The sequence below is a fragment of the Oryctolagus cuniculus genome, chromosome 16 (assembly GCF_051225735.1).
Source record: "Oryctolagus cuniculus isolate XC-2025 breed Fujian yellow rabbit chromosome 16, ASM5122573v1, whole genome shotgun sequence".
NCBI classification, from domain to species: domain Eukaryota; kingdom Metazoa; phylum Chordata; class Mammalia; order Lagomorpha; family Leporidae; genus Oryctolagus; species Oryctolagus cuniculus.
In genome coordinates, this window is record NC_142882.1 from 6,482,476 (window position 1) to 6,614,532 (window position 132,057).

Consider the following 132,057-nt stretch of genomic DNA (forward strand, 5'->3'; position numbering starts at 1 on the left):
TTTGCACAACTACAATAATAATTATATTTTAATGATGAATATACCATGAGAACTTCAATGATTGAAATCTACAACATTCACAATGTGTCCCTGATTCTATCTTATTCTGTAAAAATACATTTCAGAAAGGGGATTATTCTGCTTCTGCCCCTCTTTAGGATACTTTCTTTTTGTAGCTAAATATAAATGCTTCATATGTATATACATATATTTATAAATTTTATGCTTACAAATTATAGTATCTTGTAGGACAGCATAATTTTCTTCTCACCTGTTTATGAAGGTGCTAATTTTCTAAGTGCTTTTTACTATAATGCTCCAGGAAGTAGGTTGACACTGCATAGATCTTTGATAGAAGGTAGATATTAGGACATAGATTATTGCACTATCATTAGCACCAATGGATTTGAGAAGCATATTTGGTGCAACCAAGGTGATGCAACTGATTGAGTATTTTAGGCATTTGTCCAGAGATCTCTCCAGAAAATATCTAATGGAAATTGGCTTGGTGTTATGATTTTACTCACATTGATTTTTAAAAATTTGCCTAATTTGATATGTGCACAAGGCATCCAACTTATGAAATATTTATTTATTTTAGTGGTAGTATTCCCCATGGTTATTCATGCAGCACATCATTTAAGTGTACCCTAAATGGCACAGATAAGGAGATAGTGAATTTCCAGCATCAAGAGTAGATTCTATGAATAGAAGCAAGATTCCTCCAAGATGCATGCCATGCAAATTGGAGATCATAATCTAATCTTAACAAACCCAAAAGAAAATACCTGTGTTGATGATGCTTGGAAAAACAAGCCGTATTGACTATCAATAGATTTAGACACTATACCGTCTAATGCTGGATTCACCAAAACTCAAATAAACAGTAATTCCTGATAAACTGTTCTTAGAGATAATAAAGGCAGCATAAAACAGTTTGAAATGGCGAAGCTCACAAATACCTAGTGTGTTAAAGAGCCTTCTAGACATTTTCGTACTGGACAGGAATTGGAGAAAGAAATGAGAGTATGAGGAATTGACAGAAGTGTAGAAGAATGAGGAGAGGAACAGAGATACATGAAACACAAAACTGAATATTATTTGATTCATTTAGCAAGAATTTTCAAATTTCCTCATTCTGCAGAGAAAGTATTAATGACATATTTGGATAACAAATATTTATAGAAACTATATATAAAACAATGTAAAGCAACTGTTTACATGGTTATAGAATACCTATATATAAATATATAGAGAGAATATGTATATAATATACATACACACATATATACATATATACATGCATATTATGTTGCAGCATGAACCAAGACCTGAAAAACTGTCACTTTCTCTGGAGCACACAATAACCCTTAACAAACTGTGCATGATCTAGTCCATTCATCAAGACTTAACACACCAGACATGAGAAATAAATACAAAGGACTCCTCAATTACATTTTTGTGAAATGCCACAACCCAGAAAGTAGAAATGCATCATGTTCTTTGCATGGTTTTTTATGTTCAATTCTGTAGGGAAAATTGAGTGAAGAAGGCCTGTTTGGAATACACTGATACCACTGTTAATGATTTACTTTAAGATATGCTTAGTGTTCTAAAAATGGATGACTGTCTTAATTGTAAAGCATCACAGGTCTCACAGCACAAGGTTTCAAGTCCACCCAGTGATTGTTTAGGCTTCTCTAAAGAGCTCCCCCTTTTCACTGTTTCCCTCCTTGTAACTCTGCATCTGATTTCATTATGCTGGCTTGTGATGGTGGTTGATGGGTAAGTTTGATGAGGAAGATATTTTTCTGGGTAAATGGCAGGCTTTCACTCTACCATTCTCAGTGCTGTGACATCATCCCTCTTTCTGATCACATAACCTTCAGTTGAATTGTTCTTTCTTCCAATTACAACCTGCAGCCTTATGATCATATGACTCCTATTTCAAGAAGCGTTTACTGATGTTTATCAGAAGAAGAATCATTGTAGTTTGTGAATTGAGGAAACATGTATGGAGGCATGCTAAAGATGATGTGACTTTCCTTGTCATGCTTTCTTGGACAACTGGAATGTTCTTCCTAGGTGTTCATGAACATTCGAGAGGGCAAATATAAAAACTTAGAAGATGATTTAAATGCCAGAGATGATTTAAATTGATGAGGTGTGCATCCATAAATGAGATCATGTTCTTTGGCTGAATGGACAACCATGTGGTGTAAAAGCAGATCTTGCTTTTCAGAATTATATAGGCTGGGGGGTCAGGATCAAGGTCATATCAGCTTTTGTTCTTTTGAGGATTCTGTCCTGTGAACACAGCAGTTTTCACACTCTGTCCTCTGCTAATGTACAGAAAAGGATTAGATCATATGAATTTTTGGGAACAACCAATCCATTTGTAACAGTTATTGCAGTAAAATTGAGGATAATCTGGATTGGTGGCTTTTTCCTTAAGATCCTTGTGCCTTTCATGCAGGTTCCAGTCCCAAAAAAAGTTATTTTCTGGCCTTGGTTTTCACTATTGAGGAGATCACAAAAAAAACCCCATCTTTTACCCAATGTGACCTTAGGAGTCGACCTCTATAATGTAATCAGAGTGATATTGTGGTGATGGAGATTCTCTTCATCTGGCTTGCTGGACTGGAAAGGCCCGTTCCCAATAACACGTGTCAGAAACAGAGAAAGTCTATAGCTGTAATATCAGGAACAAGCATTACTATCCTCATGGAAACACTCTGGGAACTCTACGAAGTTCCACAGGTGAGTGTGCAAGGGAAAGGGAGAAAAGCACATCACCTTTAGCTGCCTTAATTAGACACAAAAATTTACATTACAGTGACTTTATACATTTGCCACAGTGTATGATCTAAAGAGAAGGTGTGCAGAGAGTTGGTGGAGTAGCCACATTTGTCCTTAAGTAGTGTGGGTGAGTGAAAATGAGAAATGGTTTCCTAAACGTGTGAGTCTAATGACTCATGAACTAGGAAGTTTATATACAGTGGGAGATGAGAAAAATGAAATATTCTAAAATCTTCAGATACATCCAGCATTTGCTTAAATTCTTCAAGAATAAGATTATTCACTATAGCAATAACCTTACAGAGATTTCTTGCCTTTTCCCTTAGCTGACTCTTGGGTGTTTTGAACCTCTTCTGAGTGACAGTGGTCAGTTTCCTTCCCTCTATCAGATGGCCCCCAAAGACACTTCTCTGGCCCTTGGCATGGTCTCCTTGATGCTTCATTTCAGGTGGATCTGGGTGTCTTTGGCCATAACAGACTGCCCAAAAGGTATTCAGTTTAATTCTGATTTAAAAGTTGAGATACAGAAGGATGGCATCTTTGTGGACTTTGTGGAATTGATTCCAGTCACTGAGGAGTCACGTATTTCACTCGAGAATAGGTTTCATATCCAGATCCTAAAATCATCAGCAAATATGATTCTTTTCTGTGACACTGATCCCTCATAGTCATCAGTTTTAAAACATGGAAACATTTAATGACACAGAAAGTCTGGGTCACCACCTCAGAATGGGATTTTGCCACCAGTGAGAAACTTCCTGTTCCATTCATCCATGGGTCTCTTATTTTTTCACAGCACTGTAGTGAGATCTCTGGTTTCAAAAACTTTCTTTGGACAGCTAACCCTTCCAAATACCCAGAAGACATTTATCTCTCTAGATTCTAGTCACTGGTTTTTGGATGCCTAGTTTCTGGGGCATCCTGCAAAATCTTGCTGTATTGTCCACTGAATACCTCCTTGGAATCATTGCTTTCACATGATTTTGACATGACCATGAGTGATGGGATTTATCACATATACAATGCTGTGTTTGCTGTAGCCCACTGTGTACATAAGATACTTCTGCAAGAGTTAGAAATGCAGCCAATGAACAATGAGGCAAAAGTGACATTTTCTCCCTGGCAGATGACTTGGTTTCCATTGCATGTCATGTAGTCCTGACTGATCCCCTTAAGAGCTTCTTCAGGTGGTCGTTCCAAGTAGCTTGGGATGTTTTCTCAAAACACCAGAAATCATGCAGTTGTTTCAGTGTCTAGAATATAAATGTGTCCCCTTACTTGTATTTCAGCAGCAACAAGGTTCCATTGACTACTGGGAAAGCATCTGTGGATAAGGATCAGTGCTGTTGGTGACCCAACCTGACAGCCGCTCTCTCTTACATTGCAGCAGTGTCAATGAATTGGTGAGCTCCCCTTTGCACAGGGTGGGCCCCATGTTCCATCTCTCTCCAGAGCAGGTGGAGAAAGGTAAGTCTTCACCAGCAGAGCCTTTAAAAAAGACAGTGAGAGCAGCGAGGTTTGGCAGGTAGGGCAACGGCCCTGTTTGCCTCAGCTCAACTTTCATGCTGGTTCTCAAAGCTGCAAAGCTCCAAGTATCTGCTGAGGTAATCCCTGACCCCATGCTCCTACCAGATGGCTTTCCCCACACTCTCCATCCCTGTAAGCTCCCCAGTTCTTGGGGAAATGGATGCCACTGCTAACTGGCAGGAGTGGCCGCTGGAGTGGTGCCTCCTGATTTCATGGCTTTTAATAAGAACCTCTTGGGAAATGAAGTGTTTTCTCAGAGGAAGGAGTCTCAAGGCATGCTTCAGTGTCAGGGTGAGTAGGTGGGGATGTGGCCTTTTTTCCTGGAGGGACCTCTTGGGGCTCCTCAAACCACCTTCCAAGTGGCCACACTGTAGTTTAGCGGAGTCCCTGGGGCCCCAGCCTGGAGGGTGGGGTGCCTGCCATTGAATTCCTGGATCTGCCTCCTGGGCCTTGAGTCTCAGTGCAGCTGAGAGCACTCACAATAGGAATGTCTATCCCTCTCAGAAGGCACTTGCATTAGTCCATTTTCTGTTGCTATAACAAAATACCTGGGTAGTTTAGACAGAAAAGGAAAGAGGGTGATTTAGCTCATGGTTTTGGAGGCTGAAAGTGCAAGACTGGGAGGCCCCGTGGGTTCTGCCTCTGGTGAGGGCCCCTTGGCTGCACCACATCCTAGTGGATGACATCATGGTGGGAGTGTGTGAGAAGGATCATAAGACCATACAGGAAGCAAGAGACTGGGCTGGGGAAGGGGCAGTCTTGGTCTCTGTAGGAACTCATTCTTGCAGGAACCAATGCAGTCCACGAGAGGAGTGTTAGTTTCTTCTGTGAGTGATGCCACCATTGACATGACTACAGCCTCTTTAAGGCCCCAGCACCACCCTGGGGACCCAAGTCCCAAGACACAAGCTCTTGTGGGGGATAAACAATGTCCAAACCAAGGGGCATGGATTATGGAGAACAAAAATGTATGTGCAGATTTAAAAAAAAAATATTTTGCATCAAAATAAACAATGTTAAATTCCATTTTCTCCTGAACCTATTGAGGTACCTTCATGTAGTAGGTACAATAAAATATAGTCAATGTGAAACTGTAATAAGACAAAAGAAGTGTGGGAACCTGCATTTTAATGATCTACCTTGATCTCAGTGACTGCAACTGGTTCAGGGCATAGGAGTTTAAGGCTGCTTCCATTTGGTCTCTGTCTGTAAAGGGGGTTGACATTGGTCACTCCACAATATGCCATTTTGGCATATGGCTTACTTTGAGTTAAAGATACTTTTAAAAATAGCAGGTGTTGGCACTCTTCTTCCTGAGAGCAGGAAATGGAACCCCCTGGCAGGGGTCCTCCTGGTGCCTTGCTGGCATCAGAGATGGGAAATGAAGGCCAAAGGAACTCGGTACACTTTTTTTTTTCAAATTCATTTATTTACTTGAAAAAGTTAGAGTAGGAGAGGCAAAGAGAGAGAGAGGGGGAGAGAAAGGTCTTCCATCCGCATGCCTGTGTACTTAAAATTCATGACTTTTGTTGTATATACATTATACTTCAGTTAAAAGAGTTTCAAGTGAAAGAAATAAAGCTATGCCAGGCAAATGGTAAGTACTCAATGAATTTAATTTGCCACCAGCACCAGCATTATCATCATCACCATTACCATTGCCATCATGATCATTGTCAGTAGCAGCATCACCTTCATCATCATTGTCATCACCATCATCATTATCATTATCATCATCATGTCATCACTGTCACTGACATAACCATCATCATTCTTTAAAGACTGATTTCTTTGAAAGAGTGATGGGGGTGGGGAGAGAGACAGACAAAGAGAGCTTCCATCTGCTAGTTCACTCATCAAATGCCACAACAGCAAGCTGAAGCCAGGAGCCCAGATGTTCTCCCACATGGGGCCATCACCTGCTGCCTCCTAGAATGCATTAGCAGAAAGCTGGATAGGAAATGGAGGAGCCAGGGTTTGAACCAGGCACTCTGACATGGCATATGGCCATTCTAAGCAGTATCTTATCTGCTGAACCAAATGTTCACCCCTAACGTAGCATCTAATTTTATTTTCAACAAACTTTTTGAAGTACCCTCATAAAACACTTGGTCTTGGCAGATGGGAGTGAAACATTATCCCAGTGGCCTTGCAAATCAATCCTGTGGATTGTCTATGGAAAAGGCAAACACCAGGGCACTACAATAGTCCCCAAGGCCAGAGGCAGCCTATCCCCATGCCCACCCCACCCTCCACCACCATCCACTCCCACCTCCACCCCTGCCAAGAGCTGGTGAGAAGCTATATTCCTCATTCTTATCACCACAAGGAAAATAATTCTGGTGACAACTTGATCAAACTTGAGGGAGGGTTCTTCAGCAGTTGAGACTTAAGATGAAACCACAGCTTGTATCAGTTCCAGGCTTGTAAGAGCCCAAGACCCAGCTAAGTTGTGCCCAGGTTTCCAGTTCTCAGAAATGGCAAGATAATTGTGTTCATTGTTTTAAGCCATCAATTGCATGCATCAACAATAGAAAACAGCATAGTGGCCTGATGTGTGGCACTGTGGTGTGAGGAGTTATCTCTTGTATCCTTTCTGTTCATCAATAACATCGACATTGTCCCTGCTGTCTTAGTTGAAGGCACCTCCACCTGTATTCTTCCTCTCTCTGAAGAGTGACCCAGAGGTGCAGGATGCTCCTTGTGCCTACCTGAGCTCTTCCAGATGAAGACACAAAAAATTCCTGGAGAGACATGAGGCATCTGGAAGCTGATGTTGCAGCACCTCCTCGTGGTTTCAGTAAGTTATGTTTTTCTAAGAAATTTTGTTTTTCCAATTTTGGATCCTGGAGTTCAAAATAATCTCTCATCATTTTTTTAGCCTTTGAAGTTACATTCAAATGTTCGTTTCTCACTTTTGGTCATGTTTTTCTTCCCTAATCATGATCCTAGAAGTTTTTCAGAACTAACTTTCAACTTTGTTGATCTTTTTTTTTTAATCTTTGGTTTTAAAAAAGGGGTTAATTACTTATTTGAAAGGCAGAGTTGCACAGAGACAGGAGAGATGGAGAAAGAGAGAGAGATAGACACACAGAGAGAGGTATCTTGCATCCACAGGTTCACTCCTCCAGATGGCTGCCACATCCCCAGATGAGCTAAGCTGAATCCCGGAGCCAGGAACTCCACCTCCCACATGGTTGGCAGGGCCTCAAGCACTTGGGCCATCCTCTGTCACCTTCTCAGGTGCATTAGCAGGGAGCTGGACCAGAAACAGAATAGCCAGAACTGGAATGGCACTCAGCCACAGGATGTAGGTGTTGTAGCAGCAGCTTTAGCTGCTGTGCCTTTGTTATAAATTTCATCATTTTGTGCTCTTGGCTATTTTCTCTAGTCTAGTGGAGTGGGGTGTAGTGTGGTTTCTGTTTATACTTTTTGAAGCTGGTTATTGTTTGCTTTTAGCCTTTTTCTTTTCTTTTTAAAGATTAATATTATTTATTTGAAAGAGTTACAGAGAGAGGTAGAGACACAGAGAGAGGTCTTCCATCTGCTGGTTCACTCCTCAGATGGCCGTAACAGCCAGAGCTGCACCGATCTGAAACCAGGAGCCAGGAGCTTATTCCAGGTCTCCCACATGGATACAGGGGCCCAAGGACTTGGGCCATCTTCCACTGTTTTTCCAGGCCATAGCAGAGAGCTGGATCAGAAGAGCAGCAGCTGGGACCAGGACCAGTGCCTTATGGGATACTGGCGCTTCAGGCCAAGACTTTAACCCACTGTGCCACAGCACCACCCCAATCTTTTTCTTTTCAATTCTGGTCTACTCCTGTATGACTAAGGAAAATAAATAAGACAGATAGCATGTTAGAAGGAGATGTGTGGTGTAGAGAAAAGTAAGGAGCAAGTAGATAAGGAAGGTATTTGTCAGCTCAGGTATTTGCCACTGATGGGGTGTTTTGAACAGCAGAAATCCATTTTCTTGCAGCCCTAGAGGACAGAAATGCAAGCACCAGGTGCTGGCTGATTCCATGCCTCATGAAGATTCTCTTCCTAATACATCATGTCTTCACAATCTTGTTTAAGTACATCCACCCAGGGAGGATCTCCAAATCTACAGGGATAATGGGATGAAAAGGTGGCATACATGTTTCACGTGCCCTGGGGTGCCCTCGTAGAGGAACCCTGGAGGTTAGGACTTCCAGATGTGAATTAGAGGGGCACATGGCATTCACCACAGGGAATTTGGAGGGAGCTCAATCACAGAAACACTAACAGTCAGAAGAAGGGGTTGAAGTGAGCCCATGGATGTTTGTTTGTTTGTTTCTTCTTTCCTTGTAAATGATTTATTTATTTGAAAGGCAAAGTTACACAGAGAGAGGAAGAGATAGAGATATTGATCTTCCATCCACTGGGTCACTTCCCAAATGGCCACAATGGCCATGGCTGAGCCAGGCTGAAGTGAGAAGCCAGGGAGCTTCTTCCAGGTCTCGCAGGTTGGTGGTGGGAGCCAAGCATTTGGGTCATTTTCTACTGCTTTCCCAGGCCATTAGAAGGGAGCTGGATTGGAAGTAGAGCAGCTGGGACTTGAACTGGTACCCATAAGGGATGCTGGAGTCACAGGCAGCGGCTTTACCTACTATACCACAGTGCTGGCCCTCCATGGATGTTTCTGATAGAAGAGCATTCCAGACAGGAATTTCAAGTACAAACAGAAGTCTGGATGTGTGTGTCTCTTGGTTTGTTCAAGGAGAGGTAAAGAGATGGGAGAAGTGTGAGAAGCCATAGACCAGTGGGGAGTGCGAATCCCAGGCTGGGAAATGGAAGGTGTCACTGGCAAGCCTAACATGACTTTGACATAGAACAAAATGTGATTTACACTTGAGAATAACTGCATATTGATTACAGTATTCAAGCAAAAGTATTAAGTAGAACAAACAAACAAAAAAATACTAAGTGGGATAACGTATTAAGTTGTTCATCAACAGTCAGGGAAGGGCTGATCAAGACACCTTTTCTCATTGCGTTCATTTCACTTTAACAGGTTTCCTTTTTGGTGCTCAGTTAGCTGTCACCGATCAGGGAGAACATATGGTATTTGTCCCTTTGGGACTGGCTTATTTCACTCAACATAATGCTTTCCAGATTCCTAACAGGGATCAATTTTCAGTTAAAATTAAACACCTAAGAATAATTGTGTGTTAATTACAGAGTTCAACCAATAGTACTAGAACAAAAAAAAATACTAAAATGAATAAAGTATTACATTGTACATCAACAGTCAGGACAAGAGCTGATCAAGTCACTGTTTCTCATAGTGTCCATTTCACTTCAACAAGTTTCCCCTTTGGTGCTCAGTTAGTTGTCACTGATCAGGGAGAACATATATTTGCCCCTTTGGGACTGGCTTAATTCACTCAGTATGATGTTTTCCAAATTCCTCCATCTTGTTGAAAAGGACCGGGTTTCATTGTTTTTGAATGCTGTGTAGTATTCTATAGAGTACATGTCCCATAATTTCTTTATCCAGTCTACTGTTGATGGGCATTTGGGTTGGTTCCAGGTCTTAGCTATTGTGAATTGAGAGGGAAGAGATGTACAATTCGGGACATGCTCAAGCTGACCTACTTCAAACAGTAGAGTTTGAAACATACCAGACGATTCCGCAATCCCATCAAGGTGGCATGTAACAATGCCATCTCACTAGTCCTGGTGATCAATTTCAGTTCACAATTGAACATAATGATAGGACTAAGAGCCAAAGGGAGCACATAAACAAGACTAGTGTCTGCAAATACTAGCTGATTGAATAAAAAAGGAGAGAACGATCCAACAAGGGAAGCGAGATACACAGCAGACCCATAGAATGGCAGATGTCCTAAACAGCACTCTGGCCTCAGAATCAGCCCTTAAGGCATGCAGATCTGGTGGAAAAGCCCATGAGAGTATTACAGGCATGGAAAGCCAAAACACTCTGGCAAAAAAAAAAAAAAAAAAACAGCATGAAAGATCTCTGTGAGTGAGATCCCAGTGAAAAGAACAGGTCACCAAAGAAGGAGGTACCTTTCTCTGAAGGGAGGAGAGAACTTCCACTTTGACTACGACCTTGTCTAAATATGATCAGAGCTGGTGAACTCTAAAGGCTTCCATAGCCTTGGCGACTCATGACAAGAGCCTAGGTTGATTACTGATGCCATAAACAAGAGTGTCAATTTGTTAAGTCAACAACAGGGGTCACTGTGCACTTACTCCTCATGTAGGATCTCTGTCCTTAATGTGCTGTACATTGTGATTTAATGCTATAACTAGTACTCAGTCTTTTTCACTTTGTGTTTCTATGTGGGTGCAAACTGTTGAAATCTTTACTTAATATATGCTAAACTGATCTTCTGCATATAAAGAGAATTGAAAATTAATGTTGATGTGAATGGAAGAGGGGAGGGAGAGGGAAAGGGGAGGGTTGCGGATGGGAGGGAAGTTATGGTGGGGGAACCATAGTAATCCATAAGCTGTACTTTGGAAATTTATATTCATTAAATAAAAGTTAAAAAAAAAGAAATGTGATTCACATGCTTAAAAGAACCCCTTGGTGTGTTGTGCTGAGAACAGTCTGAAGAAAGGCAAAGGGGGAAGTTTGGAGGCTATTGGGATATTTGGGATGATCTCAGTGAGAGAGGATTGTAGTTGGAAGAAGATGGTACATGGTGGTTGTTGGCAGAGGCAGGAATCCAGGAGTATTACTATATATAAAAAATCTAAAATTACTTTTTCAACATGCAGAGCTAGAAAGTGAGAGAGAGTGATGAGAGAAAGGTCTTCCTTTCCGTTGGTTCACCCCCCAAATGGTCACAATGGCTGGCATGCTGCGGCAATCCAAAGTCAAGAGTCAGGTGCTTCCTCCTGGTCTCCCATGTGGGTGCAGGGCCCAAGCACTTGGGCCATCCTCCACTGCCTTCCCGTGCCACAGCAGAGAGCTGGACTGGAAGAGGAGCAATCGGGACAGAATCCGGTACCCCAACTGGGACTAGAACCCAGGGTGCCAGTGCCGCAGGTGGAGAATCAGCCAAGTGAGCAGCAGTGCCAGCCTAAAATTACTATATTTTAAAGAATGTTTATTTTCTTTTTTCTCTTTTCTAACAATGTTTATTTTCCTCTAATTTAAGGAGAAAGGGACTGAGAGCAACACACACACACACACACACACAGAGAGAGAGAGAGAGAGAGAGAGAGAGAGAGAGAATAACTCCCACCTTCTGATTTACTCTTCAAATGCCTGCAACAAACAGAACTGGGCGAGGCAGAGCTGGGAGCAAGGAACTCCCTCCAGTTCTCCCATGTGGGCGGAAGGGGCCAAGCACTAGGGCCATCATTTGCTGCCTTGCTGGATGCATTAGCAGAAGGCTGCATTGGGAGTGAAGGTTGTGGGACTAGAACTGGCACTCTCCATATGGGATGCAGTTGTAATCAGTGGTGCAACCTGTTGCATCACAACATCTGCCCCTAAACGTATAATTCAATTATTCCATGAAATTTTTTTAAAAAAGATTTATTTATTTGAAAGGTAGAGTTACAGAGAGGCAGAGAGAGAGAGAGAGTGTGTGTGTGTGAAAGAGAGAGAGTCTTCATTCCACTGTTACACTCCCCAGATGAACATTGGCCAGAGCTGGCCTGATCCGAAGCCAGGAGCCAGGATCTTCTTCCAGGTCTCTCACGTGGTTGCCGGGGCCCAAGGACTTGGGCCATCTTCCACTGCTTTCCCAGGCCATAGCGGGGAGCTAGATCAGAAGAAGAGCAGCCTGGACTCAAACCAGCACCCATATGGGATTCCGGCACTACATGCGGAGGCTCAGTCTACTACGCCCCAGTGCCTGTCCCTCACACCACTCCCTATTAAAGAGGATTTATTAAAGGGTAGTAGGAATCTGCTCATTGGCTGTGACTGGATTCACCTGTTTCTTGTCCAGTCATCTACTCCCTAAAATAGGAAAAAGTGACTTAACACTGTGCACATTTCACTTCGGGGTGACCCTAGACCCCATAAACACGTCTTGTTTCTGTTGAATTCTGAACCATTTCCACTTTATTCAGAATGTCGGAGACTTAACGGCCCCTATATAGTCTTTCCCAAACGCGGATCTACTGATAATTCTTCGTTGTGGAAGCCAGGAGCTGTCCTGCGCACCCTCCCACAGCTGGTAACAATCAAAACATGTCTGTGGCATGGGTGTGGGGGAAGAAAGGGCCCCACGAGGGTCGGTCACAAGCAAGCAGCGGCCCTGCCTCTCATCTGATGCTCACCCACTGGACGCTTGGTGGCAGGTAAAATGCATGCCTGGCGGTTGCATTTCAGGCCCTGGGAGGGCTGCCCCGCATTTCCACTTCTGGCCAAAGTGAGTAGGCACACAGAGCTTCTGTTTCCTGTCGGTGTGGGAGGTCCCAGATGGCAGTCTCTGTGGCAGAGTTCTGGCCTGAGGTGGTCTCTACCAGTTCCTACAGCCCCCAGCAGAGGTCTTCTGGTTTGCTTCCTGAGTAGGAGAATGGGCTTGGCCTGGGTCAGGGGAGGACTGGGAGGTGGGGGGGTGGCTTCCAGGCGATACTGTGGTGAGCTGAGAACGCTAGGCCCAGGCCGTGATGCTAGACCCATTTCACTCCCTGGGCACTGAGCGGGAGCCTGCGTGTGAGCAGCACCTGGCCCAGGGGTGCAGCTGACCATGTCTGTGTGGTAGGCGGTAGGGCCTGGGGTTGAGCTCTGGGGCTCAGAGGGCAAGACCTAGAGGGAGGCCCATTCCACAGGTGGGGCTTTTCTCGGCTCTAGGGTGGAGCTCCGGGAAGCACAGCAGCTCCAGATGTGAATGGCTGCTCCTTGTCCAGTGGCCAGCTCCTGCTTGTTGTCTGCCTTTGACACCTTCCCTTGCACACGCATCAAGAATGGAGGTCCAGTAAGGTACGTGGCCGCTGACTTAAGCTACACTGATTTCCGAAGTCCATTTCGGGAAAATTGGCATGTTTTTCAAGTTAATTCTTCCTCTTTGAAAGTGGCATAGCTCTCCATGGGTTGGTTCTTTCTTCAGGCTATTTAAATTTTAATTATCATGAAAGGTTATGGGTTCTGTTTACTCCCAGATATTGTGTATACTTAGTTGCTTTTGTTTGCTTTCCTAGAAAACATGTTTCTTTAAGTACTGAATGGAATGGTTTCTCAGCCTTTGTTTTTCATGACCTTGACTGCTTTGAAGGTGAAGTAATTATTTCATAGAATTTTGTAAAATGTTCTTCAGATTGCTTTGACTGATAGAAGATTGGATTCAGGTTATACTTTTTTATTTTTTAACCACAGTGTCAGAGAAATTGCATTGTGTTCTTCTCATTGCATCAAGATGAACATGATAATTGGTTTTCTCAATTAGTGATCTCCAGTATTTCTACCAAGTAGAACTTTCAGAGATGAATGCCCAACATATCATGAATTTATATACCACCTTGACTCTGGTTGCCTTAGCTAGGCCTGAAGAGTTTAATGCCTATCCAAGTCTAAAGGTGCAAGAACACATGGACTGCTATGGGACTTGACAGGAACAAACTGTAGAAGTAGAGGCTGGTGGTACTGGGATACCCTGTGGGACGTTTTCTTCCCCCTAAGTCCAGCTGGAGAAGTCAGTGGAATAAGGACTATCAGCATAAGAAGAGACAGAAACATTCTCTTGAACTTATTACCTGTCACCTTGTTTTAAAAGGAATATGGTATTGAGAAAATGTAGGTGTGTTTTTTTAAAAAATATGATCTATTGCTGCTCTGTTTATTTATTTTTTGGGTTGTCCTTGCTGCCTGTGGCATGATGTTAGGAATCCTGTCAGTGGTGGGATAGGCTTTTCTCAGCATTTCATTACTCAGGTCATTGATTAATGCTTCATATGTTAGTGGCTTCTTGGAGAGGAGGCACACCAGAAACTCCAGCAGGGTTGTATGGAAAAATGCTGGGCATCTGCCCTGCCCTTTCGCTCTGATCTGCTGGGGGCCATGACCTTGTCGCATGCAGGTACCCCAGACATCCACAGCACTGAAGTAAGCATGCCATGTGCCCCTCTCAGCATGGCCTGGCCACTGGCGACCACCCCTTGGTGCACCCTCCCTGCTGCTGCTTTTGGAGTTTATGTAGTTTGAAATCATGCTAGAGTCTTGTGTTAAGTTGCGTCTTACATTATGTGTCTGGTATGAACTGAGAAAATAACTAGAAACTATCCTGAATGTTCTTGGAAGAGCTGAGGAAGCTGTTCTAATTTCAGATATAACAGACTTTAAATCAAAAATGGTTGTAACAAACCAGAAAGTTATTTTATGTTGATGAATGTATCAGTTTATCAGAAGGAACAACTATGGAAATATTCTCAGTAAACCACCTTGCCTAGAAATAAGCAAATGTAGCCATAATTGAAGGTGAAAAATCAGCAAATTCTACAAGAGTTGGAGACATCACAATGGCCATGGCAAAATGGAACTAGAAAAGAAAAATAAAAAAAATATGCTCTCTCAACATAAGCTCCATTAAGTTCAATACACTTTTGTAAGTGATGTTAATAGCCATCTAATCCATCCTAAAAAACTAAGGGTTCTCTGAGATTGCTCTCTCCCTCTTTTTAAAACTATCTTCCTTTAGACTAGAGGAGTAAGGTGCCTCTCTATTATGCCATTAAAACTGCTCCTAACTTTTTGAATTGTCTTCATCTTTTTACCATACTTGCTTGGGTAGAACACTTATTTAAGAGTAGGTAAAAGAACCTAAGGTTGTGATAAGTCTTCATACCACCAAATGTGACTGCACAAAATATGTAGGCCAATACTGAAATGAAATGTGTTTTATGAACTGTGGATTGTGTTTAATCCATTTCTGGGCTTCAGAGGCCATGCAGAGCACTTCATTCCATAAATTAACACATTAGGGCTGCAAGTACACTTGTTATATAAATGGCCTACAGAATTACCTAGGATAGTCCAAGTTATGCCTAGGATGGCATAAATCATTGCTTAGAGATGTTTAGTTGAACAAAGGTTGAGGACTGAATGGTGTGTACAACTTCCAGGACAATGGAAATAGTGTCTACAAAGAAGTGCGTGATGTGTCAGTTCATAATCTACTTGTGTTTATAGTGTGTCAGTACATAAGAAAGATTCTTAGCATGCATGTCTAAGAGTTTCAAGACACATGGGGAGATATGTTTGGTATTTGTATGTCTGTGTTTTGAACTCTATGTATTCATTACTTTGTTCATTTTATTCACTCAAGTGCTGCAAGACTAAATAGACCAGATTTAAAAACAATGGCTTATTCAAACTGGATCTTTTTAAAAATTCTTATTTAAGATACACAAATTTCATGTATACAGACTTAGGAACATAGTGATACTTCCTCTTCCACACTCCCTCCTGGCCAAGCTCCCACCCTTCATCCTCCTTCCTCTCTTATTCCTTCTTAATTTTTACAGTGATCTAATTTCATTTACTTTATACTCATAAGATTAACCCTACACTCAGAAAAGAGTTCAACAAATAGTAAGAAGAAAAACAACACTGTTCCTCAACAGTAGTGACAAGTGTTCTAAACAATCATTAAATCTCAAAATGACAATTTCACTCCTATACATTACATTTTTGGGGCTCTATTAGTTAACCACAAATCATGGAAAACATGGTATTTGTCTTTTTGGAATGGGCTTATTTTACTAAGTATAATGGTTTCCCGGTGTATATATTTTGTTAGCAAAAGACAGGACTTCATCCTTTTTATGGCTGGGTAGTGTTCTGCAGTGTATATGTACCATAATTTCTTTATCCAGTCATCAGTTGATGGACATCTGGATTGATTACCTATCTTAGCTACTGTGAATTGAGTTGCAGTGGACATAGGGCAGAGATAATTCTTTCATAGGCTGATTCCATTTCCCTTGGGTAAATTCCCAGGAGTGGGATACTGGGTTGTGTGGTATATCTGTTTTCAGCTTTCTGAGGTATTTCCATACTGTCTTTCACAATGGATATACCAGTTTACATTCCCACCAATGGTAGATTATGGTATATTTTCCTCCACATCCTTGGCAGCATTTATTGTTTGTTGATTTCTGTATGAAAGCCATTCTGACTGGGGTGAGGTGATACCTCTTTGTGGTTTTGATTTGCATTTCCCTGTGGCTAGTAATCCTGAGCATTTTTTCATGTGACTGTTGGCCATTTGAATTTTCTCCTTGTAAAAATGTGTGTTGAAATCCTTTGCTTATTTCTTAACTGAATTGTTTGTTGTTTTGGAGTTTCTTGAGCTCTTTATAGATCCTGGATATTAATCTTTTATCAATTTTATAATTCTGTCAGTTGCCTGTTCACTTTGCCAAGTGTTTCTTTTGCAGAGCAGAGGCTTCTCAGCTTGATGTATGTAATCCCGTTTGTCAATTTTGGCTTTGATTGCCTTGCTTCTGGGGTCTTTTCCAAGATATGTTTTCCTGTGCCAGTGTCTTTCAGAGTTTCCCCAAACAAACTTGATCTTTTAACAGGCAGTTAATCAGAATATATATAAGAAATACCACAGAGTACACAGACAACATGTGAAAAGTGGGTTTACTACTAAATTAAAGGGTTCACACTATATCTGATTTGAGGAGTGTATTCAGATCTTTCTGTTGATATCCAGTATTGAAGTGGAAGTATACCTCTTTGAATGCAATAGGCCATTCTATCATGCCTTCATTGATGAGTAAGCCTTGCTTATACGGACTCTTAGGGGAATTCTCTCCAACTTTAGCAGAAATCCAAGACCAACTGGGAAATTTAAGACATTCTGGATATCATATTGTGACATGTGTTTTCTTGTTCATCTAAGGAGATGTGGTCCCCAGTGCTGTTTGTAAATTGGAGTTTCCTTATGAATGGATGGAGCTGGAAGGCAGGCATAATTTAGAAATGAGGAATACATTCAAATAACTGGTTGAAAATTCATATGTAATAATCCTAATTTTTTTTTCCTCCTGACTCCGATGTTTTCTTTTTTCCAGAGACTTACTTTATTTTGGATGGTCCTCATCTCATGGCCTCAAATAAGAAGATCTCTTCTCATGAAAACTCTGAAGGAATACTTGAATCTAACCAGAAATATTCTGGGTTATTGTAGAGAATGGCTGAGGCTTGGCTGTGCTACAATTCTGGCTAATTGGGTCTCTTTGGGTCTTCTTAGAACCTTACATGTGTACTTCTAAAGAGAGTTAACATAGATCATATGTTTAATTTCTTTTTTTTAAAGATTTTTTAGTTGAAAGTCAGAGATACACAGAGTGAGGAGAGTCAAAAAGAGAGACAGAGGTGTTCTATTGGCTGGTTCACCCCCCATTTGGCCACAGTAGCCAGAGCTGCACCAGTCCAAAGCCAGGGGCTTCCTCCATGTCTTCCCACATTGGTGCAGGAGCCCAAGAACTTGGGCCATCTTCTACTGATTTCCCAGGCCATATCAGAGAGCTGGATTGGAAGAGAAGCAGCTAAGACTAGAACTGGTGCCCATATGGGATGCTGGCACTACAGGCAATGGCTTTACCCCCTATGCCACAGTGCTGGCCCCTGCTTAATTTCTTGATTTTGGTGATGATATCATGAATGTGTGAATATGTCTAGATGCATCAAAAGTGTGTAATGTTTGGTATATCAGTCATGCCTTAATAAATTTAAAAAAGGGTGAGAACTCCCCACCCCCAAACTTTTCTTCAGGTAACAGTGTGATTCTTTTGTTGATATTGTAGGGAGAAATCTCTGCTCAACTTAAAAATTCAAGACCGTTGAATCTAAAGAGATTTTAAGTAGAGTGTGCTCACCTTTGACATTTTGGTGCCATGACAGTCAGTTGTGGGAAATAATCCATCTATTATTCTCTAAGAAGCTTTAGCTTAGAATATAGTTAACTGTGGTAATGAAAGCATTCTAAATAAGACATCATCACATCATTGAAACCATCCTGGGAAAATCACCTACTTGGTAAGTGTCAACTCTAAACAAGCATGAAATAGTGTAGTGTATGTTGTTATTGTGAGAAAAAATAGGAATTAGATGGTGAATTATACTTTGTAGCATTAACACATGTAGCCTTTTGTATGATTAAATGTTAATGATTTATTCAACAAATTTCGTTAAATGTGTTCCTTGAATGAGAACAGGAGTTCATAAATATATTCTGTATATAGCTTATATATTCTGAAAACTCAATTAACATTCAGATAAATTTATATATATTCACAAAACCCATGGAGGGTGCATGAGCTTATATACATCATCAGTGGTCTCATTTATAAAGGTGAGATGTGGTCCGTGCTTCAATTATATTTTCTGGTTTTGGGTGAATACTGATGTCTTTCAGATTTAATTTATTTGAGAGGTAGAGTTACAGACAGAGAGAGCGAGAGACAGAGAGAAAGATCTTCCATCTGCAGGTTCACTCCCCAAATAGCCACAATGACTGGAGCTGGGCTGATCTGAAGCCAGAAGCCTAGAGCTTCTTCAAGCTCTCCCATGTAGGTGCAAGGGCCCAAGCACTTGGGCCATCTTCCACTGCTTTCCCAGGCCATAGGAGAGAGCTGGATCAAAGGAGGAGAAGCTAGGCCTGGAGCTGGCATCCATATGGGGTGCTGGCACTGCAGGCGAGGGTTAACCTACTTTGCCAGAGTGCCAGCCCAATACTCATGTCTTTAAACACTGCATTTCCCATAGCCATTTTTGGGCATTAGTTGAATCTATTTCTGTTTTACCCGAAGTCTTCAGGATGTAGGCCATAACATAGGCAGTATTATGGAGGAAATTTTGCTGTAAGATACAGTCATTATGTCCATATTTGCTGACATTAAAATATTTCAAGGGAAAATACAGATTTGACCAACTTGTAATTATCATTATTTGCCCTGAATTGTTTTGGACATTTTTACAGAATTTTGTCCTACTTGATGAATGTCCTGCTACACAGTTTGTAATAGTCAAAACTGGGTGCTCCAGTGGCAAAATTCTCACAATACTGATAGTGTTTAAAGACATATCTTTAAATATGGGAAGAACCCATCTTTCCTTCCTTTTCAAAGGCTTGAATAGTATCCTGTTGTCTGTCTAGACCATCCTTCACACATCCATTCTTTGTAGACATTCAGGTTGATTCCATATCTTTGCTATTGTGCATCATTTGGCAGTGAAAACAAAAGTGCAGAAAGATGAGGAAGAACCCACCTTTCATTTTGCCTGATCCTGCTGATCTTGAGATGAAAACCGGGTCATGGTGTTGTACCTCAATAAAAATACCTGAAGATGCTACCAGGTGCTTAATTCATATCCTGCTTCTAGAGGAGACTTACCTGCCAGGGAAGAAGCACAATCTAGTCTACATTTCATGGAGATCCCATTTCTACTTTTCTCCCAAAGTGTTTCATGGAGAGCATGATCCACTGCATACATAACATTGTAGATGAAAGAGATGGAGTCTGATAAGGTCAGCAAGTTAATGTTTCCTGGAAAAATCTCTAGGGAAGCATTTGGTGGGACTCCAGTTTTTCCACATAGCAACCCATCAAGTGAGCAGCCAAAAATATGAATCCACAATTAACTGAAGTAAAAGTCTTATGGGTATTGGGAGGGGTTTACTGTTTTGAGAAGGTGTCTGAGACCAAGGACTTCCTCCTTGTGGTGTGAAAAAAGTGCAGCATGTGGTTCATCTCATACACACATTGTAACTAAGTGTACTGATAATGTTGTCCACCAGTTATCTTGAAGTTATTTCTTCTGTTTAACTGAACTTTTGCATTGCTTTACCAACATCTCCCCATTTCTTTACCATCCAGCCTCTGGTAAGCAATATTTTACTCTTGGTTTTGGCGAGTTTGCCTATTTAACAATCTGCATGTGTATGACATCAGACAGTATTTGTCTTTCTGTACTTGGATTTCTCAGCAAATGTAATGTCTTCTATATTCATTCATGCTTCCAAAAATGGCAAGAATTCCTTCCTTTTCAGAGTCTTGAATAATATCCTGTTGTCTCTCTAGACCACCCTTTCTTCACACATCCATCTCTTTGTAGACATTTAGGTTCATTCCATATCTTGGCTATTGTGAATCATCCAGAAGTGAAAATGAAAGTGCAGAAATTGCTTAGGTATACTGATGTCTTATCATTTGGATATATGCCTTGCAATATACATACATGCACACATACACACGTATATACACATAGATCATATGTACATATCTATTGATGGAATATATGGTCATTCTATTTTTTAAGATTATTTATTTGAGAGGTAGAGTTACACACAGTGAGAGGGAGAGAGAGAGAGAAAGGCCTTCCTTCTGCTGGTTCACTCCCCAGATGGCTGCAGTGGCCAGAGCTGTGCCAATCCAAGCCAGGAGCTTCCTCCTGGTCTCCCATGTGAGTGCAGGGGCCCAAGCACTTGGGCCAACTTCTACTACTTTCCCAGGCCATAGCAGAGAGCTGGATTGAATGTGGAGAAACCGGGACTAGAACCAGCACCCATAGGGGATGCTGGTGCCACAGGCAGAGGATTAATCACTATGCCATGGCGCTGGCCCTGGTCATTCTATTTTGAATTTCTTGAGGCATCTTCATGCTGTTTTCATATAGGTGTACTAATTCACATTCCCTCTAGCAGTGTACAAGCATTTCCTCATTTTCTTATCAGAACTAATTTATTTTATCTTATGATTTTGATGATAGCCCAGGCACAATCTCATTATAATATTTATAATTTTTCTATTGATTAGTGATATTGAGTTTTTTTAAATGTAACTGTTGGTCATGTATATATCTTCTTTTTAGAAATACATATTCAGGCCCTTTGCCATGCTTAAGTAATCCTATTTGCCTTCTTACTATTGAATTATTTGAACTGCTTATATAGTTTAGTTATTAAGAGATTACAGTGTGTATTATTTTTTTATTTTTGACAGGCAGAGTGAACAGTGAGAGAGAGAGAGAGACAGAGAGAAAGGTCTTCCTTTTGCCGTTGGTTCACCCTCCAGTGGCCGCTGCGGCCGGTGCACCGCACTGATCAGATGGCAGGAGCCAGGAGCCAGGTGCTTTTCCTGGTCTCCCATGGGGTGCAGGGCCCAAGCACCTGGGCCATCCTCCACTGCACTCCGTGACCACAGCAGAGGGCTGGCCTGGAAGAGGGGCAACCGGGACAGAATCCGGCGCCCCGACCGGGACTAGAACCCGGTGTGCCTGTGCCGCAAGGCGGAGGATTAGCCTAGTGAGCCGCGGCACCGGCCCCAGTATGTATTATTTTCAACCATAATCTTAACATTCTTTAATGATGGGAATATGTGCTGAAAAATGCGTAATTGAGTAATTTCATTGCTCTGCAAACAACATGACATGTTTTTACACAAATCTGACAGTGAAGTGTCTACTACACTCAGAGACCAAAATATTTGATACCCATATTTCCCTCCCTCCCTCCCTTTTTTTTCTTATTTTTTCAAAGAGATGCTTTCAATCCCCTCTACGATCACAGGCTTAATGCACTACTAACCATGATACTTAACAAGTAAAATGTAGGAAGTTCACAGTTCACAGGAATGTAAATAAGGGCTAAATAGATAGGATATCTATTTGATTCCTGTAGGTTTTTTTGTATTCTATATTAACTGTCACATACCAGGGAAAAAATACGAAATTTGTCTTTTGGAGACTGGCTTATTTCACAGAGTATAATGGTTTCCAGTTGCATCCATCTTGCTAGTGTCACTTCAACTACAGCTAAGTTGATTTTCACCAAAGATTTCAATAATGTACAATGAGGATATGACATTCTGTTTTAAAAAATGGTGCTGAGAAACATGGATATCAAAATATAGCAAATGAGATCACATCCTTACCTCACACCACATGCAAACAGTAACTCAAAATGGGTTAAGTTGGCTGGTGCTGTAATGAAACAGTAAAGCTGCTGCCTGCAGTGCTGGCATCCCCTATGGGCAGCAATTCAAGTCCTTGCTGCTCCACTTTTGAGCAAGCTCTCGGCTGTTGTCTGGAAAAGCAGTGAAAGACAGCTCAAGTCCTTGACCCCTGTACCTGCATGAGAGACCTGGAGGAAGCACCAGGCTTCTGGCTTCGGATCAGCCCAGCTTCAGCTGTTGCTGCCATCCTAGGAAGAGAATCAACAGATGGAAGACTTTCTCTCTCTCACCCTCTCTTTCTCTCTTTGTCTCTTTCTCTCTTTCTCTCTCTAACTTGGACTTTCAAATAAATAAATCTTTGAAAAAGGATTAAGAACTTGGACATAGACATGAAACTATAAAGCTACTAAATATGGATGATGACTTTTGGAAATGACCTCAAAGCCAGCGCAACAAATGTAAAAAACAGATGAATAGCATTACATCAAACTAAAGAGCTTCTGCAAAGCAAACAACCAACAACATGAAAACACAACCTCCACCATGAAGAATGTGGGCCACGTGCCACATTACAGTGTTTTGATCACAATACAACAGTGGCCCCATAAGATTATGATGCAGCTGGAAAATTCCTATGACCTGGTGATCCTGCAGCCTTTTTAATATCCAGGCACAATGCATTAATGCATTCCTGTGTGTTTAAGGTAATGTGGTATAAACGAACCTACTGCATTACCAGTCATATAGGTAGCACATACAATTCAGTATTCTACATAATAATCAATTATGATGAACAATTTTGCTACTGGTTTGTGTGCATGCTATAACAAAAATTTTATCATTACTTTGGAGTGTATTCCTTCTGCTTTCATGTATAGCCCTGTGGAACTGTGTTCTTTCTACTTTTTATTTGTCTAGTGGTTATTGGTATAGTTAGCCTGTGATTATAGAGTGGACTGAAATTCTGCTTTTTCAAAATTTAAAGAGAAAGGAAAACTTGCCAACAGACATATGAACAGATGCTCAGGATCACTAGCCATCAGGGAAATGCACATCAAAACGACAATGAAGTTTCACCCACCCCAGTTTGAATGGCTATCTAAAAAAAAAAATAGTAAATACTGGTGAGAATGTAGAGAAAAAGATACCCTAGTACATTGCTGGTGGGAGTTAAACTAGCACAATCATTATAGAATACAATATGTAGATTCCTCAGAAATCAGAATTGGGGCCCCACTGTGGCACAGCAAGTTAAGTGGTGGCCTGCAGTGCCACAATACTTATGGGTACTGGTATGAGTCCCAGCTTCACTATTTCCAATCCAGCTCCCTGCTAATGAACCTGGAAAAGCAGCGGAGGATGCCCAAGTCCATGGGGCTCTGCACTCACATGGGAGACCTGGGAGAAGCTCTTGACAGCTACCTTCAGCCTGGCCTAGCCCCGTTCAGTGCAGCCATCTGGGGAGTGATCCAGTGGATGGAAGATCACTCTCGGTCTTTCCTTCTCTCTCTGAAACTCTGCCTTTCAAAGTTCTTACTGTGCCCTTCCATCCACACCCAGGTTTCTGTGACACAGTGCCATCTTGAGACCTTGCCTGCCACAATCTTGGAAGCAACTAACAGTTGCCTCCAGAGGCTTGAACACCCCATCCAAAAATTTTAGCCAGAGCCATCAGACAAGAAAAAGAAATCAAAGGAATACAAATTGAGAAGGAAGAAGTCAAACTATCCCTCTTTGCAGACGATATGATTCTGTACTTAGAGGATACAAAGAACTCTACTAAGACACTATTGGAACTCATAGAGGAGTTTGGCAAAGTGGCAGGATATAAAATCAATGCACAAAAATCAACAGCCTTTGTATACACAAGCAATGCCATGACTGAGAAAGAACTGCTAAGATCAATCCCATTCACAATAGCTACAAAAACAATCAAATACCTTGGAATAAACTTAACCAAGGACGTTAAAGATCTCTACGATGAAAATTACAAAACCTTAAAGAAAGAAATAGAAGAGGATACCAAAAAATGGAAAAATCTTCCATGCTCATGGATTGGAAGAATCAATATCATCAAAATGTCCATTCTCCCAAAAGCAATGTATAGATTCAATGCAATCCCAATCAAGATACCATTTTATTTTTATTAAAATTGATTCTACTAGTGTTAGCCATAGCAATTTGGCAAGAGAAGGAAGCAAAAGGCATACTGACAGGAAACAGAAAAATCAAATTATTTCTGTTGGCAAATAATATGATTCCATACACAGAAAAATCTGAAGACTTTTCCAAAAACTTTGTTAGAGCTCAAGCAAATTCAGAATGTTGCAGGGTACAAAATAAACAGACAAAATCATTAGCATTATATACCAAAAATAATTTTCTCACAAAGAAATCAATAAGACAATCTCATTCATAAAAGCTAGGGAAAAACTACCTAGAAGATTTAATGAAGGCAGATGGTCATCTCTACAATGAACACTGCAAAAAAAGGAGTGATGTAAGAAATTCTGATGGATAAAGCCTGCAGACACCTGTACTTCTTGACTGCAAGTGACTCTCAAGATTATTATGGACACCATCAGGAGAGCTATTTACCATTGAAACTTTGCCAAATTCACAGACTCACAATACACAATGGATAGCATGTCCTGTAAGCAATAATGATGATCAGCATTGGCTAATCATTTGTGCTTCCTTACCAGTGTGATGTATTGCTAATTGAGTAAATCTAATAAGGATGGGACAAGAGAGCATATAAGAGAGCTCTATTGTTTCAATCAAAAGTTTTCTAAACTGAAACTGCTATTGATGAGATGCCTAAGAGTTTAAGCAAAACACATTTTCCATTGCCTAGCCACGCTCTGATGCAATTGGTGAGATTTTGAATAGTGGCTCATGCAAATGAAGATGCAGTAAAGGCCCAAAATATAGAACAGAATTCAGTGGCTTGTATAAAAATGAAATTATAATGTCTTGATGAGTTAGACTTATTACCTGTAAAATGATGAAACTTTTTGTCTATTCAGTAAATCTAAATCAGAGAGCGATTATCTCTTGCTCTCTGTAATGTGTAGAAAATAAAAGTAGAGTCACTCTGAATGTACACGATTCACTGAACAAAGGTTGGGAATGGAGAAAAATAACTCCATGCAATGAGGAGGCTTCAGAAAACTCATGGAAAATGTGTGTTATGAAATAATTTCAAAAATTTAGCAGCCAGATATATTCATCATTTTGTTTAAGTGTTTCTCTCATATTTATCACTTTTTATCTTCTACATTCTTCATGCTGAATTTGATGTTTTTGATAGCTTGAAATGAAGGCCTCAAATGAGGAACTTCAGTATTTTTATTCAGAAATATACATTCCAATTGAATAACTGTATAAAAATCTGATATACATTTCTGTATAAATTGAATTTTAGCAAAACTATCTTAAAAGTTCATGTTTTTCTTTGAGACTTATTATAATTTCTTTTTTTTTAACTTTTATTTAATGAATATAAATTTCCAAAGTACGACTTATGGATTACAATGGCTTGCCCCCATACCGTCCCTCCCACCCGCAACCCTCCCCTTTCCCACTCCCTCTCCCCTTCCATTCACATCAAGATTCATTTTTGATTATCTTAATATACAGAAGATCAGCTTAGTATACATTAAGTAAGGATTTCAACAGTTTGCTCCCACACAGAAACATAAAGTGAAAAATAATAGATGATTTTTTAAAATGATGATGAAATCAGATCAGACCTATTGTCCTGTTTAATCCCAGGGAGAGACAAGTTGGGAATTGATAATTTCTTTCTTTTTTCACAGAAGATCAGTTTAGTATACATTAACTAAAGATTTCAACAGTTTGCACCCCCATAGAAACACAAAGTGAAATATACTGTTTGAGTACTCGTTATAGCATTAAGCCTCAATGTACAGCACATTAAGGACAGAGATCCTACATGAGGAGTAAGTGAACAGTTACTCCTGTTGTTGACTTTACAAATTGACACTCCTGTTTATGGCATCAGTAATATCCCTATGCACCGGTCATGAGTTTCCAAGGCTATGGAAGCCCCTTGAGTTCTCCGACTCTTATCTTGTTTAGACAAGGTCATAGTCAAAGTGGAGGTTCTCTCATCCCTTCAGAGAAAGGTACCTCCTTCTTTGAAAACCTGTTCTTTCCACTGGGATCTCACTCACAGAGATCTTTTTGCCAGACTGTCTTGGCTTCCCATGCCTGAAATACTCTCATGGGCTTTTCAGCCAGATCGGAATGCCTTTAGGGCGGATTCTGAGGCCAGAGTGCTATTTAGGACATCTGCCATTCTATGAGTCTGCTGAGTATCTCACTTCCCATGTTGGATCACTCTCCCCTTTATTTATTCCATCGGTTAGTATTGACAGGTACTGGACTTGTTTATGTGCTCCCTTTGCCTCTTAGTCCTTTCATTGTGATCAATTGTGAACTGAAATTGATCACTTGGAATAGTGAGATGGCATTGGTACATGCCACCTTGATGGGATTGAATTGGAATCACCTGGTATGTTTCTAACTCTACCATTTGGGGCAAGTCAGCTTGAGCATTTTCCAAATTATACATCTCTTCCCTCTCTTATTCCCACTCTTATGTTTAACAGGGATCACATTTCGGTTAATTTTCAACACTTAAGAATAACTGTGTGATAATTACAGAATTAAACCAGTCATATTAAGTAGAACAGACAAAAAAATACTAAGAGGGATAATGTATTAAGTTGTTCATTAACAGTCAGGGCTATGCTGATCAAGTCACCATTTTTCATAGTGTCCATTTCACTTCAGGAGGTTTCCTTTTTGGTGTTCAGTCAGTTGTCACCGATCAGGGTGAACATATGGTATTTGTCCCTTTGGGACTGGCTTACTTCACTCAGCATGATGTGTTCCAGATTCCTCCATTTTGTTGCAAATGACTGGATTCCATTGTTTCTTACTGCGGTATGGTATTCTAAAGAATACATATCCCATAATTTCTTTATCCAGTCTACCGTTGATGGGCATTTAGGTTGGTTCCAGGTCTTGGCTATTGTGAATTGTGCTGCAATAAACATTAGGGTGCAGACCGCTTTTTTGTTTGTCAATTTAAACGCCTTTGGGTAAATTCCAAGGAGTGGGATGGCTGGGTCGAACGGTAGGGTTATCTTCAGGTTTCTGAGGAATCTCCAGACTGACTTCCATAGTGGTTTGACCAGTTTGCATTCCCACCAACAGTGGGTTAGAGTCCCTTTTTCCCCACATCCTCGCCAGCATCTGTTGTTGGTAGATTTCTGTATGTGAGCCATTCTAACCTGGGTGAGGTGAAACCTTATTGTGGTTTTGATTTGCATTTCCCTGATTGCTAGTGACCTTGAACATTTTTTCATGTGCCTTTGGCCATTTGGATTTCCTCTTTTGAAAAATGTCTATTGAGGTCCTTGGCCCATCTCTTAAGTGGGTTGTTGGTTTTGTTTTTGTGGAGTTTCTTGATCTCTTTGTAGATTCTGCTTATTGACCCTTTATCTGTTGCATAGTTTGCAAATATTTTTTTCCCATTCTGTCGGTTGTCTCTTCACTCTCCTGACTGTTTCTTTTGCAGTACAGAAACTTCTCAATTTGATGCAATCCCAATAATTGATTATGGCTTTGACTGCCTGTGCCTCCCGGGTCTTTTCCAGAAATTCTTTGCCTGTGCCAATATCTTGAAGGGTTTCTCCAATGTTCTCTAATAACTTAATGGTGTCAGGTCGTAGATTTAGGACTTTAATCCACCTTGAGTGGATTTTTGTGTAAGGTGTAAGGTAGGGGTCTTGCTTCATGCTTCTGCACACGGAAATCCAGTTTTCCAAACACCATTTATTGAATACACTGTCCTTACTCCAGGAATTGGTTTTAGATCCTTGGTCAAATATAAGTTGGCTGTAGATGTTTGGGTTGATTTCTGGTGTTTCAATTCTGTTCCATTGGTCTATCCATCTGTTTCCGTACCAGTACCATGCTGTTTTGATTACAACTGCACTGTAGTATGTCCTGAAATCTGGTATTGTGATGCCTCCAGCTTTGTTTTTGCTGTACAAGATTGCTTTAGCTATTCGAGGTCTCCTGTGCCTCCATATGAATTTCAGCATCATTTTTTCTAGATCTGAGAAGAATGTCTTTGGTATCTTGATTGGGATTGCATTGAATGTATAAATTGCTTTTGGGAGAATGGACATTTTGATGATGTTGATTCTTCCAATCCATGAGCATGGAAGATTTTTTCCATTTTTTGGTATCCTCTTCTAATTCTTTCTTTAAGGTTTTGTAATTTTCATCGTAGAGATCTTTAACGTCCTTGGTTAAGTTTATTCCAAGGTATTTGGTTGTTTTTGTAGCTATTGTGAATGGGATTGATCTTAGCAGTTCTTTCTCAGTCATGGCATTGCTTGTGTATACAAAGGCTGTTGATTTTTGTGCATTGATTTTATATCCTGCCACTTTGCCAAACTCCTCTATGAGTTCCAATAGTGTCTTAGTAGAGTTCTTTGTATCCTCTAAGTAAAGAATCATATCGTCTGCAAAGAGGGATAGTTTGACTTCTTCCTTCTCGATTTGTATTCCTTTGATTTCTTTTTCTTGTCTGATGGCTCTGGCTAAAACTTCCAGAACTACGTTAAATAGAAGTGGTGGGAGTGGGCATCCCTGCCTGGTGCCAGATCTCAGTGGAAATGCTTCCAACTTTTCCCCATTCAGTAGGATGCTGGCCTTGGGTTTTTCATAAATTGCTTTGATTATATTGAGTAATGTTCCTTCTATACCCAATTTGCTTAGCGTTTTCATCATGAAAGGGTGTTGAATTTTATCGAATGCATTCTCTGCATCAATTGAGATAATCATATGGTTTTTCTTCTGCAGTCTGTTAATGTGGTGAATCACATTGATTGATTTGCGAATGTTGAACCATCCCTGCATACCAGGGATGAATCCCACTTGGTCTGGGTGGATGATTTTCCTGATGTGTTGTTGTATTCCATTGGCGAGAATTTTATTGAGGATTTTTGCGTCTATGTTCATCAGGGATATTGGTCTGTAATTTTCTTTCAGTGCTGTATCTTTCTCTGGCTTAGGGGTTAAGGTGATGCTGGCTTCATAGAAAGAATTTGGGAGGATTCCCTCTTTTTCGATTGTTCTGAATAGTTTGAGAAGAAATGGGATTAGTTCTTCTTTAAATGTCTGGTAGAATTCAGCAGTGAATCCATCTGGTCCTGGGCTTTTCTTTGTTGGGAGGGCCTTTATTACTGTTTCAATTTCTGTTTCAGTTATGGGTCTATTTAGGTTTTCTATGTCTTCATGGTTCAATTTAGGTAGATTGCATGTGTCCAGGAATCTATCCATTTCTGATAGGTTTCCCTGTTTGCTGGCGTACAGTTCCTTGTAGTAATTTCTGATGATTCTTTTTATTTTTGTGGTGTCTGTTGTTACGTTTCCTTTTTCATCTCTGTTTTTATTGATTTGGGTCTTTTCTCTTCTTTTTTTAGTTAGTTGGGCCAATGGGGTGTCAATTTTGTTTATTTTTTCAAAAAAACAGCTTCTCGCTTGGCTGATTTTTTGTAGCTTTTTTGGGATTCAATCCTGTTAATTTCTTCTCTGGTTTTAATTATTTCTCTTCTCCTACTAGATTTGGGTTTGTTTTGCTGCAGTTTTTCTAGGTCCTTGAGATGCGCTGAAAGCTCATTTATTTGGTACCTTTCCAATTTCTTGATATAGGCACCTATTGCTATAAATTTGCCTCTCAATACTGCTTTTGATGTATCCCATAAGTTTAGATATGTTGTGTTGTTATCTTCATTTACTTCCAGAAAGTTTTTGATTTCTCTTTTGATTTCTTGAATGACCCAGTGTTCATTCAGGAGCATGTAGTTCAGTCTCCATGTTTTTGCATACTTTCTGGGGTTTCCTGAGTTGCCTATTTCCAGCTTCATTCCACTGTGGTCTGAGAAGCTGCATGGTATGATTCTAATTCTTTTAAATTTGCTGAGACTTGCTTTATGGCCTAGTATGTGATCAATCCTAGAGAAGGTTCCATGTACTGCTGAGAAGAATGTAAAGTCTTCAGATGTACGATTGAAAGTTCTGTAGATATCTGTTGGATCCATTTGGGCAATAATGTCAATTAAATCTGCTCTTTCCTTGTTGATCTTCTGTCCTGTTGATCTGTCTATTTCTGAGAGTGGAGTATTGAAGTCCCCCAGTACTATTGTATTGCAATCTAAATCTCTCTTTAAGTTCCATAACATATCTTCTAAATAGACCGGTGCCCTGTAATTAGGTGCATATACATTTATAATAGTTACATTTTCCTGTTGAATTGAACCCTTAATCATTATATAGTGCCCCTCTTTGTCTCTCTTAACAGTTTTTGTATTAAAGTTTATTTTGTCTGATATTAATATGGCTACACCTGCTTTTTGTTGGTTTCTGTTGGCATGGATTATCTTTTTCCAACCTTTCACTTTCAGTCTGTATGCATCTTTGTTAGAGAGATGTGTTTCTTGCAGGCAACAAATAGTTGGGTTGTGTTCTTTGAGCCAATCAGCCAATCGGTGTCTTTTAAGTGAAGAATTCAGACCATTAATGTTTAATGTGACTATTGATACGTATTGACTTTGCCCTGCCATTTTCCCAGAGATATTTTCTAGTATATGCTTTGAGCTTCCCATGCTCTTTTACTGGTAGGTGTTCTTCCTTTACCTTCTTTCAAATTGATGGCTGTGTTTCTGTGTTTCTGAGTGTAGCACATCTTTAAATATCTTTTGCAGGGCTGGACAAATGGCGGCAAACTCTTTTAATTTCTGTTTGCTATGAAAGGTCTTTATTTCACCTTCATTTACAAATGAGAGCTCAGGAGCATATAATATTCTGGGCTTGCAGTTTTTCTCTCTTAGTACCTGGGCCATGTCTTCCCATTCTCTTCTAGCTTGTAGTGTTTCTGATGAGAAGTCTGCTGTGAGTCTGATTGGAGATCCTCTGAGAGTAATCTGATGTTTCTCTCTTGCACATTTTAGGATCTTTTCTTTATGTTTCACTGTGGTGAGTTTAATTACAACGTGTCATATTGAGGATCTCTTTTGGTCATGTTTACTAGGGGTTCTATGAGTTTCCTGTACTAAGATGTCTCTGTCCTTCTCCAGACCCAGAAAGTTCTCTGCTGGTATCTCACTAAAAAGGCCTTCTAATCCTTTCTCTCTCTCCATGCCTTCACGAACTCCTAGAACCCAAATGTTGTTTTTTTTTAATAGTATCCTTTAGATTCCCAACAACATATTTTATAGTTCTATTTTCCTCTTCTTTTCTTTGGTTTGACTGTATGTTTTCCTGTGCTCTTTCTTCTAAGTCCGATATTCTCTCCTCTGTTTCGCTGACTCCGTTTTTTAGACTTTCTAATGTGTTTGTCATTTGATCTATTGAGCTCTTCATTTCATTTTGATTTCTCTTCACTATCACACTTTCCTGTTCTACTAGTTTCTGCATTTCATTTTGATTCTTCCTTAAAATTTCATTTTCACGAGAGAGATTTTCAATCTTGTCCAATAAGGATTTCTGTAGTTCAAGGATTTGCTTTTGAAAACTTCTAAATGTTCTTATCATAATTTTTTTGAAATCCGTATCTTGCATTTCTTCTATCTCATCATCTTCATAATCTTGGCTTTGGGTGTTTTGTTTATTTGGAGGCGTCATAGTGTCATCGTTGATCTTGTTCCCTCGATTTTTGTGTTTGTTGCTTGACATTGTTAATTCCTCTTCCCTCACTGTGAGGTTTTTTTTTTTATACTATGTCTGTGTTAAGTGGACTGTCTGCTGTTGGAGGAGGCTTGGATACTTGAGATGGGTGTGGCCTGAGAGCTCTGCTTGGTTCTTCCAGGTTACAGGTGTGCAAAAGTGATACCCTCAGGTTATGAGTGGTAAAACTTTCTCTTATTTATTTATTTCATTTTTTTTCAGGAGGTAAGTAATACAGCATAGCTGAGCATAATTGATGGTATTTAGCTTCTGATCTCTGACTTCTACCCAAAGAGTCTGTGCGGGCTCAGTTTCTCTTGCGGACTCCCACTGGGTTGCCTAAGCTACTGAATTGTAGTGCCTCAGTTCCTTAGCTCTCCCCTTTTGTTATGTATATCCAGAGTGGGGCCTGCTCTTTGTCTCTTGCTTGCCTTTGCAAGATTGGTGGAGAGAGAAACTCCTCTGTACCAGTACCCCCCCAACTTTTTTTTTTCCTTCTCTCCTGTAGTCAGTCTGGTGAACTTTCCCGCCTCAAAGCCCGCTTCCCTCTAGATTCTGTCCACCGTTTCCCCACCAATGTCTCGGGTTACTGAGCTCACCTCCCCTTCCAGCACTGATGTGTGGATTCAGAACCATGGGCGTCCCTGCTCTCCCCACTGGTCGTCTGTGTCACATCCACTCCCCTTCCAGCACTGGTGCACAACCCTGCAGCTCCCACAGCTCAGCTTCCATGTGGTTGGCGACCCCGTAGGTCCTCCGAGTCACAGCCACTAGATCCGGAAGAGTTTCCTCTGCAATTTTTTCAGGATCCTTTTTCTGAGGCTACCGTAACTCCACTTTTATTAAACTAAATTTTCCCGGACTATCAGTGCGTGCCCTCACTATTCTGCTATCTTGGCTCCGCCCCCAATAATGTCTTTAGGTCTGGAAGCCTTTTGAGTTCACCGACTCTGATCATATTTAGACAAGGTTGTAGTCAGAGTGGAAGTTCTCTCCTCCCTTCAGAGAAAGGTACCTCCTTCTTTGATGACCTAACAGGTGATTTTGAAAATGGAAATCAAGGAAATTGGAGATGGAAACATCACAAGTATAGAAATGTGTGCCTGGTAAGAAAGGTTAAGAAGGAACGACCTTTGTTATGAGAAAAAAAGAATGTATCCATCAGTATGTAATGTACTTAGGGAGGTGTAGTAATAACTTTGGCTAACATGAGGAAGTTGGGCATGAATAACAGCCAATAATTTCCTAGATGCCATTTTATATGCTGTCTTCAACATCAATTAAGAATATTCCTGAAATAGCTCAGTTGGGTATTCCAGAAGGACCTTGTGAATCAGAAATAACTGAAATTGGGATGATGTTATTATACATTTCTCACTACATATGGACCATTGTATGAAGTGTCCAGAACATCAGATGCCAGCATGGAGCAAGACCAGTGCTTCTGTAAAAAAGTGACCTTTCTGTCTTTTGAAGATCCCCTGGGGATGACCCTGGTCTGCACAGCTCTGTGCTTCTCTGTCCTCACTGCTGTTGTTCTTGGGGTCTTTGTGAAGCACCAAGACACTCCCATAGTCATAGCTGTTTGTGGATGCCAGTTTTGATCAGCTGCAAAATGACCATCTTTATCCAATGTGAAAAAATTGAAAATGAATAAAGCATATGAAAGCCATTTGTTAGGAGAATGGGCAGGAACCACAAACTCCCCCCCCCTTTTTTTAATATTGCTTTAAAGTGTTATGTGTACATTTAACAATGCCTTAACCCTAGGATTATAAGGAATGTAAGTAACATGAGATATAAAAAAGTTACACAAAAATTTTTAAAAGAGGCAGAAATATAAGCAGCTCCATTATCCATTTTAATCTGCTTTGGAGTTCCTAGGGAAGCAAAAGCTTGTAAGCAACGGGCAATAATATGTCTTGTAGCTTCACCTGTATGTAAGGAAGCAAAAATACATCCAGAACAAGTATCAATAGACACATGTATATATTTTTATTTACCCAATTCCATGAAGTGGGTGATATCCATTTGCCATAGTTTATTGGGGAATAAACCACGAAGATGAATTTGAAAGTGAGGTACTGGTAACTGGGTGGAGTAAGTTGAACAGAATTTTACAATTTGTCAAGCTTGTTTTCAAGTAATATTATGTTTTAAGCATAACGTATGAGCATTTAAATGATGTAAAATGTGATCTTTTGTTGCTGTATCAATAGAATATATGCATAGAGCAGAATCTGCCAAATGTTTGCCCTCTACCAAAGGTCCAGGAACATTGGAATGTGCTCTAATATGACCTGTAAAGAAAGGGCAGGTATGCTGTCGAATGACAGTGCAAATGCAAGAAAACAAAGGAGAAGCAGCAGAGGATTCAGGAAGGAATGAACAAGTTTCCAATTGAGGCACCGATAGGAACACATATTTGCTATCAGTGTATGTTAACTGCTACATCCAAAGTAGACTGCTATGGAAGTGCAACAGCAGCTAATTCAACTAGCTGTAGAGACGAAAAAGGGTGTTAATAACTGTACGGTGACCATCACAAATTACTGAAGCTTGATCAATGTTGGAACCCTCTATAAATATCAAGCCAGCATTCTCTAAGGGTTGAAAGCTTGTATTTCATGGAAATACACAGGAATGATGTCATAAAAATTATATCACTTTATCTGCTGGATAGTTATTATGAACTTGTCCTGAAAAAGAAGCTAATGCAAGAGGCCAGTCTTCAGTGAAAGACAGGAGCCATATTAGCTGTTTGTTAGTATATGGTTGGTTGACATATACATGTCAGCTCTATTCCAAATATCTTTTTACATGCTAGTCTCCCTTTAGATATAATCTCAGCTATTGCATTATAATATGGTACAACATTCTTTTTAAGGGTAGCCTGTAAAAATATCCAAAGTAAAGGGGCCTCTTGCCACAACAGAGCGGTGGATAAATAATCTGTAATCAAAATAATAAGAATTAAAGGTTGATTATAATCAATGCAAGAAACAAAGCTCTGAGATAAGGCTTGTTGTACCTTTTCCAAGGCTAGGCATGCTGCACGAGTAAGCACTCATTGGGAGGTAGGGGAACTATCTCCCTTTAGGATATCAAATAAAGGTTTAAGGTCTCCTGTTGTGAGGTGGAAATGTGGATGAAGCCAATTATTATCCCCTAGAAGTTTCTGAAAATCATTTCAAGTCTGTAAAGAATCCAATTGTAAGGTGACTTTCAGTGGAAGTATTTTTCATGGGTACAATTGGAAGCCTAGATATTGATAAGGATATTGAAGTTGCATTTTCTCAGAGGCTATGATAAGACTAAAAGCAGATAATTGCTCTTTCATTACTGTCAGACATTGCATCACCAAAAATTCCTCGGGTCCAGCTATCAAAATATCATCCATATAGTGTATAATATATAAATTGCCATATATTTTGGAAATTTTTTGAAGAGCAGCATCAATGAATTGTTGGCACAAAGTAGGGCTATTAGTCATACTTTGAGGTAAGATCCTCCATTGGCATCTTTGCATAGGTTCTTTAAAATTTACTGATGGGAGAGATCACATAATCAAGACTAGTGTCTGAAAATACTAACCTATAGAACAAAAAAGGGAGAGAATGATCCAGCATGGGAAGTGGGATGCACAGCACACTCATAGAATGGCGGATGTCCTAAACAGCACTCTGGCCTCAGAATCCACCCTAAAGGCATTTGGATCTGGCTGTAAAGCCCATGAGAGTATTTCAGGTGTGGAAAGCCAAGACACTCTGGCAAAAAAATGACCTAAATGAAAGATCTCCGTGAGTGAGATCCCCGTGGAAAGAACAGGTCATCAAAGAAGGAGGTACATTTCTCTGAAGGGAGGAGAGAACTTCCACTTTGACTATGACCTTGTCTAAATAAGGTAAGAGTCAGTGAACTCAAAAGGCTTCCATAGCCTTGGAAACTCATGATGGGAGCATAGGGAGATTACTGATGACATAAACAAGAGTGTCAATTTGTAAAGTCAACAACAGGAGTCACTGTGCACTTACTCCACATGTAGGATCTCTGTCCTTAACGTGCTGTACATTGTGATTTAATGCTATAACTAGTACTCAAACAGTATTTTTGACTTTGTTTCTATGTGGGTGCAAACTGTTGAAAACTTTACTTAATATACACTAATCAGATTTTCTGTATATAAAGAGAATAGAAAATGAATCCTGATGTGAATGGAAGGGGAGAGGGAGTGGGAAAGGGGAGGGTTGTGGGTGGGAGGGAAGTTATGGGGAGGGCCATTGTAATCTATAAGCTGTACTTTGGAAATTTATATTCATTAAATAAAAGTTAAAAATTTACTCATGGAACACTGAAAGCAAATCGGGGACAATCTTCTGGATGTAAAGGTATAGTATAAAAATAATCTTTTAAATCTATTATTGCAGTATAATAGTCCTTTGGAATTGCAGTAGGCAATGGTAAACCTGGTTGTTAAGCCCCCATAATTTCCACAGTAGCATTAACAGCCCTAAGGCCTTGAAGCAATTGCTATCTCCCAGATTTCTTTCTGATAACAAAAATAGGACTATTCCAACAAGAATCAGATGGAACTATATGTCCTGTTGTTAATTGTTCTTCCACCAATATCTGTGCAGCATTTATCTTTTCCTGCAGTAAAGGCCACCGATCCAACCCACACACGATTATCTGATTTTTATTTTATTTTATTTTATTTTATTTTATTTTATTTTATTTTGCATGGGGCACAGGCTGACCAGTAGCCATCAAGGGAAACCCAAGCCTCTCTGGTCATGATTGACAGTTAAAGTAACTGGAGATGTGATGCTTTGTTGTTGTTTGCCTAAACCCTTACCTGGCAAATGACCTTATTGAAGCATGTTAATGGTAACAATCTTATTTGGACTATGCATTAAGGCCCCCATTTGAGTTAGAATATAATGTCTCCATAGATGAACAAGTAATGCAGCCAAAATATAGGAGCGACAGGCTCCAGTATTACCTGCTTCATCCTCCCATTGCAGCAATTTGGAACTTTGTGCTAATCTCTGACTCTGACCAATACTTTGCAATTGAGTCATGGTAATTTCCTTTCTCCAATTTGTGGGCCAGCTTGCTACTGAAATAACAGAGACATCAGCTCCAGTATCTAAAAGACCACTGAATAACTTTTTATTTAATTTTAAGAAAAATTTGGGTCAGTCCTTAGTTATGGGTTGTATGCAACAAGCATCAGAAGATCCAAAACCTTTATTTCCTCTTTTATTTAAAAAAGACTTACCAATTGAAGAGAAGGGGAGCAGAATCAGTTGAGCAATGCATTGTGCTGTAGTTAAAGTTACATTATTGGCTTGAGCCATAATTTTTATTTCACCAGTAAAGTCAGTGTCTGTAACTCCAGGAAAAACCTGTAACCCTTTCATAGTTGTACTACTTCTGCCCAGTAGGAGACCAAAAAACCCAGTTGGCAAAGGACCAAAAATCCCAGTAGGGAGGGCTTGTGGGCTCATCTCAATGGTCAATACTGTATAGGAGATGGCACTGAGGTCCAGTCCTGCACTACCCTCTGTGGCTCTGTGGAGGGAATTGATGGATTTAGGGTATTCCGCTGAGGAACAAATGTCATGGCCCCAAAAAAATTTGTTGGTTTTGTTGGGTTGGGGTCTAGGGCCAGCCCTGCTTCTAGTTTTTTGAACTTTATTCTTGTAATGAATTGCCTTTTTTTATATCAGTTTTGCAGTGACATTCATTGACCAAATGCCTTCCTCTTTTGCACCGGGGGCAAATCCCAGGAGGAGTCTTATATTGAACTTTAACTTTTGGACAATTTTTTTGCACAGGTCCTTGCTGCCCCCATTTATAGCACCCTCATTTATCGGGCATAGCCCTCCTTGTTGATTTTTTTAATGACATACCAAGCAGAGTGGCAGGTCCTGAATATCTTGTTTTTAAATTGATCCATTTTGTTAATCACTCATCAAAGGGACTGTCATAGAACACCTCAGCCACAATAGCCAATAGATCCATATCTGCATTGTACTTATGTTTTGTAGAATTTACAGTACTGTGGGCATTACTAGGCAGTCATCACACAGCACCAGAAAGGGATCCATACTGAGAATCAAACATCAACAGTAATCATTACAGGGATGTTTAAAGTTCAGCTTGACTCTGTGTTCCCCTGGGATGAAATAGCAGCAGCAGAGGCTTGCTCCAGCTCCCTTTTTTTTTTTTTTTTTTGACAGGCAGAGTGGACAGTGAGAGAGAGAGACAGAGAGAAAGGTCTTCCTTTTGCCGTTGGTTCACCCTCCAATGGCCGCCGCGGCCGGCACACCGCGCCGATCCGGTGGCAGGAGCCAGGAGCCAGGTGCTTTTCCTGGTCTCCCATGGGGTGCAGGGCCCAAGCACTTGGGCCATCCTCCACTGCACTCCCTGGCCACAGCAGAGGGCTGGCCTGGAAGAGGGGCAACCGGGACAGAATCCGGCGCCCCGACCAGGACTAGAACCTGGTGTGCCGGCGCCGCTAGGCGGAGGATTAGCCTAGTGAGCCGCGGCGCCAGCTCCCTCTTGAAGTGCCTAAAGACAAGGGTGGCTCATTGCCAAGATTTTAGGTGAGCAGTGCATCCCATCCTGGATCTTGACCAGAGAGCTGAGACACAAAGCATGCCTACCTGTTTATCAAAAACATTCCTTTATCCTCCTCCCTGGGAACTGGCCAAGCTCCCAAGGAGCAGGAGAAGGTCATCTGGCAGACAAGTTACTTGTTTATCAGAGCCAAACCTAGATACAAGCCTCTCCATCCCAAAAATCTGTCCCTACATTTGGCCCTAGAGTTGCACCAAGGTATAGGAAAAAGTAACATATCGTAAGAATACAATACAAATTTCTCATACAAGTATACATTCAGCAATCAAACACAATAATATTCAATGTGTTTTAAGGATAAATTGAAACATATCTGAGGGGGAATTAGCCTCTTATTATCTGTAATTGTTATATTTTTGCAGGTTTGTGGAATCTTAACTATTTGTGGCATATTTTTATTTACAATTTTTGTGAAGCAAACCAAGCCTAATCTGTCCAAGCATTCCTATCGATAATAGGGATAGAGTTAATACATAATACAAAAACAGAATGGGTAGTCTGGACACTTTGTCACCACAATTCCTCTTTTCACATAGTAATATTAACTTCACAACAGGTAACATTTACTTCAAATGAAATATTTAAATGCAGGGTGAAGGCTGTCCAGTGTACACTGATCTATATTTTTTACTCCCAGTGTTTCTTATCCACAACACCCTCTTCAGCTAACCAAGGACTAATTTTTTCAACAGCACTGATAAATCGCTCTATGGTTTGTTTCTTTAACCCTATTCTCTACATCTGCAATAAAGCTTTCACAGCCTTTGTCACAGCTTGCTTTGCTTCTTTAAATGCACATTTAAATCTTTTCCAAGCAAATCCCAATGTTGTTCATTCACAACTCCTTCTGCAAACCAGGGACTGACTATTCCTGTAGCATTAATGAACTGTTCTATGGCTCACCTTTTTAAACCCTTGCTCCTTGTGCCTTGAGTGAGGCTTTTAGCCCTTCTAAAACATTTCTTGCTTAGTGAGTGTTTGTCCCATAATTGTGTCGCTCTTTTTACCTTTGTGGCCTGTGTCACGGATGGGTCAGGACACAGTGGCCACTATGCAGGTCTTCCCTCGCCTTCTTCGGGACTGTATCACAGACAATTGTCCATGGTGGTGGTTATGAGACATGGCGGTGACCTAAATGAAATGGCCGGCTCTTCCAGTGACCTTCAGCTCAATTCCCATTCCGCGAGCCCCATGTTGGGCGCCACTTGCCCTGGCACACAGGGTAATCAACTAGGACACGAGGAGGGCAGACCTGAATGGAGAGACAAACCAGATATGAGAAGGGAGACCAAGACAATATACTGATCAAGGTCTCACTTTATTGGAGAAGGAGGTAGCTTATATAGTACAAGGCAAGGATTTTAACATTTGAGGGTAAGCAGGGGTAATCTTACAAGATAGTACAAAAAATAATTTCACAGGAATCAGTATCAATTTGACAAAGGGAGTTACAGCGAGGTCTTACAGCTACCAGACGTGCTTATCAAGGTACAAGAAAGAGAGCACCCAGATGGCCAAGCGCTAACCATATCAGTGAGCTGTACAAGTGGAATTTTCTAGTGAATCCTTAAGGGAACACAGTTGAAGGTTACTCTAAACAAAGGCCTCTACAGGGAAACCAGCACAGTGGCTCCCAACAGTTTACCATGGCTGTTTCCACCGTCCTGGCCAAAACTATCACTGTGCTTCTGGCCTTCAAAGTCACTGCCCCAGGGAGAAGGATGAGACACTGGCTGATATCAGGGGTACCTAACTCCATTATTCCCATCTGCTCCCTGATCCAATTGGCTCTCTGTGGCTTCTGGCTTGGGACTTCTCCTCCTTTTATTGACACAGATGCACACTCTGAGCATGGCCACACCATCCTGGTGTGCAACAAGGGCTCAGTCACTGCTTTCTACTGTGTCCTGGGCTTCCTGGGCTCCTTGGCCCTGCTGAGCTTCACTGTGGCTTTCCTAGCTAGGAATCTGCCTGACACCTTCAATGAAGCCAAGTTCCTGATGTTCAGCATGCTGGTGTTTTGCAGTGTCTGGGTGACCTTCCTGCCTGTCTACCACAGCACCAAGGGGAAGATCATGGTGGCCATGGAGGTCTTCTCCATCTTGGCCTCTGGTGCAGGGCTCCTGGGCTGCATCTTTGCCCCCAAGTGCTACATTATTCTTTTCAGACCTGAGAAGAATGCTTTGAAAGGATTAAGGGATAGGATAGTTTCCAAGGAAACAGATGTTCTCAGTTGTAAGTCTTAAGGCAATCTCAGTTTTAATGGTTAGAAGCTAAGATGGAAAAACTGATTTTGCACAACTACCAATCTGTTTATGTTACTGTGGATTTCATGGTACTGAATGTTGTGTACAAATTAAATATTGGACTCTGTGGATTTCGGTGACCTTTCATTTTGCATGGTGTTTTCAAGGGGCATCCACATTATTGCAAGCATCTACATTTTTCATGACAAACTGATAAACCCTTGCTGTAATTTTTTTGAGTTTTGTGACTCCAATTAACTGTAGACTGATTTGTGTGCCATTTCCAATTTTGGCTGTTTGGATACAAGCACTGATATGGAAGAGATTTTTGCATATTTTCTAATTTTTGAGTGTACTCTCAGGTGTGGAATGTTTTGGTCATAAATTAATTTTGTGTTGAATTTGCTAAGGAGATGACAACTGCCTTCCATACCATATGTGCTGTTACTTTCTAGCACATTTAAAGATTCCAAATTCCCTGTGTTATCTACATCACTTGGAAAATTTTTCTCTGTACCAATGTAGTAGATGTGAGGTGGAGGCTCCTTCTGGTGTAGAATGGTTTCTCCATACTTATTGCTGATTAGGATCCTTTGTAATGCCCTCTGGTCATATATTTAACTGTGCAGAAATGTCCATTGTATCCTATTCCCATTGTTCATGAATTACTTGTATTTTGTTGTAACTTCTGCCTTTAATTTTTTTTTGTTGTTTGTAAGTTACTCAATGTGTTTATATTTCAAATTTTAGTTCAGGTATACAAGTTTCATGAATTTCATATATACAGATTAGGAATGTAGTGATACTTCCCACCTAATCCTCCCTCCTGTCAACAGTCTTATGCTTCTTCCCCTCCCTCTCCTATTCCCATTCTTTATTTTTGCAAAGAACCCTTTTCTAGTTTACTTTGTACCCATGAGATTAACCCTACAATATGTAAAGTGTTCTACAATGGTATGAAGAAACCAACAGTATCCCTCAAAAATAGAGACAAAGGCTATAAACAATAATGGATCCTCAATTGTCAATTTCACTCCAATACAATACTTTTTAGGAACTTGTTATGACAGATAGGAGAACACATACAGTACATGTCTTTTCTGATACTGGCTTATTTCTCTAAGTATCATGGTTTCCAGTTGTATCAATGTTATTGCAAAAGACAGTATTCCTTTTTTTTTTTACTGCTGATGAATATTCTTAGAGTATAAACCATGGTTTCTTTATCCAGTCATCAGTTGATGGGTATCTGGGTTGATTCCATACTTAGCTATTTTGAATTGAGCTTCAATGAACATGGGGGTACAGATGACCCCTTTTCATGCTGATTTCATTTTATTTGGGTAAATTCCTAGGAGTCAGCTGACTGGGTCATATGGCAGATCTATGTTCTTTCACAGACATTTCTGTACTGTATTCCACAGTGCTGCATCATTTGACATTCCCACCAACTGTGGATTAGGGTACCTTTTTCCCAAGTGCTCTCCAGCAGAAATTGTAAAGTGTGTGCACTCAAGGTGGAAACTTAACATACTGCACCACTGCCCAGCTCCAATTTCCATTATTCTCAAAGATAAGTGGTGAAGCACCAAATCATGCAAATTCCAACTACCTTTTGAGAGCCTTTTCCCTAACTGAGGCATCTTTAATTAAATGTCCCCATCATCTCCAGCAGAGTCATCAGTTCCTCATAGAATTACTTCTTTCTCCCCAAACCCTCCAACAGTGTCTTCAGCAGCTATAGCCTGAGAAGCACTTGGGTGGGAGGCATCATAACTTTATGTGGCTGTCTCAGAACATAGCAACACTTCCTGAGTCATACTCAGTTGTGTATGAATAGCCATTAGCATATGTGTCCTCTAATATCCAAGTCATTTGGTATCTGCGTCCTTGAGTTTTAAAACAATTTTGTTGTGTATGTATGTGTGTTTGTAAAGCCAAGATCACTGGCACTGAAATTCTACATTTTTGCATGCAAAAACTAAGTCCTGAGTTACTGTGCCAAGAATATATCTGATTATAATTTCTATCAATCATAGTTAGATCATATGTTTATGTATTATCTGAATAGTATATTCTATGCTGACTTACTTTTCATGAGTTGTCTGTTTTATTATAGGCTTGTTTATTTCATTAAGAAGGAAACGCATTGGCATTCATTTTTAAATTCAATGTGAAATTGGCCAGTTATCATTTATTGTTCAATAGTATCCTTATGCAAATGAATCTAAGTATTTATAAAGAGAAAAGGAAACAACTGCAATCCCATTGACACAGGCAGCTCCTATCTAAATAGTCTTTCAGACTTCCTGTACACACACATGTTTATTTCTGCACAGCCATCTAATGTTCCCATGGAGATCCTTTCCATTATACTTGGATGTTTCAGTTGACCCAGTCTTGATTTGGAGCTGTCTACTGCTCTTATGCCCATGTCTCCCTTCCTTTCAGTCAGGGTCAATACCGCCCTCAGGCACTAGAGGGTGCTTGAGGCAGAGCATGGATTTGACCTTGCCTGCAAGACTGCAGTAAATGCACCTGAAGGGGTAGGGGATGGTTTTAAGGGCTCCTTCTTGTGGAACCTCTCAGGTCAGCTCCTCAAGAGCGACACCTGAAGTTTGCAGAGATCCACACATCTGCCACAATGAATGCCCCCAAATTGATCTTCAGCCGAAGTCTGGAGCCTCAGCTATGTGCACACAGTTTTCTCATCAGAAGACAGAGGCAGGAATCCTGTGGTAAGTAGGAGACTCTGCCCAATTCTACTTCCTTGTGTTTTTAGATTTCCCTTCTTCATTTAACACAAATCAAGGTCTTTCAAAGAGTATGATTTGGATTATTTCCCTAAATTTGCTAGATGAGAAAACCCCAGGAAGAAAGAAATGGATTGCAAACAGTTGAATGTTTTTGCAGACAAAACAACAGACAAAGGCTAAGAACCATCCTAAAAGGAAAAGATTTATGTGTATTTCACTATGCATCTGGGGCAAATTAATGTGGGAATCCCAGATAAACTCTGAGACATGAGAGGAAAATGAAATCACTCAACATGGGATTATTCCATGACCAGGAGAAACTCTCATGGTTCTTTTTTTTTAATTTTTTCATGGGCAGAGTGGACAGTGAGAGAGAGATAAACAGAGAGAAAGATCTTCCTTTTGCCATTGTTTTAGCCTCCAATAGCCTCCGCAGCCAGCATGCTGCAGCCGGCATATCAAGCTGATCCAAAGCCAGGAGCCAGGTGCTTCTCCTGGTCTCCCATGGGGGTGCAGGGGCCAAGCACTTGGGCCATCCTCCACTGCACTCCTGGGCAAAGCAGAGAGGAGGACTGGAAGAGGGACAACCGGGACATAATCCGGCACCCAGACCAGGACTAGAACCCGGTGTGCCAGCACTGCAAGGCAGAAGATTAGCCTATTGAACCACGGTACCAGCCTCTCATGGTTCCTAAGTGGAGGAAAAGATTGTGATAAGGACACAGGTAAATCGCAAGTGAAAAGTCATGCAAGAAGCACCTTATGAAGTAACCTCATTAGACACGTGAAGGAAAAATAGACGTTTGTTGATGACAGCAGAATAAAAGAATATTAAATTCAAAATAACTGCTTGAGCCACTAAATCCCCAACTGTTAGATTTCCCAGTGTCATAATCTCTTCTTACCACTGATGACCTGTTTGAAGAGATAAAGGATGGAATGATATAGCGTATCCACTTGCAAACTCCCATAAAGCCTCTTTGGCAGTCATCATATACAGCTTTATTGAGAAGAAGAGGAGGAGGAAATGAAAGGGACAGAGCAATTAGAGGAAAACTGGAAGAATGACAAAGAAGAGAAGAGAAAGACTAAATACAGATCGGAAAATATATTTTTGTTTAGAATGGCAATTTTCCACTTATCTCACCCAGAAAGCAACATAGTTAATAAAGAGATACTTGAAAAGTCAAGTTTACAATTTGTCATGTTGGAAACATATAAAATCATGTGCCCAACAATTGAAAGATACCTCTTCTGGTCAGAACATATGAGGGTGTATAAGCTGTCAACATGAAATACACTGTTCATCATGACTGAATATTCAGGACACTTGAAACACAAAGGGCACCTGTGTTCTAACCTTGGGGAAGTTTTGTGTCAGTGGCTGTAGAAACGCATGATGTGTTTCTTTACCTGCAAGTCAATCTGCATGCACGTCTGGAGTTAAGATTCAGAGAATAAGACCTATTTGCAGTTAGAACTGCTACCAATAGTCATTATTTATATGAATATACTTTTCAGATTTCCATAGAAAACTAGATGGCAGCCATTCAGCTTCACTAGGTGCAGTGCCTTTTGATCTACAGTACTTGAAGTCCCCCTAGTGATTCTGACATCTTCTAAATGTTCTGCATTTAAGATTCTCCTTCATTCAGGCTTTGAATCTGAATTAGTTTCCTGATTTGGGGTGGGAGCTGATGCCCAGTTTTGAAAAGGAGGAGGCTTAACAGTTATAAATGCCAAACTTTGTACTCCACCATGCTCCACACTTAGATATCCTGCCTCTGCTAGCCACATAGCCCTCAGATGAATTATTCTATCCAAAGACCTTGCACAAAGTCATGTTCATGATGATGCTGTTTGAGGAGTCATTTAATGATGTGCTAATATATATATAACCATTTTTGGTCCATGATGGCACATGTGCAAAATTCAGCAAGACTGATTTGTATTTAATTCATTTTGCTTTCCTTTGAAAATCAGTTTCTCTTCCTTGTGGAACATGCAATTTAGATAGAACATTCCAGAGCTTGTTCTGGCATTTGCTACAAATACAAAATCCAAGGACTTGGGAAAGCCGTCTGTTGCCACAAATGAGAGTAACTAGTGTTCATCCCAATTTACTTGTTTTGTTAGTCATGACGTACCATGACTTTTTGACCTAAGAACAGAAATTTATTTTTCAGAAATGCTGAGGCTGGTAAGACCAGGATCAATATACATGAGGTTGGTGTTTGTCCAGGACATGTTTCCTGCCTCCACTAAAGATAGTTTTCCTTTCCTCTTCTCACAGTCTTCACCTGTTAGAGAGATGTAGCAAACTCTCTCCACAGTCTCATATTGAAAATTGCAAGAAAGCAACTAGGTAAGCCATAAAAAATTGCTATTACCACCCAAAGACCTCACCAACTATAATCATGCTACAGAGCAGTATTTCAACCTCCCCATATTTGCACAAAACATTCATTCTCTAGTAGTTCTAAGTTTGGAGTTGATAATAATCATGGTTGGAGACATTTACCAAAGATCCCTAAGGATCCAAGTCACTTTCGTGGCCAGGGAAAGCAGTGGAAGGTGGCCCAAGTCTTTGGTCCTTTGCAGCTATTTGGAAGACCTGAAGAAGCCCCTGGCTCCTGTCTTTGGATCAGCTCAGCTCCAGCTGTTGTGATCATTTGGAGAGTGAACCATGGGATGGAAGATATTTTCTCTCTCTCTCTTTCTGACTGTATCACTCACATTCACTCTCTCAATCTTCCATTCAAACAAAATCTTTAAAACAAAAGTTATTGTAGCCAATTGAGCAGATGTGAGGTGATATCTCAGTGTGATTTTGAATAGTATTCCAAGTTTACTAATGTTTAGCACCCTTGGTAAGGCCTTTGGCTCTTCTATTTGTGCAGGAATGTCTGTTCAATTCCTCTATGCAGTTTCAATGATATTTGTACTGTCCCTTCTGTTTTTTTAATTTGTATGTTGTAAACATGTATCTGGAAGGAAATGTAGCCATATTCTCCAATTTTCTCTCAGGTGGTTGACTCTTGAAATCTCTCCCTCCAATTACATAACCAGTGACTCAGGCACTGCAGTCTGATCACCCCTCCCTCTCCAACACTGTTGCTTTCTCTGGCTCTTGGCTGCTGGGGTTGTCTGTTGTGTCCTTGAACATACTGCATGTCTGCAACTTCCACACTGATCCACAGCATTCTTCTTCCTTCCATAGAATTCCCACTATGGTTTTCTCTCTAACTATCCCATGAGAATGTATTTCTTCCACTTTTACTTTTATATCTCCTACTAGATTATAACAGTATATCCTTCTCATTCAGCCATCTTGGTCTCTCTTCAGTAATCAGCAGTATTATTCCTAGGTTAGATGGATGATGGTAGAAACAGATTCCTGATGGATTACCATAAATGGCAACACTAGCAAAGTGTCATGTTCTGTTGTATTCAGAGGAGCTTCATCAGATTAAGTATGGCTGGAAGTTGGAGGAATTGGGGATTTTTGGCTGGGACATAATTCAGAATGGTTAAAAATGCAGTGTTGTAGACTTTACATACCAGCATAGCTAATTTGGAGTTACTGAGAATTGATACAGTGAGTGCTGACATGCCAGCTCATCTCTGCATTGCGAATTTTCTTAGTTTCTTTTACTGCTTGCTATGACATTAATGTTACCATGTACTTATAGCAATTTCTACTTTTGATTTGAAGTGTATTGAGCCTGAGAAGATAGTCCAGGATAGTCCATTGGAGACAGTGTTCTCGATGTAGAATGAGTGTAAGTTCATGTGTGTGTTCCCTGTACACAGACAGAACTCTGTACCTATGCACTCAAATGTCCACATATTTTTATTTTTGGAAATTGTTTTGCAGTAACCTACATGATATTGGACTTCAATATAAATTATAAAAAGTCTCAAATAGAAAAATATTATCAACTTTTATGATGTTGTTGCTAAAGCTCAATTTGACATAAATGTGTAATCTCAGATTCCATATAAGTTTATGCAATTAGAATATATATTTCCCTGAATTAAGTCTGAAGTTCTAGAATTGAAGCATTCATCACAAACTATAAAAAATGTCAAATGCAGCATTAAGGATATAGAAGATGAAAATGTTACATATGAAAGAAACACTGAAGCTAAAAATATTGAATAAATCTGGGTGCTAATTTTTTAAAAAATTCGTCCATAACTGTTTCATAACACACATTTTCCATGAATTTTCTGAAGCCTCCTCATTGCATGGAGTTCATCCTCTCCATTCCCAATCTTTTTTCAGTGAATCGAGTACATTCAGGTTGTCTCTATTTTTAGTTCCTACACATTAGAGAGAACAGTGGATGATTGCTCTCTGATTTAGATTTATTTTTCTTGTTTAACTGAATAGACAACAAGCTTCATCAATGTACCAGTAATAAGTTTAACTCATCAAGAAATTATATTTTCAATTTTAGGCAAGTCACTGAATTCTGTTGTGTATTTTGTTCGTATACTGCATCTCACTTTGTATGTACCCCTAATCAAAATCTCAAACTGTTGAAATCTTTACTTAATATATGCTAAACTGATCTTCTGTATATAAAGAGAATTGAAAATGAATCTTGATGTGAATGGAAGGGGGGAGCGAGAAGGAAAGGGGAGGGTTGCGGGTGGGAGGGAAGTTATGGGGGGGGGGAGTCATTGTAATCCATAAGCTGTACTTTGGAAATTTATATTCATTAAATAAAAGTTAAAAAAAAATCTCCCTAATGGCATCTGAGCAGTGGCTAAGCAATGAAGAATGTGTTTTACTTAAAATATTAGGCACCGGCCGGCGCCGTGGCTCAATAGGCTAATCCTCCACCTTGCGGCACCGGCACACCGGGTTCTAGTCCCGGTCGGGGCACCGGATTCTGTCCCGGTTGCCCCTCTTCCAGGCCAGCTCTCTGCTATGGCCAGGGAGTGCAGTGGAGGATGGCCCAGGTGCTTGGGCCCTGCACCCCATGGGAGACCAGGAAAAAGCACCTGGATCCTGGCTCCTGCCATCGGATCAGCGCGGTGCGCCGGCTGCAGCGGCGGCCATTGGAGGGTGAACCAACGGCAAAAGGAAGACCTTTCTCTCTCTGTCTCTCTCTCTCACTGTCCACTCTGCCTGTCAAAAAAAAAATATTAGGCACCACATTTACAGTAATTTGAGTTTAGAAAACTTTTGCGTGGAAAAATAGAGTTCTCATATATGCCCTTTCTACCCCCATATTAGATTTATTCTCTTGGCAATACCTCACACAAGTATACAAGCACAAATGATTAGTCAGTGTCGATCCTCATTATTGCCTATAGGACATGGTATCCATTTTGTTCACTCTTGTGTTGTGCAGTCTGTGGTTTGGCAAAGGATTAATAGTACCTAGCTGCACTGATGGTGTCCTACATAAGCATCCTGAAAGTCACTTGCATTCAAGAAGTATAGGTGTCTGGAGGCATCATTCTGCCCTTGGTGTTTGTGGTGGTGGGAATAAAGAGGTGACTTCCAGCTGGTACTGTCTGCTTAGATTAAAAAACTATAAGTACTCAAATAGTTCCAGGTTCTCATGAGAGCATCAACCAAGGTTGTAGGTGCAAAAGCAGATCATTATGGGATTACCAGGGTTAACAGCAACGTGGAAGTTTTTTTATGTTTTACAACTAAAGATGAAGTGATTAGAAATGCCGAATGGACATATCTGAATTCAGGCTGATTACTGGTTGCACAGTGATTGAAAACCACATGTCCTAGTGGGCATCTCTGTAAACAGGATTGGTTTGGGGTCTATGTGCTATCAAAGTGATTTGTGGCTGCCCAGAATACTGGCTGATGGAGGCTGCCCTGTTGCACTTTGGGTCATTGTAGTGTGTGATACTGGAGATTTCTGGTCTGAAAGCTTACTAAAAGCCTCACCTCATGTCTCCCTTCATGCCCTCTGATGCAATCCCTGTACATAATTGCCAAAAGTTCATGAAGTGGTTTATTGACAAAGCCCTTGGACCAAATGTAACTAGCAGGAGTTTCTCCCTTGAGTCTTTGTATCCATGGACTTGGAGGAAATCCTGGCACCTGGGGTGAGGAGGATGATTCACAAACATGTTTTTCTTCTTGTGTTTTCCACCAGGACAGAAGATCTGAACTGCAGAGCCTCAGGGCAGAAAAGTATCAGATTCCCCCATGGACGAGTGGACAGCTGGTGGAAAGAAGTCAGATGGAGCAGTATTAAAGTGGCTTGTTTCAAGCAATCACACACACACACACACAACACACACACACACACACACACACTCTATGTATCCACCTGCATGACCCTGCATGTTCCAGTGCTCTTGTCTCATAGGGTTTTTCACAGATGTTTCCTTTGATTTTTCTGTTGCTCTTTCTGCAGCTGTATCTCCTTGTGACTTGTCAGGATGGTCCCGACTGCTATTCCCAGATGGAACAGAGTTTTTACAAGGATGGGGATATTGAGATTACTGCTTTTTTGCGCATTTACACATATGAGGTTCCCATAATCATGAAGAGGTTCAGCAAATATCGCAGATTCAGCTGGTAAGTTCTCCTTGCCATAATCATTTTCCATTTATTTACATATTAGCTACTTGTTTTTCGGTCTGCAAATCTATAGGCAAATATGTTCTGTATCCCTGCGCTGTCCATCTTCTGCCCTGCCTAAAAACTACTGGTAATTGATTTGGGGCATGAGGAAGACATTTCCCTCTGCCTGGCACTGTGGATTGTTCAGGGAAATGTTGTCTCATCAGAGGAGGAAGCAGAGTCTGGCCGGTATCCTCCTGTCCACTTTCATCAGCCCAGGGGCCTATTGTGCCTCAGTAGCAGATTCTTGCAGAACCCATGCACTGAAATGAATGAACTGAGTTACATGAGCTATTCCACATGTGCTCACACTCTTTTCGGCAACGTACTAGATTTGGGGCCATGAGAACACTTCATTTCTTCTACACTTGTAAAGGAATAAAGACATTCAAAGAGTTTTTACTATGTAAAAGAAATATCAGGGCAACACCTTTTCACAAATATAGTAATAATTATATTTTACTGATGAATATACCCATAAGAATTTCAATGGTTGTAATCTACTACATATATAGTGTTTCCCCAATTCTGCCTTTTCTGGGCAAAATAGATTTCTTAAGGGGGATTATTCTGTTTCTGCCCCTCTTGAAGATCCTTTATTTGTAGCTAAATATAATGGTTTCATATACATATATAGCATATATAAATTCCATGCATGCAGAATATAGTATGTTGTAGGATAGCAGAATTCTTTTCTTCAAACCTGTTTATGAAGGTGCCAATTTTCTAATTGGTTTCTACTGTAAGGCTACAGGAAGTAGGTTGCAGCTGCATAGAACTTTGATAGAAGGTAGGTATTAGGACATAGATCATTTCAGTATCGCTAAAGCCAATGGATTTGAGAAGTATAGTTGGTGCCACCAAGGTGGTGCAACTGATGGCATTTGTCCAAAGATTTATGTAGAAAAAAATCTAATGGATATTAGCTTGGTGTAACAATATTATTCACTTCACATTGACTTTTATAAATTCACCTAATTTAATGTGTGCACATGGCATCCAATTCATGAAATATTTATTCATTAGTAGTAGTATTCTCCATGGTTATGCATGCAGCACATCATTTAAGTGTACCCTTAATGACAGAGACCAGGAGGTAGTGAATTTCCAGTAGTAGGAAAAGAGGCTATGAATAGAGACCAAGTTCCTCCAAGATGTATGCCATGCAAACTGGAGATCATGATAAAATCTTAGCAAACCAAGGGAAATTATCTGTGTCGATGATACTTGGAAAAACAAGAAATACTGAACTGTCAATAGATTTAGGCACTATACCCTCCAATGTTAGATTCACCAACTTTAGAATATACAACAATTACTGATAAACTGTTTTTAGAGATAAAGAACACAGCATAAAAGAGATAAACTTACAAATTCCAGTGTGTCAAAGAGCCATCTAGACATTTTGGTACAAGGCAGCAGCTGGAGAAAGAAATGAGAGGATGAGGAATAATGGAAGTGTGATAGTAATGAGGAGAGAAACAGATATATGAAATACAAAACTGAATTTTATTTGATTCATAGTAATGATTTTCAAATTTCCTCATGCTACAAAGTATGAATGACATATTTGGATAGCAAATATGTATGCAAATTATATATACATAAAACACTATATATATGTATAGCTACTGTGTGCATGGTTATAGTATACCTATGTATAGATATATAGAGAGAATACATATATAATATGCATACATATATCCATATTATGTTATAGCAAGGACCAAGAACTGAAAAACTGTCACTTCCTCTGGAGCACACAGTGACCCTTAACAAGCAGTGTTCGTGACCTGGTCTATTCATGAGGAATTAACACACAGGACATCAGAAATAAATACAAGGGGCTCCTCATTTGCATTTTTTGTGAAATGTCAGATCCTAGAAAGTAGAAATGCATCATTTTCTTTGCATGGAAGGCTATTTATATTCAATATTGTAGGAAAAGTTGAGTGAAGAAGTCCTGTTTGGAGTAAATACAGCTACCACTCATAATGATTTACTTTAACATATGTTTAGTGATCTAAATGCATGACTGGCTTAATTGAAAACCATCAGGTGCCTCAAAGCCCAGTGATTCATGTTCACCCAGGGAGTGTTTGTGGCTTCTCTAAAGTGCTCCTCTCTTTTCACTATTTCCCTTCTTTGAAGCTTTGAATTCGATTTTATTTTCCTGGCTTGTGATACTGGTTGATGGGTAAGTTTGATGGGGAAGAGATTTTTCAGGATTAATTACAGACTCCCATATACCATTTTCAGTGCTGTGACATCATCCTTCTTTTTGATCACATAGCCTTCAATTGGGTTACTCTCTTTTCCCTTTACAACCTGCAGCCTTATGGTCGTATGACTGCTATTTCAACAAGCACTTAATGATGTGGTAAGATGAAGAATCATTGTAGTTTGTGAATGTAGGAATAATTTAGAGGCAGTTGAAGATGATGTGACTTTCCTTGTCATGATTTCGTTGACAACCTGGAGTGTACTCCTAGGTGTGCATAAACTTTAGAGAGTGCATTCCAGAACCTGTTGTAGTATTTATTTTAGATATCAAATACAAACACTTAGAAGAGGTAGCTGTTGCCAGAGATGATTTAAATTGATGAGATATGCATCCAAAAATAAGATCATGCTCTTTGGCTGCATGGAAAACCATGGGATAATATGCCCAAGACATTATGATGTAAAAGCAGATCTTATTTTTCAGAATCATTTAGGCTTGGAAACCAGTAAAAGTTGGTAGCAGCTTTGGTTCTGGTGAGGACGTGTCCTCCAAATACAAAAGTTCACACTCTGTACTCAGCAAATCTACACATACGGATTACAACATATGAATGTTTGGCCATGACCAATCTATCTGTCACAGTAATCACAGAATTGATGATAATCTGGATTGGAGGCTTTTCCCTTAAAATCCTTGTGTATTTCTTGCAGGCTTCAGTCCAAAAACTACCAGTATGCTCTGGCCTTGGTTTTCGCTATTGAGGAGATCAAAAAAAACCCCCATCTTTTACCCAACATGACCTTGGGATTTGGTCTCTATAATGTCATGCACACTCATATGACTGTGATGGAGAACCCCTTCATCTGGCTTGCGGGAATGGAAAAGCACGTTCCTAAGTACACATGTAGGAAACAGAGCAAGTCTGTTGCTGTAATATCAGAAAGCAGCATTGCTGTCCAAATGGGGACACTGCTGGAACTCTACAAAATTCCACAGGTGAGTATGTAGTGAAAAAGTGGGATAAAGTACATCACCTTGGGTGCCTTCCTTAGAACCAAAAATTTAAGGGACAGAGACCTTATACATTTGACACAGTATGTGATCTAAAGAGAAGACGTGCAGAGATTTTGTGAATTAGCCACATTTGTTCTGAAGCAGAGGTATGGGTGAGTGAAAAGGAGAAATGTTTTTCTCAACCTGTGAGTCTAATAATTCATGAACTAGGAAGATCTCATGTAGTGGGAGATGAGAAAAATGAAATATTCTAAAATCTGACACTTCCATCATTTGCTTAATTTCTTAAGGAATGATAATTTACACTATGACAATAACCTTACACAGATTTCTTGCCTTTTCCCTTAGCTGACTGTTGGGCCTTTTGAACCTCTTCTGAGTGACAGTGGTCAGTTTCCTTCCCTCTATCAGATGGCACCCAAAGACACTTCTCTGGCCCATGGCATGGCCTCCTTGATGCTCTATTTTTGGTGGACCTGGGTGGGTTTGGCCATCTCAGACCTCCCAAAATGTATTCAGTTTATGTCTGATTTGAAAGAAGAGTTGCAAAAAAATGGCATCTGTGTAGACTTTGTGGAATTGATCCCAGCCACTGTAGAGTCACTTTCTTCATTCCAAAATACGTTTCATATCCAGATCATAAAATCTTCAGCAAATGTGGTGATTCTTTTCTGTGTCACTGAGTCACTCATAGGCGCCAGCTTTCAATCATGGAAGGAGTTAATGTTTGGAAAGTCTGGTTCACCACTTCACAATGGGATTTTGCCAGTTCTGAGAAACCTTTCCTGCTCCACTCATTCCATGGGACCCTCATTTTTTCACACCACCATAGTGAGATCTCTGGTTTCAAAAACTTTCTTCGGACAGCTAACCCTTCCAAGTACCCAGAAGACTCTTACCTCTCCAAATTCTGGTCACTGGCTTTTAATTGCTCAGTTACTGGGACATCCTGTAAAACTTTGCAGAACTGTCCACTGAATGCTTCCTTGGAATCATTGCCTCCGCATCATTTTGATATGACCATGAGTGATGGGAGTTACAACATATACAATGCTGTGTATGCTGTGGCCCACAGTGTACATGAGATGCTTCTACAAGAGGTAGAATTGCAGCCAGTGAACAATGGGGCAAAGGTGGCATTTTCTCCCTGGCAGGTAACTTGGTTTCCATTGTTGACATGTACTCCTGAAGTGATCCCCTTAAGAGTTTCTGCAGGTGTGCAATCCAAGTAGCTTGGGAACCTTTCTCCAAAACACAAGATAAAAATTGAGCCTCTGCCTGTAATTTGTCATTAACAAAAGGGCTCCAATGAAAAGTGGGAAGGTAATTTGGATAAGCATCAATTCTGTGACTTAAAAATATTCTCCAATTCTATCAATTTAATTTTGATGTGTGTCGCTCCCCCATTCATGGAGGAGCGACACTGGACCCTGCGCTGTTCTTTCATGTGCTCGGCCCTTCCCAGGATTGCTGCTGGTCCTTACCGGGTTGGCTGCAGACCCCTCCACCTCCGTGGAGGGGCAGTACCCCCTGCCACTTTCCCCGCTTCCGCGGAGGAGCGACACACCGCCGGCCGGCTCTCTCGGGGGGCTGCTCAGGTGTTCCTTCAGATGTTCCTGGTGCATGTTGTCTCTCTCCTCCTTTATAGTCCTCTTCCACCAATACCAACTCTGCTACCCACATGCTGAGCATGCTGCTCTCCTCCAATAAGGAGCAGGATCAGCTCCTGCAGCTTATCAGTCAAACTGGCGAGAGGCAGCTGCATAGAGGTTGTTTGGGCTCTCTCTCAGGGCCATATTGTGGGAGAGTAGATGCATAGAATAAGTCTTAATTCCAGTAACTTAGTCTAGTCTCAGTTGCTCCCCACAATGTGAAATACATAGACTGTGTTATTCCATTTTCAACTTCAGCAGTACAGTAATTATTTTCAGGTTCAAATGTTACTGAGCATGTTCATCTACAATGAACATAAGAGATCTCATATAATTTGCAAAGTCTTTATTCCGGTAACTTTATTACAGATAGTTGTCCTAGGTACACTGAGAAAATGAGTGTTGGTAGTTGGGAAGCACTGTTGGAAATGGTTTGAATCACACAGCTAGATATTTTTGACTTCCCTTGTCTTTGTAGAAAAATGAGTGAAATCATACTTACCTTGATGTAGTTCTCATCAGGTTTATTTTTTTTTTTTACTTCAATTCATTGGGTGGTCCTAAACAAGTTCTATTGTTTATTTGTGAATACAGACAAAGAGAGGCTTTCTGTAACCTGGGTTTGGTGTGTTATCACTTGGTCAGTCTTCATGAGAATATGATGCATTTTTTTCAGTTGCACCCATTTATGAAGAACCTCCAGTTTACCAATCCAGCTGGTGACCTAGTGAATTTGAATCACAGGAAAAATTTGGAAGCTGAATATGACATTCTCAACTTTTGGAATTTTCCATATGGTTTTGGACGTAAGGTTAAAGTAGGACGGTTTTCCCCATATGTTTCGCAGAGTGAACAGTTGTCTCTCTCTGAGAATTTGATAGAGTGGGCCACAGGAATTACAGAGGTAAGTAGGACTGATCATAAGGTTCACACGACATTGTTACCCCCCAACTGCTAAGGGAGTATGTGCAGTATGGCTTATTCAAAAGACACTTAGAGACATTAAACCACTCCACTTCCAATGCAAATACTTTCTTATGTTTTTAGTGTCTGAGGATGGACAGTACACACACTTGTTCATGCAAGTCTTTTGAATCTATTTAAGAAAATCAAATAGAATGTTGTCATTGTGTCAGAAACAGATGTTTACAATTTCAGTGAATAGGTTTGCAAGACTTGGAAACCCTCTACTTGGAACTTAAGTAATAGTCTGAATTACGATCAACACTCATCTGATTTTTCTCAGACTCCATGCTCAGTATGCAGTGTGAGTTGCAGCCCTGGATTCAGGAAAACCCCTCTTGAGGGAAAGCCTGCCTGTTGTTTTGATTGCACACCTTGTCCTGGGAATGAGATTTCCAATCAGACAGGTAAGTCAGTGCCTGCCCTTTGGAGAAGTTACCACCAGTTTCTTAAATTATCAACTTATCCATGGAAAGAAAATCCGTGGAATATGACTGCTGAGAAGAGTTTTTCCCCTTACAGTAGAAATTAATCCTTATAATCAATAATAATCCACAAAAGGATAAAACTTTCCACAATACACTCTCTGTATTATTTATGAAAGCATATAAAAGACTGAATGTCTCTGTAATGCTGACCATGTTGGAGTTCAGGTTGATATACATATAGTAAAAAATGAATAGAAACCAAGATTGGAGAATATTCATCCCATAAAACAGTGTGGCATTTCTAAGATTTATTTCATGAATCAGAACTATGCTATCACATGTATCATAAAGATTTTCCAGTTTTTGCTTGTGTTGTATGAGTAGTTATTTGTACCATATATTTAGTATAATTCAAATGTTTTGAAACTTATTATTGATAATGAAAGGTTCTGGCAACAGAGTACAGTCCATGGGAGTAGTGTGATGTATGTGCTAATTCAGTATAGGAAAACTCATGTCTGAGTTTCTTGTGCTTGTATAGGTAAAAGGGCTTTCACCAAATTCAAGTGTAGCATGCTTGGAGTGAGAAAGTGCAACTCTACACAAACTGTGTGTTATATGAAAAACTATCTTAGAAATCATACAGTATATCATCCTGGGGATAATACTCATCAAATATCATAAATGGGGCTGATTTAGCCTTTGACAAAAGTCATTGCTGCTCAAAATATAAATCTTCAAGAACCTTCTTATGCTTACATATGTACACACATTTATAAAATTCATATCAAAAGACCACAGGCTGACATACATGGTAATAAGTATGCATAGTGGGCCTGGCACTGTGGCACAGTGGGTTTAAGCCGTGACCTGAAGCACCAGCATCCCATATGGGCACCGGTTCTAGTCCTGGCTGCTCCTCTTCTGATCCAGCACTCTGCTGTGGCCTGAGATAGCAGTAGAAGATGGCCCAAGTCCTGGGGCCCCTGCACACACATGAGAGACTCTGAAGAATCTCCTGTCTTCAGATCAGCACAGCTCTGGCTGCTGCAGCCATCTGGGGAGTGACCCAGCAGATGGAAGACCTCACTCTGTCTCTACCTCCCTCTGTAACTCTGTCTATAAAAAAATAAGTATGCATACCAAGGTAGGTCAATGACTGCAAATTAAGCACAAGCCCTTGAAGGTAAAATGTGGACATTATAAGGAAATTGAAGTAAGTAAAAATTGGAAGAATTTAAAGTTGGTGATCATAAACAAGAAAGATTTATGAACCTCAGCAAGATGGAACAGTGTGTATACACAAAGAGAGCTGAAGAGGTCTATTTATATATAAAAATACTAATTTTAGAGCTTATTAATCATTTAATTCTGATACATTGAAAAATATAGAAGAAATTCAGATATTTTCAGATAGAAATATTATGTAATTTGTTGAACAATATTTCAAACATCCAAATATCCTCACAGTTATTAAAATAATTCCCAATACTTAAATTGTGGTAAACAATTTTCAGATATTTTCTCAACTCCTATAGAGAACAGGAAAAATGTAAAAATTCTGTTTCTTCTATGGGAACATCTCAAGTTGATGGATCAAATACTGCCAGATATTCAGCAAAATGAAATTTTAAGACAGTGTTGTTGAAATAAATTCATACATTTGAAATCTCAATGTAAATCCAACAGTATTTTGAAAATAGGCTACATCATGCCCAAAGAGTTTCATAAAATCTGATTCAGTTTATAATACATGAAAAATGTAATAATAATTAGCATAACTGAGAAAAAATAGTTAATAAAATCTAAGTGATCAATGAATTCTAAACAAGAACAAAACGACTCAAACATGGCAAAAAGAAGGATTAGCTTTCAATCCTAAAGAGTATTTTAGAATGCTACAAAACATGGAAATTACAGCTGAAGATTGGATACAAAGTTGACGAAAGAATGCAACTTCTACAAAAAATTACACAGGAGATTCGGCTCCATGCATATTGTCAAAAAAGAATGACATTTGGCCGGCCCCACGGCTCAATAGGCTAATCCTCCGCCTAGCAGCACCGGCACACCGGGTTCTAGTCCCGGTCGGGACACCGGTTTCTGTCCCAGTTGCCTCTCTTCCAGGCCAGCTCTCTACTGTGGCCAGGGAGTTCAATGGAGGATGGCCCAAGTGCTTGGGCCCTGCACCCCATGGAAGACCAGGTTAAGCACCTGGCTCCTGCATTTGGATGAGTGCAGTGCACCGGCCGCAGCACGCCAGCGGCAGTGGCCATTGGAGGGTGAACCAATGGCAAAGGAAGACCTTTCTCTCTGTGTCTCTCTCACTATCCACTCTGTCTGTCACAAAAAGTGATATTGGGATGGTGTAATGAAATCATTGAATTGATCATTGAAATAAGTAGTACTGATATACAAAACAGTACAAAGCAGTTACTTTTCCTTACCAATTCTGGAAAACAAAGCTATGAAAGTTGGCAATTGTAATGTCTAAAAAGTATGATATATCCAAAGGTAAGATTAACTAAATATTGAAAGAAATCTGCAAGTTGAGACATAAGTCATCGAAGGAGCAATATATTGAAAACAAGAGGATACATACAGACAGGGCTGGAGAGAAAATTCATGTTCAAGGATAAAAAGACAGGAAAGTGGAAATATGCCAGTAAGTTTCAAGCTGATCTACAGACTGACTTTGATTACAGGCAGCATCCTAGTGTGTTCCTTGATGAAAATGTTCAATGCTGGCAAATAATCCAGCTGTTATCAAGTGTACAGCTGTTCTGTGTTTCTCTAGAACTTGACCATTTGCCTTCTAATGGTGGTTTGTCAATCAGTGCTTTCCCCTATCATAACATAATCCAGATTCTACCTTAAAGAGATATGTTTTAGTGAGATCACCTGGTGATTTCTGTGCAACCCAAATTCACAAAGTATATCTCCCAGTCCATGATATTAAGAGTAGGAACCTGGGGCCAGTGCTGTGGTATAGTAGGTTGAGCCTCTGGCTGGGATGCTAGCATCCCAGTTGGTCAACAGTTTCAGTCCCAGCTGCTTCACTTCCAATGCAGCTCTCTCCTGATGCTTGGGAAAGCAGCTGAAGATGGCCCAAGTTTTGGAGCTCACACTAATACAGGAAGCCCAGAAGAAGCTCCCAGTTACTGGCTTCAAAACAGCCCATTTCCAGCTACTAATGTCTTTTGGGGTGTGAATCACTGGGGGAAGATCATTCCCCTCCTCTTTTACCTCTTTCCCTTTCTCCTTGTCCTCCTATCCCTCTTTCTCTCTCTCTCTCTCCATTCTGCTTCTCCTGCTCTTTCTGAAACTCTGACTTTCATGTAAATTATAATTAAATGAATACTCATTAAAACAAAGACTGCAACCATTGGGTGGTTGAATAGGCCATGAGAGTACAGAGGGAATAGTACTATTAAAAAGGCTCATTTCAGGCATGGAAAGCCACGACTCTGCAGCAAAAAATAGACTACATGGAGGATCTCTGTGAAACCTCTGTTGAAAGAAAGGGTCATCAAACAGGGATGTACTCTTGTCTGAAGAGAGGAGAGAGCAACCACTTTACATATGGCCCTGTCTAAATACCGATGGAGTCTCTGGTCACAAAAGACTTCCATAGCCTTGGCAGACCATGACAAGAGACTCAGGTGATCACTGACATCATACATATATAAACATGTTAATTGTTAAAGTAACAACAGAGGTCACTGTGTACTTAGTCCCCATGTAGGACCGCTGTCCCTAATCAGTTGTACTATGAGACTCGACTGCAAATTTTATTCCTAAACTGTGCTCTATATGTGGTCTGTGTGTGTGGATACCAACTGTTGAAATCTATGCTTAACATGGAGTTCGTCCTCTGTATTTAAAACCAAACTAAAAATGAACCATAATGAAGAAGGAGATGGTAGAGGAAGAGGGAGAAGGAGGTGTGATGGGAGTTGGAGTGGGAGGGTGGGTATAGGGAAAAGAACCCCTATATTCCTAAAGGTGAATGTATAAAAAATGTAATCATTAAATAAAAACTTAAAACCAGAGCTGCTGCTTGATCTTGTTCCAAGTGAGCATGCAGCAGAATGTGCACTGTATAAGAGCAGAGTAGCCCTCACCACACATGCAACCCTCTGGCACTTTGATCATCAGTTCCCAATCTGAAGAAACAATGAAGAAGGAATTTGTGGTGTTAAAATAACAGAGGTTAAGGTATGTTTTTAAAGCACCATGAATAGTTTCAGAGAGTAGCCCTTATGGCTTTGTTAGGAGAAAAAGAGCATGTACTCATCATTATGTAAGGTACTTAGGAAGATGAACTATTAAAACTGGCTAACATGAGGAAGATGGACATAAATAATTGCCAATAATTTTATATGTCATTTTATATGCTGTCTTTCACATCAAATAAGGACCATTTGCCTAAACTAGCTTCGTTGGGTATTCTAGAAGGTACTTGAGAATCAGATATAACTGAACTTGGGATGATGTTTATTAAATTTCTTACCAGATATGGACCAGTGTGTGAACTGTCCAGATCTTCAGTATGCCAACACAGAGCGAGACCAGTGCTTCTACAAAAAACTGACCTTTCTGTCTTTTGAAGATCCCCTGGGGATGACTCTGGTCTGCACAGCTCTGTGCTTCTCTGTCCTCACGGCTACTATTCTTGGGGTCTTTGTGAAGCACTGAGACACTCCCATAGTCATGCCAACAATCGTTGTCTCAGCTACATGCTGCTCATCGCCCTCATCTTCTGCTTCCTCTGCTCTTTATTGTTCATTGGTCGTCCCAACACAACCACCTGTGTACTAGGGCAGACCACATTTGGAGTGGTGTTCACCGTGGCTGTTTCCACCATCCTGGCCAAAACTATCACTGTGCTTCTGGCCTTCAAGGTCACTGCCCCAGGGAGGAGGATGAGACACTGGCTGCTATCAGGGGTACCTAATTCCATTATTCCCATCTGCTCCCTGATCCAACTGGCTCTCTGTGCCATCTGGCTTGGGACTTCTCCTCCCTTTATTGACACAGATGCACACTCTGAGCATGGCCACATCATTCTGGTGTGCAACAAGGGCTTGGTCACTGCCTTCTACTGTGTCCTGGGCTTCCTGGGCTCCTTGGCCTTGGCCAGCTTCACTGTGGCTTTCCTAGCCAGGAATCTGCCTGACACCTTCAATGAAGCCAAGTTCCTGACATTCAGCATGCTGGTGTTCTGCAGTGTCTGGGTGACCTTCCTGCCTGTCTACCACAGCACCAAGGGGAAGGTCATGGTGGCTGTGGAGGTCTTCTCCATCTTGTGCTCCAGTCCAGGGCTCCTGGGCTGCATCTTTGTCCCCAAGTGCTACATTATTCTCTTCAGTCCTAAGAAGAATTCTTTGAAAGGACTGAGAGATAGAATAGTTTCCAAGGAAACAGATGTTCTGAAGTGTAGCTCTTAAGGCTCTCGCAGTTTTCAGTTGTTAGAGACTAATGTTTATAAAACTGATTTTGCATTCTGATGTTATAAAATAACTTGCAGAATGTAACCTTCTTATGAATAGTTTATGCTTCTCTTAAAATGTTTTTGTTCTGAAGCACCAATTCATAGAAAAGAAAGGGAGAGTGGAAGAAACCTTCCATCTGGTGATAGATGCTGAAGATATCTGCTGTGGCCCTGTGCTGGTTCTTCCTAAACCAAGATTATTTCAGTTGTCCATTTGAGTGTCAGCATCTTAGGCCATCTTCTACTGCTTTTTATGGATCATTAACAGGGAGTAGGATTCCAAGTGGAACAGCCAGGATATGAACTGACACCCGCATGGGATGTCATAGTTACAAGTGGTGGTTATATCCACTACACACTCACACTTGTCCCAATCCTCCTCTCTTCAAAAATAATACTGTTTATAAATTTCTTAGCCTGAGTTTCATGTTCACAAACACAAACTGATCTCAGATAAAGGCTCTCCTTGAAACTTTTCATTGCTTTTCATTTCTGTGTTTTCATTGTCACCTGGTGGACATTGTAATATTCTTATTTAATTAAAATGAGTTACACGTTTGCTGTTTTCTCAGATTTATTCATTTGTTTGAAAGAGTTTACACAGAGAGAGGAGAGACAGAGGGAGAGATGTCTTCCATCTGTTCAGTTCACTTCCTATTAGCCACGTTGGATAGAGCTGCACTGATATGAAGAAAGGAGACAGAGGTTTCTGGTGCAGGGTCCCAGAAACTTGGTCCATTTTCTGCTGCTTTGCCAGGCCGTAGTAGAGAGCTGGATGAGAAATGGAGCACCGGTTCTCGAACCTGCCCCCATATGGAATGCCAGAGCTTCAGGCCAGGGCACTAACCTGCTGTACCACAGCGTCTGCCCGTTTGCTTTTTTTATTCATTCATTAGTGTATTTATTCATTCATTATTCATTTACTATTAATGTCAGCTTTATTATAGAGTTGGAATATTTCAGTGCAAATATTCGACATGTTAAATCATTTTAATGTGTATAATGCATTGTCCTGTGGTGGAGGCAAGATGGCGGAATAGTGAGGGCGCGCACTGGTAGTCCAGGAAAATTTAGTTTAATAAAAGCGGAGTTACAGTGGCCTCAGAAAAAGGATCAGCAAAAAATTGCAGAGGAAACTCTTCCGGAGCTATTTACTGTGACTCAAAGGACCTACTGGGAGACCAGGGTCGCCCACCACGCGGAAGCCGAACCACAGAATCCACAGAATCTGAGCGCCAGTGAGGGAAGATGAGTCTATGTGACAAAGAAACCAGCGGGGAGAGGAGAGACGCCCAGGGCTCCGAGTCCACACATCGGCGCTGGAAGCGGAGGTAAGCTTAGTAACCGGAGACATTGGCGGGGAAACAGCGGACAGAATTTTAGAGGGACGTGGGTTTTGAAGCAGGAAAGTCCAACAGACTACAGGAGAGAAGGAAAAATAAATAAATAAATAAATAGGTGGGGGCATACTGGTACAGACAAGTTCCACTCTCTGCCAACCTTGCAAAGGTGAGCAAGAGACAAAGAGCTGGGATATACATAATAAAAGGGGAGAGTTAAGACAACAGTTCAGTAGCCTAGGCAACCCAGTGGGAGTCCACAGGACTCTTTGGGTAGAAGCCAGCAAAGCTAAATACCATCCATTCTGCTCAGCCTTGCAGTATTACTTACCTCCTGAACAAAAAAATAAAATAAATTAAAATAAAATAAAATAAAATAAATGAATAAATAAATAAATAAAGAGAGATTTACCACGCATAACCTGAGGGTGTCACCTTTGCACACCTGTAACCCTGAAGAACCAAGCAGAGCTCTCAGGCCACACCCATCTCAAGCCTCCAAGGCTCCTCCATCAGGGGGCAGTACACTTAACAGGGACATAGTATAATGAAAAAAAAAAAACTCACAGTGAGGGAAACAGAATTAACCATGCCAAGCAATAAACACAGAAATCGAGGGAACAAAATCAACGATGACACTATGACGCCTCCAAATAAACAAAACACCCAAAGCCAAGATTATGAAGATGATGAGATAGAAGAAATGCAAGATATGGATTTCCAAAAATTTATGATAAGAACATTCAGAAGTTTTCAAAAGCAAATCCTTGAACTACAGAAATCCTTATTGGACAGAATTGAGAATCTCTCTCGTGAAAATGAAATTTTAAGGAAGAATCAAAATGAAATGCAGAAACTAGTAGAGCAGGAAAGTGTGATAGTGAAGAGAAATCAAAATGAAATGAAGAGCTCAATAGATCAAATGACAAACACATTAGAGAGCCTTAAATACAGAATGGGTGAAGCAGAAGAGAGAATATCAGACTTAGAAGACAGAGAACAGGAAAGGATACAGTCAAACCAAAGAAAAGAAGAGGAAAGTAGAAATCTAAAAAATATTGTTGGGAATCTACAGGATACTATTAAAAAAAAAAAAAACAACATTCGGGTTCTAGGAGTTCGTGAAGGCATGGAGAGGGAGAAAGGATTAGAAGGCCTTTTTAGTGAGATACCAGCAGAGAACTTTCTGGGTCTGGAGAAGGACAGAGACATCCTAGTACAGGAAGATCATAGAACCCCCAATAAACATGACCAAAAGAGATCCTCACCACGACACGTGGTAATTAAACTCACCACAGTGAAACATAAAGAAAAGATCCTAAAATGTGCAAGAGAGAAACGTCAGATTACTCTCAGAGGATCTCCAATCAGACTCACAGCAGACTTCTCCTCAGAAACACTACAGGCTAGGAGGGAATGGCGAGAAATAGCACAGGTGCTAAGAGAGAAAAATTGCCAGCCCAGAATATTATAACCTGCTAAGCTCTCATTTTTGAATTAAGGTGAAATAAAGACCTTTCATAGCAAACAGAAATTGGAAGACTTTGCCGCCACTTGTCTGGCCCTGCAAAAGATAATTAAAGATGTGCTACACTCAGAAACACAGAAACACGGCCATCGATATGAAAGAACGTAAAGGAAGAACACCTACCAGTAAAAGAGCATGGGAAGCTCAAAGCATATACTAGAAAATAGCTCCGGGAAAATGGCAGGGCAAAGTCACTATGTATCAATAGTCACATTAAACGTGAATGGCCTGAACTGTCCAGTTAAAAGACACAGACTGGCTGACTGGCTTAAGGAACAACACCCAACTATTTGTTACCTGCAAGACACACATCTCTCTAACAAAGATGCATGCAGACTGAAAGTGAAAGGTTGGAAAAAGATATTCCATGCCAACAAAAACCAACAAAAAGCAGGTGTAGCCATATTAATATCAGACAAAATAAACTTTAATACAAAAACTGTTAAGAGAGACAAAGAGGGGCACTATATAATGATTAAGGGTTCAATTCAACAGGAAGATATAACAATTATCAATGTATATGCACCTAATTACAGGGCACCGGTCAATTTAAAAGATATGTTAAGGGACTTAAAGGGAGACTTAGATTCCAATACAATAGTACTGGGGGATTTCAATACTCCACTCTCAGAAACAGACAGATCATCCGGACAGAAGATCAACAAGGAAACAGCAGATTTAATCGACACTATTGCCCAAATGGATCTAACAGATATCTACAGAACTTTCAATCCTACATCTAAAGACTTTACATTCTTCTCAGCAGTGCATGGAACCTTCTCTAGGATTGATCACATACTAGGCCATAAAGCAAGTCTCAGCAAATTTAAAAGAATTGGAATCATACCATGCAGCTTCTCAGACCATAAAGGAATGAAGTTGGAAATTAGCAACTCAGGAAACCCCAGAAAGTATGCAAACACATGGAGACTGAACAACATGCTCCTGAATGAACACTGGGACATTCAAGAAATCAAAAGAGAAATCAGAAACTTTCCGGAAGTAAATGAGGATAACAACACAACATATCAAAACTTATGGGATACGGCAAAAGCAGTATTGAGAGGCAAGTTTATAGCAATAGGGGCCTATAACAAGAAATTGGAAAGGCATCAAATAGATGAGCTTTCACTGCATCCAAGGATCTAGAAAATCTGCAGCAAACCAGACCCAAATCTAGTAGGAGAAGAGAAATAATTAAAATCAGAGAAGAAATCAACAGGATTGAATACAAAAAAACATTACAAAAAATCAGCCAAATGAGGAGCTGGTTTTTTGAAAAAATCAACAAAATTGACACCCCATTGGCCCAACTAACTAGAAAAAGAAAAGAAAAGACCCAAATCAATAAAATCAGAGATGAAAAAGAAAACATAACAACAGACACCACAGAAATAAAAAGAATCATCAGAAATTACTACAAGGACTTGTATGCCAGCAAACAGGGAAACCTATCAGAAATGGATAGATTCCTGGACCCATGCAATCTACTTAAATTGAACCAGGAAGGCATAGAAAACCTAAATAGACCCATAACTGAAGCAGAAATTGAAACAGTAATAAAGACTCTCCCAACAAAGTAAGCCCAGGACCAGATGGATTCAATGCTGAATTCTACCAGACATTTAAAGAAGAACTAATCCCATTTCTTCTCAAACTATTCAGAACAATCGAAAAAGAGGGAATCCTCCCAAATTCTTTCTATGAAGCCAGCATCACCTTAACCCCTAAGCCAGAGAAATATGCAGCACTGAAAGAAAATTATAGACCAATATCCCTGATGAACATAGACGCAAAAATCCTCAATAAAATTCTCGCCAATGGAATACAACAACACATCAGGAAAATCATCCACCAAGACCAAGTGGGATTTATCCCTGGTATGCAGGGATGGTTCAACATTCACAAATCAATCAATGTGATTCACCACATTAACAGACTGCAGAAGAAAAACCATATGATTATCTCAATTGATGCAGAGAATGCATTCGATAAGATTCAACACACTTTCATGATGAAAACTCTAAGCAAATCGGGTATAGAATGAACATTCCTCAACATAATCAAAGCAATTTATGAAAAGCCTACAGCCAGCATCCTATTGAATGGGGAAAAGTTGGAAGCATTTCCACTGAGATCTGGTACCAGACAGGGATGCCCACTCTCACCACTTCTATTTAACGTAGTTCTGGAAGTTTTAGCCAGAGCCATCAGACAAGAAAAAGAAATCAAAGGAATACAAATTGAGAAGGAAGAAGTCAAACTATCCCTCTTTGCAGACGATATGATTCTTTACTTAGGGGATCCAAAGAACTCTACTAAGAGACTATTGGAACTCATAGAGGAGTTTGGCAAAGTGGCAGGATACAAAATCAATGCACAAAAATCAACAGCCTTTGTATACACAAGCAATGCCATGACTGAGAAAGAACTGCTAAGATCAATCCCATTCACAATAGCTACAAAAACAACCAAATACCTTGGAATAAACTTAACCAAGGACGTTAAAATCTCTACAATGAAAATTACAAAACCTTAAAGAAAGAAATAGAAGAGGATACCAAAAAATGGAACAATCTTCCATGCTCATGGATTGGAAGAATCAATATCATCAAAATGTCCATTCTCCCAAAAGCAATGTATAGATTCAATGCAATCCCAATCAAGATACCGAAGACCTTCTTCTCAGATCTGGAAAAAATGGTGCTGAAATTTATATGGAGACACAGGAGACCTCGAATAGCTAAAGCAATCTTGTACAGCAAAAACAAAGCTGGAGGCATCACAATACCAGATTTCAGGACATACAACAGGGCAGTTGTAATCAAACAGCATGGTACTGGTACAGAAACAGATGGATAGACCAATGGAACAGAATAGAAACACCAGAAATCAACCCAAACATCTACAGCCAACTTATATTTGATCAAGGATCTAAAACCAACTCCTGGAGCAAGGACAGTCTATTCAATAAATGGTGCTGGGAAAACTGGATTTCCGTGTGCAGAAGCATGAAGCAAGACCACTACCTTACACCTTACACAAAAATCCACTCAACGTGGATTAAAGACCTAAATGTACGACCTGACACCATCAAGTTATTAGAGAACATTGGAGAAACCCTTCAAGATATTGGCACAGGCAAAGAATTTCTGGAAAAGACCCGGAAGGCACAGGCAGTCAAAGCCAAAATCAACTATTGGGATTGCATCAAATTGAGAAGTTTCTGTACTGCAAAAGAAACAGTCAGGAGAGTGAAGAGACAACCGACAGAATGGGAAAAAATATTTGCAAACTATGCAACAGATAAAGGGTTAATAACCAGAATCTACAAAGAGATCAAGAAACTCCACAAAAACAAAACCAACAACCCACTTAAGAGATGGGCCAAGGACCTCAATAGACATTTTTCAAAAGAGGAAATCCAAATGGCCAAAGGCACATGAAAAAATGTTCAAGGTCACTAGCAATCAGGGAAATGCAAATCAAAACCTCAATGAGGTTTCACCTCACCCCAGTTAGAATGGCTCACATACAGAAATCTACCAACAACAGATGCTGGCGAGGATGTGGGGAAAAAGGGACACTAACCCACTGTTGGTGGGAATGCAAACTGGTCAAGCCACTATGGAAGTCAGTCTGGAGATTCCTCAGAAACCTGAAGATAACCCTACCGTTTGACCCAGCCATCCCACTCCTTGGAATTTACCCAAAGGAGTTTAAATTTACAAACAAAAAAGCGGTCTGCAACCTAATGTTTATTGCAGCATAATTCACAATAGCCAAGACCTGGCACCAAACTAAATGCCCATCAACAGTAGATTGGATAAGGAATTATGGGATATGTACTCTTTAGAATATTATACCGTAGTAAGAAACAACGAAATCCAGTAATTTGCAACAAAATGGAGGAATCTGGAACACATCATGCTGAGTGAAATAAGCAGCCCCAAAGGGACAAATGCCATATGTTCTCCCTGATTGGTGACAACTGACTGAACACGAAAAAGGAAACTTGTTGAAGTGAAATGGACACTATGAAAAATGGTGACTTGATCAGCATAGCCCTGACTGTTAATGAACAACTTAATGCATTATCCCTCTTAGTAGTTTTTTTCGTCTGCTCTACTTAATATGACTGGTTTAATTCTGTAATTAATACACAGTTATTCTTAAGTGTTGAAAATTAACTGAAATGTGATCTCTGTTAAACATATGAGTGGGAATAAGAGAGGGAAGAGATGTACAATTTGTACATGCTCAGGCTGACTTGCCCCAAATGGTAGAGTTAGAAACATACCAGGGGACTCCAATTCAATCCCATCAAGGTGGCATGTACCAATGCCATCTCACTATTCCAAGTGATCAATTTCAGTTCACAATTGATCATAATGAAAGGACTAAGAGGCAAAGGGAGCACATAAACAAGTCTAGTACCTGCTAACACTAACCGATAGAATAAAGGTGAGAGTGATCCAACATGGGAAGCGAGATACTCAGCAGACTCATAGAATGGCGGATGTGCTACACAGTACTCTGGCCTCAGAATCAGCCCTAAAGGCATTCCGATCTGGCTGAAAAGCCCATGAGAGTATTTCAGGCATGGAAAGCCAAAACACTCAGGAAAAAAAAAAAAACTAAATGAAAGATCTCTGTGAGTGAGATCCCAGTGGAAAGAACAGGTCTTCAAAGAAGGAGGTACCTTTCTCTGAAGGGAGGACAGAACCTCCACTTTGACTATGACCCTGTCTAAACAAGATAAGAGTCGGAGAACTCAGATGGCTTCCATAGCCTTGGAAACTCATGACTGGAGCATGGGGAGATAACTGAGGCCATAAACAAGAGTGTCAATTTGTAAAGTCAACAACAGGAGTCACTGTGCATTTACTCCTCATGTAGGATCTCTGTCCTTAGCGTGCTGTACATTGATACTAAATGCTATAACAAGTACTCACACAATATATTTCACTCTGTATTTCTATGGGGGTGCAAACTGTTGAAAGCTTTACTTGATGTATACTTACTGATCTTCTGTAAAAAAAAAAAAAAGAAGAAGAAATTATCAATTCCCAACTTGACTCTCTCTGGGATTAAACATGACAATAGGTCTGATCTGATTTCATCATCATTTAAAAAATCATCTATTATTTACTTTATGTTTCTGTGTGGGAGCGGACTGTTGAATTCTTTACTTAATGGATGCTAAACTGATCTTCTGTATATAAAGAGAATTGAAAATTAATCTTGATGTGAATGGAAGGGGAGAGGGTGTGGGAGAGGGGAGGGTTGCGGGTGGGAGGGACGTTATGGGGGACAAGCCATTGTAATCCATAAGCTGTACTTTGGAAATTTATATTCATTAAGTAAAAGTTAAAACAAATGTAAAAAGTTTCACTTACATTCAAAAAAAATAATGCATTGTCCTGAAACTCTTGTAGTACAACACATTAAGGACAGAGGTACAGCATGGGGAGCAAGTGCACAGTGACTCCTGTTGTTGATTTAACAACTGACACTCTTAGTTATGATGTCAGTGATCACCTGAGGCTCTTGAAATGAGCTGCGAAGGTTACAGAAGCCTTTTGAATTCACAAACTCTGTCAGTTTTTTGTACAGGGGTATATGCGAAGTGGAAGTTCTATGCTCCCTTCAGCATAAAGTACATCCTTCTTTGATGGCTTTTTCTTTCCACTGGGGTCTCACTCACAGAGATCCTTCATGCAGAACCATTTTTGCCACTATGTCTTGGCTTTCCATGCCTGAAATTCTCTCATCGTGTTTTCAGTCAGGTCTCAGGGGCTGATTCTGAGGTCAGAGTGCTGTTTAGGGTGTTTGTCATTCTATGTGTCTGCTGTGTGGACTGCTTCCCATGTTGGAACTTTACCTTCTTTGTAATTCTGTCTATTGTTATTATCAGGCACTTGTCTTATTTATGTGATCCCTTTGTCTGATGTTCCTATTCACATGATCAAGTTGATTCTTAATATGATCACTTTTACACATAAGATGGGAACAGTGCCACCCAGCTAAATGGGATTTGGGGTGCATGGAACATTTTTAGCTTCACCATTAGGGGTAGGTCTGTGTGAATGTGTGCTGATCTGTACAGCTCTTCCCTCTTCCATTCCCATTCTTATTTTTAACTGGAATCTATTTTCAATTGATAATACATTTATGATTAATTCTAGGTTAAGTAAGGAGTTTAGCTAATGGTATTAAGTAGAGAAGAAAAAACGAATGAAATACTAGATAAAGTGAAATAATAAAGTGTTCCTTGACAGTCAAGCCAAGGGCTGTTCAAGTAATTGCTTCTCATAGTGTCTATTTCACTTCTACAGGTTTCCTTTTAGGTGCTCTGTTAGTTGTCACAAATCAGGGAGAAGATAATGATATTTGTCCCTTTGGGACTGGCTTATTTCACTAAGTATGATATTTTCCAGTCATCCATTTAGTTGTAAATGACCAAATTTCATTCTTTTAAACTGCCGATAGTTTTCCATATAGTACATATCCCATAGTTTCTTTCTTTCTTTTTTCTTTTTATTTTTTGACAGGCAGAGTGGACTGTGAGAGAGATAGAGAAAGGTATTCCTTTTCCATTGGTTCACCCCGCAGTGGCCACTGCAGCTGGAGTGGTGCAGCTAGTGCATGGTGCTATTCTGAAGCCAGGAACCAGGTGTTTCTCCTGGTCTCCCATGCGGTTGCACGGCCCAAGCACTTAGCCCATCCTCTAGTGTACTCCGGGGCCAACAGCAGAGAGCAGGACTGGAAGAGGAGCAACCAGGACAGAATCCAGTGCCCTGACTGGGACGAGAACCCAGGGTATTGACACCGCAGGCAGAGGATTAGCCTAGTGAGCTGTAGCACTGGCTCCAGGCTCCATAGTTACTTTATCAAGTCTTCAGTTAATGGGCATTTAGGTTGATTCCATATCTTGGCTATTGTGAATTGAGCTACAATAAACATACAGGTGCAGATGTCTCTTTTATTTGCTGGCTTCATTTCCTTTGGGTACATTCCAAGGAGTGGTTTGGATGGATGGATCCTAGGGTAGGGCTATATTCAGATTTCTGAGGTATCTCAAAACTGTTTTCCATGGTGGCTTTACCAGTTTCCATTCCCAGCAGCAGTGAATTAGGGTACTTTATTCCCCACATCCTCACTGGCATTTGTGTTTATTGATTTCAGTATGAGAGCCATTCTAACTAGAGTGAGGTGAAACCTCATTGTGTTTTTTATTTGCATGTCCCTGATGGCTAGTGATCCTGAGCATTTTTTCATGTGTCTGTAGGCCACTTGGATTTCATTTTTTGAGAAATGTCTACATCCTTTGCCTACTTCTTGACTGGGTTGTTTGTTTGGCTATTGTTGAGTTTTTTGATCGCTTTATATATCCTAGTTATTAATCCTTTATCAGTTGCATGGTTTGCAAATAATTTCTCCCATTCTATTCATTGCTTCTTTACTTTCCTGTTTGTTTGCCGTACAGAAGCTTTGCAATTTGATGTAATCCCACTTGTTAATCTGGGTTTTTATTGCCTGTGCCTCTGGGGTCTTTTCAAAGAACACTGTGCCTAGGCTGATGTCTTGCAGGGTTTCCCCAATGCTCTCTTTTACTTTGATGGTATTGGGTCATAGATTTAGGTCTATAATCCATTTTGAATGGATTTTTGTGTAAGGTGTAAGGTAGGGGCCTTGTTTCTTATTTCTGCATGTGGAAATCCCTGTCCTTGCTCTAGGGAGTGGTTTTAGCTACTTGAATGAAAATAAGTTGGTTGTTATAGATTGTTGTATTGATTTCTGCATTTCTATTCTGTTCCATTGGTGTATGCATCTGTTTTTGTACCAATACCATGCTGTTTTGATTATAACTGCTTTGTAGTATGCCTTTAAATCTGGTATTCTGATGCCTCTGGCTGTACTTTTGTTGTATAAGATTGCTTTAGCTATCCTAGACCTCTTAGGTTTCCAAATGAATTTCAGCATCATCTTTTCTACATCTGAGAAGAATGTATTTGGTATTTTGAATGGTATTGCATTGAATCTGTAATTATTTTAGGAAGAGTGGACATTTTGATGATGATGATTATTCTGATCTATGAACATGGAAGTTTTTTCCATTTTTTAATGTTGTCTTTTATTTCTTTTTGGAGAGTTTTGTAATTCTCATCATAGAGATCTTTTACCTCCTTTGTTAAACTTTTTCCAAGGTATTTACTTTTTTGTAGCTATTGTGAATGGGATTGATCTTAGAAATTCTTTCTCAGCCATGGCATTGTCTGTGTATACAGGGTTGTAGTTTTTTGTGTACTGATTTTATATCATGATGTTTTACCAAACCCTTTTGTGAGTTCTAGTAGTCTCCTTGTGGAGTCTTTCAGTTCCCCTATATATATAATCATGTCATCTGCAAATAAGGAGATTTTTACTTTATCCTTACCAATCTGAATCCCTCTCATTTCTTTTTCTTGCCTGATGGCTCTGGCTAAACTTCCAGTACTATATTGAATAGCAATGGAGACAGTGGGCATCCTTTTCTGGTTCCATATCTCAATGAGAATGCTTCCAGGTTTTCCCCATTCAATAGGATGCTGGCCGTGTGTTTGTCATAAATTGCCTTAATTATGTTGAAGAATGTTCCTTCTAGATTAAATTTGCTTAGAGTTTTCATCATGAAAGAGTATTGTATTTTATCAAATGCTTTCTCTACATCTATTGAGATAATCATTCGGCTTTTATTCTTTGTTAATGTGATGTATCACATAGATTGATTTGTGAATGTTGAACAATACTTGCATACCAGGGACAAATCTCACTTGGTCTGGGTGAATGATCTTCCTGATTTGGTGTTGAAATTGACTGGCCAGGATTTTGTTGAGGGATTTTGCATCGGTGTTTATCAGGGAAATTGGTCTATAATTTCCTTTCTCTATTGCATCTTTTCCAGCTACAGGGATTAAGGTGCTGCTGGCTTCATAGTAGGAATTTGGGAGGATTCCATCCCTGTCCATTGTTTTAAATAGCTTGAGAAGAATTGGAGTTAGTTCTTCTTTCAATACTTGGTAGAATTTTGCAAGGAATTCATCTGGTCCTGGGCTTTACTTTGTTGGGAGGGTCTTTATTACTGACTGAATTTCCATCACAGTTATGGGTCTTTTTAGATTTTCTGTCTTCAAAGCTCAGTTTAGTATAGTAAGTTTTATGTGTCCAGGAACCTAATCATTTCTTCTAGCTTTCCCAGTTTGTTGGCATACAGCTCTTTGTAGTAATTTCTGAGGATTCTTTTTTATTTTTCTTGTGTCTATTGTTACTTTCCTTTTTCACTTTTAATTTTGTTGATTTGAGTCTTCTCCCTCCTTCCTTGGTTAGTTGGGCTAATGGTGTGTCAATTTTGTTTATTTATTCAAGAAACCAGCCGGTGCCATGGCACTCTTGGCTAATTCTCTGACTGCGGCACTGGCACCCTGGGTTCTAGTCCCGGTTGGGGCACCAGATTCAGTCTCCATTGCTCCTCTTCCAGTCCAGCTCTCTGCTGTGGCCCAGGGAGGCAGTGGAGGATGGCCCAAGTGGTTGGGCCCTGCACCCACATGGGAGGCCAGGTGGAAACACCTGGCTCCTGGCTTTGTATCGGCGCAGCGTGCTGGCTATAGTGGCTGCTTAGGGGGTGAACCAATGGAAAAGGAAGACCTTTCTCTCAGTCTCTCTCTCTCTCTAATTCTGCCTGTCAAAAATAAATAAATAAATAAATAAATAAATACATAATTAAAAACAAAAAAAACCTACTCTTTGTTTTGCTGATCTTTTGTATTTTTTTTGCTTTCAATGTTGTTGATTTCTTTTCTAATTTTAATTATTTCTTTCCTTCTACTGGTCTTGGGTTTAGTTTGCTGTTTTTTTTTTCATAGGTCCTTCAGGTGGATAGATAGTTCATTCATTTTTTCATTTTCAATTATCTTTATATATACAAGATCAATTTAGTATAAATTCAGTAAAGATTTCAACAGTTTGCACCCACACCATAACACAATGTGTAAAATAGTGTTTGAGTGCTAGTTATAATGTTAATTCACATTATACAACACATTAAGGACAGACATCCTACATGAGGAGTAAGTGCACAGTGACTCCTGTTGTTGACTTAGCAAATTGGCAGTCTTGTTTATGGCCTCAGTAATCACCCGAGGCTTTTGTCATGAGTTGCCAAGGCTATGGAAGCATTTTGAGTTCACCGACTCTGATCTTATTTAAATGGGATCATAGTCAAAGTGGAAGTTCTCTCTTCCCTTCAGAGAAAGGTACCTCCTTCTTTGATGGCCTGTTATTCTTTCCACTGGGATCTCACTCACAGGGATCTTTCATTTAGGTTTTTTTTCCAGAGTGTCTTGGCTTTCCATGCCTAAAATACTCTCATGGGCTCTTCAGCCAGATCCAAATGCTTTAAGGGCTTATTCTGGGCCAGAGTGCTGTTTAGGGCATCTGCCATTCTATGAGTCTGCTGTGCATCCTGCCTCCCATGTTGGATCATTCTCTCCTTTTTAATTCTATCAGATAGTATTAGCAGACACTAGTCTTTTTTATATGGTCTCTGACTCTTAGACCTATCATTATGTTCAATTGTGAACCAAAGTTGATCACTTTGACTAGTGACATTTCAATTGTACATGCCACCTAGATGGAATTGAATTGGAATCCCCTGGCAGGTTTCTAACTCTACCATTTGGGGCAAGTCAGGTTGAGCATGTCCCAATAGATAGTTCATTTATTGGGTACCTTTGTAGTTTCTTCATGTAATCACCAATTGCTATATACTTTCCTCTTAACACTGCTTTTGCTGTATCCCATAAGCTTTGATATGTTGTATTGCCATCTTCATTTGCTTCCAGAAATTTTTTGATTTCTCTTTTGATTTCTTCTATGATCAACTGTTCATTCAGGAGCATGTTGTTAGTCTCCATGTGTTTGCATATGTTCTAGAGATTCTTGAGTTGCCAAATTCCAGCTTCATTCCATTGTGGTTCGAGAAGATGCATAGTATGATTTCATTTTTTTTAATTTTCTGAGACTTGCTCTATGGTCTAGTATGTAGTTCCATGAACTGCTGAGAAGAATGTGTATTCTGCAACTGTAGGATGAAAAGGTCTGTAGATATCTTCTAGGTCTATTTGGTCTGTGGTGTTGATTTAGTTTGATGTTTCATTACTGATTTTCTGTTTTGTTGATCTGTCCATTTCTGGGAGTAGGGTATTAAAGTCCCAAATTCCTATGGTATTTGGATCTATATCTCCCTTTAAATCTTTTAACATTTTTTTAATGGCAGGTTCCCTATAGTTGGGTGCATATACATTTATAATGATCGCATCTTCCTGTTGAATTGATCCTTTGATCATTACATTGTGTCCTTCTTTGTCTCTCTTGGTGGTCTTTGTGTTAAAGCCTATTTTGTCATATTAGAATGGCCACTCCAACTCTTTTTGGTTTCTGTTGGCATGGAATATCTTTTTCAATCCTTTCACTTTCAGTCTGCAAGCATGTTTTTTGGTAAGATGTGTTTCTTGTAGGCAGCAAACATATGAGTTTTCTTTGTAAATCCATTTATCCAGTCTGTGTCTTTTAACTGAGGAGTTGAGACCATTTACATTCAGTGGTACTATTGTTATGTACCGACTTTGCCCTACCATTTTTCTGTAAATCGTTCTGTTTATGTACTTTGGATTTCACTTGTTCTTTTGCTGGCTAATTATGTCATTTTCCAGTGATGTTCCTGTTTCTGTGTTTGTGTGTAGCACATGTTTGAGTGTATTTCTTAGGGCTGGGCATGTACTTAAAGTTTCTTTCAACTTCTATTTGCTGTGAAAGATCCTTTTTCTCATGCATTCATAAATGAGAGTTTTGTAGGGTATAGTAATCTGGGTTGACTGTGTTTTTTCTCTTAAGACTTGGAATATGTCTTGCCATTCTCTCCTTTCCTGTAGGGTTTGTGATGAGAAGACTGGGATGAGTTTATCTGGGTTCCCTCTGAATGTGATTTGGCATTTCTCTCAGGCACATTTTAAGATCTTTTCTTTATATGTTACTGAGGAGAGCTTCAAGTTCTGATCTTCTTTTTTCTTGTCTTTGAGGATTTTTCTGAGACTATCCACTGTATTGTTATTTACTCTACTGAATTCTTCACATCTAAATTTCATTCTGATTTCTCTTCAATATCTCAATTTCCTGAGAGCACATTTCATTTAGGTTGTGAATGTGTTTCTGGTTGCTTCTAAGTAATCTGATGATGAGTTTTCCTAAATATGTTTCTGGAATATCTTCAATCCCTTGCTCTTCTGCTTCTATTACTGAAGAGCTGATGTAATCTTCCATTCTGGGGCTAATACTATGTTCCTTAGTTTTATTAAAATTTTTCCCCTTGTTTTTTATCACTTTCAATTTCTTTCCCCTTTAATATGTGTCTTGGTGCTTGTGGCAAGATTTCCCTGTGCTATGTGTCTACGTTGCCAGTGGAAATATGTAGTTCCACCTCTGGAAGTCCTGCTTGCTTCTGGATGGTGATGGGGGCTGATAGAAGGGCTCTGGTGCACTAAGCCTTGCCTACTTTGGCCAGGCTCTGGTGTGTGAAATGAACTAGGGATTTCAGTCTTTAGAACTTCTCACTGTCATATAGCTCATGTGGTGGTGGTGGGGAAAGTACTCTGAAATGTTGTGATCCTTGTTCTGGGTGGCAGGTGTGCAGTGAAGTAGCCCCAAAAGTCAATGGACATGCACACAGAAGGCAAATATGGTAGCACTGTGTTTATTTTCAGAGATGTAAACAGATAATATGGCTTCTCCCAGCTGGCTGCCAGTCTGAGTGGAGGGGGAGACATAGGTGGGCAGGAGTATGCCCTAGTTCTCTGTCCTTTCCCATAACTTCCCTCTGGGAATTTCAAACAGTTGCCCACTGCTAACCGCAGCTCTGGGGTCTCGTAAACTTACATCTCACCTGGTACACCTGGGGGGGATGGTGTCACATCAGTTACCCCATTTGGGTTCTTCTTCACACCTCTGGTGTGGCTCAGTGGCTGTTTGCTCCCTCTGTGTGGTCCTGCTCCATCTCTGCTGGACTCCCGGGCTTCTCTGCTCAAAATTCTTGTGGCTCTGTCACCAGCCTGTATCACCTTTCCTAATTAACTATCTATTTTCCACCTTGAGACTGAGAACATCTTGTTGCTCTACTTCCATCTTGGCTCCTCTCTGTTATTCTTAAAAGATAAGTGGAAAAGCATCAGAACAGGTTAATTCCAACCTCCTTTTGAGAGCCTTTTCCCCGATTGAGATATCTTAAATTACAAATGTCCTCATCATCTCCAACACAGTAGATAGTTCCTCATAGAATTACTTCTTTCTCCCCAAACCCTCCAACAGTGTCTTCAGCTCCTATAGCCTGAGAAGCACTTGGGTGGGAGATACAATAACTTATGGGGCTGTCTCAGAACATAGGAAAACTCCCTGAGTCATACTCAGTTGTGTATGAGTAGCCATTATCAGATGCCTTTTCTAATATCCAAGTCAGTGTGTATTTGATTCCTTTGAATTTTAAAGCAATTGTGTACATATGTGTGTATGTAAATATATGTTATTATTATGATTATGTTTAGGAGATACAGAATGATCATTTCTTCCATGTCTTCAGTAGATAATCAAATCACAGGTTTTTAGGTTCTTAAGTTATTTTACAGCTTTGATTAACACTTAATAGTTCTCTGATATTTTAGTGTATGTATGCAACATGTCCAGAGAACCTCAAATTATTCATAGAAAATGGAAGGATCTTAGACAATTGAACTATTTGAATTCAATGCTTAATAAAGGCAAGGCACCAGTAGTGACTGGATGAAAAATCTGTTTATATTAAAATTATTAGACTTTCTGTTTTACAGCAGTTTAAACTTACAAAGTATTTGAATAGAATACTAGAATTTTCTTATGTGTCCCCAACTCCTTTAGCTATCCTCTATTGATAACATCTCATGACAGTAGGATAGTAGGATAAAATGGACAATTGATGAGCCACTGTTGATGCATCACTTTGCCTAAAGTTTCTAGTTTACTTTGGCGTTGCTTTTTTGTTGCACAATCCACAAGTTTTGGCAGTGGAATAATGATACGTGTTCTCCATGACGGTATTCTAGAGAGTAGTCCTGAAAACCACTTGCACTCCAAAGACATAGATATCTGTAGGGTATGATCCTGCCCCTGGTGGTTTTCGTGGTCTGAATAGAGATGATTTCCAGCTGATTTCTCTGCTTTAGGGTGAAAATGGAGACTTTGGCACTTAGCTCCCATGGCCTCATAAGGGCTTAAATGAGAAATACCCATGGTTGTAGGTGTAAATCTTCATGGAATTAGTGTGGATGTTAGAACATTTGGGATAGGTGTAATACATGGATATGTTAACATACAGATACAATGATGTTGATGTACTGATTAGGAATCTCTGAATTGAGAGTGATGAGTGGGGCCACAGTACTTGGGAAACCTGTACTTGTGGGTTTCTTTGTGCACAGGATTTCTATGAGATCTGTGTGGGAAACATGGAAATGTTCTGTGGCTGCCCTGGATACTGGGTGTGTGGGGCTGCCCCTTCCTCTTTTGTCTTCTGGGGAGTGTGATGCTGGAATGCTATTGGCTAAGTGCTGACTGAGACTGGTCCTTCTAGGTTCTCACCTGACAGCTCCCATTGCATCCTGTGAGGCAGTCTATTTGTGTCATATTAAACAGCAAAGTTTTTGGATCAAATCTAATAGGAGTTTGTCTCTAGGATCTTGCTATCCATAGACTTTGATATCATCAAAGCACCTGGGTGTAGAAAAGATGGGCCAAAAATAGGTTTTCCATCTTGTGTTTTATACCTGGACACAAGACCTCAGCTGCAGAGCCCAAGGGAAGAATGATTCCTTACTCCATGGAAGAGGAGATGGCTTGGCAGAAAGGGGTTAGATTGAAGAGCATTGGAATGGCCTCTCCAGTCCAGTAGAAACACACACAGATGTGCACACATGAATGCAGAAAAATACAATATGTGTTTGTACCTGCCTAGCACTGAAGGTTCTTCTACAATTGAGTTCTAGGGTTTTGTACATATTTCCTAAATGCTTCCTTTGCTTTTTCTCATTCCCCTACTGTAGGTTCCCTTCCTTGTGTATTCACTGGTTGATAGTTTGTGCTTTCTTGAGTTACAAAACAGCCTTCATAATGATGGAGATATGGTGATTGCTGACCCCCCATGTATAGATACATCACTAACAGAAGTTAGTGATTTTGAAGTTAGTGGTTTTGATTTGCATTTCCCTGATTGCTAATGACCTTGAACATTTTTTCATGTGTCTGTTGGCCATTTGGATTTCCTCTTTTGAAAAAAGTCTGTTGCGGTCCTTGGCCCATCTTAAGTAGGTGGTTTGTTTTGATGTTGTGGAGTTTCTTGATCTCTTTGTAGATTCTGGTTATTAACCCTTTATCTGTTGCATAGTTTGCAAATACTTTTCCCTTTCTGTCGGTTGTCTCTTCACTCTCCTGTTTCTTTTGCAGTACAGAAACTTCTCAATTTGATGCAATCCCAATAGTTGATTTTGGCTTTGACTGCCTGTGCTTCTGGGTATTTTCCAAGAAGTCTTTGCCAGTACCTATATCTTGCAGGGTTTTTCCAATACTCTCTAATAATTTGATGGTGTTGGGTTGTAGATTTAAGTCTTTAATCCATGTTGAGTGGATTTTTGTGTAAGGTGAAAGGTAGGGGTCTTGCTTCATGATCCTGCACATGGAAATCCAATTTTCCCAGCACTATTTGTTGAATAGACTGTCCTTACTCCAGGGATTGGTTTTAGTTCCTTGGTCAAATACAATTTGGCTGTAGATGTTTGGATTGATTTCTGGTGTTTCAATTCTGTTCCATTGGTCTATCCATCTGTTTCTGTACCAGTACAATGCTCTTTTGATAACAACTGCCCTGTAGTATGTCCTGAAATCTGGTATTGTGATGCCTCCAGCTTTGTTTTTGTTGTACAAGAGTGCTTTAGCTATCCGAGGTCTCCTGTGTCTCCATATGACTTTCAGCATCATTTTTTCTAGATCTGAGAAGAAGGTCTTTGGTATCTTGATTGGTATTGCTTTGAATCTATAAATTGCTTTTGGGAGAATGGACATTTTGATGATATTGATTTCCAATCCATGAGCATGGAATATTTGTCCATTTTTTGGTATCCTCTTCTATTTCTTTCTTTTAGGTTTTATAATTTTCATCGTAGAGATTTTAACATCCTTGGTTAAGCTTATTCAAAGATATTTGATTGGTTTTGTAGCTATTGTGAATGGGATTAATCTTAGAAGTTCTTTCTCAGTCATGGAATTGCCTGTGTATACAAAGGCTGTTCATTTTTATGCATTTATTTTATACCCTGCTACTTTGCCAAACTCTTCTATGAGTTCCAATAGTCTCTAAGTAGAGCTCTTTGTATCCCCTAGATAAAGAATCATATCAGCTGCAAAGAGGGATAGTTTGACTTCTTCCTTCCCAATTTGTATCCTTTAATTTCTTTTTCTTTCTTAATAGCTCTGGCTAAAACTTCCAGAACTATATTTAATAGCAGTGTTGAGTCTGCGCATCCCTGTCTGGTACCAGATCTCAGTGGAAATGCTTCCAATTTTTCCGCATTCAATAGGATGTTGGCCATGGGTTTTTCATAAATTGCTTTGATTGTGTTGAGGAATGTTCCTTCCATACCCAGTTTGCTTAGAGTTTTCATCATGAAAGGGCGTTGTATTTTATCAAATGCTTTCTCTGCATCTACTGAGATAATCATATGGTTTTTCTTCTGCAGTCTGTTAATGTGGTGTATCACATTGATTGTCTTGCACACATTAAACCATCCCTGCATACCAGGGATAAATCCCACTTGGTCTGGGTGGATGATCTTTCTGATGTGTTGTTGCATTCTATTGGCGAGAATTTTATTGAGGAATTTGCATCTATGTTCATCAGGGATATTGGTCTGTAATTTTCTTTCAATACTGTATCATTTTCCAGCTTCGGAAATAAGGTGATGCTGGCTTCATAAAAAGCATTTGGGATGATTCCCTCTTTTTCGATTGTTCTGCATAGTTTGAGAAGAATTGGAGTCAGTTCTTCTTTAAATGTCTGGTAGAATTCAGCAGTGAATCCATCTGGTCCTGGGCTTTTCTTTGTTGGGAGGGTCTTTATTACTGTTTCAATTTCTGTCTCAGTTATGTGTCTGTTTAGGTTTTTTATGTCTTCCTGGTTCAATTTAGGTAGTTTGCATGTGTCCAGGAATCTATCCATTTCTGATAGGTTTCCCTGTTTGCTGGCATACAAGTCCTTGTAGTAATTTCTGATGATTCTTTTTATTTCTGTGGTGTCTGTTGTTATGTTTCCTTTTTCATCTCTGATTTTATTGATTTGGGTCTTTTCTCTTCTTTTTTTAGTTAGTTGGGCCAATGGGGTGTCAATTTTGTTGATTTTTTCAAAAAACCAGCTCCTCATTTGGCTGATTTTTTGTAATATTTTTGGATTCAATCCTGTTGATTTCTTCTCTGATTTTAATTGTTTCTCTTCTCCTACTAGATTTGGGTCTGGTTTGCTGCAGATTTTCTAGATCCTTGGATGCAGTGAAAGCTCATCTATTTGATGCCTTTCCAATTTCTTGATATAGGCACCTATTGCTATAAACTTGCTTCTCAATACTGCTTTTGCTGTATCACATGAGTTTTGATATGTTGTATTGTTATCCTCACTTACTTCCAGAAAATTTTGATTTCTCTTTTGATTTCTTCTATGACCCATTGTTCATTCAGGAGCATGTTGTTCAATCTCCATGTGTTTGCGTATGCTCTAGGGATTCCTGAGTTGCTAATTTCCAACTTCATTCCTTTATGGTCTGAGAAGCTGCATGGTATGATTCTAATTCTTTTGAATTTGTTGAGACTTTCTTTATGGCCTAGTATGTGGTCAATGCTAGAGAAGGTTCCATGTACTGCTGAGAAGAATGTAAATGCTTTCTGTGTAGGATGAAAAGTTCTATAGATATCTGTTAGATCCATTTGGGCAATAGTGTCGATTAAATCTACTGTATCCTTGTTGATCTTCTGTCCTGTTGATCTGTCTATTTCTGAGAGTGGAGTATTGAATTCCCCCAGTAGTATTGTATTGAGGTCTAAGTCTCCCTATAAGTTCCTTAACAAATCTGTTAAATAAACTGGTGTCTTGTAATTAGGTGCATGTGCATTGATAATCATTATATCTTCCTGTTGAATTGATCCCTTAATCATTATATAGTGCCCCTCTTTGTCTCTCTTAACAGATTTTGTGATAAAGTTTATGTTGTCTGATATTAAGATGGCTATGCCTGCTCTTTTTTTCATTTCTGTTGTCAGGTATATCTTTTTACAGACTTTCACTTTCAGTCTGTATGCATCTTTGTTGGAAAGATGTGTTTCTTGTAGGCAGCAAATAGATGAGTTTTGTTCCTTAACCCAATCAGCCAATCAGTGTCTTTTAACTGGACAGTTCAGGCCATTAACGTTCAATGTTCAACGTTCTATTGATAAATGGTAACTTTGCCCTGCCATTTGCCAAAGATATTTTCTAATATATGCTTTGAACTTCCTGTGATCTTTTGCTGTGAGATTTCCTTCCTTTACCTTCTTTCATATTGATGACCGTGTTTCTGTGTTTCTGTGTACAACACATCTTTAAGCATCTTTTGCAGGGCTGGATGAGTGGTGACAAATTCTTTCAATTTCTGTTTGCTATGAAAGGTTTTTATTTCAGCTTCATTCACAAATGAGAGGTTTGCAGGATATAATATTGTGGGCTGGCAGTTTTTCTCTTAGTACCTGTGTTATGTCTCACCATTCCCTTCTAGCCTGTAGGGTTTCTGATGAGAAGTCAGCTGTGAGTCTAATTGGAGATCCTCTAAGAGTAACCTGACATTTCTCTCTTGCACATTTTAGGATCTTTTCTTTCTGTTTCACTGTGGTGAGTTTAATTACAACGTGTCGTGGTGAGGATCTCCTTTGGTCATGTTTATTAAGGGTTCTATGAGCTTTCTGTACTAGGATGTCTCTGTCCTTCTCCAAACCTGGGAAATTTTCTGCTATTATCTCACTAAAAAGGCCTTCTAATCCTTTCTCCCTCTCCATGCCTTCAGGAACTCCTAGAACCTGAATGTTGGGCATTTTAATAGTATCCTGTAGGTTCCCCACAATATTTTTCAGATTTCTAATTTCCTCTTCTTTTCTTTGGTTTGACTGTATACTTTCCTGTGCTCTGTCTTCTAAGTCTGATATTCTCTCTTCAGCTTCACCTATTCTGTTTTTAAGGCTCTCTAATGTGTTTGTCATTTGATCTATTGAATTCATTTCATTATGATTTCTCATCACTATCACAGTTTAATGTTCTACTAGTTGTTTCATTTCATTTTATTCCTCCTTAATATTTCATTTTCGTGAGAAAGATTTTCTATCTTGTCCATTAAGGATTTCTGTAGTTCAAGAATTTGTTTTTGAGAACTTCTTAATGTTATTATCATAAATTTTTTGAGATCCACTTCTTGCATTTCTTCTGTCTCATCATGTTCATAATCTTGAATTGGGTGTCTTTACATTTGGGGGGTGTCATAGTGTCTTTCTTGTTCTTGTTACCTTGGTTTCTGCATTTGTTGTTTGGCATATTGGAGATATTCTTTGGTTTCTTGTAGTGTTTTTTCTTGTTATACTATGACTCTAGATTAAGTGGACTGTCTGCTTTTGATGGAGCCTTAGAGGCTTGAGATGGGTGTGGCCTGAGATCTCTATTTGGTTCCTCAGGGTTAAGGGTGTGCCAAAGGTGACACTCCCTGGTTAGGTGTGGTAAATCTCTCTCTGTCTCTTTCTTTCTTTCTTTGATTCAAAAGGGAAGTAATTCTGCACAGCTGAACAGAATTGGAGGTAGTTAGTAGGCGAATGATATACCCACAGGAGCCAGAGATTGGAAGCTCTTTCCCAAGGACCACACAGGGAATCTGTCATGCCCTCAATGTGGGCTCAAATTCTCCTTCAGTCTCCCACTGGGTTGCCATGGTTACCAAATTGTAGCGTCTCTGGAGAGTACTAACATGAATTCTGTGAGTTCTCTCCCCCACCATCTCTTTTTTAACAGTCTCAGTTCTGTAGCAGCACACATTCACTAGGTCTTAATCTCCTGTTATTTCACCCCCTCAGAGTCAGGTTTTTCTGCTAGGCTCAGGGCCGGTACAGACCTTAGGTCACCCTGCTTGTGACGTATGTCCAAAATGGCACCTGCTCTTTGTCTTGCTTGCCTTTGAGAGGTGAGTGGAGAGAGAGAAACTCGTGTCCGTATCAGTCACTCTCTCTCTCTTCTAGTTAGCCCGGTGAACTTTTCCCCATGGGGTTTCAGTCCTCATTCCCTCTAGTCTCCTTTTTCTGCTTGCCTGCTGGTGTCTCAGGCTATTGAGGTTTGGCTCACCTCGCGTTCCAGTGCTGGTGTGTTGAGTCTGCTGCTGGTGTCCCGAACTGTGAGCTCCCACGTTCTCCACGCAGGTCCACTGTGGATCACTACTTTTGGAAGAGTGTCCTCTGCTGTTTCTTCTGCTACTCTTCCTTGAACCTGCAGTATCTCCACTTTTATTAAACTGTCTCTCCCCAGACTATCAGTGTGTTCCCTTCCTATTTCGCCATCTTGCCACCGCCTTCTAAATGCTTTCTATACCTCTTCAAGTCTCCACAATTTCTACAAACTTGAATTCTTAGATAATTCTAGATAATTAGTGTGTTAGATCTGGGTTAAAACAGTCCCCACGTGGCATAGACAAGTCACAGCATGTCTCTGGTATCCCCCATCTTCCTTCTGTATTCTCTCTTTAGGGTCCCCACTGTCAGATACCTCAGAGTTTTACTGGGGAGAATTATATTCCCCCACTCTGCTTCTTTGTGACTTCACCCATGTAGTCACCAATGTAGGTGGTAGCCATGGCTGGCACTCTAGTGTACAAACATCTTTGCTTATGCTTTCACCATGAAAGTTCATTGTCAAAATCAGGCCTATTAAACTAGATGTAAGGAGAGGCATAGAACTACTATTTTTCCTTATGTATAAGAACTAAGCTACAGTATATATTTGAGCAGGCAGAGGCCCAGTCTAGCACACAGCCAGTAAGGGAACTGATCACTCCATGTGTGTGCCTTTTAACAAATATATGTCCTAGGCTACAGGTGTGGAAGGCTGAGTGAGAATGGGTGACACATGCTAATCCCACCCTCATCTTTCTCCCTTCCTTGTGAGCTTCAGTGCACATCTAGATGCCACAGGCAGGGGGAGTTTTGAGATAGCTCAAACTCAGGAAACCTAGGACTTGAGGTACACTTCTGTTTCTATGCCTATTCCAGCAAGGATGCAAACCATGTACTTTTATTTCTTTGGCCTGTGAGCTAATAGAAAAATGCCTCATCATTTCTATACCACTACTGGGTTTGTTTAACAAATATGTTTTCATAAACTGTTCATGAAAAATAGTTAAATACTACTTAAAGTGACTTATGCTGAAATTTGATATCTTCCTTATTTAAAAATGTTATCTTAATTTAGATTTTTAACAGGTTATTTTTAAAATGTAAATCAACAGGTTTCCTTTTTGGTTAATTACAGAGTTCAACCAACGGTACTAGAACAAAAAAAAACTAAAATGGATAAAGTATTGCATTGTGCATCAACCGTCAGGACTAAAGTGAAATGAACACTATGAGAAACAGTGACTTGATCAGCCCTCACCATGTTGATGAGCAACTTCATATGTTATCCCTCTTAGTATTTTTTTTGTTTGTTCTACTTAATACTTGGGTTGAATACTGTAATCAATACACAATTCTTCTTAAGTGCTGAAACTTAACTGAAAAGTGATTGCTGTTAAATATAAGAGTGGGAATAAGAGAGGGAAGAGATGTGCAATTCGGGACATGCTCAAGCTGACTTACCTCAAATGGTAGAGTTAGAAACATACCAGGGGATTCCAATGCAATCCCATCAAGGTGGCATGTACCAATGCCATCTCACTAGTCCTGGTGATCAATTTCTGTTCACAATTGATCATAATGATAGGAATAAGAAGCAAAGGGATCACATAAACAAGAATAGTGTCTGCAAATACTAGCTAATAGAATAAAAATAGGAGAGAATGATCCAACATGGGAAGTGAGATACACAGCAGACCCATAGAATGGCAGATGTCCTAAATAGAACTCTGGCCTCAGAATCAGCCCTAAAGGCATGCAGATCCAGCTGAAAAGCCCATGAGAATATTTCAGGCATGGAAAGCCAAGACACTCTGGGAAAAAAAAAAAAAAAAACTAAATGAAAGATCTCTGCAAATGAGATCCCAGTGGAAAGAACGGGTCATCAAAGAAGGAGGTACCTTTCTCTGAAGGGAGGAGAGAACTTCCACTTTGACCATGGCCTTGTCTAAAAATTATCAGAGTCAGTGAACACAGGGGGCTTCCATAGCCTTGGCAGCTCATGACAAGAGCCTAGGTTGATTACTGATGCCATAAACAAGATTGTCAATTTGTTAAGTCAACAACAGGAGTCACTGTGCACTTACTCCTCATGTAGGATCTTTGTCCTTAGTGTGCTGTACATTGAGATTTAATGCTATAACTAGTACTCAAACAGTATTTTTCACTTTATGTTTCTGTGTGGGAGCAAACTGTTGAAATCTTTACTTAATGTATGCTAAACTGATCTTCTGTATATAAAGAGAAACAGAAATGAATCTTGATGTGAATGGAAGGGGAGAGGGAGTGGGAAAGGGGAGGATAGTGGGTGGGAGGGACGTTATGGGGGGGAAGTCATTGTAATCCATAAGCTGTACTTTGGAAATTTATATTCATTAAATAAAAGTTTAAAAAATGTAAATCAAGGGAATTGGAGATGGAAACATCACAAGTATAGAAATGTATTGCTTGGTAATAAAGATTAAGAAGGAACAACCTTTTATATGAGAAAAAGAGAATGTATCCATCAGTATGTAAGGTGTAGTAATAACTCTGGTTAACATGAGGAAGTTGGGCATGAATAACAGCCAATTATATCCTAGATGTCATTTATATGCTGTCTTCAACATCAAATCAGAATATTCCTGAAATAGCTCAGTTGGGTATTCCAGAAAAGCCTTGTGAATCAGAAATAACTGAACTTGGGCTGATGTCATTGTACATTTCCACTACATATTGACCAGTGTATGAAGTGTCCATATCATCAGATGCCACCACGTAGTGAGACCAGTGCTTCTACAAATAAAGTGAATTTTCTGTTTTTGAAGACACCCTTGGGATGATCCTCATCTGCACAGCTCTGTGCTTCTCTGTCCTCACTGCTGTGGTGTTGGGGTCCCTGTTAAGCACTGAGACACTCCCATAGTCAAGGCCAACAATCGTGGTCTCAGCTACATCCTGCTCATTTCCCTCACCTTCTGCTTCCTCTGCTCCTTAGTGTTTATTGGTCAGCACAAGACAACCACCTGTGTCCTCCTGCATACCACGTTAGGATTGGTGTTCACCATGGCTGGTTCCACTGTCCTGGCCAAAACTATCACTGTGCTTCTGGCCTTCAAGGTCACTGCCCCAGGGAGAAGAATGAGAAACTGGCTGATATCAGGGGTACCTAACTCCATTATTCCCATCTGCTCCCTGATCCAACTGGCTCTCTGTGCCATCTGGCTTGGGACTTCTGCTCCATTTGTTGACACAGATGCACACTCTGAGCATGGCCACACCATCCTGGTATGCAACAAGGGCTCACTGACTGCTTTCTACTCTGTCCTGGGCTTCCTGGGCTCCTTGGCCTTGGCAAGATTCACTGTGGTTTTCCTAGCCAAGAATCTACCTGACAAGTTCAGTGAAGCCAAGTTCCTGACATTCAGCATGCTGGTGTTCTGCAGTGTCTGGGTGACCTTCCTGCCTGTCTACCACAGCACCAAGGGGAAGGTCATGGTGGCTGTAGAGATCTTCTCCATCTTGTGCTCCAGTGCAGGGCTCCTGGACTGCATTTTTGTTCCCAAGTGCTACATTATTCTTTACAGACCTGAGAAGAATGCTTTGAAATTTTTAAGGGATAGGATATTTTCAAGGAAAATGATGTTCTCAGTTGTAGGTCTTAAGGCAATCTCAGTTTTGAATGGTTAGAAAGTAAGATTGAAAAACTGATTTTGCACAACCACCAATCTGTTTATGTTTCCGTGGATTTCACAGTCCTGGGTGTTTTGTATAAATTAAATATTTGACTCTGTGGATTTAGTTGACTGTTCATTTTGCATGGTGCTTTCAAGGGGCATCCACATTATTGCAAGTGTCTACATTTTTCATGACAAACTGATAAATCCTTGCTGTAAATTTTGAGTTTTGTGTCTCCAATTAACTATAGACTGATTTGTGTGCTATTTCCAACTTTGGCTGTTTGGATACAAACACTGATTGGAAGAGATTTTTGCATATTTTCTAATTTTTGAGTGTACTCTCAGGTGTAGAATGTTTTGGTCATAAATTAATTTTGTGTTGAATTTGCTAAGGAGATGACAACTGTCTTCCATACCATATGTACTGTTACTTTCTAGCACATTTAAAGATTCCAAATTCTCTACTTTATCTACATCACTTGGAAAATTTCTCTCTGTACCCATGTAGTGGATGTGAGGTGGAGACTCCTTCTGGTGTAGAATGGTTTCTCCATACTTATTGCTGATTAGGATCCTTTGTAATGCCCTCTGGTCATATATTTAACTCTGCAGAAATGTCCATCATATCCTATTCCCATTGTTCATTAATTACTTGTATTTTGTTGTAACTTCTGCCTTTAAAATTTTTTTTATTGTCAGTAAGTTACTCAATGTGTTTATATTTCAAATTTTAATTCAGGTATACAAGTTTCATGAATTTCATATATACAGATTATGAATGTAGTGATACTTCCCACCTAATCCTCCCTCCTGTCAACAGTCTTATGCTTCTTCCCCTCCCTCTCCTATTCCCATTCTTTATTTTTGCAAAGAACCCTTTTCTAGTTTACTTTGTACCCATGAGATTAACCCTACCATATGTAAAGTGTTCTACAATGGTAGGAAGAAACCAACAGTATTTCTCAAAAATAGAGACAAAGGCTATAAACAATCATGGAATCTCCAATTGTCAATTTCACTCCAATACATTACTTTTTAGGCACTTGTTATGACAGATAGGAGAACACATACAGTACATGTCTTTTCTGATACTGGCTTATTTCTCTAAGTATCATGGTTTCCAGTTGTATCAATGCTATTTCAAAAGACAGTATTCCTTTTTTTTACTGTTGATGAATATTCTTAAAGTATAAACCATGGTTTCTTTATCCAGTCATCAGTTGATGGGTATCTGGATTGATTCCATACTTAGCTATTTTGAATTGAGCTTCAATGAACATGGAAGTACAGATGACCCCTTTTCATGCTGATTTCATTTTGTTTGGGTAAATTCCTAGGAGTCAGTTGACTGGGTCATATGGCAGATCTATTTTCTTTCACAGACAATTCTGTACTGTATTCCACAGTGCTGCACCATTTGACATTCCCACCAACTGTGGATTAGGGTACCTTTTTCCCAAGTGCTCTCCAGCAGAGGTTGTAAAGTGTGTGCACTCAAGGTGGAAACTTAACATACTGCACCACTGCCAAGCTCCAATTTCCATTATTCTCAAAGATAAGTGGTGAAGCACCAGATCATGCAGATTCCAACTACCTTTTGAGAGCCTTTTCCCTAACTGAGGCATCTTAAATTAAATGTCCCCATCATCTCCAGCAGAGTCATCAGTTCCTCATAGAATTACTTCTTTCTCCACAAACCCTCCAACAGTGTCTTCAGCAGCTATAGCATGAGAAGCACTTGGGTGGGAGGTACCATAACTTTATGTGGTTGTCTCAGAACATAGCAAAACTTCCTGAGTCATACTCAGTTGTGTATGAATAGCCATTAGCATGTGTGTCTTCTAATATCCAAGTCAATTGGTATCTGAGTCCTTGAGTTTCAAAACAATTTTGTTGTGTATGTATGTGTGTTTGTAAAGGCAAGATTACTGGAACTGAAATTCTATATTTTTGCATGCAAAAACTAAGTCCTGAGTTAATGTGCCAATAATATATCTGATTATAATTTCTATCACTCATAGTTAGATCATATGTTTATGTATTATCTGAATAGTATATTCTATGCTGGCTTACTTTTCATGAGTTGTCTGTTTTATTATAGGCTTGTTTATTTCATTAAAAAGGAAACACATTGGCATCCATTTTTAAATTCAATGTGAAGTTGGCCAGTTATCCTTTATTGTTCAATAGTATCCTTATGCAAATGAATCTAAGTATTTATAAAGAGAAAAGGAAACAACTGCAATCCCATTGACACAGGCAGCTCCTATCTAAATAGTCTTTCAGACTTCCTGTACACACACGTGTTTATTTCTGCACAGCCATCTGATGTTCCCATGGAGATCCTTTCCATTATACTTGGATGTTTCAGTTGACCCAGTCTTGATTTGGAGCTGTCTGCTGCTCTTATGCCCATGTCTCCCTTCCTTTCAGTCAGGGTCAATACCACCCTCAGGCACTAGAGGGTGCTTGAGGCAGAGCATGGATTTGACCTTGCCTGCAAGACTGCAGTAAATGCACCTGAAGGGGTAGGGGATGGTTTTAAGGGCTCCTTCTTGTGGAACCTCTCATGTCAGCTCCTCAAGAGTGACACCTGAAGTTTGCAGAGATCCACACATCTGCCATAATGAATGCCCCCAAATTGATCTTCAGCAAAGTCTGGAGCCTCAGCTCTGTGCACACAGTTTTCTCATCAGAAGACAGGCAGAATCCTGTGGTGAGTGGGAGCCTCTGCCCAATTTTACTTCCTTGTGATTTTGGATTTCCTTTCTTCATTTAACAGAAATCAAGGTCTTTCAAAGAATATGATTTGGATTATTTCCCTAATTTGCTAGATGAGAAAACCCCAGGAAGAAAGAAATGGATTGCAAACAGTTGAATGCTTTTGCAGACAAAACAACACACAAAGGCTAAGAGCCACCCTAAAAGGAAAAAAAAATTATGTGTATTTCACTATGCATCTGGGGAAAATTAATGTGGGAATCCCAGATAAATTCTGAGACATGAGATGAAAATGAAATCACTCAACATGGGATTATTCCATGACCAGGAGAAACTCTCATGGTTCTTAAGTGGAGGAAAAGATTGTGATAAGGATACAGGTAACACACAAGTGAAAAATCATGCAAGAAGCACCTTATAAAGCAATCTCATTAGAAAAATGAAGGAAAAATAGACATTTGTTGATGACAGCAGAATAAAATATTAAATTTAAAATAACTGCTTGAGCCACTAAATCCCCAACTGTTAGATTTCCCAGTGTCAGAATCTCTTCTTACCACTGATGACCTGTTAGAAAGGATAAAGGATGGAATGACATATTGTATCTTTTGCAAACTCTCAGCAAAAGCCTGTTTGGCAGAGATCATATACAGCTTTATAGAGAAGAGGAGGAGGAGGAGGAGATGAAGAGAACAGAGCAATTAGAGGAAAACTGGAAGAATGACAAAGAAGAAAAAGACTAAATACAGATCACAAAATATATTTTTGCTTAGAATGGAATTTTCCACTTATCTCACCCAGAAAGCAACATAGATAATAAAGAGATACTTGAAAACACAAGTATACAATTTGTAATGCTTGAAACATATAAAATCATGTGCCCAACAATTGAAAGATACCTCTTCTGGTCAGAACATACGAGGGTGTATAAGCTGTCAACATGAAATCGACTGTTCATCATGACTGAATACTCAGGACACTTGAAACACAAAGGGCACCTGCGTTCTAACCTTGGGGAAGTTTTGTGTCAGTGCCTGTAGAAATGCATGATGTGTTTCTTGACCTGCAAGTCAATCTGCATGAAAGTCTTGAGTTAAGATTCAGAGAATAAGACCTATTTGGAGTTAGAACTGCTACCAATAGTCATTATTTATATAAACATACTTTTCAGATTTCCATAGAAAACTAGATGGCAGCCATTCAGCTTCACTAGGTGCAATGCCTTTTGATCTACAGTACTTGAAGTCCCCCTAGTGATTCTGACATCTTCTAAATGTTCTGCATTTAAGATTCTCCTTCATTCAGCCTTTGAATTTGAATTAGTTTCCTGATCTGGGGTGGGAGCTGATGCCCAGTTTTGAAAAGGAGGAGGCTTAACAGTTATAAATGCCAAGCCTTGTACTCCACCATGCTCCACACTTATATATCCTGCCTCTGCTAGCCACATAGCCCTCAGATGAGTTATTCTTTCCCAAGACCTTGCACAAAGTCATGTTCATGATGATGCTGTTCGATGAGTCATTTAATGATGTGCTAATATAAATAACCATTTTGGTTCATGATGGAACATGCGCAAAATTCAGCAAGACTGATTTGTATTTAGTTCATTTTGCTTTCCTTTTAAAATCAGTTTCTCTTCCTTGTGGTACATGTAATTTAGACAGAACATTCCAGAGCCTGTTCTGGCATTTGCTACAAATACAAAATCCAAGGACTTGGGAGAGCTGTCTGTTGACACAAATGAGAGTAACTAGTGTTCATCCCAATTTACTCATGTTAATCATCTAGTTTCCATTTAACAACATGCCATGACTTTATGACTTAACAACAGGAATTTATTTTTCAGAATTTCTGAGGCTGGTAAGACCAGGATCAATATACATGAGGTTGGTGTTTGCCCAAGACACATTTCCTGCTTCCAGTAAAGATAGTTTTCCTTTCCTCTTCTCACAGTCTTCACCTGTTAGAGAGATGTAACAAACTCTCTCCACAGTCTCATATTGAAAATTCCAAGAAAGCAACTAGGTAAGCCATAAAAAATTGCTACTAGCACCCAAAGACCTCATGATCATGCTACAGAGCAGTATTTCAACCTCTGCATATTTGCACAAAACATTCATTCTCTAGTAGTTCTAGGTTTGGAGTTGATAATAATCATGGTTGAAGACATTTACCAAAGATCTCTAAGGATCCATGTGCCCTTCGTGGCCAGGAAACGCAGTGGAACATGGCCCAAGTCTTTGGTCCTTTGCAGCTATTTGGGAGACCTGAAGAAGCCCGTGGCTCCTGTCTCTGGATCAGCTCAGCTCCAGCTGTTGTGATCATTTGGAGAGTGAACCATGGGATGGAAGATACTTTCTCTTTCACTCTCTCTCTCTCTCCCTCTCTCTTTCTGACTTTATCACTCACATTCACTCTCTCAATCTTCCATTCAAACAAAATCTTTAAAAACAAAAATTATTGTAGCCAATTGAGCAGATGTGAGGTGATATCTCAGTGTGATTTTGACTAGTATTCCAAGTTTACTAATGTTTAGCGCCCTTGGTAAGGCCTTTGGCTCTTCTATTTGTGCAGGAATGTCTGTTCAATTCCTTTATGCAGTTTTGATGATATTTGTATTGTCCCTTCTGTTTTTTTTTTTTTTAATTTGTATGTTGTAAACATGTATCTGGAAGGACAGGTAGCAATATTCTCCCATTTTCTCTCAGATGGTTGACTCTTGAAATCTCTCCCTCCAATTACATAACCAGTGGCTCAGGCACTGCAGTCTGATCACCCCTCCCTCTCCAACACTGTTGCTTTCTCTGGCTCTTGGCTGCTGGGATTTTCTGTTGTGTCCTTGAACATATTGCATGTCTGCAACTTCCACACTGATCCACAGCATTCTTCTTCCTTCCATAGAATTCTCACTGTGGTTTTCTCTCTTACTATCCCATGAGAATGTATTTCTTCCACTTTTACTTTTATATCTCCTACTAGATTATAACAGTATGTCCTTCTCATTCAGCCTTCTTGGTCTCTCTTCAGTAATCAGCAGTATTATTCCTAGGTTAGATGGATAATGGTAGAAACAGAATCCTGATAGATTACCATAAATGGCAACACTAGCAAAGTGTCATGTTCTGTTATATTCAGAGGAGCTGCATCAGATTAAGTATGGCTGGAAGATGGAGGAATTGGGGATTTTTGGCTGGGACATAATTAAAAATGGTTAAAAATACAGTGTTGTAGACTGTACATACCAGCATAGATAATTTGGAGTTACTGAGAATTGGTACAGTGAGTGCTGACATGCCAGCTCACCTCTGCATTGTAGATTTTCTTAGTTTCCTTTACTGCTTGCTATGACATTAAGTTACAATGACTTATAGTGATTTCTACTTTTGATTTGAAGTGTATTGAGCCTGAGAAGATAGCCCAGGATAGTCCATTGGAGACAGTGTTCTCGATGTAGAATGAGTGTAAGTTCATGTGTGTGTTCCCTATACACACAGAGAACTCTGTACCTACTCACTCAAATGTCCACATATTTTTGTTTCTGGAAATTGCTTTGCAGTAACCTACATGATATTGGACTTCAATATAAATTATTAAAAGTCTCAAAAAGAAAAAATATTATCAACATTTATGATGTTGTTGCTAAAGTTCAATTTGACATAAATGTATGATCTCAGATTCCATATAAGTTTATGCAATTAGAATATATATTTCCCTGAAATAAGTTTAAAGTTCTAGAATTGAAGCATTCATCACAAACTATAAAAATGTCAAATGCAGCATTAAGAGTATAGAAGATGAGAAGGTTAAATATGAAAGAAACACGCAAAAATTATTGAACATATCTGGGTGCCAATTTTTTAAAATTCATCCATAACTGTTTCATAACACATATTTTCCATGGATTTCCTGAAGCCTCTTCATTGCATGGAGTTCATCCTCTCCATTCCCAATCTTTTTTTCAGTGAATGGAGTGCATTCAGACTGACTCTATTTTTAGTTCCTACACGTTAGAGAGAACAGTGGATGCTTGCTCTCTGATTTAGATTTATTTTTCTTGTTTAAATGAATAGACAACAAGCTTCATCAATGTACCAGTAATAAGTTTAACTCATCAGGAAATTATATTTTCATTTTTAGGCAAGTCACTGAATTCTGTTGTGTATTTTGCTCCTATACTGCATCTCACTTTGCATGTGTCCCTAATCAAAATCTCACTAATGGCATCAGAGCAGTGGCTAAGCAATGAAAAATGTGTTTTACTTAAAATATTAGGCACTACATTTACAGTAATTTGAGTTTAGAAAACTTTTGAGTGGAAAAATAGAGTTCTCATATATGCCCTCTCTACCCCCCTTATTAGATTTACTCCATTGGCAATACCTCACACAGGTATACAAGCACAAATGATTAGTCAGTGTTGATCCTCATTATTGCCTATAGGACATGGTATCCATTTTGTTCACTCATGTGTTGTGCAGTCTGTGGTTTGGCAAAGGATTAATAGTACCTAGCTGCACTGATGGTGTCCTACATAAGCATCCTGAAAGTCACTTGCATTCAAGAAGTACAGGTGTCTGCAGGCATGATCCTGACCTTGGTGTTTGTGGTGGTGGGAATAAAGAGGTGACTTCCAGCTGGTATTCTCTGCCTAGAGTAAAAAGCTATAAATAAGTACTGAAATAGTGCCAGGTTCTCATGTGAGCACCAACCAAGGTTGTAGGTGCAAAAGCAGATCATTATGGGATTACCAGGGTTAACAGCAATGTGGACGATTTTTATGTTTTACAACTAAAGATGAAGTGATTAGAAATGCAGAATGGACATATCTGAATTCAGGCTGATTACTGGTTGCACAGTGATTGAAAACCACATGTCCTAGTGGGTATCTCTGTAAACAGGATTGGTTTGGGGTCTGTGTGCTATCAAAGTGATTTGTGGCTGCCCAGAACACTGGTTGAGGAAGGCTGCCCTGTAGCACTTTGAGTCATTGTAGTGTGTGACACTGGAGATTTCTGGTCTGAAAGCTTACTAAAAGCCTCACCTGATGCCTCCCTTCATGCTCTCTGATGCAATCCCAATACATAATTGCCAAAAGTTCATGGAGTGGTTTATTGACAAAGCCCTTGGACCAAACGTAACTAGCAGGAGTCTCCCTTGAGTCTTTGTATCCATGGACTTGGAGGAAATCCTGGCACCTGGGTGAAGAGGATGATTCACAAACATGTTTTTCTACTTGTGTTTTTCACCAGGACAGAAGATCTGAACTGCAGAGCCTCAGGGCAGAAAAGTATTAGATTCCCCCATGGATGAGTGGATAGCTGGTGGAAAGAGGTCAGATGGAGCAGTATTAAAGTGAATTGTTTCAAGCAATCACACACACACACACACACACACACACACACACACACTATGTATCCACCTGCATGACCCTGCATGTTCCAGTGCTCTTGTCGCATAGGGTTTTTCACAGATGTTTATTTTGATTTTTCTGTTGCTCTTTCTGCAGCTGTATCTCCTTGTGACTTGTCAGGATGGTCCCGACTGCTATTCCCAGATGGAACAGAGTTTTTACAAGGATGGAGATATTGAGATCGCTGCTTTTTTGCACATTTACACATATGATGTTCCCAGAATCGAGAGAAGTTTCATCAAATATCGCAAATTCAGATGGTAAGTTCTCCTTGCCATAACCATTTTCCATTTATTTACATATTAGCTACTTGTTATTGGGTCTGCAAATGGATAGGCAAATATGTTCTGTATCCCTGCCCTGTCCATCTTCTGTCCCTCCTAAAAACTGCTGGTAATTGATTTGGGGCATGAGGAAGACATTTCTTTCTGCCTGGCACCGTGGATGGTTCATGGAAATGTTGTCTCATCAGAGGGGGAACCAGAGTCTGGTCGGTATCCTCCTATCCTTCCCTGTCCACTTTCAACAGCTCCGTGGCCTATTGTGCCTCAGTAGCAGATTCTTGCAGAACCCATGCACTGAAATGAATGAACTGAGTTACATGAGCTCTTCCACATGTGCTCACACTCTTTTCTGCTACGTACTAGATTTGGGGCCATGAGAACACTTCATTTCTTCTACACTTGTAAAGGAGAAAAGATTCAAAAAGTTTTTTCTATGTAAAAGTAATCTTAGGGCAACACCTTTGCACAAATATAATAATTATATTTTACTGATGATTATACCCATCAGAAATTCAATGGTTGTAATCTAATACATTTACAGTGTTTCCCTGATTCTGCCTTTTCTGGGCAAAATAGATTTCTTAAGGGGGATTATTCTGTTGTTGCCCCTCTTGAAGATTCTTTATTTGTAGCTAAATATAAATGTTTCATATACATATATAGCATATATAAATTTCATGCATGCAGAATATAGTATCTTGTAGGACAGCGGAATTGTTTTCTTCAAGCTTGTTTATGAAGGTGCCACTTTTCTAATTGGTTTCTACTGTAAGGCTACAGGAAGTAGGTTGCAGCTGCATAGAACTTTGCTAGAAGGTAGGTATTAGGATATAGATCATTTCAGTATCATTAAAGCCAATGGATTTGAGAAGTATAGTTGGTGCCACCAAGGTGATGCAACTGATGAAGTATTTTAGGCATTTGTCCAAATATCTCTGCAGAAAAAAATCTAATGGATACTAGCTTGGTATAACAATATTACTCACTTCACATTGATTTTTATAAATTCACCTAATTTAATGTGTGCACATGGCATCCGATTCATGAAATATTTATTCCTTAGTAATAGTATTCCCTATGGTTATGCATGCAGCACAACATTTATGTGTACCCTTAATGACAGGGACCAGGAGGTAGTGAATTTCCAGTAGTAGGAAAAGAGGCTATGAATAGAGACCAAGTTCCTCCAAGATGTATGCCATGCAAACTGGAGATCATAATCAAATCTTAATAAACCCAGGGAAAATATCTGTGTTGATGATTCTTGGAAAAATAAGAAATACTGAACTGTCAATAGATTTAGGCGCTATACCCTCCAATGTTAGATTCACCAACTTTAGAATATACAACAATTACTGATAAACTGTTTTTAGAGATAAAGAACACAGCATAAAAGAGAAAAACTCTTACAAATTCCAGTGTGTCCATGAGCCATTTAGACATTTTAGTACAAGGCAGCAGCTGGAGAAAGAAATGAGAGGATGCAGAATAATGGAAGTGTGATAGTAATGAGGAGAGAAACAGATATATGAAATACAAAACTGAATTTTATTTGATTCATAGCAATGATTTTCAAATTTCCTCATTCTACAAAGTATGAATGACATATTTGGATAGCAAATATGTATGGAAACTATATATACATAAAACACTATATATATAGCTACCGTGTGCATGGTTTAGTATACATATGTATAGATATATAGATAGAATACATATGTAATATGCATACATATATCCATATTATGTTATAGCAAGAACCAAGAACTGAAAAACTGTCACTTCCTCTGGAGCACACACTGACCCTTAACAAGCAGTGTACGTGACTTGGTCTATTCATGAGGAATTAGCACACAGGACATCAGAAATAAATACAAGGGGCTCCTCATTTGCATTCTTTGTGAAATGTCAGATCCTAGAAAGTAGAAATGCATCATTTTCTTTGCATGGAAGACTATTTATATTCAATATTGTAGGAAAACTTGAGTGAAGAAGGCCTGTTTGGAGTAAATACTGATACCACTCATAATGATTTACTTTAGCATATGTTTAGTGTTCTAAATGCATTACTGGCTTAATTGTAAAGCACCAGGTGCCTCATAGCCCAGTGATTTGTGTTCACCCAGGGAGTGTTTCCAGCTTCTCTAAAGTGCTCCTCCCTTTTAAATATTTCCCTTTTTTCAAGCTCTGAATTCAATTTTATTTTCTTGGCTTGTGATGCTGGCTGATGGGTAAGTTTGATGGGGAAGAGATTTTTCAGGATTAATTACAGACTCCCATTTACCATTCTCAGTACTGTGACATCATCCCTCTTTTTGAACACATAGCCTTCAATTGAGTTACTCTCTTTTCCCTTTACAACCTGCAGCATTATGATCGAATGACTGCTATTTCAAGAAGCACTTAATGATGTGGTAAGGTGAAGAATCATTGTAGTTTGTGGATGTAGGAAACATTTAGAGGCAGTGCTAAAGATGATGTGACTTTCCTTGTCATGCTTTCTTTGACAACTGGAGTGTACTCCTAGGTGTGCATGAACTTTAGAGAGGGCATTCCAGAGCCTGTTGTAGTATTTACTTTAGAGATGAAATATAAAAACTTAGAAGAGGTAGCTGTTGCCAGAGGTGATTTAAATTGATGAGGTGTGCATCCAAAAATAAGATCATGTTCTTTGGCTGCATGGAAAACCATGTGATAACATGCCCAACATTATGATGTAAAAGCAGATCTTATTTTTCATAGTCATTTAGGCTTGGAAACCAGTAAAAGCTGGTAGCAGCTTTGGTTCTAGTGACGACATGTGTCCTACAAATACAACACTTCACACTCTGTACTCAGCAAATCTACACATACGGATTAGAACATATGAATTTTTTGCCATGACCAATCCATCTGTCATAGTAATCACAGAATTGAAGATAATCTGGATTGGAGGCTTTTCCCTTAAAGATCCTTGTGCATTTCATGCAGGTTTCAGTCCAAAAACTACCAGTATGCTCTGGCCTTGGTTTTCGCTATTGAGGAGATCAACAAAAACCCCTATCTTTTACCCAACATGACCTTGGGATTTGGTCTCTATAATGTCATGCACACTCATATGACTGTGATGGAGAACCCCTTCATCTGGCTTGCGGGAATGGAAAAGCACGTTCCTAATTACACATGTAGGAAACAGAGCAAGTCTGTTGCTGTAATATCAGAAAGCAGCATTGCTGTCCAAATGGGGACACTGCTGGAACTCTACAAAATTCCACAGGTGATTGTGTAGTGAAAAAGTGGGATAAAGTACATCACCTTAGGTGCCTTACTTAGAACCAAACATTAAAGTGACAGAGAACTTATACATTTGACACAGTATGTGATCTGAAGAGAATGCGTGCAGAGATTTTGTGGATTAGCTACATTTCTTCTGAAGCAGAGGTGTGGGTGAGTGAAAAGGAGAAATGTTTTTCTCAACCTGTGAGTCTAATGATTCATGAACTAGGAAGATCTAATGTAGTGGGAGATGAAAAAAATGAAAGATTCTAAAATCTGACACTTCCATTATATGCTTAATTTTTTCAGGAATGATAATTTACACTATGACAATAACCTTACACAGATTTCTTGCCTTTTCCCTTAGCTGACTCTTGGGCCTTTTGAACCGCTTCTGACTCACAGTGGTCAGTTTCCCTCCCTCTATCAGATGGCACCCAAAGACACTTCTCTGGCCCGTGGCATGGCCTCCTTGGTGCTCCACTTTGGGTGGACCTGGGTGGGTTTGGCCATCTCAGACCTCCCAAAAGGTATTCAGTTTATGTCTGATTTGAAAGCCGAGATGCAGAAGAATGGCATCTGTGTAGACTTTGTGGAATTGATCCCAGCCACTCTAGAGTCACTTTCTTCATTCCAAAATAGTGCTCATATCCAGATCCTAAAATCATCAGCAAATGTGGTGATTCTTTTCTGTGTCACAGAGTCACTCATAGGCGCAAGCTTTCAATCATGGTGGAAGTTAATGATGTGGGAAGTCTGTGTCACCACCTCACAATGGGATTTTGCCAGCTCTGAGGTACCTTTCCTGTTCCACTCATTCCATGGGACTTTCATTTTTTCACACCACCATGCTGAGATCTCTGGTTTCAAAAACTTTCTTCGGACAGCTAACCCTTCCAAGTACCCAGAAGACTCTTACCTCTCCAAATTCTGGTCACTGGCTTTTAATTGCTCAGTTACTGGGACATCCTGTAAAACTCTGCAGAACTGTCCACTGAATCCTTCCTTGGAATCCTTGCCTCCACTTCATTTTGATATGACCATGAGTGATGGGAGTTACAACATATACAATGCTGTGTATGCTGTGGCCCACAGTGTACATGAGAGGCTTCTACAAGAGGTAGAAATGCAGCCAGTGAACAATGGGGCAAAGGTGGCATTTTCTCCCTGGCAGGTGACTTGGTTTCCATTGTTGACATGTACTCCTGAAGTGATCCCCTTAAGAGCTTCTGCAGGTGTTCGATCCAAGTAGCTTGAAACACAAGATAAAAATTGAGCCTCTGCCTGTAATTTGTCATTAACAAAAGGGCTCCAATGAAAAGTGGGCAGGTCTCTTGGATCAGCATCAGTGCTGTGACTTAAAAATACTCTCCAATTTTGTCAATTTAATTTTGACATGTGAAATACCTAGACTGTGTTATTCCATTTTCAACTTCAGCAGTACAGTAATTATTTTCAGGTTCAAATGTCACTGAGGATGTTCATCTAAAATGAACATAAGGAATCTCATATAATTTGCACAGTTCTTTATTCTAGTAACTTTATTACAGATAGTTCTCCTAGGTACACTGAGAAAATGAGTATTGGCAGCTTGGAATGTGCTATTGGAAATGGTCTGAATCTGGCCAGTGCTGCAGCTCAGTAGGCTAAGCTTCCACCTTGTGGTGCTGGCACACCAGGTTCTAGTCCCGGTCGGGGCACCGGATTCCTTCCGGTTGCCCTTCTTCCAGGCCAGCTCTCTGCTGTGGCCAGGGAGTGCAGTGGAGGATGGCCCAAGTCCTTGGGCCCTGCACCCCATGGGAGACCAGGACAAGTGCCTGGCTCCTGCCTTCAGATCAGCACAGTGCACCAGCAGCAGCGTGCCAGCCACGGCGGCCATTGGATGGTGAACCAACAGCAAAGGAAGACCTTTCTCTCTGTCTCTCTCTCTCTCACTGTCCACTCTGCCTGTCAAAAAAAAAAGAAAAAAAAAGGAAATGGTCTGAAACTCACAGCTGGATATTTTTGATTCCCCTTGTTTTTGTAGAAAAATGAGTGAAATCATACTTACCTTGATGTAGTTCTCATCAGTTTTTTTTTTTTTTTACTTCAATTCATTGGGTGGTCCTAAACATGTTCAATTATTTATTTGTGCTTACAGACAAAGAGAGGTTTTCTCTAACCTGGATTTCATGTGTTATTACTTGGGCAGTCTTCATGAGAATATGATGCATTTTTTCAGTTGCACCCATTTCTGAAGAATCTCCAATTTACCAATCCAGCTGGTGACCTAGTAAATTTGAATCAGAAGAGAAATTTGGAAGCTGAATATGACATTCTCAACTTTTGGAATTTTCCATATGGTTTCGGACGTAAGGTTAAAGTAGGACGGTTTTCCCCATACGTTTCACAGAGTGAACAGTTGTCTCTCTCTGAGAATTTGATACAGTGGGCCACAGGAATTACAGAGGTAAGTAGGACTGATCATAAGGTTCACATGACACATTGTTACCCCCCAACTGCTAAGGGAGTATGTGCAGTATGGCTTATTCAAAAGACACTTAGAGACATTAAACCACTCCACTTCCAACCCAAATACTTTCTTATGTTTTTAGTGTCTGAGGATGGACAGTAAACACATTTGTTCGTGCAAGTCTTTTGAATCTATTTAAGAAAATCAAATAGAATGTAGTCATTGTGTCAGAAACAATGTTTACAGTTTCAGTGAACAGGTTTGCAGGACTTGGAAACCCTCTACTTGGAACTTAAGTAATAGTCTGAATTATGACCAACACTCGCTCAGATTCCACACTCGGTATGCAGTGTGAGTTGCAGCCCTGGATTCAGGAAAACCCCTCTGGAGGGAAAGCCTGCCTGTTGTTTTGATTGCACACCTTGTCCTGGGAATGAGATTTCCAATCAGACAGGTAAATCAATACCTGCCTCTTGGAGAAGTTACCACCTGTTTCTTAAATTATCAACTTATCCATGGAAAGAAAATCTGTGGAATATGACTGCTGAGAATAGTCTTCCCCGCTTCAGGTAGAAATTATTCCTTATAATCAATAATAATCCACAAAAGGATAAAACTTTCCACAATACACTCTCTGTATTATTTATGAAAGCATACAAGAGACTGAATGTCTCTGTAATGCTGACCATGTTGGAGTTCAGGCTGATATACATATTGTAAAAAATGAATAGAAACCAAGATTGGAGAATATTCACCCCATAAAACAGTGTGGCATTTCTAAGATTTAGCCATGAGTCAGAGCTATGCTATCCGATGTATCATAAAGATTTTCCAGTTTTTGCTTGTGTTGCATTAGTAGTTATTTGTACCATATATTTAGTATCATTCTAATTTTGTGAAACTTATTGTTGATAATGAAAGGTTCTGGCAACAGAGTACAGTCCATGGGAGTAGTGTGGTGTATGTGCTAATTCAGTATAGGAAAACTCATGTCTGAGTTCCTTGTGCTTGTATAGGTAAAAATGCTTTCACCAAATTCAAGTGTAGCATGCTTGGAGTGAGAAAGTGCAACTCTACACAAACTGTGTGTTATATGAAAAACTATGTTAGAAATCATATAGTATATCATCCTGGGGATAATACTCATCAAATATCATAAATGGGGCTAATCTTAGCCTTTGACAAAAGTCATTGCTGCTCAAAATATAAATCTTTAAGAACCTTCTTATGCTTACATATGTACACACATTTATAAAATTCATATCAAAAGAACACAAGCTGACATACATGGTAATAAGTATGCATAGTGGGCCTGGCACTGTGGCACAGTGGGTTTAAGTCCTGGCCTGAAGCACCAGCACCCCATATGGGTGCCGGTTCTAGTCCCAACTGCTCATCTTCTGATCCAGCTCTCTGCTGTGGCCTGGGATAGCAGTAGAAGATGGTCCAAGTCCTTGAGCCAATGCACACACATGAGAGACTCCGAAGCTGTCTTCAGATCAGCACAGCTCTGGCTGCTGCAGCCATCTGGGGAGTGAACCAGTAGATGGAAGACCTCACTCTGTCTCTACCTCCCTCTGTAACTCTGTCTTTAAAAAAATAAGTATGCATACCAAGGTAGGTCAATGACTGCAGATTCAGCACCAGCCCTTAAAGGTAAAATGTGGACATTATAAGGAAATTGAAGTAAGTAAACATTGGAATAATTTAAAGTTTGTGATCATAAACAAGATTTATGAACCTCAGCAAGATGGAACAGTGTGAACAGTAAGATTACTCTGTGTGTGTGTGTGTATACACAGAGAGCGCTGAAGGGGTCTATTTAGATGTAAAAATACTAATATTAGAGCTTATTAATCATTTAATTCTGATACATTGAAAAATATAGAACAAATTCAGATATTCTCAGATAGAAATATTATGAAATATGTTGAGCAATATTTGAAAAATCCAAATATCCTCACAGTTATTAAAATAATTCCCAATACTTGAATTGTGATAAACAATTTTCAGATGAACTCCTTTCTCAACTCCTATAGAGAACAGGAAAAATGGAAAAATTCTGTTTCTTCTATGGGAACATCTCAAGTTGATGGATCAAATACTGCCAGATATTTCAGCAAAATGAAATTGTAAGACACTGTTGTTGAAATAAATTCATACATTTGAAATCTCAAACAATGTAAATCCAACCGTACTTTTTAAATAAGCTACATCATGCCCAAAGAGTTTCATAAAATCTAATTCAGTTTACAGTACATGAAAATTGTAATATTAATTAGCATAACTGAAGAAAAATAGTTAATAAAATCTAAGTGATCTATGAATTGTAAACAAAGAACAAAACCACTGAAACATGACAAAAAGAAGGATTAGCTTTCAATCCTAAAGAGTATTTTAGAATGCTACAAAACATGGAAATTACGGCTGAAGATTGGATACAAAGTTGACGAAAGAACGCAACTTCTACAGAAAATTACACAGGAGGTTCGGCTCCATGCATATTGTCAAAAAAGAATGACATTCAACTTACTAAAAAGGAAGATATAAAAGTGGCATCATTTAAAGTGATATTGGGATAGTGTAATGAAATCAGTGAATTGATAATTGAATTAAGTAGTGCTGGTATACAAAATTGTACAAAGCAGTTACTTTTCCTTACCAATTCTGGAAACCAAAGCTACAAAATATGGCACTTGTAATGTCTCAAAAGTATGAAATATCCAAAGGTAAGACTAACTAAATATTGGAAGAAATCTGCAAGTTGAGACATCAGTCATCAATGGAGCAATATTTTGAAAATAGGAGGGTACAGATAGAGCTGGAGAGAAAATTCATGTTCAAGGATAAAAAGACAGGAAAGTGGAAACATGGAGTAAGTTTCAAGATGGTCTACAGACTGACTCTGATTACAGGCAGCATCCTAGTGTGTTCTTTGATGAAAACATTCAAGGGTGAAAGCTAATCCAGCTGGTATCAAGTGTACAGCTGTTCTGTGTTTCTCTAGAACCTGACCATTTGCCTTCTAATGGTGGTTTGTCAATCAGTGCTTTCCCCTATCATAACATAATCCAGATTCTACCTTAAAGAGATATGTTTTAGTGAGATCGCTAGGTGATTTCTGTGCAACCAAAATTCATAAAGTATATCTCCCAGTCCATGATTTTAAGAGTGGGAACCTGGGGCCAGTGCTGTGGTATAGTAGGTTAAGCCCCTGGCTGGGATTCTAGCATCCCAGTTGGTCAACAGTTCCAGTCCCAGCTGCTTCACTTCCAATGCAGCTCTCTCCTGATGCTTGGGAAAGCAGCTGAAGGTGGCCCAAGTTTCGGAGCTCACACCAATACAGGAAGCCCAGAAGAAGCTCCCAGTTACTGGCTTCAAAACAGATGAGGTCCAGCTATTAATGTCTTTTGGGGTGTGAATCACTGGGGGAAGATCTCTCCCCTCCTTTCTTACCTCTTTCCCTTTCTCACTCTCTTTCTCCCTGTCCTCCTCTCCTTCTTTCCCTCTCTCTCCATTCTGCTTCTCCTCCTCCTTCTGAAACTCTGACTTTCATGTAAATTATTAATAAATGAATACTCACTAAAACAAAGACCGCAACCATTGGGTGGTTGAATAGGCCATGAGAGTACAGAGGGAATAGCACCATTAAAAGAAGGGCTCATTTCAGGCATGGAAAGCCATGACTCTGCAGTAAAAAATAGACTACATGGAGGATCTCTGTGAAACCTCTGTTGAAAGAAAAGGTCATCAAAAAGGGATGTACTCTTGTCTGAAGTGAGGAGAGAGCAACCAGTTTGCGTATGGCCCTGTCCAAATACCGATGGAGTCTCTGGTCACAAAAGGCTCCCATAGCCTTGGCAGATCATGGCAAGAGCCTCAGGTGATCACTGACATCATGCATACATAAACATGTTAATCATTAAAGTAACAACGGAGGTCACTGTGTACTTAGTCCCCATGTAGGACCTCTGTCCCTAATGAGTTGTACTATGAGAATCGACTGCAAATTTTGTTCCTAAACTGTGCTGTATATGTGGTCTGTGTGTGTGGATACCAACTGTTGAAATCTATGCTTAACATGGAGTTGGTCCTCTGTATTTGAAATCAAACTAAAAATGAACCATAATGAAGAAGTAGATGGTAGAGGAAGAGGGAGAAGGAGGTGTGATGGGAGTTGGAGTGGGAGGGTGGGTATAGGTAAAAGAACTCCTATATTCCTAAAGGTGAATGTATGAAAAATGCAATCATTAAATAAAAACTTAAAAATCAAAGGCTGCTGCTTGCTCTTGTTCCAAGTGAGCATGCAGCAAAATGTGCCCTGTATAAGGGCAGAGTAGCCCTCGCCACACATGCAACCCTCTGGCATCTTGATCATCAGTTCCCTATCTGAAGAAACAATGAAGAAGGAATTTGTGGTGTTAAAATAACACAGGTTAAGGTATGTTTTTAAAGCACCATGAATAGTTTCAGAGAGTAGCCCTTATGGCTTTGTTAGGAGAAAAAGAGAATGTACTCATCATTATGTAAGGTACTTAGGAAGATGAACTATTAACACTGGCTAACATGAGGAAGATGGACATAAATAATTACCAGTAATTTTATATGTCATTTTATATGCTGTCTTTCACATCAAATAAGGACTATTTGCCTAAACTAGCTACATTGGGTATTCTAGAAGGTACTTGTGAATCAAGAGTAACTGAACTTGGGATGATGTTTATTACATTTCTCACCAGATATGGACCAATGTGTGAACTGTCCAGATCTTCAGTATGCCAACACAGAGCGAGATCAGTGCTTCCACAAAAAAGTGACCTTTCTGTCATTTGAAGATCCCCTGGGGATGACCCTGGTCTGCACCGCTCTGTGCTTTTCTATCCTCACAGTTGTTTTTCTTGGTATCTTTGTGAAGCACCGAGACACTCCCATAGTCAAGGCCAACAATCGTTGTCTCAGCTATATCCTGCTCATTGCCCTCACCTTTTGCTTCCTCTGCTCCTTACTGTTCATTGGTCATCCCAACACAACCACCTGTGTCCTCCAGCAGACCATGTTTGGAGTGGCATTCACTGCAGCTGTTTCCACCATTCTGGCCAAAACTATCACTGTGCTTCTGGCCTTCAAGGTCACTGCCCCAGGGAGAAGGATGAGACACTGGCTGCTATCAGGGGTACCTAATTCCATTATTCCCATCTGCTCCCTGATCCAACTGGCTCTCTGTGCCATCTGGCTTGGGACTTCTCCTCCCTTTATTGACAGAGATGCACACTCTGAGCATGGCCACATCATCCTGGTGTGCAACAAGGGCTCAGTCACTGCCTTCTACTGTGTCCTGGGCTACCTGGGTTCCTTGGCCCTGGTGAGCTTCACTGTGGCTTTCCTAGCCAGGAATCTGCCTGACACCTTCAATGAAGCCAAATTCCTGACGTTCAGCATGCTGGTGTTCTGCAGTGTCTGGGTGACCTTCCTGCCTGTCTACCACAGCACCAAGGGGAAGGTCATGGTGGCTGTGGAGGTCTTCTCCATCTTGTGCTCCAGTGCAGGGCTCCTGGGCTGCATCTTTGTTCCCAAGTGCTACATTATTCTCTTCAGACCTGAGAAGAATGCTTTGAAAGGATTAAGGGATAGAATAGTTTCCAAGGAAACAGATGTTCTGAAGAATAGCTCTTAAGTCTCTCGCAGTTTTCAATGGTTAGAAACTAAGATTTATAAAACCGATTTTGCATTGTGATGTTATAAAAAAAATTACACAGTGTAACCATATTATGAATGTTTTATGTTTCTCTTAAAATGTATTTGTTCTGAAGCACCAACTCATAGAAAAGAAAGGGAGAGTAGGAAAAACTCTCCATCTGGTGATAGACGCTGAAGATATCTGCTGTGGCCCAGTGCTGGTTCTTGCCAAACCAAGATTATTTCAGTTGTCCATTTGAGTGTCAACATCTTATGTCATCTTCTACTGCTTTTTTTTTTTTTGGATCATTAACGGGGAGTAGTATTCCAAGTGGGACAGCCAGGATATGAACTGGCACCCACATGGGATGTCATAGTTACAAGTGGTGGTTATATCCACTACACACTCACACTGGTCCCAATCCTCCTCTCTTCAAAAATAATACTGTGTATAAATTTCTTAGCCTGGGTTTCATGTTCACAAACACAAACTGATCTCAGATAAAGGCTCTCCTTGAAACTTTTCATTGCTTTTCATTTCTGTGTTTTCATTGTCACCTGGTGGACATGATAATATACTTATTTTAATAAAATGAGTTACACGTTTGCTGTTTCCTAAGATTTATTCATTTGTTTAAAGGGTTTACACAGAGGAGAGGCAGAGGGAGAGAGGTCTTCCATCTGTTCAGTTCACTTCCTATTAGCCGCATTGGATAGAGCTGCACTGATCTGAAGAAAGGAGCCAGGGGTTCCTGGTGCAGGGTCCCAGAGACTTGGGCCATTTTCTGCTGCTTTCCCAGGCCATAGCAGAGAGCTGGATGAGAAATGGAGCACCAGTTCTCAAACTGGCCCCCATATGGAATGGCGGGGCTTCAGGCCATGGCGCTAACCTGCTGTACCACAGCACCTGCCCCTGTTTGCTGTTTTTATTCATTCATTAGTGTATTTATTCATTCATTATTCATTTACTATTAATGTCAGCTTTATAATAGAGTTGCAATATTTCAGTGTAAATATTAGACATGTTAAATCATTTTCATGTGTATAATGCATTGTCCTGAAACTCTTGTAGTACAACACATTAAGGACAGAGGTCCAGCATGAGGAGCAAGTGCACAGTGACTCCTGTTGTTGATTTAACAACTGACCTCTTAGCTATGAGGTCAGTGATCACCTGAGGCTCTTGACATGAGTTGCCAAGGTTACAGAAGCCTTTTGAGTTCACAAACTCCATCAGTTTTTTGTACAGGGGTATATGCGAAGTGGAAGTTCTATGCTCCCTTCAGCATAAAGTACATCCTTCTTTGATGGCTTTTTCTTTCCACTGGGGTCTCACTCACAGAGATCCTTCATGCAGAACCATTTTTGCCACTATGTCTTGGCTTTCCATGCCTGAAATTCTCTCATCGTGTTTTCAGTCAGGCCTCAGGGGCTGATTCTTAGGTCAGAGTGCTGTTTAGGGTGTTTGCATTCTATGAGTCTGCTGTGTGGACTGTTTCCCGTGTTAGAAATTTCCCTTCTTTGTAATTCAGTCTATTGTTATTATCAGGCACTTGGTCTTATTTATGTGATCCCTTTGTCTGATGTTCCTATGTATATGATCAAGTCTATACTTAATATGATCACTTTTACACATAAGATGGCATCAGGGCCACCCAGCTAAAGGATTTGGAGTCCATGGAACATTTTTAGCATCACCAGTAGGGATAGGTCTGTGTGAATGTGTGCTGATCTGTACAGCTCTTCCCTCTTCCATTCCCATTCTTATTTTGAACTGGAATCTATTTTCAATTGATAATACATTTATGATTAATTCTAGGTTAAGTAAGGAGTTTAGCTAATGGTATTAAGTAGAGAAGAAAAAAAGAATGAAGAACTAGATAAAGTGAAATAATAAAGTGTTCCTTGACAGTCAAGCCAAGGGCTGTTCAAGTAATTGCTTCTCATAGTGTCTATTTCACTTCTACAGGTTTCCTTTTAGGTGCTCTGTTAGTTGTCACAGATCAGGGAGAATATAGTGATATTTGTCCCTTTGGGACTGGCTTCTTTCACTAAGTATGAAATTTTCCAGATTCATCCATTTAGTTGTAAATGACCAAATTTCATTCTTTTAAACTGCCAATAGTTTTCCATATAGTACATATCCCATAGTTTCTTCCCTTTTTTTGACAGGCAGAGTGGACAATGAGAGAGACAGAGAAAGGTCTTCCTTTTCCATTGGTTCACCCCCCAATGGCTGCTGCAGCCGGAGCGGTGTGGCTGACGCATGGTGCTGTTCTGAAGCTAGGAGCCAGGTGCTTCTCCTGGTCTCCCATGTGGTTGCAGGGCCCAAGCACTTAGGCCATCCTGCAGTGTACTCCGGGGCCAACAGCAGAGAGCAGGACTGAAGAGGAGCAACCAGGACAGAATCCAGTGCCCCAACTGGGACTAGAACCCAAGGTGTTGGCACCGCAGGCAGAGGATTAGCCTAGTGAGCTGTGGCACTGGCTCCAGGCTCCATAGTTTCTTTATCAAGTCTTCAGTTAATGGGCATTTAGGTTGATTCCATATCTTGGCTATTGTGAATTGAGCTACCATAATATACAGGTGCAGATGTCTCTTTTATTTGCTGACTTCATTTCCTTTGGGTACATTCCAAGGAGTGGGATGGATGGATCCAAGGGTAGGGCTCTATTCAGATTTCTGAGGTATCTCAAAACTGTTTTCCATGGTGGCTTTACCAGTTTCCATTCCCAGCAGCAGTGAATTAGGGTACCTTATTCCCCACATCCTCACTGGCATTTTTGTTTATTGATTTCAGTATGAGAGCCATTCTAACTGGAGTGGGGTGAAACCTCATTGTTGTTTTCATTTGCATGTCCCTGATGGCTAGTGATCCTGAGCATTTTTTCTTGTGTCTGTAGGCCACTTGGATTTCGTTTTTTGAGAAATCTCTACATCATTTTCCCACTTCTTGACTAGGTTGTTTTCTTGGCTATTGTTGAGTTTTTTGATCACTTCATATATTCTGGTTATTAATGCTTTATCAGTTGTGTAGTTTGCAGATAATGTCTCCCATTCTACTTGTTGCTTCTTTACTTTCCTGTTTGTTTGCCATACAGGAGCTTTGCCATTTGAAGTAATCCCACTTGTTAATCTGGGTTTTTATTGCCTGTGCCTCTGTGGTCTTTTCAAAGAACACTGTGCCTAGGCTGATGTCTTGCAGGGTTTCCCCAATGCTCTCTAGTACTTTGATGGTATTGGGTCATAGATTTAGGTCTTTAATCCATTTTGAATGGATTTTTGTATAAGGTGTAAGGTAGGGGCCTTGCTTCACATTTCTGCATGTGGAAATCCCTGTCCTTGCACTAGGGAGTGGTTTTAGCTACTTGAATGAATATAAATTAGCTGTTATAGATTGTTGGATTGATTTCTGCATTTCTATTCTGTTCCATTGGTGTATGCATCTGTTTTTGTACCAATACCATGCTGTTTTGATTATAACTGCTTTGTAGTATGCTTTAAATCTGGTATTGTGATGACTCTGGCTGTATTTTTGTTGTGTAAGATAGCTTTAGCTATCCTAGACCTCTTAGGTTTCCAAATGAATTTCAGCATCATCTTTTCTACATCTGAGAAGAATGTATTTGGTATTTTGAATGGTATTGCATAGAATCTGTAATTATTTTCAGAAGAGTGGACATTTTGATGATGATGATTATTCAGATCTATGAACATGGAAGTTTTTTCCATTTTTAAATGTCATCTTTTATTTCTCTTTTTAGAGTTTTGTAATTCTCATCATAGAGATCTTTTATCTCCTTGGTTAAATTTTTCAATGTATTTACTTTTTTGTAGCTATTGTGAATGGGATTGATCTTAGAAATTCTTTCTCAGCCTTGGCATTGTCTGTGTATACAAGGGCTGTAGTTTTTTGTGTATTGATTTTATATCCTGATATTTTACCAAACTTTTGTGAGTTCCAGTAGTCTCCTTGTGGAGTCTTTCAGTTCCCCTATATATATAATCATGCCATCTGCAAATAAGGATGTTTTGACTTCATCCTTACCAATCTGAATCCCTCTCATTTCTTTTTCTTGCCTGATGGCTCTGGCTAAACTTCCAGTACTATATTGAATAGCAATGGAGACAGTGGGCATCCTTTTCTGGTTCCATATCTCAATGAGAATGCTTCCAGGTTTTCCCCATTCAATAGGATGCTGGCCGTGGGTTTGTCATAAGTTCCCTTAATTATGTTGAGGAATGATCCTTCTAGACTAAATTTGCTTAGAGTTTTCATCATGAAAGAGTGCTGTATTTTATCAAATGCTTTCTCTACATCTATTGAGATAATCATATGGTTTTTGTAATTTGATTTGTTAATGTGATGTATCACATAGATTGATTTGTGAATGTTGAACCATCATTGCATACCGGGGATAAATCTCACTTGGTCTGGGTGAATGATCTTCCTGTTGTGGTGTTGAAATCGACTGTCCAGGATTTTGTTGAGGGATTTTGCATCGATGTTTATCAGGGAAATTGGTCTATAATTTTCTTTCTCTATTGTATCTTTTCCAGATACAGGGATTATCAGGGAAATTGGTCTATAATTTTCTTTCTCTATTGTATCTTTTCCAGATACAGGGATTAAAGTGTTGCTGGCTTCATAGAAGGAATTTGGGAGGATTCCATGCCTTTCAATTGTTTTAAATAGCTTGAGAAGAATTGGAGTTAGTTTCTCTTTCAATGTTTGGTAGAATTGTGCAGTGAATTCATCTGGTCCTGGGCTTTACTTTGTTGGGAAGGTCTTTATTACTGACTCAATTTCCATCTCAGTTATGGGTCTTTTTAGGTTTTCTGTCTTCAAAGCTCAGTTTAGCTAAGTTGTATGTGTCCAGGAACCCCTTCATTTCTTCTAGCTTTCCCAGTTTGTTGGCATACAGCTCTTTGTAGTAATTTCTGAGGATTCTTTTTATTTTTCTTGTGTCTGTTGTTACATTTATTTTTTCACTTTAATTTTGTTGATTTGGGTCTTCTCTCTCCTTTTCTTGGTTATCTGCTGTGGCCCAGTGCTGGTTCATGTCAAAGCAAGGACAACAATTCAGTTGTCCATTTGAGTGTCAGCATCTTAGGTCCCCTTATACTGCTTTTTTTGGATCACTAACAGGGAGCTGGATTCCAAGTGAAGTAGCCAGGATATGAACTGGCACCCACATGGGATGTCATAGTTACAAGTGGTGGTTATATCCACTACACCCACACACTGGCCCCAATCCTCCTCTCTTCAAAAATAATACTGTGTATAAATTTCTTAGCCTGGGTTTCATGTTCACAAACACAAACTGATCTCAGATAAAGTCTCTCCATGAAACTTTTCATTTCTGTGTTTTCATTGTCACCTGGTGGACATTGTAATATTCATATTTTAATAAAATGAGTTACACATTTGCTGTTTTCTAAGATTTCTTTATTTATTTGAAAGAGTTTACACAGAGGGAGGAGAGGCAGAGGGAGGGAGGTCTTCCATCTGTTCATTCACTTCCCTATTGGCTACATTCAACAGAGCTGCACTGACCTGAAGCCAGGAGCTAGGGTTTCCTGGTGCAGGGTCCCAGAGACTTGGGCCATTTTCTGCTGCTTTGCCTGGCTGTAGCAGAAAGCTGGATGAGAAATGGAGCACCAGGTCTTGAACCAGCCCCCATATGAAATGGCGGAGCTTGAGGCCAGGGCGCTAACCTGCTGTACCACAGCATCTGCCCCTGTTTGCTGCTTTTATTCATTCATTAGTGTATTTATTCATTCATTATTCATTTAATATTAAAGTCGGCTTTATAATAGAGTTGGAATATTTCAGTGCAAATATTAGACATGTTAAATAATTTTAATTTATATAATGCATTGTCCTGAAACTCCTTAATTTTATACCATTTCATATAGATTTGAATTGATGTGATAATCACATGACAAGTGTTCATTATACATAGAATTGATTATGCACACTTCTTTTCCATCTGCTCATTTCTGTTTATTATCGATTGGCTTTAGATTTACTTTTGCCAATTACAGACAAAAGAGAGTGATTTTACATCTCGACCTGAAAGTAATTCAAAAGAAAGAACAATTTTAAAGTGATCTAATGACATTTAGACCTTTCACTCTATTGTGCAACTATTATCTCTGTCAGATTTTAAAATATTTTAATCACTACAATCAGGTTCCTTATGCATTAATGCTCTCTCTCAGTTTCTTGTCTTGCTGGTAACACAACCACCAATCTGTTTCTATTTCTGTGGGTTTAATGGTCCTGAGTGTTTCATATAAATGAAGTATTGGATTCAGTGGATTTAGGTGACCTTTCATTTTGCATGGTGTTTTCAAGGAGCCTCCACATTATTGCAGGTATTTACATTTTTATGACAATATGATAATTCCTTGTAGCAATTCATTGTTACAAAAGACATGATTTCTTCTTTTTACTGCTAATTAATATTCTTCAAATATATATACCATGGCTTCTTTATCCACTCATCAGTTGATGGATATCTGGGTTGATTCCATACTTAGCTATATTGAATTGAGGTGCAATGAACATGGGGGTACAGATGACCCCTTTTCATGCTGATTTATTTTCTTTGGGTTAATTCCTAGGAGACAGTTGGCTGGGTCATATGGCAGATCTCTTTTCAGCTCTCAGAGATTTCCATACTGTCTTTCACCATGCTGCATCACTTTACATTCCCACCACCTGTGGATTAGGGTGCCTTTTCATACAAATCCTCTCCAGCACACGTTGGTTGTTGATTTTTGTATGAAAGCCATTCTGATGTGTGAGGTGAAACCTGATTGTGGTTTTGATTTCATTTCCCTGATGGCTAGTGGTCCTGAGCATTTTTTCAAGTGCTTTTGGCCATTTCAGTTTCTTCTTTTTGAAAAATGCATGTTGAATTCATTTCCCATTTCTTAACTGGATGTTCACTTTGTTGCTGTTTTGTTCCTATTGCTTTTACAGGGAACTGGATCAGATGTGGAGCAGCCAGGATTCAAGCCATTGACATATAGGATGCCAGCACTGCTTGTGGAAGCTTAATATACTACACCAGAGCCCACCTCCAGTTTCCATTATTTTTTATTTTTAGTTTATTTTTAAGGATTTTTTTCATTTTAAAATAAAGTTATTGATTATCTGTGGGGTGTTATGGGTCAGGAATACGGTACAGCTTAGCTGTATGCCTCTGGTTCAAGTCTTCTTTTTTTAACCTTTATTTAATGCATATAAATTTCCAAAGTACAGCTTATGGATTACAATGGCTTTCTCCCCCATAACTTCCCTCAAACCTGCAACCCTCCCCTTTCCCGCTCCCTCTCCCCTTCCATTCACATCAAGATTCATTTTCAATTCTCTTTATATACAGAAGATCAGTTTAGTATATATTAAGTAAAGATTTCAACAGTTTGCACCCACAGAGAAACACAAAGTGAAAAACAATGTTTGAGTACAAGTTATAGCATTAAATCACAATGTACAGCACATTAAGCACAGAGATCCTACATGAGGAGTAAGTGCACAGTGATTCCTGTTGCTGATTTAACAAATTGACAAACTTGTTTATGGCCTCAGTAATCACCCTAGGCTCTTGTCATGAGTCGCCAAACCTTTTGAGTTCACCAATTCTGATCATATTTAGACAAGGTCATAGTCAGAGTGGAAGTTCTCTCCTCCCTTCAGAGAAAGATCCCTCCTTGTTTGATGACCTGTTCTTTCCACTGAGATCACACTCACAGAGATTTTCATTTAGGTCATTTTTTCCAAGAGTGTCTTGGCTTCCCATGCCTGAAATACTCTCATGGGCTTTTCAGCCAGATCTGAATGCCTTAAGGGCTGATTCTGAGGCCAGAGTGCTGTTCAGGACATCTGCCATTCTGTGAGTCTGCTGTGTATCTCTCTTCCCATGTTGGATCATTCTCTCCCTTTTTTATTCTATCAGCTAGTATTTGCAGACACTATTCTTGTTTATGTGCTCCCTTTGACTCTTAGTCCAATCATTATGATAAATTGTGAACAGGAATTGATCACCAGGACTAGTGAGATGGCATTGGTACATACCACCTTGATGGGATTGAATTGGTATCCCCTGGTATGTTTTTAACTGTACCATTTGGGGCAAGCAGCTTCAACATGTCCCAAATTTTACATCTATTCCATCTGATATTCCCACTCTAATATTTTTTTAACTTTTATTTAATGAATATAAATTTCCAAAGTACAGCTTATGGATTACAATGCCTTCCCCCCCCCATAACTTCCCTCAAACCTGCAACCCTCCCCTTTCCCTCTCCCTCCCCCTTCCATTCATATCAAGATTCATTTTCAATTCTCTTTATATACAGAAGATCAGATAGCATCTATTAAGTAAAGATTTCAACCGTTTGCACCCACATAGAAACACAAAGTGAAAAATACTGTTTGAGTACTAGTTATAGCATTAAATCACAATGTACAGCACATTAAGGACAGAGATCCTACATGAGGAGTAAGTGCACAGTGACTCCTGTTGTTGACTTAACAAATTGACACTCTTGTTTATGGCATCAGTAATCACCCTAGGCTTTTGTCATGAGTCGCCAAGGCTATGGAAGCCTTTTGAGTTCACCGAATCTGATCCTATTTAGACAAGGTTGTAGTCAAAGTGGAAGTTCTCTCCTCCCTTCAGAGAAAGGTACCTCCTTCTTTGATGACCTGTTCTTTCCACTGGGGTCTCACTCACAGAGATCTTTTGCCAGAGTGTCTTGGCTTTCCATGCCTGAAATACTCTCATGGGCTTTTCAGCCAGATCCGCGTGCCTTAAGGGCTGATTCTGAGGCCAGAGTGCTGTTTAGGACATCTTCCATTCTATGGGTCTGCTGTGTATCTCGCTTCCCATTGTTGGATCATTCTCTCCCTTTTTTATTCTATCAGCTAGTATTTGCAGACACTATTCTTGTTTATGTGCTCCCTTTGACTCTTAGTCCAATCATTATGATAAATTCTGAACAGAAATTGATCACTGGGACTAGTGAGATGGCTTTGGTACATGCCACCTTGATGGGATTGAATTGGAATCCCCTGGTATGCTTCTAACTCTACCATTTGAGGTAAGTCAGCTTGAGCTTGACTTAACTTTTCAGTTAAGTTTCAACACTTGAGAATAACTGTGTACTGACTGCAGTATTCAACCAAAAGTATTAAGTAGAACAAATAAACAAAAAAATACTAAGAGGGATAACGTATTAAATTGTTCATCAACAGTTATGGCAAGGGCTGATCAAGTCACCGTTTCTCATAGTGTTCATTTCACTTTAACAGGATTCCTTTTTGGTGCTCAGTTAGTTGTCTCGGATCAGTGAGAACCTATGGTATTTGTCCCTTTGGGACTGGCTTATTTCACTCAGCATAATGCTTTCCAGATTCCTAACAGGGATCACTTTTCACTTAAAATTTAAACACCTAAGAATAATTGTGTGTTAATTACAGAATTCAACCGATAGTACTAGAACAAAAAAAATACTAAAATGGATAAAATATTAGATCGTACATCAAGAGTCAGGACAAGAGCTGCTCAGGTCACTGTTTCTCATAGTGTCAATTTCACTTCAACAGGTTTCCCCTTTGGTGCTCAGTTAGTTGTCACTGATCAGGGAGAACATATTATATTTGTCCCTTTGAGACTGGCTTATTTTACTCAGCATGATGTTTTCCAAATCCCTCCAACTTTTTGCAAATGAACGGATTTCATTGCTTTTCACTGCTGTATAGTATTCTATAGAGTACATGCCACATAATTTCTTTATCTAGTCTACTGTTGATGGGCTTTTTGGTTGGTCCCAGGTCTTAGCTATTGTGAATTGAGCTGCAATAAACATTAAGGTGAAGACGTTTTTGTTTGCCAATTTAATTTCCTTTGGGTAAATTCCAAGGAGTGGGATGGCTGGGTTGAATGGTAGGGTTATATTCAGTTTTCTGAGGAATCTCCAGACTGACTTCCATCGTGGCTTAACCAGTTTGCATTCCCACCAACAGTGGCTTAGTGTCCCTTTTTCCCCACATCCTCACCAGCATCTATTGTTCGTAGATTTCTGAATGTGAGCCATTCTAACCAGGGTGAGGTGAAACCTCATTGTGGTTTTGATTTGCATTTCCCTGATTGCTACTGATCTTGAACATTTTTTCATATGTCTGTTGGCCAGTTTGATTTCCTCTTTTGAAAAATGTCTATTGAGGTCCTTGGGCCCTCTCTTAAGTTGGTTGTTTGTTTGGATGTTGTGGAGTTTCTTGATCTCTTTGTAGATTCTGGTTATTAACCCTTTATCTGTTGCATAGTTTGCAAATATTTTTTCCCATTCTGTCGGTTGCCTCTTCATTTTCCTGACTGTTTCTTTTGCAGTACAGAAACTTCTCAATTTGATGCAATCCCAAATGCTAATTTTGGCTTTGACTGCCTGTGCTTCTGGGTATTTTCCAAGAAGTCATTGCCGTTACCTATATCTTGCAGGATTTTTCCAATGCTCTCTAATAAGTTGATGGTGTCAGGTCATAGATTTAAGTCTTTAATCCATGTTGAGTGAATTTTTGTGTAAGGTGAAAGGTAGGGGTCTTGCTTCATGATTCTGCACGTGGAAATCCAATTTTCCCAGCAACATTTATTGAATAGACTGTCCTTACTCCAGGGATTGGTTTTGTATCCTTCATCAAATATAAATTGACTGTAGATGTTTGGATGGATTTCTGGTTTTTCTATTCTGTTCCATTGGTCTATCGATCTGTTTCTGTACCAGTACCATGCTGTTTTGATAACAACTGCCCTGTAATATGTCCTGAAATCTGCTATTGTGATGCCTCTGGCTTTGCTTTTGTTGTACAAGATTGATTTAGCTATCCGAGGTCTCCTGTGTCTCCATATGAATTTCAGCATCATTTTTTCCAGATCTGAGAAGAAAGTCTTTGGTATCTTGATTGGTATTGCATTGAATCTGTAAATTGCTGTTGGGAGAATGGATATTTTGGTGATATTGATTCTTCCAATCCATGAGCATGGAAGATTTTTCCATTTCTTGGTATCCTCCTATTTCTTTCTTTAAGATTTTTTAATTCTCATCGTAGAGATCTTTAACGTCCTTGGTTAAGTTTATTCCAAGGTATTTCATTGTTTTTGTAGCTATTGTGAATGGGATTGATCTTAGCTGTTCTTTCTCAGCCATGGCATTCCCTGTGTATACAAAGGCTGTTGATTTTTGTGCATTGATTTTATACCCTGCTACTTTGCCAAACTCCTCTATGAGTTCCAATAGTCTCTTAGTAGAGTTCTTTGGATCCCCTAAGTAAATAATCATATCATCTGCAAAGAGGGATAGTTTGAGTTCTTCCTTCCCAATTTGTATCCCTTTAATTTCTTTTTCTTGCCTAATAGCTTTGGCTAGAACTTCCAGTACTATATTGCATAGCAGTGTTGAGAGTGGGCTTCCTTGTCTGGTACCAGATCTCAGTGGAAATGCTTCCTAATTTTCCCCAGTCAATATGATGTTGGCTGTGGGTTTTTCATAAATTGCTTTGATTATATTGAGGAATGTTCCTTCCATACCCAGTTTGCCTAGAGTTTTTATCATGAAAGGGTGTTGTATTTTATCAAATGCTTTCTTGGTGTCTGTTGAGATAATCATATGGTTTTTCTTCTGCAGTCTGTTAATGTGGTGTATCACATTGATTGTTTTGCGCACATTAAACCACCCCTGCATACCAGGGATAAATCCCACTTGGTCTAGGTGGATGATCTTTCTGATCTGTTGTTGCATTCTATTGGCAAGAATTTTATTGAGGATTTTTGCATCTATGTTCATCAGGGTTATTGGACTGTAATTCTCTTTCAATGCTGCAACTTTTTCCAGCTTAGGAATTAAGGGGATTCTGGCTTCATAGAAAGAATTCGGGAGGATTCTCTCTTTTTTCAATTGTTCTGAATAGTTTGAGAAGAATTGGAGTTAGTTCTTCTTTAAATGTCTGGTAGAATTCAGCAGTGAATCCATCTGGTCCTGGGCTTTTCTTTGTTGGGATGGCCTTTATTACGGTTTCAATTTCTGTCTCAGTTATGGGTCTGTTTAGGTTTTCAATGTCTTCCTGGTTCAATTTAGGTAGGTTGGATGGGTCCAGGAATCTATCCATTTCTGATAGGTTTCCCTGTTTGCTGGCATACAAGTCCTTGTAGTAATTTCTGATGATTCTTTTTATTTCTGTGGTGTCTGCTGTTACATTTCCTTTTTCATCTCTGATTTTATTGATTTGGGTCTTTTCTTTTTTTAGTTAGTTGGGCCAGTGGGGTGTCAATTTTGTTTATTTTTTCAAAAAACCAGCTCCTCATTTGGCTGATGTTTTGTAATTTTTTTTTGGATTCAATCCTGTTGATTTCTTCTCTGATTTAATTATTTATCTTCTCCTACTAGATTTGGGTCTGGTTTGCTGCAGATTTTCTAGATCCTTGAGATGTAGTGAAAGCTCATCTATTTGGTCCCTTTCCAATTTCTTGATGTAGGTACCTATTGCTATAAACTTTCCTCTTAACAGTGCTTTTGCTGTATCCCATAAGTTTTGGTATGTTGTGCTGTTATCCTCATTTACTTCCAGAAAATTTTTGATTTATCTTTTAATTTCTTCTATGACCTATTGTTCATTTAGGAGCATGTTTTTCAATCTCCATGCATTTGCATATGCTCTAGGGATTCCTGAGTTGCTAATTTCCAACTTCATTCCTTTATGGTCTGAGAAGCTGCATGGTATGATTCTAATTCTTTTAAATTTGCTGAGACTTGCTTTATGACCTAGTATGTGATCAATCCTAGAGAAGGTTCCATGCACTGCTGAGAAGAATGTAAAGTCTTTAGATGTAGGATTGAAAGTTCTGTAGATATCTGTTGGATCTTCACTTCATTATGATTTCTCATCACTATCACAGTTTCATGTTCTACTAGTTGTTTCATTTCATTTTGATTCCTCCTTAAGATTTCATTTTTACGAGAGAGATTTTCTATCTTGTCCATTAAGGATTTCTGTAGTTTGAGAATTTGTTTTTGAGAATTTCTTAATGTTCTTATCAATTTTTTGAGATCCGCTCTTGCATTTCTTCTATCTCATCATCTTCATAATCTTGAATTGGGGTGTCTATTTCATTTGGGGGCGCCATAGTGTCTTCCTTGTTCTTGTTACCTCGGCTTTTGCATTTGTTTGTCATATTGGAGATATTCTTTGTTTTTTTTTTTTTCTCATTATACTGTGACTCTAGATTAAGAGGACTGTCTGCTTTTGATGGATCCTTTGAGGCTGTGATGGGTGTGGCCAGAGAGCTCTGGTTCTACATGGTTAAGGGTGTGCCAAAGGTGATTTACCCTGATTGTTTTCTTGCTCTCTCTCTCTCTCTCTTTTTCTTTTTTTGACTCAGTTGGGAAGTAATTCCAAACAGCTGAGTGGAATTGAGAGTAGTTGATGTATGAAATCTGGCCCCTGTGGGTATTAGTTTGTTTACCAGAGTCAGGTTTTTCTGCTTGGCTAATGAGAGACACCCGCTTTACATATGCAAAATGGTGCACACCGCTTTACTTACATAAAATGGTGCCTGCCCTTTGTCTTGCTCGGCTTTGTAAGGTGAGTGGAGAGAGAGGCTAAATGTCCTTGCAGGTTCCCCTTATTTATTCAATTTTTTCTCTCCTCCAGCCAGCCTGCTGAACTTTCCCCAATGGGGTTTCAGGCCTCATTCTCTGCAGGCTTTTTTTGCCTTTCCCCACCAATGTATCAGGTTACCAAGAGGTTTTTAGCTCACCTCCCCTTCCAGCGCTGGCATGCACTTTGCAGTTCTGGTGGGTCCAGCAGGTCTGGTGGGTCCGGCTGCTCTGGTGGGTCCGGCAGGTCCGGCGGGTCCGGTGGGTCTGGTGGCCCTGGCGGCTCCCGCGGCTCAGCTTCCATGTGGTGGGTGACCTTGCTCTCCCCTTAGATCCTCTGAGTCACAGCCACTAGATCCGGAAGAGTTTCCTCTGCAGTTTTTCCCTGATCCTTTTCCTGAGGCTACCGTAACTCCACTTTTATTAAACTATCCTTTCCCGGACTGTCGGTGTGCGCCCTCACTATTCCACCATCTTAGTTCTTTGGTGTTGAATTTTATCGATATCATAACTTCATGGCATTATCTCAGATCATAGGAACGCTTCCTGAGTCATATTCAATTGTGTATGAGTAGCCATTAGCAGATGTTTCTTCTAATATCCAAGTCAGTTGGTATCTGAGTCCTTTGCATTTTAAAGCAATTGTACACGTATGTGCGTATGTAAACATATATTATTACTTTGATTATGTTTAGGAGATACAGAATGATCATTTCTTCCATGTGTTCAGTAGATGATAATAACATCTTACGCTTTTAGGTTCTTAAGTTAATTTACAGCTTTGATTAACACTTAATAGTTCTGTGATATTTTAGTGTATGTATGCAACATGTCCAGAGTACCTCAAATTATTCATAGAAAATGGAAGGATCTTAGACAATTGAACTATTTTAATTGAAAGCTTAATAAAGGCAAGGCACCAGTGGTGACTGGATGAAAAATATGCTTATATTAAAAACTGCTGTTTTACAGCAGTTTCAACTTACAAAGTTTTTGAGCAGAATACTAGAATTTTCTTATGTGTCCCCAACTCCTTTAGCTATCCTTTATTGATAACATCTCATGTCAGTAAAATAGTAGGATAAAATAGACAATTGATAAGCCACTGTTGATGTATCACTTTGCCTAAAGTTTCTAGTTTACTTTAGGGTTGCTTTTTTGTTGCACAATCCACAAGTTTTGGCAGTGGAATAATTATATGTATTCTCTATGACAGTAGTCTAGAGAGTAGTCCTGAAAACCACTTGCACTCCAAACACATAGACATCTGTAGGGTGTGATCATGCCTTTGGTGGTTATCATGGTGAGAATAGAGATGATTTCCAGCTGATTTCTCTGCTTTAGGGTGAAAATGGAGACTTTGGCACTTAGCTCCCATGGCCTCATAACGGCTTAAATGAGAAATACCCATGGTTTTAGGTGTAAATCTTCATGGAATTAGTGTGGATATTAGAACATTGGGGAAAGATGTCATGCATGGATATGTGAACATCAAGATAGATTGATGTTGATGCACTGATTAGGAAACTCTGAACTGAGAGTGATAGGTGGGGCCACAGTACTTGGGAAACCTGTACTTGTGGGTTTCTGTGTGCACAAGATTGCTATGAGATTTGTGTGGGAAACAAGGAAATGTTCTGTGGCTGCCCTGGATACTGGGTGTGTGGGGCTACCCCTTCCTCTTTTGTTCTTTGGGGAGTCTGATGCTGGAATGCTCTTGGCTAAGTGCTGACTGAGACTGGCCCTTCCAGGTTCTCACCTGACAACTCCCATTGCACCCTCTGAGGCAGTCTATTCGTGGCATATTAAACAGCAAAGTTTTTGGATCAAATTTAATAACAGTTTGTCTCTAGGATCTTGCTAACCATAGACTTTGATATCATCATAGCACCTGGGGGTAGAAAAGATGGGCCAAAAATAGGTTTTTCATCTTGTATTTTTCACCTGGACACAAGAGTTGAGATGCAGAGCCTCAGAGAAGAAAGGATCCCTTACTCTAGGGAAAGGGAGGTGGCTTGGCAGAAAGGAGTTAGATTGAAAAGCATTGGAATGGCCTCTCCAGTCCAGTAGAAACACACACAGATGTGCATACATGAATGCAGAAAAATACAATATGTGTGTGTACCTGCCTAGCACTGAAGGTTCCTCCATAATTGAGTTCTAGGGTTTTGTACAGATTTCCTAAATGCTTCCTTTGCTTTTTCTCATCCCCCTACTGCAGGTTCCCTTCCTTGTGTGTTCACTGGTTGATAGTTTGTGCTTTCTTGAGATGCAAAACAACCTTCATAATGATGGAGATATGGAGATTGCTGATCCCCCCATGTATAGATACATCACTAACAGAAGCATCAATAATCCCATGTTATATGCCAAGTGTAAGTGGCCTTTAATTTATTCTTATTTCTGATGGCTCTCCTGACAGTTACTTCTTGAGGATTCTGCAAATGGTTAGATAAATGCTTAGATAAATGTTTAGATAAAGTTCTGTGTCCCTGGCCTGTCCATCCCTTAACTCACATAGAAATTGTTGATAATTTATTTGTGGTCTCATGATCACATTTCTTTTTCACCTATCTCTTATTGGTGAAGTGAGAGACTGCTTCTCCTCATAGAAGAAAAGAGAGGAATTGGCTTCTCTTCTCCACTTTGATCAGCTCAGAAATCCTTTATGCCTCGGCAAAACACTGTCTCACAATGGTTGACATGAAATGAACATCTTTGTGTTTACTTGAGCTCTTCTTCTTGCTCTGATCAACTTTTCTGCAAGGCACATGTTTTGGAGTCCATGGAAATGCATTTAAAAAAAAATCCCAAGGAAAGTAAAAGATAGACCAAGACAGAAAATGTTTCATTACATATGATTAACATTTTTGTGTTTAGACAACTACCTAAACATAGATATTTCAAAATATAGGTTATTCTGCCTCCTCCCTTATGTTTTCCTTCCACAGTAAAATATGAAAAATATTTTTCCTTTATGATTATTCAGGCCTAAATATATCTTTTAGGTCTAGCATAATTTTATTTGAAACCAATTTTAGAATGTTCCTCACTTTCTAGGCCTGCGCGGCAGCTCACTAGGCTAATCCTCCACCTTGCAGCGCCGGCACACCAGGTTCTAGTTCTGGTCGGGGCACCAGATCCTGTCCCAGTTGCCCCTCTTCCAGGCCAGCTCTCTGCTGTGGCCAGGGAGTGCAGTGGAGGATGGCCCAAGTGCTTGGGCCCTGCACCCCATGGGAGACCAGGATAAGCACGTGGCTCCTGCCATCGGATCAGCACGGTGCGCCGGCCGCGGTGGCCATTGGAGGGTGAACCAACAGCAAAGGAAGACCATTCTCTCTGTCTCTCTCTCTCACTGTCCACTCTGCCTGTCAAAAAAGTAAAAAAAAAAAAAAAAAAGACAACCGACAGAATGGGAAAAAATATTTGCAAACTATGCAACAGATAAAGGGTTGATAACCAGAATCTACAAAGAGATCAAGAAACTCCACAAAAACAAAACCAACAACCCAATTAAGAGATGGGCCAAGGACCTCAATAGACATTTTTCAAAAGAGGAAAACCAAGTGGCCAACAGGCACATGAAAAAATGTTCAAGGTCATTAGTAATCAGGGAAATGCAAATCAAAACCACAATGAGGTTTCACCTCACCCCAGTTAGAATGGCTCACATGCAGAAATCTACCAACAACAGATGCTGGAGAGGATGTGGGGAAAAAGGGACACTAACCCACTGTTGGTGGGAATGCAAACTGGTTAAGCCACTATGGAAGTCAGTCTGGAGATTCCTCAGAAACCTGAAGATAACCCTACCATTCGACCCAGCCATCCCACTCCTTGGAATTTACCCAAAGGAATTTAAATTGGCAAACAAAAAAGCGTTCTGCAGCCTAATGTTTATTGCAACTCAATTCACAATAACTAAGACCTGGAACTGACCTAAATGCCCATCAACGGTAGACTGGATAAAGAAATTATGGGATATGTACTCTTTAGAATACTATACCACAGTAAGAAACAACGAAATCCAGTCATTTGCAACAAAATGGAGGAATCTGGAACACATCATGCTGAGTGAAATAAACCAGTCCCAAAGGGACAAATACCATATGTTCTCCCTGATCGGTGACAACTAACTGAACACCAAAAAGGAAACCTGTGGAAGTGAAATGGACACTATGAGAAACGGTGACTTGATCAGCATAGCCCTGACTGTTAAAGAACAACTTAATACATTATCCCTCTTAGTAGTTTTTTTGTCTGTTCTACTTAATACGACTGGTTTAATTCTGTAATTAATACACAGTTATTCTTAAGTGTTAAAAATTAACTGAAATGTGATCCCTGTTAAACATAAGAGTGGGAATAAGAGAGGGAAGAGATGTATAATTTGGGACATGCTCAAGCTGACTTGCCCCAATTGGTAGAGTTAAAAACATACCAGGGGATTCTAATTCAATCCCATCAAGGTGGCATGTACCAATGCCATCTCACTAGTCCAAGTGATCAATTTCAGTTCACAATTGATCATAATGAAAGGACTAAGAGTCAAAGGGAGCACATAAACAAGTCTAGTACCTGCTAACACTAACCGATGGAATAAATAAAGGGGAGAGTGATCCAACATGGGAAGTGAGATACTCCGCAGACTCATAGAATGGCAGATGTCCTAAATAGCACTCTGGCCTCAGAATCAGCACTAAAGGCATTCGGATCTGGCTGAAAAGCCCATGAGAGTATTTCAGGCATGGAAAGCCAAGACACTCTGGCAAAAGATCTCTGCGAGTGAGATCCCAGTGGAAAGAACAGGTCTTCAAAGAAGGAGGTGCCTTTCTCTGAAGGGAGGAGAGAACCTCCACTTTGACTATGACCTTGTCTAAACAAGATAAGAATCGGAGAACTCAGAGGGCTTCCATAGCCTTGGAAACTCATGACTGGAGCATAGGGAGACTACTGATGCCATAGACAGGAGTGTCAATTGGTAAAGTCAACAACAGGAGTCACTGTGCACTTACTCCTCATGTAGGATCTCTGTCCTTAATGGGCTGTGTATTGAGATTTAATGCTATAACGAGTACTCAAACAATATATTTCACTTTGTGTTTCTATGTGGGTGCAAACTGTTGAAATCTTTACTTAATGTATACTAAACTGATCCTCTGTAAAAAAAAAAAAAAAAAGAAAGAAAGAAATTATCAATTCCCAACTTGACTCTCACTGGGATTAAACATGACAATAGGTCTGATCTGATTTCATCATCATTTAAAAAAATCATCTATTATTTTTCACTTTATGTTTCTGTGTGAGAGCAAACTGTTGAAATCCTTACTTAATGTATACTAAGCTGATCTTCTGTATATTAAGATAATCGAAAATGAATCTTGATGTGACTGGAGGGGAGAGGGAGTGGGAAAGGGGAGGGTAGTGGGTGGGAGGGACGGTATGTAGGGGAAGCCATTGTAATCCATAAATCGTACTTTGGAAATTTATATTCATTAAATAAAAGTTAAAAAATATTAACTATATAATGTACATTGAAAGCAAATCCCATCCACAGTTAGACATTTAGCTATTTTCTTAATTTTCTAATTTATTTAGTACATATAGACATTTATAACTACTTTTGAAATAATATTTTAGTAAAAATAATGTTAAGTATTTTTTTTTAAAATTTAGATCATATGTACAAGTACAAAGAAAACTGCAAAAAACAACCACTATTCTTTATCTGCTAAAAGCTTCACAGGTAACCCTTACTCCCAGGTCCTATTTATATTTAAATATGTGGGGGGGGTCATACATATATGTGATATCTAAGTAAATCACTAGAAAAACAATAAAATTTATACTAAACTAAAAAAAAAAGTAAAAAAAAAAGAATGTTCCTCACTTTCTAACTGGCTTCTACCTTAATGCAGTTATTAGGAAGACAGTACATAGATCTTTGATAGAAGATATATGTTAGGGCATCAATCTTTGCATTATGACTTAAGACAATGGTTTCCAAGAATCCAAGATAATGGATCATATGATTTGTGCAACCAAGCAATTTGTGTGATACAGTATTGTAGACATATGCCCGCAGAGCACTCCACTTTTATGATGATGGATACTAGCAAGTTATAACAATATTATTCCCTTCACATTGATGATCTTAACACATGGCCTGAGTTGGTATGTGCAAATAGTGTATCATTGATACTTTGAGATACTTTGATTTATTAGTAATTGTGCTGGCCTGCTGCACCAGGGGAACAGGACCCGAAGGAGGGAGTGGTAATGAAAAGAGGGACAAAGGTGCAGAGAATGGAGCCAAGACAACAAGGCTGATCAAGGCTCATTTATTCCAGTGTCTCAGCGATATTTATACATAACCAGCTGCAGCTCAAAGAAGCACAAAAGATAACAACATATGCAAGCAGCTTATCAGGCCTCCAGTAACACAGATAATTTTTACACAGTGTTTTTGATCATCATCCTCCTTCAGGATGGGAGTATGTGACTTTCTTATCCCAGGAATTCTACAAGCCAAGATTGGCCTTGACTTGTCCAAAGGCTGCCTACATCTCCTCCTTTTTTATTTTATTGAGAATGGCCTCTGTCTTAGGTTGCCCTCAGTCATCTCTGTTCTTACCTGGCATTGGTAACTCTGGCAGCTTGGCGTAGATCCCTGTCTTAGGTTGGTACAGGATTCTGAATGTCTTACCCATCTCTGAGGACCATTCCAGCTAGGCATTAGGTGAGAGTCAAGGATGGATACGATATTTGGCCAAATATCAATTATTTTTATTACAAAGGAGGTTTAGTGTGAAGTTTAAATGATGGATCTCAGCCCATATAGACTATAGTGAAGTTAACGTAAGTTGTAAAACACACCAAAAACTTCCCATACAAAGTAGGAAAAGCAGTAGTGGTCCAGCCAACATTAATAACCAATGGATCCACTGAAACCCTCCAAATTATAGGGGTTTGGTAATGAACATATGTCGTATTTCACTCTTAAGCTTATCGATAACAGACTCTATATAAGGCGCATTGTTAGTAATGTTAAAACGACATCCCCAAGGCACAGATTCACAACTTATATGATATTTCAACAGCAAGTAATTGATAGCTGCATGGTTTAAAAGTACTCCTGAGTGAACTTGATCCAATTCTTTGGCTATATTGGACAATGCAGTAGCAGTAAGATTGTTTGTTTTGGTCACCAAAAATGCAAGCCTTCATAGTCCATGATTATTTCCATAAACCAATCCAGGAACTCCTGCTACTGATATAGCCATGGTAAAGGCAGTGTCTTCTCTGATTAGGATGACATTGTCATCGCAGTTCTCAGATAAAAAACATAGTAGTACTGCTTCTTCCTAGCAGAAGCCCAAAGAATCCCTTGGGCAACAACTCACAGATCCCCATGGGGAGGGCCTGAGCTCCCATTTTGGGCATTAGGACTGTGTAGGTGGAGGTACTGAGGTCCAGTCCTACGCTCCCCCAAGTTGCTCGCTGCAAGGTACCAACTGATTTAAGGTGTTTTGTTGAGGAACAAATGTCATGGCCCCAAAGATTTGTTGGTTCTGTCATGCCAAGGCCTGGGGCTGGCAACACTTCCAGTTTCCCGAACTCTGTTCTTTTAATGAATTACCTTCTTTATCAGTTTTGGAGTGACATTCATTGGCCCAATGCCTTCCCCTTTTGCACTGGGGGCAAATCCCAGGAAGATCCCTATTTTGATTTTTAACTTTCAGACAATTTTTTCCACATGTCCCTGCTGCCCACATTCATATCACCCTTGTTTATTGGGCATAGCCCTCCTTGCTGATTCTTGTAATGGCATACCATGCAGAGAGGCAGCCATGGCTAATCCTTGAGTATAAGAAGGTCCAATGTCAGCACATAGATTAATATACCCATCCAAATCTGTCTTTTTTTCTATAAGGACGAATAGCCCACTTACATGGGACATTGGCATTTTCATAAGCCAATTGTTTTACAAAATCCATTCCTGCTTGTGGATCCCCAAAGATCTTTCCTGCTACTTGCAACAAGAGATTAAAAAATCATCATATGTCTCATCAGGCCCCTGTATAGTTTTTTAAAGTGACTCTCCCATGTTTGCTCTTTTTGAGGGGAGAGTGATCCAAGCTTGGTGCACAGCCACAGTTGTCTCCTACAAAACAGCAATGGGCTGTACTATTTGAGCTAAGATATCCTCATATGCCCCTTCCCCTGCCAACATATCAAAAGTCCAGCCAGCATTAGCTCCCTGAGCATTAAGTCGAGCAGTTTTGCGGCATTGATCAAAAAATTCTGACTTCTATACCAGGTAATCTCCCCCAGAAAGACATGCTCTAGCTATTGTCTTCCAACCAAATGGTGCAAGGACCATGGATTCTAATCTTTATAGCAATGTCATTGTATATGAGGCTATAGGGCTGAAAGACTCACAAGCAAATTTTAATTCATTCAACATTTTAAATGATACGGGGGTATGTTTCCTCATGTTCTGCCCATCTTGCTGATATTCCTCCACAGGGAAAGATGCAAAAAATACTTCAGCCCCATCTTCTCCTGCCTTTACAGCATTTTGAATAACTTGTTCAACCCCAACAAGAGGGCAATGGGAATAAGAAAGGTCTGGGTGGAAAAGTTCCTGTTGATTATGAAGACTTTGGAATTGTCTAACTAATCTTGTTTGGCCTTTTCCAATAAAACCTGTTTCTCTAATCATTCAACCTCCTCTTTCAACTGACTGATATATGGGAAGCTTCAGACCATGGTTCCTGTCTGAAAGGACCCAGAGTGTCCCTTTCCTGTGGTCCATATTCTACACTTTTCTCTTCTGGGTTTGCTAATTTCTGGGGCACGGTGTCACAAGAGAGCTGTTCTCCTGCCTCTGATATCTGACTGCGTGCCTCTTCAATTGTTTCCTGAAGATTCTGTACTTCTTCACTTAGAAATTAATCCTTATAATCAGTAATAATTCTCAAAAGATAAAACTTTACATGACACTCTATGTATTTATGAAGGCATGTGAAAGAATGATTGTCACAGGAAGGCTGACCATGTTGGAGTTCATGGTAAAATATATGGTAAAAAATGAATAGAATCAGAAATTGGATAATATCCACCACATTAAACAGTGTGGGATTCTGAGATTTGTTCCATGAAGCAGTACTTTGCTATCATCACATGTATCATAAAGATTTTACAGTTTTTGCTTGTGTTGTATGAGTAGTTATTTGCACCATATATTTAGTATTATTCCAATATTTATTGTTGATAGTGAAAATTTATTGTTGATAGTGAAAGGTTATGGCAGCAGAGTGTAACTCATGGGATTAGTGTGGTGTATGTGCTAATTCAGTATAGGAAAATCATGTCTGTGTTCATGTGCATGTATAGATAAAAATGTTTTCACCAAATTCAAGTGTAGCATGCTTGGAGTGAGAAAGGGCAGCTCTAAAGAAACTGT

At 39.7% G+C, this 132,057-nt stretch overlaps 1 protein-coding gene and 2 pseudogenes across 1 annotated transcript; 2 read left to right on the plus strand and 1 right to left on the minus strand.

Moving 5' to 3' along the window:
- Window positions 1-13,815: 13,815 nt before the first annotated feature.
- LOC138847758 (phosphatidylinositol N-acetylglucosaminyltransferase subunit Y-like) lies at window positions 13,816-14,017 on the minus strand (annotated as a pseudogene).
- Window positions 14,018-14,338: 321 nt separating this feature from the next.
- LOC149121435 (vomeronasal type-2 receptor 116-like) lies at window positions 14,339-62,001 on the plus strand (annotated as a pseudogene).
- A 29,753-nt stretch (window positions 62,002-91,754) lies between these two features.
- On the plus strand, window positions 91,755-108,924 carry LOC138847785 (vomeronasal type-2 receptor 116-like). Its single transcript, XM_089316329.1, has 7 exons — window positions 91,755-91,844; window positions 97,356-97,519; window positions 100,514-100,799; window positions 101,166-101,972; window positions 103,020-103,247; window positions 103,581-103,704; window positions 107,990-108,924. Exons 1-7 carry the CDS (start codon window positions 91,755-91,757, stop codon window positions 108,922-108,924), a joined length of 2,634 nt encoding a protein of 877 aa, XP_089172455.1.
- Window positions 108,925-132,057: the final 23,133 nt, after the last annotated feature.

Bases quoted from the DNA above. Each gene is read 5' to 3' on its own strand.
- LOC138847785 (XM_089316329.1), top strand. From the start codon at position 91,755: ATGAATGCCCCCAAATTGATCTTCAGCAAAGTCTGGAGCCTCAGCTCT. The intron at 101,973-103,019 runs GTGACTTGGTTT...GCATTTTTTCAG, and splicing joins TGGCATTTTCTCCCTGGCAG to TTGCACCCATTTCTGAAGAA. The intron at 103,248-103,580 runs GTAAGTAGGACT...ACACTCGCTCAG, and splicing joins GGGCCACAGGAATTACAGAG to ATTCCACACTCGGTATGCAG.